The sequence below is a fragment of the Zingiber officinale genome, chromosome 6B (assembly GCF_018446385.1).
Source record: "Zingiber officinale cultivar Zhangliang chromosome 6B, Zo_v1.1, whole genome shotgun sequence".
Lineage (NCBI taxonomy): Eukaryota > Viridiplantae > Streptophyta > Magnoliopsida > Zingiberales > Zingiberaceae > Zingiber > Zingiber officinale.
The window spans coordinates 123,309,389-123,413,201 of record NC_055996.1 but is presented as its reverse complement, the minus strand read 5'-3'; the positions used below and the strand labels follow the sequence as shown (position 1 = coordinate 123,413,201).

Here is a 103,813-nt window from a genome sequence, read left to right as displayed (position 1 = left end):
GCAACATTTAATTAAAGCTTCCAAAAATGATATGAAATATATATAAAAAATTCATTGTCAAGATTATGCAGCCGACTCAAATGTCTCTCCAAGCATTAGATCTGGGATATCATCATTTTCTCCACCTTTAGATGCTGCAGCTTCAAGTGATCGTCTCTAGAATTGCTTTGCAAACTTCCTCAAGTTATCTAGATTATCAGGACCTGAGGGACAAAATGTTCACTCAAATTTTAATGAGAGCATTCATAAGCATAAATCAAGCTAACATAAGTGTAATAGCTAAAAAAAACACATGTTTTCAGTAATAAAATAATGCATTTATCCATTTGAAAAAAATATATACATTTCTAGTGGAACAATGCATTTACCATTTACAAAAAAAAAAATATGCATACAAAAATGCAGAAAACTACTGTTGTTTAAAGTTAATTGGAAGCCAATGTATATATATATAAATTTTGAATATTAGTATTTTAAAACTAATTTTGTTAAACGGTAGGAACCCTATGCTCTAATGAGAAGATAGCAAGCAAAGCATTGAAGAAGAATACCATCGTCAGTCTCATACTTGTTATTGAATCTACAAAAGTTTTATCCTAGTGCATATTGTTTGAACCTACAACAATAAAGACAATTATTACTTTCAATATCTCAATCAATCAACTACTATAATTTTATAAAAAAAAACTTTGATAGTACCCGCTATTGATGCCAATTCTTCTTCATATGTGTCGTCATCGCTGTTATGATGATTATCTATAGTTGATCTGACAATCAACACATCGTTATATTTACAAATTTAATAAAAATAATTGATTAGCAAATAAAATTACCATACAAATATAGAATTAATCTACACATACCCTTGCTGTAAACTTGGACAATTGCGTTTGTCATGTGACACACCTCGATGCCCACATCCACGACATAACCGGGACTTTGAAGTTGACTTCTCCTTTGATGATTTTAGTCTCTTCCCACATCCCTTTGTTCTTATTGAAGAAGGATCAATAATATTATGAGATCTATCCATGGATTTCCTCTTTTGACCCCCATTGTCGCATGTTTTACTAGTATTCATCTCTTGAATTTTGCTGTAGATATAATCAAATTGTTCATCCAAGAAGTTTGCCCCCTCATCAGTCAAAGATGCATCATCAATTAATACTGAAGCTTTAATAGATAACCTTGAGTGTCTTGACATCAAAACCCTTTGTGGATCATCAATGAAATTTTGCTTACCCAAAGCATGTATTGCTCCAACCTTTGCATCTCGTGTCCATCGTTTGAGTATATATTTATCTGGCAAATGAAACACTTGGTTGATACGAAAAAAGGCTAACATATGCCTGCATGGAATGCCATCGAACTCAAATTTCCTACAGCTACAGAATATGTTGTCCTTCTGTTTGTCATGCGTAAGCACCCTTGGTTTGGAGGAAGAATTACTTTGAAATTTTATCACATGATAAATCACTGAGTCAACTCCCGTAGATGCTTGTTGCACATAATAACCATGGATCTCACTTATTTCATTTTGAAACTCTACCCATTTCTTTTTTGTGTACAACTTAACCATTTGAGTTTCCATTGGCCAGTTTGTCTTAATCCTGGGAAGCTCATTCATATCAATATGGTCAGCAACTAACTCATTGTGTCTTTGGTGTCTCAGTGCCCTATTGAAACGGATTATAAAATCCATCAATGAATTCTTATTTGAAATATACCTCTTGAAAAATGCATGTGAGCCTTCAGATCTTTGACTACTTGACATTCCAGCACAAAATATATGACTAAAATATGCTGGCACCCACTTGTGTCGCAATTCATACATCGAAGACAACCAATCATTTTTCTCCAAGTTAGCACACTTGATAACTTCTTCCCATGAATTCTCAAATTCATCAGGTGTGGTAGAATTTCCAATGACATTCTTTATGCTTTGGTAGTATTCACGAAAAGTCAAAGGGTCTAATTTATCTGGAAATTTGTTCAGTATGTGCCACAAACAATATCGATGCACTGTCTGAGGGAAAACTTGGGCAATTGCTTTCGTTATAGCAGGATCCTGATCAGTGATGATCACATTTGGTACACCTTTAGGCATAGCTTCCATGAATTTGTTAAACAGCCAAACAAAAGACTCAGTTTTCTCATCACTTATAAAGCCACAACCAAAAATAATTGTCTGATGATGATGATTAACTCCTACAAATGGTGCAAAAATTAACCCATATTTGTTAGTGTTATATGTTGTATCAAATACAACTACATCACCAAATACATTGTATGCCGTCCTTGATACATGATCCGCCCAAAAACACCTACTAAATCTGTTATCTGAATCAGTCTCGTAATCAAAGAAAAAAGCTGAATTCTTCTCTTTCTCATATGCAAATAACTCGATTAGTGTTTCAGCATCGATACCCTTCTGTTCATCCCTTAACTGTTTCTCAAAGTTTCTAATATCTCTTTCTGTGCAACCTACCAGCTCAGGTCCTCCATACTCTATCTCTAATAATCGCATTTGTTGGCAAGTTGGCACATTGGCCTCTGAAAACTGTTGAGTCAATGCTTTCTTTGCTGTCGAAACATTACGATGTGAGCGTAGCAAATGCACCTTTGAAGGAGTCGAAAGTGGATGATTATGACCTTCCATAAAGTTAGTGACAACCCAATTAGGTCCAGTTTGTTTCTTGACAAGTGAAATCTTTGACTTACAACCAGTTCTAATTTCGCCACGTGCTCTTTCCCTCGTCCGTAGATCACCTTTTGTTTGTTTATTTCGTTGATCATTTGTATATCCTTCTTTAAAGCATACAAATGTTTTCCAGACAACTTCATTTGTCATCTTATTTTTCTTGCTATTATTTATCCTTGCACTAAATCCAGATTCTCGTGCATATTGATTATAGAACGAAAATGCCTCCTCTATTGATGAGAATTCCATCCCATATTTTGGCTTTCGATCATCTGCAACTTGGGGAATGTATAGCTGATTATGTTCTTCCATTGTTGAGGAATTTCAGATTTAGATGAAGTGAAGTTCTGCATATCACCATATAGTCACAAAAACATTCTAAATCAAATAGACATAAGAAGATAGATGTTGCTGGATTTTGAAGGTTTGATAAGTACCATATAACAAGTGTATTGTTTGGTAGAATAGTTAAAAATTAGTTAGTAATCTAACATCACAGTGTTCTCATGTGGTGGTCATCGGCAATGAAAAATATTTACATTCAGCATCAAAGAAACAAATAGAAGAGAGAAAAATTATAATTATGAAGATCTAGTGTCCAGCATAGAAACAAATCAAATAGGTTAACAATGGCAAAAGTTTTACAACTATAATGATAACCATGGACAATGGGAAGTAGAATGGATGCATTATATCTTTGCAAATAAGCAATAAATCAAGGATACTGTAATGAATACAATTCTTTGCTTTATATACTAGGGACACTAGTATTTATACTTGCTATATTAGAGAATGAATTCACTAAGATGAGAATTCCTTTGATCTAAATGTCATAGTAGCATAATGGTGTCCATAACGGTGAGTGATAAGAATACTGATTTGTATATTTAAAAAAATATCATAAGCCCCTTTATTTTCCACATGAAAGTAATTAGATTTAGTTGGCAGTATGTAAAAGCCACCCAAGAAGAAAACTCTGAAGCTAACCATTGGATTCTTTTTCAGAAGAAGCCAAACAGAAACAAAAATTAGACGGTAACCGGCAAAAACTAGATTGTACACTTCTATTTCCCAGACCAATAAATCCAGAGCATGTATTGTCAAAGGTAAACGGATGGAAATAGTAGTCATGAGTCCAATTAACAGCCAAATACAATTTAAGTACAAGAAAAGAGAAATAGAAAATAATTGGGTAGCAATATGTTCAAAATTGGACAAAAGGTAACCTATCAAAGTACCACAAGATGGAAAGAGTGACAATGAAATTGATAGTAGCTCAAAAAGCAACTAAATACAGAAAAAATGCATAATCATAGTTATCAATTATTGCTAGACCTATAATCGCATTGCTCAAGGCAGCAACAGAGAAGAGATTTAGAAACCTAATGCCGCAGGAGAATGATGGTTAACTGAGTACAAGCAACATCACAATGCAAAAGCCGATGCTAGCTGGTTGGATTGTTTCAACAGAGTGATTAGGGGATGATTCAGGAAGGAAATTTAAAATGCAAATAGCAAAAATAGGGAGGGTTCTCACAGAGAGGGACGGTGGTAGGGATGGCGTCGTGGCGACAGGTCGGCGTCGGCGGCTCTCGACAAACGACGACGGCGGCAACGATAGATGGCGGTAGGGACGGCGTTGCGAGCGAGGATCGTAGAGCACAGCCTCGCGGCAACGCGAAACGTAGAGCACGGCGTCGCGGCGAGAAACGCCGAGGAACACAGAGGCGAGGCGAGGCGAGCGAGGAGAGGAAAAGTTAGGTGCGTCGCGAGAGAGGATCGCAGAGCACGGCGTCGCGGGGAACACAGAGGCGAGGCGAGGAAACGACGTCGCGGGGAACACAGAGACGAGGGCGAGGAAAAGTTAGGTTTTAGAAAAGGAAAGGAAAAAATAAAATGACGTGGTTAAAAAAATATGAGAGGTGGAAAAAAAAATATATCCACCTGGCTTTGACGCGCACAGGAGCGCAAAAGAGGGCGCGTATAATATCAGTATTGTATATATACATATATATATATATATATATCTTAAAACTCTCATACTCATATATTTATATAAATTAGCAAGGCCGACCTTGACTTTTGGGGACCCTTGGCGAAAAGAGAAAAAAAACCCTATAATTTTTTTACTAACATACAATTTAAATAGAGTTTAATAATAAAAATTTAAAAATAATATATTTTATTTAAAATATGATGAACTCCATACAAAATATATTTCTCAAGATCTTAAAAAAATATTCATACAAAATATATTTTCCAAGCTTCTCCAAAAAGTACAGTCCCTACAAATACAAAAACAAAACAAGTATCAAATAATCATTGAAAAAATCTAGATCTTCTAGCATTTTGGGAAGTAAAATCATCAATAAGGTCATCTAAATCAAGTTTTTCTAACACCTCATTTTCAATGCATAAAATTGTTAAGTCATTTAATCTTTCTTGAGACATAGTTGAACGCAAGTGTGATTTTATCAATTTTAGTTTAGAAAAACTTCTTTCTACTGATGCTACAGTAATGGGTATAGTTAACAAAACTCTATAAGTAATGGAAATATTAGGAAAACAATATAAGACTTTTACAAACTCAAGAACTTCAAAAGTTGACTTTGTTTCTATTGGTAAACACATTTGTAGCACTTGCAATTCAGAAAATAAATCATCAGCATCAATATCAGACTTGTCATTATATTTTAGAGCAACTTGAAGATTATCACAACACTCATGCAATCTATTATCATTCATTGAAAGAAACTTCTTAGGATTGTATAGAAAACCAAAAATGTTTTCAAAGATTTCTAATTGTTCAAATCTACTTTTTAAAGAGGAAATAACAATATCAATGACAACAATAAAATAATTAATTCTAAAAGATTCCTCAGCAGATTGTGAAATCTCTTCATGATAATTTTCATCAAATTGTTTCTTTCTATGAGTTGTACATTTTTGAGGAAAAATAGGATCAATTTCCATTTTAGATGCAATCTCTTTCGCTAATGTCAAAGCAGATTGGAAACCTTCCTCCCTATATCTTTCAAAATAAGAAATCAATCCTCAAAATCTTTATTGCAATATCAATTTGCATATCTTTAGATTGTAACTTTTTACTAATCAATTCAACTTTTTTCAAAATGTTGTCATATAGTCATGCCCAACAAAAATTCAAAACTTTCAAGTTCATGTGTTACTAAAAATTCAACCTCACTCATAGTCTTAGCATCTTCACTAACTTTCGGTAATTCATATAAAGCTTCTCTTATCTCATTTGGTTGAGTTATTATGGATGTGATACTATTAACATGACTTTTCCATCTAGTTGTTGACAATGACTTTAGAGTTAATTGTGTTGGTGCAATATTTCCTAGGTCAAGGTTGACCTGGTTGACTAAGCTTGAGTTGGTTCAAGCTTAAGTCTTGTTGTTTGGGTTTCGATGTTTGACAATACATGATGATTGCAGGTGCAATTGTTTCATGTGGGGAGATTGTGAAGGAGAGTCAAGTAGGTCAAGGTTGATTAGATATTTAACTGGGAAATCCTAGTGAGTGAAGCTAGACAGAAAGGAAAGTTCTAGTGAGTGAAGCTAGGCAGAAAGGAAAGTCCTAGTGAGTGAAGCTAGGCAGAAAGGAAAGTCCCGATGAGTGAAGCCAGGCAGTTGGAAAATCCTAGTGAGTCATGCTAGGTGAAAGTCCTGGTGAGTGAAGCCAGGCAGTTGGGGAAGTCCTAGTGAGTGAAGCTAGGCAGAAGGAAATCCTGGTGAGTGAGGCCAGGTGAAAGACCTAGTGAGTGAAGCTAGGCAGAAGGAAATCCTGGTGAGTGAGGCCAGGTGAAAGACCTAGTGAGTGAAGCTAGGCAGAAGGAAATCCTGGTGAGTGAAGTCAGGTGAAAGACTTAGTGAGTGAAGCCAGACAGAAGGAAAATCCTGGTGAGTGAAGCCAGGTGAAAGACCTAGTGAGTGAAGCTAGGCAGTGTGGAAGTCCTGGTGAGTAAAGCCAAGCAGGGGAAGTCCCGGTGAGTGAAGCCGGTCAATAGAAAGACCTGGTGAGTGAAACCAGGCACGAGGAAATCCAGATAGATCAAGGTCGATCGGACATCTGGTGTTGGAAAGACCAAGTAGGTCAAAGGCATAGACCGGATACTTGGCACGAGGAAATCCAGATGGGCCAAGGTTGACCAGACATCTGGTGGAAGTCCAAGTGGGTTATGGAGGACCGGACACTTGGCATGAGGAGAAAAGTCCCAGGGGATCAAAGGGATTGACCAGACACTTGGTGAGAGAGTCCTAGCAAGTTAAGGGTGGTCGGATGCTAGGCATGGTGTACCAACAGGTCATGGTTGACCGGATGTTGGTTTAGGAGACTTTGGACTTGGTTTTGGGCAAAAATAAGGAGCTAGATCGATTGGCCCATGCCCAATCGATCGGATGATCGATTGGGTGAGTCCCCGCGACAAAGTCATCCCCAATCGATCCACTGATCGATTGGGGAGAATCCCCGATCGCACAGAAAGCCTCCCAATCGATGGACTGATCGATTGGGAGCCTCCAATCGATCGGCTGATCGATTTGGAGCTGCGATTTCGCGGAATAAGACCTGGATTGATCGGCCGATCGATCCAGGCAATTCCCAAGAGTACAGAGGCGCTCTGGATTGATCGATCGATCGATCCAAAGCCTCCCCAATCGATTGGGAGCAATCCAATCGATTGAAATTCGACCGTTGGTGTCGTATTTAGCTATTGGCGAGCGTTTCTCTCGACAAATCTCTCAGCCTTCTTCTCCAGCGACAACAACGATTCCACAGCTTCTCCACAGAGCTCTCACCGCCAGATTTTGAAGGTTCTTGGAGGCATTTCCAAGTCAAGAGGCGGATCTACAGAAAGAAGAAGAAGCTAGGGGTAGGGTTTTCATTGCATATCTTGTAAGATATTTCTTGTATTTGTCTTCCCTTGCTTTCTTCTTATATTGAGAGTGTTGTAAGGTTTCTCCGCCTTTGGTAGTTATCGTAAAGGAGTGATTTCATAGTGGAGAGTGAGTGAGTGTGTGGATCCTTGGACTAGTCACCTCTTCTTGAGGTGGATACCATGTAAATCCCTTGTGTTAGCATTGTAGTTGTTGTTTCTTGTATTTTCCGCTGCACATCATCGAAGAAACAAAGCAACGAAGAGCACAAGATCGCGCCGAGCTATTCACCCCCCCCCCCCTCTAGCTACATTTCGGTCCCATCAAGTGGTATCAGAGCAAGGTTTCTCTTCACCAGAATCATCGCCGGAAGGGGCAAAAAGCTAGAGGGTGAAGAAGTTGGAGCAAATTCTACAAGTTAAAGACTTCATCAAAAGGCTCAACTTCAACATGGAATTCCAAGACGGACTTGGATTCAATACAAGGGTGCCTCCACCATTCACAATGATAAGCTTCGATCTTTGGAGATCAAGAATCAAGAATTTCTTGATGTTGGAGATAGAGCAATGGTTTGCTCTCATGGAAGGTTTTGAGGCTCCAACAAATTCAAAGGGCAAAACTCTCAAGAGGAGCAAGTGGAGCCAAGAGCAAATTCAAAGGAGCGAGGCAAATGACAAAGTGACCAAGCTATTGGTCAATTTATTGCCAAGCAATATTTTGGCTCAAGTCGGAGAATTCAAAGATGCCAAGGAGCTTTGGAGCAAATTGGCAACGATTCATGAGATCCTCTCCACTGTACTAATTCAAGAAGAATCCAAAGAGGGCAACTCCATGGGCCAAGATCAAGAGGAAGAGGACTCCGAAGTTGAGAGATGCTCAACTTCTGAAGAAGAAGTCCAAGAAGCCTCATCTTCAAAGGAATGCAATGAAAAGAGCAAAGAGGGATCATACTCTTTGTTCTATGTACAAGATGAAGATGATGAAGCCTCCACCTCTAGGATTGAGGGGGAGCGATTTTCGTTGACACCGGATCAAGAAGAAAAAGAAGTCTCCACATCCGGGTCAAAAGAAGAAGAGGATGAAGAAGCTTCCACCTCCATAAGTCGAGTCAAATCTATTGGAGGAATATCACTGTCGGAGCAAAAGGAAGTTTATACCTCTGGATCCAAAGGAGAAGATGTCATCCCTACACATGAAGGTATAAATATTTCATTTAAAATTAAAAATCACATTATATATTTTGAGTGTAGGGAACATGGGCACTGTAAGAGCAAGTGCCCTAAATTGGCCAAGAAGAAGGGTCAAGTGGCACTTAAGGGCATGGAGAAGCCAAAAGAAACCGCTCCCGGAACAAAGAAGAGCAAAGAGCACATTGTGTGCTTCTCTTGCAATCAAAAGGGACACTATTGTAGTCAATGTCATAAGGGAAAGAAAGCGATTAAGCCTAAGGGAGGAAGCATGAGTCAAGGGGAGCCTCCAAGGGAAACCGAAAGGTATCATTTATTGAGTCTACCCCTTTAAATAATGGTAAAAAGCATGCTAATTCCAACTTTTATCATTTTAATGCTATTTACCATAAAAATAGGAAGTATGCTAGCATTAAAGAAAAATATTTGGCTCTCCATGATAAGACTATCACACCTAGGGTTAGGAAGATAGGTAAAAGTGTAGGCAATAACATTAAGGACCATAGTTATAAGCCTAGAAGTAAAAATGCTCAAGGTTTTAAGGAAAAATCAAAATCTAGGGATTTATGGGAAGGAAATCAAGTCTTGAGGTCACGGCTTGATAAAATGGAAAAGACCCTAAAAAGGATGGAAAGTATCCTAAAAGGACAAAATGAGCAAAACCTAGGTTTAGCACAACAAGGGTCATCCAAGGGCCATAGGGGTTTAGGATACAAACCTAAAACCAAAAGGGATGTGCCTTCTTACCATATGATTCCATATAATTATGGAACCAACCCTAGGTCAAATGGTCAAGTCAAAAATACTAGGGAGGTTATCCCTAAGAGTATTTTTACAACAAACGTGACTAAGACTTCTAAGAAGTCCAAGAAAGTCACAAGAAAGGTCACAAGGGAAGAAATTCCTAGAGTTGACCTAGAAAAGGTGACAAAGGTTTCTAAGAAGCCCACCAAGATCACTAAGAAGGCATCTAGGGAAGTTATCCCTAGTGAGTACCTAGAGCATCCAAAGAGCTCCAATAGATTTTGGATTCCTAGGAGCATTTTCTCTATCTCTTAGATGGGATAGAGAGTGTCAACTCTGATTAGAAGGGTAGTTAACCCAATTTTGATGAAGTTGACACTCGGGGAGTATTTTCAAGGTTATTATTAACTTTTAAAAATGAAAAGGATTATCATTTACTATTTGGAAGAGTAAAATGTGTCAAAAATTTGAGGAATTGGACATAATCTAAATTGACACATTTAGAAGAGTAAAAGAAATGCCAAGTTGGGTTTGGACATTTTCTTAAGAAGACATGGGCAAATCTAGGATTACTTTTAGGTTTAGCTAAGGATTTAAGGACACTTAGATAGACAATCTAGGTATATTTTAGTTATGATAATTGTCATGCCTTGTTTGCCTATCACATGCCATGACATCATATTTTTGTATTCATGTTTTATTATGAAAAATATAAAAATACAATGTCATGTCATACATACATCATGTAATTATAGGAAACTTTCTTTTGAAAATTAATTATCTTTGACGTATGCCATAACGCATCATGCATTATTTTAATTACTTGCAATTTAAGGACAAGTGGCATTCATAAATAAGTAACATTCTTGGTGGATGTTCATAACCTCAAAATGTCTAAATAGATATGCATGATCCCTAGATTAGGGCAAAATCAAAGTTTACATCTCACTAAAGAACTATCAGGTGACTTGTATGTGGTTTCGTACACATTAAATACAAGTGAGATGTTAGGATGATGAACGAAATTCGAGATGTTGATTTAGTGCATTCTTTTGAGTTTTAAGTTCATCAAAACACATAGTTATATGTTTTCTAATCATTGGGAAAGCTAATGTACAAGTCATGTGCATTGAGCCTAAAGAATATGGTTGGATATTGGTTTTGAAAATGATTTTAAATATATTTTGGAAAACCTTGATGAAGGTAATCTTTTGATAGTAATCATCATTGAAGGTTTAGGCACAAACTTGAAGAAAACACTAAAATTTTTACAAGTTTTTAAGTTTGTGTCAATCATTGAAAATAGGAAGTATTTTCTTAGAAAACTATTTTTCCATGATAATATATACCCTAAAGATTATCTACATGAGTTTTCATGATTTTTGAAATTTTGTAGAATTTTCTAGGAGTTTCTGAAATTGACTGAAATGAAATTTCAACAACTTCAGACCTTCAATCGATCACCCGATCAATTGAAGGGTCTTAATCGATCGGGCAATCGATTGAGAGTGAGCTTCTCGCGAACAAAAGCTCACTGGATCGATCCACCGATCGATCCACACTAGCAGAATCGATCAGTGGATCGATTCAAGTAGGTTCAATTGATTGAGACCCAACTCCAATCGATTGAGAATGTTATTTTTGGCTGGGAAAGCTTGATTTCAGTATTTTGAAGCACCTTTAGCCTAGGTAACCATTCCTAACCCCTCAAAACACATTTGTATATATTTAGGGGGGAGTTTTCATGATGAAAACAAAGATAGATTAGTCAAGGAAGACTAAGTAGAGGTTTAGGTTGAGGTTTGATTTCAATATTGAATTTTTGAACCTCAAAACTTCTAAATTTGGGTTTCCTAAAGGTTTAGGGATTCCAAGTCATTGTTGGTGCAATGACAGAAGTTACGTGCATGTCTTTAGGGGGAGTTACTCTTTAAGGACATGAAAATCTATTTTTCATACACCTTAGAAGATGGTTAACCTTCTTTAGGGAAAATGCTCAAGGTTGGACATTTGAAGGTAATGGAGAGTGGATATCTTCATTATTCAACTGGTGTATACTCACGGATGAGCATTTGATGACAATGAAGGGTATGAGACCTTCATTTGAATCGTGTGTGAATATAACAAGTGGTATATGCTCAAGGATGAGCGTTAAGAATAATAAAGAATATGGGACCTTCGTTATTGTGTTGTGAACAATGAGTGAAGTTGTAAACAACGTTGGGTAATTCTTCAGGGGGAGAGTTTTTGATGTGTGCCAATAGGGAGAGAATGTGTGGTTAAGTAAAACCTTCATTACCTGAAGAGGGAGTTTGCCCTCTGGGAAAGGGGAAGAATGAAGGAAACCATCATTCATATATTGGCATGAAGGGAGTTGAAACTATGAGATTAGCCTAACTTAAAAGTGGTATTATCAAATATCAAAAAGGGGGAGATTGTTGATGCAATATTTCCTAAGTCAAGGTTGACATGGTTGACTAAGCTTGAGTTGGTTCAAGCTTGAGTCTTGTTGTTTGGGTTTCGATGTTTGACAATACATGGAGACAATACATGATGATTGCAGGTGCAATTGTTTCATGTGGGGAGATTGTGAAGGAGAGTCAAGTAGGTCAAGGTTGACTGGATATTTAACTAGGAAATCCTAGTGAGTGAAGCTAGGCAGAAAGGAAAGTCCCAGTGAGTGAAGCTAGGCAGAAAGGAAAGTCCTGATGAGTGAAACCATGCAGTTGAAAAATCCTAGTGAGTGAAGCTAGGTGAAAGTCCTGGTGAGTGAAGCCAAGCAGTTGGGGAAGTCCTAGTGAGTGAAGCTAGGCAGAAGGAAATCCTGGTGAGTGAAGCCAGGTGAAAGACCTAGTGAGTGAAGCTAGGCAGTGTGGAAGTCCTGGTGAGTAAAGCCAGGCAGGGGAAGTCCCGGTGAGTGAAGCCGGGCAATGGAAAGACCTGGTGAGTGAAACCAGACCCAAGGAAATCCAGATAGATCAAGGTCTATCGGACATCTGGTGTTGAAAAGACCAAGTAGGTCAAAGGAATAGATCGGATACTTGGCACGAGGAAATCCAGATGGGTCAAGGTTGACCAGACATCTGGTGGAAGTCCAAGTGGGTCATGGAGGACCGGACACTTGGCACGAGGAGAAAAGTCCTAGTGGGTCAAAGGGATTGACCGGACACTTAGTGAGAGAGTCCTAGCAGGTCAAGGGTGGTCGGATGCTAGGCATGATGTACCAACAGGTCATGGTTGACCGGATGTTGGTTTAGGGGTCTTTGGACTTGGTTTTGGGCAAAAACAAGGAGCTAGATCGATCAGTCAATCGATTAGCTCATGCCCAATCGATCGGATGATCGATTGGGTAAGTCCCCACGATAAAGTCTTCCCCAATTGATCCACTGATCGATTGGGGAGAATCCCCGATCACACAGAAAGCCTCCCAATCGATCAGCCGATCGATTGAGAGCCTCCAATCGATCGATTGGGAGTTACGATTTCGCGGAATAAGATCTGGATCGATCGGCCGATCGATCCAGGCAATTCCCAAGAGCACAGAGGCGCTCTGGATCGATTGATCGATCGATCCAAAGCCTCCCCAATCGATTGGGAGCAATCCAATCGATTGGAATTCGACCGTTGGCGTAGTATTTAGCTGTTGGCGAGTGTTTCTCTCAACAGATCTCTCGGCCTTCTTCTCCAGCGACAACAACGATTCCACAGCTTCTCCACAGAGCTCTCACCGCCAGATCTTGAAGGTTCTTGGAGGCATTTCCAAATCAAGAGGCGGATCTACAGCAAGAAGAAAAAGCTAGGGTTAGGGTTTTCATTGCATATCTTGTAAGATATTTCTTGTGTTTGTCTTCCCTTGCTTTCTTCTTGTATTGAGAGTGTTGTAAGGCTTATCCGCCTTCGGTAGTTACCGTAAAGGAGTGATTTCATAGTGGAGGGTGTGTGAGTGTGTAGATCCTTGGATTAGTCACCCCTTCTTGAGGTGGATACCAAGTAAATCTCTTATGTTAGCATTGTAGTTGTTGTTTCTTGTATTTTACGCTGCACATCATCAAAGAAACAAAGCAACGAAGAGCACAAGATCGCGTTGAGCTATTCACCCCCTCCTCTAGCTATATTTCGGTCCCAACAAATTGATGAACATGATCTCGTAAAATCTTCCACCTTTTTGTAGAACTAGCAAATAAAGTATACATGTGCTGCACAACTCCAAAAAATGACACAGCCTTAACACAAGAATTTGTCATATTACAAATTGTTAAATTAAGAGAATGACAAGCACATGACATATAAAATGCTCTTGGATTTATTTCAAGAAATCTCTTTTGTACACCTTAATTTTTACCTTTCATATTAGAGCCATTATCATAACTTTGCCCCTTCACATTATCAATATCAAGTCCAAGGGTTTCTAAAACATATTGTAATTCATTAAAAAGTCCTAATCCTGATGTATCATTCACTTTTAAAAACTCTATAAAATACTCATTTACCTTTATAGGACAAGCTAAGACATCCACACATCGAATTATCAAAGTCATTTGCTCATTGTGACTTGCATCTGAAGTACAATCAAGTATCACTGAAAAATATTTTGCCTCTTTTATTTTTTTCAATTATAGTACTTCTGACTTTAGAACCTAATATAAAAATCAATTCATTTTGAATCTTATGACTAAAGTAATGATAATGAATCTCATTATTTTGAATGCGTCTAAAATACTCTTGCATTACCAAATCAAATTCTACAATTAATTCAAGTAGCCCCAAAAAGTTACCATTACTACTTTGGTAAATTTTTTCATTATCCCCACGAAAAATCAAATTACGTTTAGTAAGACATTTCACAACAAAAACAATCCTAGCTAAAACAAGTTTCCAATGTTCTTTCTCTTTCTTAATTTGCACTTGGATCTCTTTGTCAATTGTTTCATTCTTTTTCAATCTAATTTCCAAATCAATCCAATCTCTCATGTTAGTAATATGCTCAATATCATTCTCATGTTGTCTAAGTCTATCACTTAAACGTTTCCAATCATTCAAACCTTCATTTTCCAACAAACTTTTATTTTTCACTGATTTAAACAATTTGCAACAAAAACAATATACTTTGTTTGCATCTTTCGAGTATACAAGTCATTTTCTATCTTGATTCTCTCCATTTGGTAATTTTCTTGTGTAATAAGAATATGAAAATGTCTCGAAAGCTCATCTACAGTGAACTTAAAATTACTTTCTTTTATAGGACTTTTCTCTACCAAAAGATCTCTTGTTTTATTATCAATGTTATCCCAAGCTCTTGGATCATATATGTCTAAAACATGACCAATTTTCTCTAACTCATTTTCATTCTCAATTATATTACCAACTTCTACATTCAAATCATTATCATTATTTTCTCTCAATTTTTCTTGCTCATTCATTGCATGATTATTGTCATCATTTTCTATCAATTCTTTTTGCTCATTGATTGCATGATTATTAAGTTCTTCTTGATTACTCAATTGTTGCTCATTTGTTGTATAATCATCTAGTTCTTCTTGATTACTTAGTTGTTGCTCATCTGTTGCATTATCATTTAGTTCTTGATTTTCTTCTTGTAATTCATCAATTGAATCTTCAATTGAAAAGCTAGTTTTAAAAAAATTATGAAAAGCACCTTTCTGAGTTTTAATAATTTCTTCTACTCTTTTTCTTTTATTTCTTTTCTGACTCTCAAATAGATATTTCTTTGAAAACATGCTTGTAATACAAATTTCAAATGTAAAAATAAAACATACAAAACTAGCAATAAATCTAGCAAGTAGCAACGAAATAAAGGCAAATAGTGAAAATAATAGTAAAAGAGCAATAAAACCTGGTTTATGCTTGAAGCAATCGATAGAGTCACTTTTGCAATAATTTCCAGCTGAACCACAGATCTAAGGTAAGGATCACTGAGAGATGGAACTCGCAGCAATTTTACTCTTCGAGCACAAATCCAAACACTTCTTCCCTAGAGGAACTCAAACATGAGTCATTGACTCAACCATCCAGAAACCAAAGCTATGAAAGGGAGAATGAAAATCAATAAATCACCGCCACTATAGCTGAAAATTTCCAAAAATGATCTCTAAATCCTGTTGACACTTGATAGTGATCAGATTCAGAAGCTGAGATGAAATTGTGTTCGACAGCTCTCCTCCTTCAAAATCGATAGTTTTCTTAATCAACAAGATCTCCTACAGGTTACAAACTACAAAGTGCGGACCTGCAGTTGTGAGGATAGAACCACACGACCACGATCGATCGAGAAGACAGAAAAAAAAATCTTACAAAACAACAGTGCGAAAAAGGTAAAAGAAAAAAGGAAACGAGAGACAATACCAGACGAAGCTTCCTTCATTTTTTTTTTCACTGCACCTTATTGCTGCTTCAAAGGTTCAAACCAAGGATGAAAGGTTCTGCTTCAAAGGTTCAAAGCAAAGGACGATTCAATATCATTGTCCTGCCTTAAAAAGAAAATTTTGCCTTGAAAAGGAAACATGCTACACACTCTTTTTTTCTTTTCATTTTTTTGAAAATATTTTCTTAAATTTTAATAATATATATTCAACGTTTATTAAAAAAAATTTAACTATATATATATATATATATTAACCTTTATTAAAACAATCTAATAAAATATAATTTTTGAATTTTTATTAAACTAATTTAATTATATATATATATATTATATGTTTGCCGAATTTGGGGATCGAGGACCTTAGCCACCCCAATGACATACTTTAGAGTCGGCCTGTAAATTAGAAGGTTACAATAGATTAAGTATTATGAAGCAGTAACAAACTTTATAAAATATTGAGTTTCATGAACATTTACATATGTTATTTTATAACCATCTGCAATATCTTGCTGGCTAAATATAAAATTATAATCAATAAATGTTAGAAAATTATATCTTTCAATCTACTATATCTTTTCATAAATACGGCACCTAAAATTTAGTGGGCCAATATTGGAGTAATATATTTTAAGATAAATCTAATTTTTTATACTGGAAAATTGATAAAAAAAAAAAAAAAACTAGTATTATTATTTAACTTGGTGACATAGTATGTAAGATTTTATTCCTTCAAGCCTCGTCCCGATTCTTCCTTCTCTAAAGCAAGCAGTCAATCTTCGACGGCAATCGCCTGAAGAAGTTCAGCGGCGCCGACGGTAACTTCTGCCTAAACCTCGGGTGCCTCATGTAGTAGAACCCCCAGACGGCCGCCATAATCTGAAACGGGGTCACATACAGCACCGTGGCCGCACACAGGCAGTACACTAAGAACATGGCGGTGGCCCGCGGATCCCTCCACGTCAGTAGCAGTAGCAACCTCTCACCCTGCGTCGCTATGTCGCCGACCGCCGTCTGTATCCTCCCGGCCACGCTCCTCAGCCGGTCGTACCTCATCCTCACTATCTCCAGGCTCCGGCTCGTCGGGTACGTGTCGAACTCCTCGTCAAGCTCGTCGGGATGCACCGCCTCCACGTGTGAGATCTTCGTGTTCATGTGCGGCGGATAGCGCGGCCGGAACCGATAGTTCCATACTCCGATGAGGAACATGTAGAGGTAGGCCGTCGGAAGTATCAGCTCCGGGAAGCAAAGCAGCATTATGAACAAGATATGCGCCAAGATGGTGGTCGCCGGGTTCTTCCACGAGCACACATCGGAAAACCACTTCCATACGGCGAAGAGACCGGAGAAGACTGACATCAGCCGGAAGAAGTTGGCCTTGCTCCGGCGCATGCTCCACAGGTGGGAATGAGCGTCCGACAAATACTCCACCACCTCCTTCCGCAGCGGGGGCTCCATCCGACTCAGCCGCGCGGCCACGATTTGCACCGCTTGGTGCCGGAGCAGCTCCTGCTGGACTATCGGCAGCGGCCGCACGTAGTGCATCATCGGCAGCAACGGCTTCGAGTAGATGGACATTGCGTTCAACATCGACGTCACGGAGAAGCGGATCGCAAGGTGGATTTCTCCCATCTTCTTGACGCCGGAGTTGTGGAGAAGGAGCAGGGGATAGGAGTTGGTGTAAATGCGCCCTGTTTCGAGCGTGGACAGCCGGATTCTCACTTTCCCAATCTTCACGTCCTTGTTCCCTCCGCCGGAACCGAAGCCCTTCTCGACGAGTTGGCAGTTGTCGAAGACGCCGACGGTGAGCACGGTGGCGTGGTCGTACACGTCCCACGTGTACTGCTCGTGAAACCGCGGGTTCAACTCGTCGACGATGGTGCGGGTGCGCACCCACTTGTGGCCGTACTTGGCGACGCAGTAGGGGTCGCACGTGCCCCGCGTCTCCCGGCTCTTCATCGGGTGAAGCCCGGTGGCGTTGAGGATGCCGAGTTCGAGAAGGCCGACGGGGGGCTCCCACAGCTGCTTCGCCGTGGGGCGCAGGTCGCTGCAGTAGTGTGTCGACTCGTCGAGCACGTGGTAGCCGCCGTCGAGGCAGATGCGGGCGTGGATCTTGCTGGAGAACTTATCCTCCTTCAGTTGATCCAGGTCTACCGCCACGTGCTTCTTCAGGTTCCACCACCGAGATTTGATGATTCGGTCGTCCGTTCGCTTCTCGATGGTGGTCAGGGGAATGTGCACGCGGCTAATCTCCTCGTCCTTGTTGTGGGCGACGCGTTCCTCCACGGAGAGGACAAGTTCTTCCTCGAAGGGCTCGGCGGCGACGAACATGAACTCCTCGTTCCAGAAGAAGCCGGCGGTGCGGGACTGGATCGCTTTCGTCCGCAGCAGCTGGTTGCCGAGGCGGGCCTTGCAGAGCACGTCGGGGACTCTGCTTTTGTCCAACGCGAACACATCGTGGGCTTCGACGATGTGGACGCGGACGTACCAGAGGCGCGGCGCGTGGTACACCTTGGCGCGGATGTAGTTGCTGAATGTGTGTGGGTCGACGGCGGCGGCAATCGCGTCGCAGTGCGTGGCGTGGGCGAAGGACTCGTCGGCCTGCGTGCCGTGCCACACGGCTAGCATAAGCTCGCCCTTGCTCAGCTTCTCGCCCTTCTTGTCCTCGAGGCGGTACCACTGGGGTGCGAGCGGGCTGTCGGGCGGCACGCGCGTGGGGATCTCGTGGACGTCGATGCGCACGATGCTGACGAAGTCGTCCTTACCGAGGTTCTTGTCCTTGAGCACGACCTCGACGAAGGAGGCCTGCACGCGCTCCTTGGGGAAGGCGAACGCGTGGTTCCACTCCGGGCTCTGGTTCTTTACGAAGTGCTTGGTGGTGCCCTTGTAGTTGCCGACGCGCACCTCCACGTAGGGGTCGAGGCTGCCGGTGATGTCCTTCGCCGGCAGGTCACGGGCCTTCACCACTCTGATGTACAAGTACTCCATCTTCTCCACCAGGTCGTACGCGCCGGCCTTCTCGCTGAGGATCATCCGACCGCCAACGATACGGCCGCCGCCGAGATAAGGACTGGTTTCCTTCAGCTGGAAGTCCAACTGCTGCTGTGCCGACGAGTAGAACATCCTCACAGACCTGAATTTGAAACTTTTATACCTATCTCACAGACTCCTCGACTGCCGGAGCAGCGGTGAACTGTTGCTGTGGGTTCGGTGCGGGCGCGAATCGAAGAGTTGTCGGTGAGGAAAACCTTTAGGCCGAGCTCGCCTTGACGCTCGATAACATGCGGCGCTTCTCCAAGGGGTAGAAAAGCTCGATGGCGTCGTTACGCTGTAAGGGACGAAGGAGGTGGCGGCGATGCGAACCTTGCGGATGTAGGAGCTGGACTTTGAGGCGCGGTTGAGGGTTGGAGAGCGCGGAGGGGTCGGAGACGTTTAAGTAGAAGCGCTAGCTCGTTCCAGACGGTCCTTGTCTTTGATGGCGATTCGGAACTTTTGGTTGGCCGTCCCTGCCAAAGCTTCAGATCGCTGCTAAGCATCCTGCTGCTTCTCCGGTTGGTGGAAAGTGGATGAGAGATTGCGTCACAACAAATGATCGATAACCTAATTGTGAACTGTGCCTCAAGCAATTAACTGAAAAGAGGAAAACTAGTGATTGGCGAACTGTTCTCGGAAAGAATGAGAAAGTCCGACAGAAAGATCGGGAACGATGGGCGTGGTGGTTATTTGTTCAGTAGAGAAAAGGTTTATTAATAGACAGCTCTTTGAACTAGTTGAAACTAACATATGATAAAAATAAAAATAATACAAATGTATTATCATGGAGGGACTATACTTTCCTTTTAAAAGTAACCCCGCCTTAATATTAAGGTAAATAATCTCATAACTCTTTACTCTCCTTTTTCTCCATTCATTTTTTCCATCTTTCTTCATCTTTCTTGTTGAAGTGCATACTGCTTCACAAAGAGGCTTGGAATTGCAGTATATGTTGATTTGACTGTATATTCTATATGATCCAATCCAAGATAAAGGGTTGAGATAACTCAGTAAAGTAATCATGATCAAGTAATTTTGACTGGTTGGATACAAGTCATGCTGAAATTCAACTGACCAACTTTTTTCAAATCGGGTTTCAGTAAATTGACTTCTTTCAAGTTGACACTGAGTGCCACAGAGATCTAGAAAGACTCAAGGGAGAATTAGCAAGGAGCCAAGGTGAACCTTAGCAAGGTCCTTCTGATTCTCAAGTTGGACCTTGGAGAGAAGATGGAGAAAAAGAATGGAGAAAAGTAAGAAGAATAATTAAAGAGTTATGAGATTATTTACCTTAATATTGCGACCGGTTACCTTAAAAAGAAAGCAAAAGGGTGACTCTAATTCTCAAAGGGCTCACTTTTTTTTTTTTTAATTTACTCAGAGATGTCTTTTTTTGATGATCAGTGCTTTAATCATTGCATCCCTTGGTGATAGGAGTTTCAACAACCGTTGAATCAAATCTGAGTTCCAATTTAGGACTATCCATAATGGACTTGAGGTCTTTTATCGAGACTTATTTGGTAGGAGATCGATTTAACCTAATTGAGCTCAGTCTGACTTGATCCGAATTTGATTTAACTTGACCCAAGCTCAAGCTCGATTGGACTCCGCCCTAGCTCGATTTGACTTTATGTTCAAAAGTTGCACCTCTTCCTTTATTTAAAGGGAGACACCTCACTTGATCATCAGTGCTTTAACAGCTGCATCCTTTGGTGATCGACGTTTCAACAACTGTCGAATCGAATCTGAGTTCCAATTTGGAGTGATCCATACTTAGATGTGATTCAGATCGAATTAACTTGAGGTTTTTTATCGGGACTAATTTAGTTGGAGCTCGGTTTAATCTAACTGAGCTCGGTTTGACTTGACCCGAGTTCGATTTAATTTGATTCGTGCTCGATTTGACTTGCCCTAGCTTGATTTGACTTTAGACCATCTCCAATCAATACCCTTTTACATCATTTTAATATAAAAAAGACACCAAATCTTTTCCAATAAAGACCCTAAAATTTACATCAAAATTGTGCAAGTGAATAGTGCTCCACCATCTGCACTGTTCACTTGCACCAAAATAATGTAAGTGTGGCTTATATTTAATATAATATATTATAATATTAAATTTATATTTAAAATATTCTTAAATATTATAAATTAATATTATTTAATTTAATTTATTATGTAAATTTTATATTTTATAAATTTATATTAGTTATTAACTCAAATAAGTAATATTTAAAATATTTGTTATATTACTAAAAATATAATATCATATAAATTAGTTATTATGTACAATAAAATTTTTAATTTTAATAGTAATTATTATTGTAATAAAAATATTTAATAAATTAATATGTATGTTGAATAATAATTATAAGATGAAAAATTAAAATATTTTAAAGAATATTCATTTTAATGTAGGAAATGGTGTGTATTAATTGAAAGTAATATATACGAATTTAACAAAGTACAGAGTTCAACGATATTTCATTAGGAGCGAACAAAAGCTGCTTTCGAAGGCCCATTTTCCTCGTGAAAATTGGAGGCAAATTATCCAAATAGGGTTTGGAAATATGTAAATGTAATGTATTCCAAATGCCCAAATTAGACCCTGTTTTAGGTCAAATTGTTTTCTATTATTTGTATCAAATTGTTTGATAAAAAAATTTGAGAACCAAAAGAATAGATAGAAGGGGATGGAAATGAAGAACTTTGACTTTTTGATAAATTCAACCTCATCTAGACTTTGTTCTATAGAAGAAAATATGGTGGAAAAAAATGCAAAGCATAGGTGAATAAAATCTACAAAAAATAGTTTAAAATTTTCAATTTCTATTTTCATGATTGACCAACAAAAATCTAAAAAATAATAAATAAAGCATAGAATTTATAATATTTTTTATTTTCTTACAAAGTTTACAAGAGATAATTTGATATAAAAAATTTGCTCACAAACAAAAAAAACTTAAATCAATGTTATAAAAATTCAAGTGTGTACATTTAATGTAAAAAAAATTACCGTCAATTACTTATAGAAGAGAGAATATCTTACAATCGAAGATTAAATATTAGATAACTTGTAATGAATGAATAAATAAAAATAATGACAATAAAAAGGGAAGCTCGGTGCACGAAATTCTTGTCATGCGGAGTCCCGGGAAAGGACCCATTGTATACAGTCTTATCCTGTTTTTTACAAGAGGTTATTTCCAGGATTCAAACCCGTGATTTTTTGGTCATATGATAATAACTTTACCGTTGTGCCAAGACTCCCCTTCAAATAAAAATAATGATAATGCTAATACAAAATTTGATGTGTTTCGAAGGCCTCTCCTATTCCATAGCTTATGTCGAAAAGAGCTCTTTACAAGAAGAGCAAATCTAGATCTAATGGTACAAGAAATCTCATAATTAATTATCCTGAGAGGAAATCTCTTTAATAGTTCTCTAAATTACAACCTAGATATTCAATTCTCTTATATTTTATTTGTGTCCAAGATGACTTCGGGAAATAGACAGATTCACAAGCTGTAGGTGTAATTGAATTTTTACAAAATTATACAAGGAACTGAATTTTTTTTTCTTTCCATGTTTAGGTCATTCAGCAGTTTTGCACGCTGTATTTTTATGCATGCCTTTTAGTTGTATTTGAAAGAATCTACATACAAAATACAATTGTTCTTTGCGCATGAATTCGGTAAAGGTTCGGAATAATTCAAAACAAAAAGGACCGCCTATCATTGATGTATAACAATTAGAACCGAATAAAACGATAATGACCTATTACAAAGCAAATTTCCGAAGGTTCATCATAATGCACACATAAACCTTGTCAAATGTGTTGTCGATAAATCTGAAATAGCAAATCTTCCAATTCTTCTTCAGTAGCAATGCCCACCAAATTGCCCAAAATCCAGTAGGAAATCCAAGTGCAAAGCTCACGTAAAACCAGATCATTTCGTTTTCATTCTTGCCATTTATGCGACTTGGAGTTTGTGATGTCTCACTGCCCTTGCAACTTCGATTCAGAGGGAACCCACAAAGATCAAGATTTCCCATGTAGATTGATGGATCACTGAATGTTAGAAGCTGATCACCAAGTGGAATTTCCCCTGATAAGTTGTTATAGGACAAATTTAAAAACCCCAAAGATGACATATGGGCCATGCTAGAAGGAATTCCTCCAGATAAATTGTTTCTTGACAAATCCAGAGACTCCAATTGTTGTAATGCACTGATGTTTTCTGGAATTTCTCCTGTTAAATGATTTCCAGATAAATCCAAACCGAACAATCCTGATAGGTTCATTAGTTCAGTAGGGATTTTACCAATTAAGTTATTGTTTGAAAGATCCATTATATTCAAAAGCGAAAGCAGCTCATCATACTCCTGAGTATTTCCTTTCGTCGACACTGGCATGCTCTCCTTATAAGCACTTTCAAATGCATACGTGAGCGAACTAGGAATTTTTCTAATGACTTTCATGGCATCAAAGTTTCCAAAGCTTCTTGGAATGGTGCCTGAGAGCTCATTTCCTGCAAGGTCAAGGATTTGGACATTACTCAGTAATGAAAGATTGGGTGGAATATTTCCAACCAATTTATTGGATCGCAATCCGAGAACTCGGAGTGAGATAAGACTCCTTCCTAACCATGTTGGTATTTCACCTTTTAACTCATTATATCCCACATCTAGAATGACTAGTCGTCGACAATATTTTAAGGACAAAGGGAACTCTCCAGATAGATTGTTATTGCTCAGGTGCAATGAATTAAGTAATGAAAGTGAACATATTGATTTAGGAATCCCTCCAAATATACTGTTTCTTGATAAATCAAACACTGTAAGTCTCGAAGAGCGATTCCAACAATCAGGTAATTTTCCTGCCAAGAGATTGTTGGAAAGATCAAGGGCGACCAACTCTTGAAGGTGGCACAATGGCGAGGGAATAGTACCAGTAAAATTATTTCTGGAGAGCGATAAGTAATTGAGATTTGGCATACCCATGATGATTGCAGGAAGAATTGGCCCCGAGAATAAATTGTTGTGGACGTCTAGTACTTCCAAACCACGAGGGAAATATGGAAGAAGACCACTGAAGTTGTTGGAACTTATATCAAATTCCCTTAGCTTTTTTAAATGCATTAAATTATGTACTCTGCCACTGATTTGGTTGCTAGAAATATCCACATGCCATGCTCCAGAAATCAAGCTCCAAAACCAGTCTGGCATAGCATCGACAATACCAACATTTGACATATCAAGGAATACCATATTTTCTTGCTTCTGGAGCCATCCTGGGAAATCAGGACCCAAGATGCAAGAGCTCATCCAAATGGACCTAAGCTGAAAAGGGGGAAGCCAATTGGGTTCAAACTTTAGAGCCAAGGAGTTTGATGACAAGCTCAAATATTTCAACTTTGTCAACTTAGTAAAATGTGCTTCTGACATTTCACCCACAAAGAAATTTGAACCGAGGGCCAAATTAACTAGCTCTGATAAGCACCCTACACTTTCTGGTATAGTCCCATTAAGTTGATTGTCATCTAAATAAAGTTCTTCCAGTGAAACTAGTTGTCCAAGAGATGCAGGAATGGAGCCAGAAATTTGATTTTCAGACAAATCAAGTGATCTAAGCCTTTTGAGTTCCCCTAAACATTCAGGTAATTGGCCAATCAGGTTAGTCCTATACAGTTCAAGAATCTCTAAACTTGTTTTGATGCACCCTGAAAATAAAGCACCGAACTCCGACAAATCCATGCTGATATTGATGCCTGAGAGTTTTAAACTTTGCAGCTGGCATAGATTCCTCAATGAAGTAGGTATCCCTCCTTTTATCAAAGAGTTGTGAGCTAAATTTAGGTTGTTGAGAGAAGCCAAGTTTCCGAAGAGGGATGGAATATGACCATGAAGATTGTTCCAACTAAGGTCAAGATATTGAAGGCCACTTATATTGAATAACCAAGTGGGTATTGAAGAGCCAATAGAATTATAAGACAAATCAAGAAAAGCAACTGAGGTGAAGTTTACATGTGGGAGAGAGAGTGGGACGGGTTCAATATAACAGAAAGATAAATGGATCTCTTCAATGGAAGGAAGAGTATTGAGAGCTTGGAGCCAATTACTGACGTTCTGAAGATTAACATGGTCTATATTTAGAAGCCTCAAAGAAGAAAGCCCAGAAATCCAGAGTGCATCATCAATTCTAAATTCACGAACTTGAGCACCAAAATTGGAACCGAACTCATTGTACAAGTCAAGATATTGTAGATTGGAGAGGTTGCCAAGTTGTCGAGGGAGGAGTCCTCCCAACCCGGTACCGGAGAGGTTGAGATACTGAAGATGATAAAACGAACCCATAAAATTTGGAATATTAGCTCCTCCAAAATTGTTCCTGCTCAGGTCAAGGTGCTTAAGGTACTTCAAACTCAGTAACGAAGGATTCAACTCACCTCCTAAAATCCACTCGTTGTCAAAAGGGTGTGGATTGCGAAGGTCGAGCTCTATCACATGTCCGGTGCGACTGCTGCATGCCACACCTTCCCACGTGCAGCAGTATTCACCCGTCCAAGAAGACAACCGGTTAGTAGTATCTTTGAGGCCCTGTTTGAACTCCAACAGAGCACTTCTCTCAACAGGGTTGCAGCTTGAGTTTAGAGCTCCATTGCAGAGATAGGTTTCTTGGAGGTGAATGCCTAGTATAGACAACATCAGGAAGAGAAAATGGACGTTCCATCTAGCCATTGCTAGTAGATTACGGTTGCAAGTATATGGTAGGAGAGTGGTCTGTACCTTTGTTAATATACACTACGCAGAGATTGTATATTTCGTAAATGCGTGTCTTCCAACTAATTTGGACCAACACCCACAAGTCAAGCCGAGTGACCTGTAAGTTTATGGCCAGTGTGAGAAGATTAAGCGTCCATCTCCATTCTCCATCGCAGGTCGTTTTAGCTATTTAATAGTCACTAGTAGCGTGTTGAATTGTCAACAACTTGTAAAGGAAAAAAAAGCAAGGTTGGCTTTTGACTCTCCTAATTTAGTCAAGTCAACAATAGGATGTAAATGAATCAAGTAATTCATAAATTATTAAAAACTCGATTCCATAAAAATTTGTTTGAACTTGTTTAATGAGACTCGTTAAGATAAATAAATTAAATTCAAATTTCACAATATTCGACTCGTTAACTCGTAAACATGTTCGTTAAACTCATGAATTAACTTTTAAATAAAAAAATAATTTTAATATTAAATTTATAGATTTTACACTCTATTTATGAAACATATAGACAAATATATTAAATTTGTTTATTAGAATAAAATTATAAATTTTAATAAAAATATTATAATTTTTTTTAAATATATAATTTAATTTTTAATAAATATTTAAATTTATAATTTATATATATTAAGCACATTTAAGCTCGATAAAACTCATGAGTCATGAATATATTCGTTAAATAAAGCTCAAGCTCAGCTCGATTATAAACGAATCAAACTTAAACATTCAAAAATTTAGTTTGACTCAGCTTGGCTCAATTACACCTCTAGTCAACGGTATCTTGACTGACTTGTGGAAATTAGAATACACGACGTCTCTTTCCGATTGGGCCTTTCATATTCCAGTGGGCTGATAGTCCATAACTAAGGATAGAAAATTAAGGTTCTTTCGTCATTTATTTGCCACATTCTACAGTATTTATCATTCTCTTTATTTAGACCTTTCTAAGTGGTAGCCTAGTAACTAAACTTGGTTAAGTCTTTTATGTCAACATTTATCTTTTTCATCTAATGTTCTTATTTGACACTTGCTAAATGATTTTCTTTCCGTTTCTTCACCGACCTTTTAGTTTTTAATGTTTTATCATAAATTATGAAAGACTAGCAGATGCCCGAGATTAATAATTAGCTAGAGCAAAAAGAGAGAAAACATCATTTAACAATCAGAGAATGAAAAATATTAGATGGAAAAAGATGCTCACATGAAAGACTTGGCCAAGTTGAAAAAACATTTAAAAAAAAAAAATTTAAAAAAAAAAAAATTTTAAAAAAAAGATTTTAAAAAAAATCCAATGGCTCTACCATGCTACAACCTAAAAAGAGATTATTTTTGTAAATAGAAAAAATTAAACAAAGAAAAGAATTAGAATTTTTTTATTTTTTTATTATAGAAGCATGTCACTTCTTAGGTTTTTTTTAATTGATATTAGATATTAAATTTATTTCGATTAATTTTAAGATAATCGATTCACGTTCATAGAAATTTTTTAATGATCATCAAATAAATTGAGAAGTACTTACCACAAACAACCAATTAGTCCAGTATCCCTAACTCAGCCTCCCATTAAAAGAAATAAAAAGAAAGTCTTTTTATAATGAAATACGTACCTCCACCATGATTGCTTCACATTATTAGAATAGAGGAAATTAGAAAATTATAGATAATCCCTCCAAGGAAGGGTATGATCACACGATTTCAAAAGGATTCAACCTTTACATGATTCAATTCTTTTGTATTACCATCTCAACTATGCCCGGAAAATTAAAAATTTTATATTACCATCTGAACTATGCCCGGGAAATTAAAGAGGAAGTCTTTGAAATGTTACTGGTTGGCTGACTTCTGTGCATAACTAGCAATTGACTGGAATTACATCTAAGTTGACTATAATCACATTCAATTGACTATCCATCGGCAGTAACAATCGGGCAAAACAGGTTTGGTAGATGGGCACGTTAGAAAACAAGTGCATCCTATAATAAATTTTTCTAGGAGGATCGATTTGGTTCTATAAAATTTTTTTATCGATTATTAGGATAATTCAGGAAATATATACGACGATCAACTCAGAAATCTAACATCATTTGATTGTGCTATTTATTTAGAGAAAAATTTTCTATATATATATCATAGCTGGAGATTGAACCGTGAGTGTCTAGATGATAATCTGAATATCCAACTGTAACACCATAGCCCCGAAGATTATAGCGCACATTTTTAAGTATTCGATAAAGTTGCCCTTTCATAAAACCATCATATATTATGTTACTTTAGATGTTTTGCAACAATTATGCATAAGTTGTATCATATTAAAATTTTCACAAATTATCTATAACACAGATGCATAACAATTTTAGTCAAAATTGTTATATGAACATTTTGAAGTAGTTTAGTAGTGCAGAAAGCATTGGTGGACTCCAGTAACTGTCAGACTCATACTCAATTTCACCATTTAAGTAAAAACCCTTTACAATTTTAGTTAAAATTGCTACATAATCCTTTTAAAAGAATTTAATAGTACTAAAAGCATAGATGGACTTAGAGACTCTTTGAACACATCTAATTACTATTTGAGCAAGACACTGAATATAGCAATTCAATTCCACTAATTGATTTGTGGATTATGTTGTTTATGTAGATGTTGTTCAATGATTCTTCCATTCAACACATCATTAAGCTTTGTAATTATTTGAGGAATTTTTTATTATTTGGATAATTATAAAAAATGACATTGTTAATTTGGGTATCATGTTCCTTAATTGTCTTCTTAATGGTAGATTTGTATTGTTTTTGGTTAGTAATTAATATCTATCTTCTTTATTAAAGTCTTACCTCACCAAATCATAGATTGAGCTACAATCGATTGTGTATATCAGTTAAATAATTTTTTATAATGATATATAAAAAAAACATTTTGTTAAAAAAGTAATAGTTTTATCAAATTGGAGATTTAAGTGTACTTTTTTTTTAATTAAAAAAGACCAATTTTCTTATACTATTCAGAGGTGTCTCCATACTAAAACTCTTCATCTTTCTAGGAGAACAATAAGGCTAAACATCTTTAAACAATATTGTTTTGAAGATTTTAAACCTCGCCAGTAGAAAATCAATATTTATTATTATGAGCTTGTTAGGCAATCATGTAATTAATATACTATACTATAATATTTAAAGACAACTTTAATTTGGGACATCGGTGATTTGTAAGAGACGTTGATGATTTTCATCAATTCAAAATACGATGAATGTACTTGAAATACAATGAAATGAACGAATTGTAGTCTACTCATTCATATTTTGTATTTTTAACAAAAAGAAGTGAGCATATATTGATAAAATAATCTCATAACTCTTTACTCTCCTTTTTCTCCATTCATTTTTGCCATCTTTCTTCGTCTTTCTTGTTGAAGTGCATACTGCTTCGCAAAGAGGCTTGGAATTGCAGTATATGTTGATTTGACTGTATATTCTATATGATCCGATCCAAGATAAACGGTTGAGATAACTCAGTAAAGGAATCATGATCATGTAATTTTTTTGACTGATCATTGGATGCAAGTCAGGTCGAAATTCAACTGACCAACTTCTTTCGGATCGGGCTTCAATAAATTGACTTCTTTCAAGTTGACCTTCTGCACAGAGATCTAGAAAGATTCAAGGGAGAATTAGCAAGGAGCCAAGGTGAACCTTAATAAGGTCCTTCCAATTCTCAAGTTGGACCTCGGAGAAAAGACGGAGAAAATCAATGGAGAAAAATAAGAAGAATAATTAAAGAGTTATGAGATTATTTACTTTAATATTGTGACTTAAAAAAAAAAAGTAGTTCGGTGCATGAAGTTTTCGTCATGTTGAGTCTCGGGAAAAGATCCATTATATATAATTTTATCCTGTTTTTTATAAGAGGTTGTTTTTAAAATTCGAACCCGTGACCTTTTGATCATATAATAATAATTTTATCTTAATATTGCGACTAGTTACCTTTAAAAAAAAAGCAAAATGATGACTCTAATTCTCAAAGGGCTCCCTTTTTTTTTATTTACTCATAGACGTCTTTTTTGATGATCAATGCTTTAATCGTTGCATCCCTTGGTGATCGGAATTTCAACAACCACTGAATTGAATATAAGTTCCAATTGAGGGTGATTCATAATTGGATGTGATTCTGATAGAATTGACTTGAGGTCTTTTATCGGGACTAATTTGGTAGGAGATCAATTTAGCCTAATTGAGCTCGATCTGACTTGATCCGGATTTGATTTAACTTGACCCAAGTTCGAGCTCAATTGGACTCCTCCCTAGCTTGATTTGACTTTATATTCAAAGGGTACACCTTTTCCTTTATTTACTGAGAGACACCTCTTTTGATGATCGATACTTTAACTGTTGCATCCTTTGGTGATCAACGTTTTAACAACTACCAAATTGAATATGAGTTCCAATTTAAGGTGATCCATACTTGGATGTGATTCAGACAGAATTAACTTGAGTTTTTTTATCGGAACTGATTTGGTTGGAGCTCGGTTTAACCTAACCGAGTTCGGTTTGACTTGATCGGAGTTAGATTTAACTTGACTCGAGCTCGATTTGACTTGCCCTAGTTTGATTTGACTTTTATGTCCAACTCTACTTAATTTTTGACTCGACTGGGTCACGCGGTGACTATTATCTCTGTCACATCACTATACGAATCTAATACAGAAAGCAATGTATACGAATCTAACAAAGTACAGAGTTCAACAATATTTCATTAGGAGCGAACAGAAGCTACTTTCGAAGACCCATTTTCCACGTGAAAATCGGAAGCAAATTATCCAAATAGTGTTTGAAAATATCTAAATTTAGGATGCGTTTAATTAGAGTTATTCTTGATAATCTTGGTTATTCATCTAAAGTTATCAACGAAAATTTTATTTGACTTTGGTAATTGATGATTATCGAATAATGTTTCATGTTCGACACGTTAAAAAAAAGGATATATAATTCGAAATCGACAAATCTTGAAAACCTAAGGATTCTGTTGAAAGAGAGTTGTCTGTAACTTTGTTAATACACACTACACAGAGATTCTGTTCCAACCAAGTAGGATAAATATTTAGGACTCAAGTCTTTGTAACGGAGAAAAGCTCGTGGCCATTGTGCGAATACTTTCATTTAGCTATTTAATAGCATTGTTTATTTCGTCACTAGTCGCGTGTGAACTTGGCAACGACTGGTTTAAGTAAAAGCCCAGCAAGTTAGGCTTTTGACTCTGCTTATTATTAGCCAAGTCAGCAGTGTCTTGAGTCACTTGTGGAAACTAGAAAACACTACGTCTTTTTTTAAAAAAGGTTTTCACTGTTCAAACTTCATTACTGTGAAGGGAAATTCTTCTTTCCTTGGAAAGTTTTTATTGCAAAAACCATTGCCGTATTTTACTGATGATCCCAGAAATTTGATCACCACTAGAACTAGAATTAGAACTAGAACGGGAGTAATGTAAGATAAATGCATCTTTTAAGATAAATACTTCTTATAGATGGGCTACAAAGCAAGTGAAAGATAGCACTATCATACTAGTGTATGATGATGAGTTACTAAAGAGCAAATTTCTAAAGGTAGGTAGGTATCCATCAGCAAACATATTCATAAGTACAATAATATGTTTGACATTCTAGGTAGCTTCAGCATAATCCACACGTAAACTTTGTCATATGTGTTGTCGATAAATCTGAAATAGCAAATCTTCCAATTTTTCTTCAGTAGCAATGCCCCCCAAATTATCCAAAATCCTGTAAGAAATCCGAGAGCAAAACTTGTGTATAGCCATATCATTTCATTTTCATTCTTGTCATCTATGCGATTTGGAGTTTGTGTTGTCTCACTGTCCTTGCAACTTCGATTTACAGGGAACCCACATAGATAAAGATTTCCAATGTAGACTAATGGATCACTGAACGTTAGAAGTTGACCACCGATTGGAATTCTGCCTGATAAATTGTTATAGGACAAATTTAAAAACTCCAAGGATGACATATTGGCCATACTAGAAGGAATTCCTCCAGATAAATTATTTCTGGACAAGTCTAGAGACTCCAATTGTTGTAATGCACTAATGTTTTCAGGAATTTCTCCTGTTAAATGATTTCCAGATAAATCCAAACTGAACAATTTTGATAGGTTCATTAGTTCAGTAGGAATTCTACCAATCAGGTTATTATTTGAAAGATCAATTATATTCAGCGAAGATAGATCTTCGTACTCTCGAATATTCCCTTTAGTTGAAAATGGCATAATCTGCGTATAAGTACTTGCAAATAAATCCGTGGGCAATTCAGTTGTATTTCTAACGACTTTCATGCCATTGAAGTTTCCAAAGCTTCGCGGAATGGTGCCTGAGAACTCATTTTCTGCAAGGTCAAGGACTTGGAGATATCTTAGTAATGAAAGATTGGGAGGAATATTTCCAACCAATTTATTGGATCTCAATTTGAGAGTCATAAGGAAGGCAAGACTTCCTCCCATCCATCTTGGTATTTCACCTCTGAGCTCATTATATTCCACATCAAGAATGACTAGTTGTTGACAATATTTTAAAGACAGAGGTAACTCTCCAGATAGATTGTTATTGTTCAGATTCAATGAATAAAGTGATGGAGGTGAACATATTGATTTAGGAATTCCTCCCGAAATATTGTTTATTGAAAAATCTAACACATTAAGTTCTGAAGAGCTATTCCAACAATCAGGCAATTTTCCTGACAAGAGATTATCTGAAAGATCAAGGGTGGTCATCCCTTGAAGGTGGCACAAAGACGAGGGAATAGTACCAATTAAATTATTCTTGGAGAGCGATAAGAAGATGAGATTTGGCATACCCATGATGATTTCAGGGAGAATTGGCCCTGAGAATGAATTGTCGTGGACGTCTAGTACATACAAACCTTGAGGAAAATATGGAAGAAGGCCACTGAAGTTGTTAGAACTTATATCAAGTTTACTTACCTGGTTTAAATGCACTAAATTAGGTAGTCTGCCACTGATTTGGTTGCTAGAGATATCCACATAATGTGCTCCAGAAATCAAGCTCCAAAACCAGTCTGGCATATCATCGACGATACTAACATTTGCCATCATAAGGAATGTCATATTTTCCTGCTTCTGAAGCCATCCTGGAAAATCGGGACCCAAGATGCAAGAGCCCATAACAATGTACTCAAGATGAAAAGGAGGAAGCCAATTACGCTCAAACTTTAGAGCCAAGGAGTTTAATGCCAAGCTCAAATATTTCAACTTTGTCAAATTGGCAAAATGTGCTTCTGACATTTCACCGACTAAAAAATTGCTGGTCAAGCCCAAATGAACTAGCTCTGATAAGCACCCTACACTTTTTGGTATAGTCCCATTAAGTTGATTGTTATTTAAATAGAGTACTTCCAGTGAAACTAGTTGTCCGAGCCATGCAGGAATAGAGCCAGAAATTCTATTATGAGATAGTACGAGAACTCTAAGCCTTTTGAGTTCCCCTAGCCATTCAGGTAACTGACCAGTAAGTCCAGCGTCAGGCAGTTCAAGAATCTCTAAACTTATTTTGATGCAACCTGAAAATATAACATTGAGCTCTGACAAATCCATGCTGATATTGATGCCCCACAGTTTTAAACTTTGCAGCTTGCATAGATTCCTCAATGAAATAGGTATCCCCCCTTTTATATAATAGTTTTCAGCTAAATTTAGGTCGCTGAGAGAAACTAAGTTTCCAAAGAGGGATGGAATAGGACCAGTAAAGTTGTTATGACTAAGGTCAAGATATTGAAGGCCACTTATATTGAATAACCAAGTGGGTATTGAAGAGCCAATAGAATTATAAGACAAATCAAGCAAAGCAAGTGAGGTGAAGTTTACATGTGGGAGGGAGAGTTGGACGTGTTCAATACCACATGAAGATAAATGGATCTCTTCGATGGAAGGAAGAGTATTGAGAGCTCGGAGCCAATTACTAACATTCTGAAGATTAACATTCTCCATATTTAGTTGCCTCAGAGAAGAAAGCCCAGAAATCCAGATTGCATCATCAATTCTAAATTCACGAACTTGAGCTCCGAAATACGGTTCCAAGTCATTATACAAATCAAGATACTGCAGGTTGGAGAGATTACCAAATTGATGAGGGAGGAGTCCACCCAATCCAGCTCTGGAGAGGTTAAGATATCGAAGATGATAAAATGATCCCATAAATTTTGGAATATCAGCTCCTCCAAAATAGTTCATGCTCAGGTCAAGGTACTTAAGATACTTCAAACCCAGTAAAGAAGGATTCAACTCACCTCCTAAACTCCACTCGTTGTATGGAAGATAATCAACATCAGAAAAAGGGTGTGGATTGCGAAGGTCAAGCTTTATCACATGCCCGGTGCGATTGCTGCATGCCACACCTTCCCACCTGCAGCAGTCTTGACCCATCCAAGAAGACAACCTGTTAGTAGCATCTTCGAGGCCTTGTTTGAACTCCACCAGAGCACTTCTCTCAACAGGGTTGCAGCTTGAGTTTAGAGCTCCATTGCAGAGATTGATTTCTTGGAGGTGAATGCCTAGTAAAGACAACATCAGGAAGAGAAAATGGACGTTCCTTTTAGCCATGGTTACTAGATTATGGTTGCAAGTTTATGGCAGGAGAGTGGTCTGTACCTTTGTTAATATACACTACCCAGAGATTGTCTGTTTCAAGCATTTAGTATTTCTTCCAACCAAGTTGGACCAATCAATATTCATGACTCAAGTCTAATGGCATGATGTGGAGGAAAGCTTGTGGCCATTGTAGCCGTGTTTATTTCGTCACTAGTAGCGTGTGCAATGGGCAACGACTTGTGAAGTAAAAGCCAAGAAAGTTTGGATTTTGACTCTTTTTATTAGCCAATAAAGACAGCAGTGTTTTGATTGATTTGTGGAAACTAGAAAACACTACGTGAGTCTCTTTCCGATTAAGCTTTTCAGACTATTCCAGTGGACTAATAGTCTATAAGGACCCCTTCAAGAGAATATTTGAAGGGATATTTCTTCAAATATCCTCTCTCTTAAATATTTTTCATTGTGGAAATATTTAAGGGATGATTGAAAATCACCTTTGTGCATGATTCCTTCTTGTGGGACCTGCCAAAATGATAGGTTGTCATTATTTTTGATTTTTTTAATTTTATTTTAATTTAAATTAATCTTATGAGCCGACCAAAATGATGGGTTGTCATTGTTTTTAGTTTTTTAAATTTAATTAAATCAAAAAATTAAAAAACGAAAAACAAATATAACATTCAAAAAAATAAATGTTAAAAAGAAACGTTCATTTTTTCAAACGTGGGTAATGTTCAATTTCTTCCTATATATGCATCCTTTTTTTTTATCTATTTTCATCACTTCCATACTCATTGTCTACCAAAAATTTAGAGAGAAATGGATAAAAATTATGGTCATTATTTTAGGGATTTGTTCAACTCTTCAATTATTGACGAAAATTCTAGTGAAGAAAGTTCTTAAGTTCGTCATAATGTTCCCGAAGACACAACGAGCCCTACAATATCTGATCCCGATGAAGCGTTATTCATGATGGTAGTGCACAATTAATTTAGAGTGGTTGAATTCATGTAAGATTATCATGGGAGTACACAAAGAAGAAGAACAATTAACAGAGGTCGTGTAGTTGGATATACTCAACTTGTCAATGATTATTTTTGTGTTGAGCCAGTGTATACTGATGATATGTTCTGAAGACGATTCCGAATGAGAAAAGAGTTATTTTTGCGTATAGTCACTGATTTGGAAAATCATCCTAGTGGATTTTTTAAATGGAGGAAAGATGCATTAAGGAGAAAAGGTCTGTCACCACTTCAAAAATGCACAACGGCTATCCGTCAACTGGCTTATGGAGGTTCCGCCGACCAATTTGACGAGTACTTGCGAATGGGTGAAATAACTGCCCTCGAATACTTGTCCAACTTTTGCCAATGCGTGATACAAATATACGAAGGTGAGTACTTAAGAAAATCCAATGCAACTGATATCACTCGTTTGCTTGAAATGCATGAACAAAAACATGGTTTCCCTGGGATGTTAGAAAGTCTTGATTGCATATATTGAGCCTTAAAAAATTGTCCGGTTGCGTGGATATGGCATCCAACGCAACCGGACAACACACGAGGCAATCATGACTATCCAACAATTGTGCTTGAGGCAGTCGCATCTGTCGATTTGTGGATATGACATGCATTTTTTGGAGTTGTTGGTTCTCGTAATGACATCAATGTGCTTAATGAATTACCTAATTTTAATGACGTCTTGAAAGGAAATGCACTGGAAGTTAATTTTATTGTGAACGATACACAATATACAAAAGGGTACTACCTAACAAATGATATATATATATATATATATATCTAGAATGAGTCACTTTCATCAAGAGTTTTTCCTGCCCTCATGATCCGAAAAGAATGAAATTTAAGAAAAGACAAGAGGCTGAAAGAAAAGATGTCGAGCAAGCATTTGGGGTACTCCAAGCTCATTGGGCAATTATAAGAGGTATAAGGCGACATTAGTTTCTGGATAAATGCAAAGAAATCATGTATACATGTATTATTTTACACAACATGATTTTGGAGGATAAAGGTCATGCAATATCGATTTGGTATCGCGAAGAATAAGATACTATCACAACGAATCATAGCTCAACCAGTGAATTTGCTAAATACATTCGAAGAAATTCCAAGTTACGTGATATTCAGGTGCATCATCAATTTCGTCATGATTTGGTTGAATACATCTAAGAAACATGTCATCATGATGAGTAAATAACTAATTTATTATATATGAAATATTTAGTTATTCAATTTTGATTTTGTGAAATATTTGAACTCATATGTTGTAGTTTTTTTTAAAATGTGTACGCCCGATGTTATATTTTTTTATTTAAATAAAATATTAATATTAAAATAATTATATTGAATAATTGCCTAAAAAATATTTATGAATAAATGATAGACGAAATATATTAAAAATATATATTAATTTTATTTAAATATAAAATTTTATGTAAGTTAATAAAATGGTCATGAACCGATAAATATTTGATTAGTGAAATATTTGATTGTTAAATTGAGTATATTTGAGAAGTGAGATATTTGATGGGTGAGACCCATAAATATTTAGATGGTGAGATGTTTCATTGTGAGATTTAAAATATTTGAATAATAGAATATTTGAAAAGTAACGTAAAAGTGGAGACCATAAATATTTAGAAAAAAATACTCTCAATCATTATGGATGTTCTAACTAAGGATAGAAAATTAAGGTTCTTTCGTCTGCTTATTTGTCCCATTTTACAATATTTACAATTCTCTTTATTTATATCTTTCTAAGTTTTAGCCTAGTAACTAAACTTTGTTAAGTCTTTTATGCCAACATTTTTTTCATTTAATGTTCTTATTTTACACTTGCTAAATGATTTTCTTTCCGTTTCTTCACCGACCTTTTAGTTTTAATGTTTTATCATAAAATATGCAAGACTTGCTGATGCCCCAGATTAATAGTTAGCTAGAGAAATAGAGAGAAAATATCATTTAAGAATGAAAAATATTAGATGGAAAAAGATGCTCATGAAAGACTTGGCCAAGTTTAATAAAAAAAAAATCCGATGATTCTACCATGCTACAACCTAAAGATAATTTTTGTAAATGGAAAAATTTAAACAAAGAAAAGTATTAGAAATTTTTTATTCTTATGTATTATCTGATCCATAAAGGTTGGACCAATTCATATATATAGTCCAGTCTTTATATTGGTAGGAGGCGGGGCCATTATCTCCCACCAATCTCCTTATCCTGGTTCGGGAGCGGACCAGGACAAGGAGACCAGAGGATCTGGTCCCGTATTATAGAAGCATGTTACCCTTTTAATTTTTGTTAGTTGGCATTACATTGATATCAAATTTATGCCGATTAATTTTAGGACGATCAATTTAATCCTATGAAAAATTTTCACTGTTCATCAAAATAAATCGAGAATTATTTATAACGATCAAAGGTGAAATTTGTCATCCATCGGGCTCCCACCACGATTGCCTTAGACTATTGAAAGAGAAAAAAAATCAAGAAACTATAAATGATTCTCACGGGAGGGTATGATAACATGATTTTCTCGGAATTCAACTCTTACATGATTTAGTTATTCTATCTGCAGTGGCGGATCTAGGGGAGAGCGGGGTGTGCTTGAGCACCCCCTTGCTCCGAAAAAATTCTACCAGTATATTACAGTCTAAGGGACAACGAGAAAAAAAAACAAATTTCAATTTCCTTCTTTAAATACCCTCTTCTATTTTTTTTATCTGAATCCACCACTGTCTATCTGTGATTATCATCTCATCTGCCCGGGACAAATAAGAAGAAAGTCTTTAAAAATGATACTGGTTGGCTGAGTACTCTGGATAACTAGTTGACTCACATCCAATTGACTATCAATTGGTAGTAACAATCGAGCAAAACAGGTTTGGTAGATGGGTGCGTTAGAAAACGAATACGTCCTTTAATAAATTTTAAAATATAGCGCACCTTTTTGAGTGTTCAATAAATTATAGCACATCTTTCCATAAAATTATTATTTTATTAATATAAAAGTATCAGATAATTAAATTTATATTTTAATAATGATGAAAGTTTAAAGTTAAATTATTTTATTATCTAATAAATATGATTTAACTTACAAGAAAATTTTAAGTGTTCTTAGGTAAAAATCTTAATAGATTCTAGGCAGATAGAAAATTCTATGGGAGGTAACCCTAGGTCCTAGGAGTGGTAATCTAGATTATGGAAAGTCCTAGCTATGGTTAGGTAACGAAGTCTTGGTCCGAGAGACTGGGCGAAGTCTTGACGGGTCGAGGACTTTGGGTGAAATCCTAGAGTCGAGGACTCTAAGTGAAAATCCTGAGTCGCAGACTAGGTGGAAGTCTAGACAGATCATGGAGCGGATGTTTAGCATGAAGTCCTAAAATCTCGGGCGTTGAGCAAAAGTCTAGACGGTCTAGAGGACCAGTCTGGCAAAAGGTAATTTCTCCTAAGAGGAGTAGGTGAGGACGACGCGTTCCCCGAAGAGGGAACAGTAGGCATTAGTTCGACCTAGGGTTTTTGTGAAATCCGAAAGTCAGAACCGGACAGTCTGGAGATTATCAAAGTTATATTTTATATTATTTGTCTATTTCTCTAACTCTATTTTGCAAAAAACTAGATTTTGCAGATTGAAGTTTGCGGCCTTAATCGGTCGACCGAACCCTAGAGATCATATCAATTTGCGGCTAAGGTTCGACCAAGGGATCGGTCGACTGAACTAGGTCGACCGAACCTCGAGTTCAGTCGACCGAATGGTGGATAGGAGTTGACTCAATCGACCGGGTTGATCGTACCAGATAAGCCAGCGAGGAAAGCAGGATTAGTCGATCGAACGACGAGGTCGATCGACCGAACAAAGGCTCTATCCAAAAGGGCAAAATCTGGACGGGAAACTGGGCAGGTTCAGAAGGTTCTGTCGACCAAACCCTGAAGATCATATCAGCTTGCGGCTAAGGTTCAACCAAGGGATGGGTCGACCGAACCTCAGGTTCAATCGATCGAACGGTGGATAGACATTGACTCAATCGACCGAGTTGATCGGACCAGATAAGTCAGCGAGGAAAGTAGGATCGGTTGATCGAACAGCGGGATCGTCGACCAAACAAAGGCTCTATCCAAAAGGGCAAAATCTGGACGGGAAGTTGGGCAGGTTCAGAAGGTTCCGTCAACCAAACTCCTGGATCGGTCGACCAAATCCCGAAGATCATATCAGCTTGCGGCTAAGGTTCGACCAAGGGATCGGTCGACCGAACCTTGAGTTCAGTTGACCGAATGGTGGATAGGCGTTGACTCAATCGACCGGGTTGATCGGACCAGATAAGCCAGCGAAGAAAGCGGGATTGGTCGATCGAACGACGGGATCGGTCGACCGAACAAAGGCTCTATCCAAAAGGACAAAATCTGGACGGGAAGCTGGGTAGGTTCAGAAGGTTCCGTCGACCAAACTCCTGGATCGGTCGACCAAACCCCGAAGATCATATCAGCTTGCGGCTAAGGTTCGACCAAGGGATAGGTCAACCGAACCTCGGGTTCAATCGACCGAACGGTGGATAGACGTTGACTCAATCGACCGAGTTGATCAGACCAGATAAATCAGCGAGGAAAGCAGGATCGGTTGATCGAACAGCGGGATCGGTCGACCGAACAAAGGCTCTATCCAAAAGGGCAAAATTTAGACGGGAAGCTGGGCAGGTTCAGAAGGTTTCATCGACCAAACTCCTGGATCGGTCGACCAAACCCCGAATATCATATCAGCTTGCAGCTAAGGTTCGACCAAGGGATCGGTCGACTGTGGATAGGCGTTGACTCAATTGACTGGGTTGATCGAACTATATAAGCCAGCGAGGAAAGTAGGATTGGCCGATCGAACGACGGGATCGGTCGACCGAACAAAGGCTTTATCCAAAAGGGCAAAATCTGGACGGGAAGCTGGGCAGGTTCAGAAGGTTCCGTCGACCAAACTCCTGGATCAGTCGACCAAACCCCGAAGATCATATCAGCTTGCGGCTAAGGTTCGACCAAGGGATCGGTCGACCGAACCTCGGGTTCAGTCGACCGAATGTTGGATAGGCGTTGACTCAATCGACTGAGTTGATCGGACCAGATAAGTCAGTGAGGAAAGCAGGATCGGTTTATCGAACAGCGGGATCGATCAACCGAACGAAAGCTCTATCTAAAGCGGCAGAATCTGGACGGGAAGCTGGGCATGTTCAGAAGGTTCCGTCGACCGAACTCCTGGATCGATCGATCGATCAACGTTAAGTCAAAGACTGATCCCGATATCAGTAGATCTAGATCAAGTCTAGCTCCGCTATAAAATGGGGTTCGACCGGCAGCTTCGAGACATTCATTCCGAACGACTTTCGCTCTTGCGCACTGCTAAGAAAAGCCCTCGGCGACACTGTAATGCCGCTCCAACAAGCTAGCACAAGAATCTTCAAATCTGTAGTTGTTGATATACTTTATCTTACAGTCATTTTAATATTATAATTTCACACTTATACTTATTCAGAACTGATAGCAAATTGGCCAACGAAAACGATCAACTATCGCGAGCCTTGGAGTAGGAGTCGTCACAGGCTCCGAACCAAATATAATCAACAATGTTAATTATTTTTGTTTATTTCTTTATTTTCACTGTATTATTCTATGTTTTTCAGAAATAATAAAAAAATCACACGTACTATTCACCTCCTCTAATACACCGATTCTCCCCATATGTTATATTACTTTAGATGTTATGCAGCAATTATGCATAAGTTACATCATATTATCTGCAGCATAGATGCACAACAATTTTAGTCAAATTGTTATATGAATTGTAAGAAAGCTTCGGTGGGGGAAAAAAAAAGGCTTTGACGGTGAGAAAGGGAAAAACAAGCTTTGCCGGGAGGGGAAAAATGGTGAGAAAGGAAAAAAAAAAATAAAACAAAACTTCGGCAATAGGGGAGAGAAATAAAAAAAAAAAATGGTTTTGTTGGGGGTTTAATTGGATTTTTCTGAAAAAGTCTAGAAAATTTTAGTTAATTTATAACTAAGTTGATGATATACACAAGTAGAGCTACAAAAACCAGAGTTGAAGAATAGTAGAACTTAATAATTTTCTTATATTTGCATGAAAAGAAAATTCAGTATGAAGAAACATACTTGTAGAAGTAGAGTTCAATTATTATTATTATTATTTTTTGTTAGAAAGCAAGAAGTGCACGATGATGACCTATTACAGAGCAAATTTTCGAAAGTTCATCATAATGTACACATAAACCTTGTCAAATGTGTTGTCGAAAAATCTGAAATAGCAAATCTTCCAATTCTTCTTCAGTAGCAGTGTCCCGCAAATTGTCCAAAATCCAGTAAGAAAACCGAGAGCAAAACTTATGTATAGCCATATCATTTCATTTTCATTCTTGTCATCTATGTTATTTGAAGTTTGTGTTGTCTCACTTCCCTTGCAACTCCGATCAAGAGGGAACCCACAAAGATCAAAATTTCCCATGTAGACTAATGGATCACTGAATAAAGTTAGGAGCTGATTACCGAGTGGAATTTGGCCTGATAAGTTGTTATAGGACAAATTTAAAAACCCCAAAGATGACATATTGGCCATGCTATGAGGAATTCCTCCGGATAAATTGTTTCTAGACAAATCAAGAGACTCCAATTGTTGCAATGCACTGATCTTTTCTGGGATTTCTCCTGTTAAATGATTTCCAGATAAATCCAAACCGAACAATCCTGATAGGTTCATTAGTTCAGTAGGGATTTTACCAATCAAGTTATTATTTGAAAGATCCATTATATTCAAAAGCGTAAGCAGCTTATTATACTCTTGAGAACCACCTTTAGTTGACACTAGCATGCTCTCCATATAATAAACTTCAAGTACATGCATGAGCAAACTAGGAATTTTTCTAATGACTGTCATGGCAATAAAGTTTCCAAAGCTTTGTGGAATGGTGCCTGAGAGCTTATTTCCTGCAAGGTCAAGGATTTGTATGTTACCTAGTAATGAAAGATTGGGTGGAATATTTCCACACAATTTATTGGATCTCAATCTGAGAAATTGGAGTGAGATGAGCCTTCTTCCTACCCATGTTGGTATTTCACCACTGAACTCATTATATCCCAGATCAAGAATGAGTAGTTTTTGACAGTACTTTAAGGACAAAGGTAACTGTCCAGATAGATTGTTATTGCTCAGATGCAATGAATTAAGTGACGAAAGTGAGCACATTGATTTTGGAATCCCTCCAAATATATTGTTTCTTGAAAAATCAAACACTCTAAGTGCTGAAGAGCTATTCCAACAATTAGGCAATTTTCCTGATAAGAGATTGTCTGAAAGATCAAGGACACCCAACTGTGGAAGGTGGCACAAAGGTAAGGGAATAGTGTCAATAAAATTATTTTTGGAAAGTGATAAGTAAATGAGTTTTGGCATACCCATGATGATTCTAGGGAGAATTGGCCCTGAGAATGAATTGTTGTAGATGATTAATACTTCTAAACTAAGAGGGAAATATGGAAGAGGGCCACCGAAGTTGTTAGAACTTATATAAAACTCGATTAGCTTGCTTAAATGCATTAAATTAGGTACTCTGCCACTAATTTGGTTGTCAGATATATCCACATAGTAGGCTCCAGAAATCAAGCTCCAAAACCATTCTGGCATAGCATCAACAATACCAACATTCGTCATATGAAGGATTAATATATTTTCTTGCTTCTGAAGCCATTCTGGGAAATCAGGACCCAAGATGCAAGAACTCATCCAAATGGATTCAAGCTGAAAAGGAGGAAGCCAATTGTGCTCAAACTTTAAAGCCAAGGAGTTTGATGACAAACTCAAATATTTTAACTTTGTCAAACTGGCAAAATGTGCTTCTGACATTTCACCCACAAAGAAATTGGAGTTGAGGTCCAAATAAACTAGCTCTGATAACCTCCCTACACTTTCTGATATAGTCCCATTAATTTGATTGTCATTAAAATAAACTTCTTCCAATGAAACTAGTTGTCCAAGCGATGCAGGAATAGAGCCAAAAATTTGATTATTAGACAAATCAAGAGATCTAAGCCTTTTGAGCTCCCATAGCCATTCAGGTAACTGGCCAGTAAGTCCAGTGTAAGACAGTTCAAGAATCTCTAAACTTGTTTTGATACAACCTGAAAATATAACATCGAAGTCTGACAAATCCATGCTGAGATTGATGCCCGACAGTTTTAAACTTTGCAGCTTGCATAGATTCCTCAATGAAATAGGTATCTCCCCTTGTATAAAAGAGTTTGCAGCTAAATTTAGGTTGTTGAGAGAAACCAAATTTTCAAAGAGGGATGGAATATGACCATGAAGATTGTTATGACTAAGGTCAAGATATTGAAGGCCACTTATATTGAATAACCAAGTGGGTATTGAAGGGGAAATGCGATTACCAGACAAATCAAGCAAAGCAAGTGAGGTGAAGTTTACATGTTGGAGAGAGAGTGGGATGTGTTCAATATCACATGAAGATAAATGGATCTCTTCAACGGAAGGAAGAACATTGAGAGCTTGGAGCCAATTACTAACGTTTTGAAGATTAACGTTCTTCATTTTTAAATGCCTCAGAGAAGAAAGCCCAGAAATCCATAATGCATCATCAATTCTAAATTCGTCCAATCCGAAATCATTGTTCAAGTCAAGATATTGTAGATTGGAGAGATTACCAAGTTGATGAGGGAGGACTCCACCCAATCCAGCTCCGGAGAGGTTAAGATATTGAAGATGGTGAAATGATCCCATGAATTTTGGAACATTAACCCCTCCAAAATTGTTCATGCTCAGGTCAAGGTACTTGAGGTACTTCAAACCCAGTAAGGAAGGCTTCAACTCACCTCCTAAACTCTCGTTAGAAAAAGGGTGTGAATTGCGAAGGTCAAGCATGATCACATGCCTGGTACGGTTGCTACATGCCACACCTTCCCACTTGCAGCAGTCTTCACCCATCCAAGAAGACAACCTGTTGGTAGTATCTTTGAGGCCTTGTTTGAATTCCAACAGAGCGCTTCTCTCAACAGGGTTGCAGCTTGAGTTTAGAACTCCATCGCATAGATTGGTTTCTTGGAGATGAATGCCTAGTAAAGACAGAATCAGGATAAGAAAATGGGCGTTCCCTCTAGCCATGGCTTGTAGATTATGGTTCAGTTTATCATAGGAGAGTGGTCTCTAATTTTGTTAATATACACTACCCCGGGGATTGTCTGTTTCAAGCATTTAGGGGGCGTTTGGTTTAGGGGAATAAGAGTGGGGAATAGGAATGGGAATCGTTGATTCCCATTGTTAATGTTTGGATTATAGGAATAAGAATACAAATAAGGGAATGAATCCTTGAAATTGGGTAATAACTCATTCCCATGTACCTCCCCTTCAATGAGCCATTACCCTATTTTCATCAATCAAAATATTCTCTTATTCCAAAAATACCCTCGAGCTAAAACTAAAATTTTCTTCCTTAATATCAAATATCAAAATATATTTATTTATTTTTTCTTTCATATCACTTCTCTCTCCTTGTTCTCTCTCATCATTTTATCACATACTTTCTCTCTCTTATCACACTCTCTTTCCTTTTTTTCTCATTACCTTTCTCTCTCATCATACTTTCTCTCTCCTCAATCTCTTCCATCGTACTCTTTTCCTTCTTTTTTTCTCATCATACTTTCTCTCTCATCACACTTTCTCTCTCCTCAATCTCTCTCATCACACTCCCTTTTCTCTTTTTTTTTTCTCATTTACACTTTCGCTCTCATCACACTTTCTCTCTCCTCAATCTCTCTTGTCACACTCCCTCTTTTTTTTCCTCAACACACTTTCTCTCTCATCAAACTTTCTCCCTCATCATACTTTCTCTCTCCTCAATCTCTCCCATAACACTTAATGTTCTCTTTTTTTCATCACACTTTCTCTCTCATCATACTTTATTTCTCACCATACTTTCTCTCTCCTCAATCTCTCTCATCACACTCTCTCTCCTCATTTTTTTTCTCATTACATTTTCTCTCTCTTCATCCTCTCCCATCGTACTTTCTCTCACATCATATTTTCTCTCTCATCTTCTCTCATCATGCTCTCTCCTATCACACTCTCTTTTCTCATTTTCTCTCATCACACTTTCTCTCTCTTCATTCTTTCACATCACACTTTCTCTCTCTTCATTCTTTCTCATCACACTTTCTCTCTCATCATTCTCTTTCATTATATTTTTCTCTCACATTTATCTTTCTCTCACATCTAATTTTTTCTCTTATTTTTCTTTAAGGGTAAAAAAGTAAATTTTGATTTATTCCGATAGAAAATATGCAACTAACCAAACATTGCTTTTAAGAGTGATATCCATGCTCATACACATTCCCATTCCACAATACAATGATTCCCATTTCGATTCCTATTCCTAACAAAGAACCAAACACCCCCTTAATGTTTCTTCCAAAGACCAACATCCAAAAGTCAAAGTCAACTAACATGTGGTGGAGCAAAGTTCACGGAAGACTTTCAGTCTCTGAGATTAAATGTCCATCTTTATCATCTTTATCATTTTTTATCACCAAATAAAAAATGTAAATAAAAGATGCTTGATTTCTAGATGTCTATTATAAATAATTTATTTTAATGATGGATAGAAAAATTTTATTTAGATCGTTCTTCCGGATTAGTTAGATTTATTTTTTTTTTTTATTTTTTAGCTATTTAATCGACTTTCTTTTTAGCCAAGTCAAATAACATGGGAGTGGAGAAACGTTTATGGCCGTGATGAGACTTATTCTTGGGCAAAAGTGAAAGGACGTCCATCATCCTCTTTTATTTATTATAAAAAAAAGCATCACATCCCATATTTTATTTTCTAAAATTATCCTTATTTTAGTGTTATTGTAACGTTCATGATTGCCCATGTTTAAAATTTTGACCCATGTCTAGATTTCGATCTTAAATCAGAATGATACGATTTCGATATCATATATATCGTGTCGTGCCGATACGTATTTTTTATTTATATATAATAATGATTAGATAAATATATTTATTATGTATAATTTAAAAATAAATTATATATTAATTTTATATAAGTTCTCCATTATTAAACAACTTAATATTATTATAAAAATAATTAAATATCATTTTAAAAAAATAATTGATGTATAAATAACTCTAATTAAAATTGATATATCATAATATAATATGTTAAATGGAAGCAATGATTCTTGTAATATTTTACTTAGAATTGGTACTATTATAGTTCTCGAATATCTAGATTAAATACTCATAATTATATAAGTTAATACAAAATACTATTTTATATATAATAATCATATAAATTAACTATTTGTTTATTTAATTAATTAATAGTTTAAATAATATATATTTAAAATAGTAAAAAAAATTAGAATATCAATTAAATATTAAAATAGTAAAAAAATATAAAATAATTAAAATATATATATATAAGAATAAAAATTTAATTTATTAGAATTTTTATAAAATTTTTTAGAATTTTTTAAATAGTAAAAATAATTTCAAAATATTATTTAATAAAATTTCTTATTTTTTAAAAAATTTTAAATATATTTTTTATATTTTATTAGGATAATTTAATTAGGGTTTATAAAAGACTCTTTAAAATATCACAATTAAGTGGAAATGAGAATTGTTTGATTTATTTAATTTATAAAATTAATTTTGCACAGTAACCCATGCTGAAGCCGTGACATCGCGACCCATCTGACGCCCCGCGGACGCCTCCGACAGCGCCGGAGGTGTCCGATGACACCTCCGGCGGCACCAGAGGTGTCCGGCGATGCTTCCAGCAATGCCAGAAGCGCCTCGTGTCGCTTTCGGCACCACTAGAAACGTCACGTTGCGACGCCTCCGTCGCCTCCGACGCTTTTGTCGCCCTGCGACACTTCTGGCGGCACGGGAAGATTCTGACGATGCTATCCATGCTACCGCGTGATGACAAGTGACGCACGACGCAACGAAATCTTCCCTAGTTCGGTGCCGATTTCAGTGCATAGGCGGAATGATAAATTTCGCCTATTCCGCCCGACACGGAATGAAATTTTGAACTATAATGGCTACTATTCGATCAATTAAAATAATTATGATCCCGTAAATATTATAAAATAATTATAACTGTTATAATTCAATAGATACTACACGTATACAATTATAACAGACTACTCTAATACAATATGATTAGAAATAAACTATCTATATTATATTAAATGGTACTCCAAACTATCATATTATACTATTTTAACATTCTTTTAGTGCTAGTCTTTTGAATATGAATAGTGATAAATACACATCTTTTAGTGCTAGTCTTATAAATATGAATAGAGATAAATACAAATACATAGACATTAGGTGCATGATGAAATAAATTTTAGATAGTCAACTTTTGAGAATCGACCCCTGATTATTACGTTAGAAATACCATATATCCACCACTATGTTATGCCCTAGGGGCCCAAACTATTATATTATAGCAACTACGATCCATAGCTGTTAAAATATGATGTTGACCAATATTGACTAGTGTTGACAAGAGATGAAGTGTCCATAGCATTAAGAGTTATGGATTGTAATACGATAAAACTAGGATATATATATATTCACTGTTATGCACTAGCCAACATGAATATTTAATCTATCTTTATCCTTCTAACTTATGAATCCTTCGCTAATAAAAATCTTTCCTCCTACTTTTTTTCCCTTAATGTCTTGAAGATATATCAATACAAATAATACGTGATTGAAAAAAAATGATGGATTCTTAGAAAAAAATCTTTTTTTTCTTTTAGGTGTGTTTCCTAATTTACTTCGATTTTTTTTTCATAGGTCAAAAATATGTTCATATTGTAAGACTGTTTAATATATATAAAAAAACACTTGGACTTTTGCTTGAGGGAATAATGATAGTGGTGTCAACATCTGGTGTCCTCCCAAAGAGGAATCACATTACTCATAAGCACGATTTCTTGAAATTAATAGATGAAGAAAAAAACATAGAATAGAAAATAATTTTTTAATATGTATTTATTAAAATCAATAAATTTATTTATATAAAATTATTTTTTATTATTATCATTAACACTCACAGTAAATAAGGAGTCGCATTACTCGGAGATGCATGCACCGAATCATATTACTCAGATATGCATGCACAGCTCACAGTAAAATAAGGAATCATGTTACAAGATAGCTATGATTTAGAGTTGTTAGAACATAATTTACTTGTGTTGATCAAAATTATGTTACAATATCTTTATTTTTTAAATATCTATGTTACAATATCTTTAAAAATAAAGATAGTTTTGAAAATAAAGATATATTAACGCAGAATGAGATGTTTTTTATAATAAATAAAAAATGCCCCTGATTTTAATAAAAACAGAGCGACCTTTTTTTTTTACCCAACTTTCTTTGAGATTAAATGGCATCTCCATCACATTTTTTTAGTTATTTAATTGGCTTTTATTAGCCAAGTCAATAACATGTGGTGGAGAAAAGTTTATGGCCATTATGAGGGAGCACATCCTCTGGACCACTTTTTTATGGTCCAGGGAATGTGTCATTCGTATTTGTGGTCAGATCGTGATGGTGATCTGATCATAAATGATTACGATCCCTTCCTGGTTCACCGTCCATATTTTAGAGAACCATACATAGGTGATTAATGATTTGTATATTGCATATGTGATTTGCATGTGCAGTGAAAAAAACAAAACCTTATGCAGTTCATTTGAACCAATTTAGAGTAAACCAATTTTGTTTGAAGTCCTAAGCTACTCTAGGGGTGCAAATGAACAGAATATGGTATAAAATTATTAATATTTAAATTTAAGTTCAAAAAATATATAATATTTAAATTCAATTCAAAGTTTAAAAATATAAATAATTTTAACTAGAACTTAATTCAAAATAAAATTTGAACTCCATTTCAATTAGAATTGTTTGAAGAACTCTACTTCCAGTTAGATTTGAGTTATTAGATAATATAATAAATAATAATAATTAAATAAAAACTTCTGAGGAACCGGATATAATATTATAGGTTAAAATTTGACTTAAAAAATTATCGAATTCACTTAAATTTGATAATTTTAAATATAAATTAATATTTTTTAAATCGAGCTCAAATCGTACAGAACGTCCTACAGGCTCGCCAAAGGCCACACTACAGTACTGACTATGCCACTTGGTAGATTTGTTTTCACAGCCCAAGAGAGAGAGAGAGAGCGAGGGGTGAGATGGCTAGCAGATATCTCATTCACCATGGCAGTTCATCCATGTCTGACGGCGAAGACCTTGTCACACACAGCCACTACTACTACTGTGCTAGGTGGAGAATTAGTTACTGGTGGAAGCTTCAAGCTGTGGGTTTCAGAGACAACAAGGTGGAAGACATAGTGGCATGGAAATTGGAAAGGATGAAAGAAGATGGATAAGAATTTAATTAGATGAAGATTCCATGTAGGATGCCTAATATACATTTTGAAGACATGGTGACAAAAAATGATTTGCTCATCCCCAATTCCTCCATCAGTAGAAATCAACACGCAAAAAGTAAATCACATATGACTAAGTCTTAGTCGAATAGTGCATGGAGGATACATTTTGTAGACATGGTAATATACTGCATGGATCACATCATTTTTTTAACAGCAACTTAATCATCAATTGATGAATATTAAATTTCAACATAAAATCTAAACATTATGTTAAGCAGGTTTTAACTATCGACACTAGCAAGCAAGGTAAGCAGAAACAAACATGCACATGATTTGGTGTTTTCCAACTAACCAAACCTGAAATCGCGAATTATTAGAGGGATAAAATTTGTTATTCCATTGTCCATAGGGAGTAATGAACATAAGCACCAGTAAAACTGTTCTATTTGGAAACACTTTTCCATATAACTAACTAAATTCCTCTGGAAGTTTACCCACAGGACACCCAGGGAAAAAATGAGTAAAATGGTAAACACCAGATGGTATCGAGTTCATCAGTTGATAGCATCGACTTTTTTTCTTATAACATCGCTTTATTAATCATGAACGAGAGGGCTGTAAATAGGGTACCACATATTGCGAGCAACATACTCCGCTGTTTCCTCCTGAAATAATGCATGTAAAGGCACTTCCATAACTTCTAGATAACAAGGTAAACAATCAAATTAAGGATAAAAGACGACGTAAATTTTTTGCAGTACCTTTGACATGTGAGAAAGTTCTTTGATACTCACGTCACCATGCCCTTCGGCGAGACCTTCAGCGACAGCAGCGTGTACTACGGCTGCCCCAACTTGTGTTGTAATATGCCTTATACTGGATAAAGATGGTTAAGTTAGGAAGACAGATTATAAGGTACCAATATTTTACAGCCATATTTCATTCTTATAGGATGCTAAATTTACCTTGAAATAGAAGGGAAGATGATTCCTTTTTGAATATCTTCATCTGTTATGTATGATGCCAGACTGTTTTAAGAACCATTAAGTCAAGATTCCAGTCAGTAACCGAGATGAACCAAATCCATTTTGCATGGTAAATGGCAAATAGAGTAATAGAGGTTGCAGCTTTTGAATGGTCATTTCTAAATAAATAGATAATACAGATCTTTGTGCACTTAATTCAAATTAAGCCCGCCTAATAATCTCATTCCCTTATCACAACCAAAGTGGTAAGGTTTCTTTTTTAAGAAAATGTAAGTTTTTTATTTTAAAAAAATAAGTAATGACTTGCCATTCAGCTGCAGCTTGAAGCATCCCATCTGAAATATGTTTAGCGCCAGAAAGAAGTGCTCCTAATCCAATCCTGAAATTTTAATACCTTCAGTAGCATTAGTCGCAAAAAATGTAGAACAAGGCTCAATTTAAAATATGCCAACTTTAATAACAATAGCAATCTGAGGTAAAAATCAGACCAGACAATGCAGTTCGACTAGAAGAAAAAAAAAAAAACTGATTTTGGATACAACACGGTTGTCCAATTAGACCAGATCTGAATTAGAACTGATTAATAAAGGGTAGAGCTGACCAATTCTATAAAAACTAGCTGTCATTCTCCCATGAATTCCTAAAATATTCATTTATCTACTCTAATATTAGATGGACAAAGGTGTATTTTTTTACAATTTTAATAAACCAGTAGCATAAAAATCTAAGAAACCTTAATTGGATAATTTGAGACCATTAATTTGAGACCCACCACACTTGAACCTTGGTTAATGTATAAATGCATCAAAAAAATACTTATTTTTTAGATTCTGATAAATTAGATAGATCTATAATGGTTAATATAAGTACAAATTGTATAACTAAAATTCAAAAATGTTATATTGGTTCTTGGTTTGATATGCATTGCAATCTGACAAAGTGATCCATTGGTTCAACTAGTGACCAATGACCCAAAGCTTTTCTAGCTATTTTCGAACTGATTCAACCAACTATGCTGTTAACATGGCAGCATAGTGGCCCCAGGACATAGCCGAGTTGGTCACCACATGGTAGATTTGCAAAAATAGGCAAGGGTTGATTCCCGACGAAGCCAGTGGAAATATCTTCCCATCTGGTGGCCTACTCGGTTTCCGGATTTACCTTTCTACATATGACTGTCATGTGCTGAGATCAGCGCATGACCTTTTGCAAAAACATGGCAGCATAGTGATGAGCTCCTCCATATAACTTTTGTAGCATAATGTCCTCTTCATGAGCTTCCCCTTGTTCACCAATTGGTCCGACGCCTGACTTGCCCAGCTCCAGCCGATGTCTAACACAGTGATCTCTTCCCCACCCTGGAGCTCAACAGCTGATCAATTCCACAGGCAGCCAAGGGAGTGAGATAGTTTACTCCCACTTACAATCTTCTTTCAATTGCCTCATTGCCTGCGATCAATCTGAAGCTTCTTTTACTTTGAGTAGGCCTTGTTACTTCTTCCACATCATCTTCTCTGTTCAGGGATTCAATTTCTATTCATTTTCAGATATCTAATCTTTTCAGCATGATGCACTCCATGCAAATTTCTCACGTTGGCCTTCTTAATAGTAAGCCTTCTAGTGCTAGACAAACTGTTGATATATCAAGGAATATCTACGCTTACTCCAGTGGAAGACTACTCAATATCAGTCCTTGTCATCCCTGATTCATTAAGATGCTTCTATTATATTTTAACAAATGTTCATTGGTCAAAAATAAGAATTATAGATTTTGGAACTCAGAATATGTCTGATAATATTACTCTTTTGAGGTAACTGTTACTCTTTTCTCTAATCTTAAAGCTACATCTCATCCTAGGAGTGCTAATTTAGCGGATGAATCACTCGTATTTGTGCTGGGTTGTTCAGGTCAAGTCTTACACCATCCTTAACACTTTCGTCTGTCCTCTTTTGTACCCAAATTTCTTTGAATTTATTTATGTTAATAAACTAAGTTGTAAGATTGTTAAGTAAAACTGCATTTATTTGCTCTTGTAATTGACCCTCTCCACGTACACAGTTATCAAGAACATTTTGGAAACCTACACAATATAGTCCTAATTTGTCCGATCTTCAGAAATTTGAATGCCCTTTCAATTAAGAAAACATGCACAATAATCATTGCCTCTTAGTATCTATAAATGTGCTGTGCACCTTTATCTTTAGTAGATTTAATATTTGGGAGTCAAGTCAATGTTTCATCAAAATTTGGTTTAACTTCCTCATTACTTAGACAACCACTCGAGAATAACAGACTTTTCTTATTAAAAGTCTATTCCAAGTTTTCTTCCATTTTCTCTTTTTTCTGCACTGAGATAATAATTCAATTAGAGTCTATTAGCTTGCAACAACTACAAGAAGTATTTTTCTCATAAACTTTCCATTCTCTATCACAAGGGTGTACTTAATCAATCTCCGTGTTCACATACAACTTAACTAGGAGTTGCTGAGAGAAAAAGATGGCCTTCTAGCATCTAATCCTTAGTGTGTTACGTTCTAAATTTTTAGGTCCAAGTCGTGTTTCCTCAAAATTCGATTTTGAATCCTTTGTTTATTTTCATAGATGGCTATTCTAGAATGGCATAGCTTTTCTTTAAAAAAAAAACTTTTTGAATGTTTTTTTTTCATTTTCTCTTCCTCTGAGATAAGAGCTCAATTTGGAGTATCCATTAAAGCCTCAAAAATAATCAAGCTAATGCGTATTCTTCTCACACATTTGACCTTTCCCTCTTTCATAATATTCTTCACTTATCTTATGTCCTTATAAATCTTAATAAAGCAGTGTTACTGAGAAAAAATGATCAAGTTGAGATAACACATACAATATAACTAGTATAGGAGTTCCTCTTAAATTTAGGACAATACCATTTTCATAGTATGTTATGTTAAAAATCAAAGTCGCCTACTATTCTTCTTGGTTAACCCTTTCACAAATCATTTCCTTCGTGATTCTCTAACCAGTTATTCGGTTGTAATGTTTTTTCATTTCATGTCTCCGGATAGAAACATTGTCTTTTAGATCTATCAAATGCATCTTTCTTGGTTACCCTCGTATGTGGAAGGGTATCAATGTTACTCTCTTGAGTTGCAACATACGTTTAATATTGCAGATTACATTCTTTAAGTCTACTCCATTCTTTTCCCACCTCACCTACTTTTGATTTGTCATAGGGCTAGAGGCTCTCCCTGCTCTCTGCTCCTACTGTATTTTCTTCTTCTAAAGCAATGTACTAGTATTGACATTGCTGATGATTTATAGTAAAAAACCTATCGTTTACCCAATTAGTGTTACTCCTTGAAAACCCACTCTTGTTCCAAAATTGTCTTCAGCCCCAAATTCAGCCACTGATTTGGACTTTCCATTACCTTTTGGAGAGGTACGTATAAGCAAGGACTCAAATTTGGCTCTATGCCAGTCAGCACATGAGAATTTTTTAATTCCGCCCACCAACTGTCATGCAAGAACACACAATACACCCCAACAACACCTGCATCTCCACAAGAAGCACTCTCCTGAAGCTACTAGGATTTTGGTATGCCTCTTCCACTGCAAGTGACACCTCAACATCACTGTGTCATTACCTCCTTCACGAGTGACAAGATTCTGAAGACGCTGTGAGAAGCACTCCGTCAAAGGAAACTAGGGTTCTAACTTCTAACCTTCTAGTACACCTCTTCCTTTTCATGACACCGTGACAACATCAGCGTTCTTCCTCTGCAAGCAACAAGGCACTACGAGGACTTTGCCAAAGCAAACAAGGGTTCTAGTATGCCTCTTCCTCTACCTCTCCACATCCTCCTTTACCATATACTCTTTCTCCACCTCCTTGGAGCAATCAACACCCAACTAAAAACGAATGATATTGTTCCGAAACATAGTCGCTCTTTGGCCAAAACTCTGAATTGAGTGGAAACTTTAACCCTTGTCTGTAGGTGCACTATTTTGCATTCTTTTTTTCGATGTATCTCCTATTCTTCTTTATACTTACCAATTCTACTTTATTTCTTCTTTGACCTCATGTATATTTCTAAGATTATTTCCGATGTTCTATCTGATTCAGATGCTAATACATTATAGTTGATAAGGTGACAACCTTCCATTCTAATGGCATTTGACAAGCTTCCCTATGTAGATGTCCTTTGAAGGCATTGTCTATCAGTTAAAGCCCAAACAAGTGGTTAAAGGATACATTAAATTTTTAGAGTTGATACCTTGATATTCGATTCACCTTTTTCTTAGCAACCATCTTAGTGGTTAATATATCAACTAGACATAAATAATGTATTTCACAATAAGGAGGTATACATGGAGCACCTCCAACGTTTATTTCTCAAGAGGAGATTGATCCAGTGTTAAGTTAAATCAGCTTGTATGGGTTAAAGTTATTTTGCCAAGGCATGGTTTTGTAATTAACCTTAGCCGACCTTATCTAGTGGGATAAAGCTAGGTTGTTATTGTATGATTTTATAATTAACCTATTGTTCTTCAGTTTGGAATGACTCGTCACCCAATATTTTCCCTTAACTCACTTTAGAAAGCATATGCTATTGTTTATGTAAATTGTGTCATCATTATTAGTGATTATTGTATAAATCATGACTAAAAGCATAATTTTCTTAGCACTTTCAAACCAAGATCTTCGCACCTTGAAGTGTTTTCTTAGCATAAAAATTGCTAGGTTAGGGAGAGAGATCTATATCTCTCAATGGAAATCTGTGTTTGACATGATCAAAGAGGCTAGTATCTTGGGAGATATTATTTGATCTATGGAAGTATAGGAGACTAATCAAAAAGTTGTATTACCTTCCCGTCAACAAGTCATATCTCATTTTTAGTTTGTGTATAGTCAATTTCTTGAGGCTCCATGCCATGACCATTAGGAAGTAGCCTTAAGAATTCTATTATACCTAAGGTAGGCTCTCTCATAGATTATTATAAGGACATCATGTTCTTCTTTAAGGCAATCTGATATTTTATAAGAGAATAAAGAAAATAGTTGTAACTAGGTGAAGTATATAGGTGAAATACATAATTCTGGTTCTTATAACATTTAGGCTTATCTAGTTCAAATAGCTAATGAATGAGCTAGGTAATGTTGCTAGCGAGCCAATGCAATTATATTGTAATAATCAAATTGCTAGGCATATTGCCCTCAGTGGTGGTGTCGCTCACTCCAAGGAGATTCTCATCACTTTTATTAGTTTGAATGATCACTTAATTAATATGTTCACAAACTATAGGAATTACTAGAACTGTGTAGATTCGTAATAAGCTAATTTTTATAATATTTTTGAACCAACATAAAAGGGAGTGTTGAGGAAAAAATAGTAAACAGAGAACAAGACACAATTATAAGTATACCAACTTCAGCGATGTAAATGAATAAGAACAATAATGGAAATCTCTTTCAAAGAAGAGGTCTACCTAAGCGAAAAAACATAAACTCTAGTGAAACATGAGCTATGTGAAAGAAACTCATACCCAGGAAACAGATACATGTTGTTTGCTTGATTGACATAACCTACTTTCCCATTTCCTGAAACAGGAGAGGAAAAGTTTAGGAACCAAAACTTCACAAAGTACAAATGTATAATTTCCATGAAAAGAGAGTTCTTACCTAAATCTACATTTTCAAAAGGGCTTCCGCTAGCAAAAATTATGTTTTCACCAGCATACTTGAATGCATCCTTAGGAGTGCACTCAGCTACAAAATAAAAGGCATGCTTTTAAACATATACAAACAACTACTAGCCAAAAGTAAAGCTAAATGTTGTGTGAAGCTTAATAAAAAATACCATTCTTTGTGGGATTTGACATAGCAAATATTGCAGGGCGACAGGAATCAGAGTGTTGCATGGCCCTAAGGACCTATAGACAGGTATAGATCAGTTGGATGTCACTAAAGGCAATTTTTTGGGATCATATGGTGTAGATGAACCTATGGATATGAACATTTAATTCATTCCATGACAAAGAAGTCCATACTTGATGACGATCATCACCATGCAACTATAGAATTATATTGTCTAAAACCATTGAATGCATTTGCAGGAAAGCTCAGCATACCTCTTCATTGAAGATACCACCAACTCCTGACAATCCTAAAAGAACGTGGGGTTTCACTTTTTTGACCTAAAATAGATTAGGGCCTTTCATAAGTATGGAAATAATTGATACCAAGCAGCTATTGTATGTAAATAAAAGGAAGGGTTAATTACCGAAAAAAATATATATACTTTCCAGCTTTTAGAAATTCAGTCTAACCTTTCATTTTCAAGAAAAAAAATCAAAATTATATTTTTTGAACTTTTCTATCACCAAACGATTTGGATTTGCTTTATATTATTTGGGATGTCATGCTACCCATATATTTGTTATAAAATTGAATACGATAGGACAATTTGGTTAAAATTGGAAGGCAAGCATATTGTTGTTAGCACCTAAAGGTACTGGATATTTTCATTAGTTAATCACCAGAAAAATCAATAAGTTGCATATTGATAACAAAAACCTAAGAGAATAAACTTACCTCTCAAAAAAATTACAAAGCATCATGTATCTAATCTAATCCAGTCTAGAAGATGAGTTATATTGAATACTTACTACTTCTTGTAGGCTAGCACCTTCTCTAAGTCCTTCGACTTCCTCTGGACCATAGCCACGAGCAAATGGAGCAGCTGCAGGATCAATTCCTTTCCTATCCTTTGTAATAAGACCCTGCATATAATAATTTAAGTAGACCTGTTAGATTTACAAGTAGCCATATAAAAGTGCCAAATTTTGGTGAATAAATTTTTAATGTGTAAAGAATATTTCAATTCATACAATATGAAGACTGAACAACTACAGCTAAACTAATTTGTGGCTTCCTTGCATCACATTTATGGAGTAGAACGAAATAATCTCGGAGTGAGAAAGAGCCATACAAATAAGCAAGGAAAGACTTACCCAATGAAAAATATCATAAAAAACTTGGGCAAAAATAATTAAAACATGTACAGATATTTAAGATAATATAGTTCAGATCTATGATAAAAGTTTATGCAGGACAGCTGATGTGCATGTAGAGGCAGCTAAGCGTTAGTGAATTTTTAGCAATAATAGTGATCTTGTTGACAAGATAAAAAAAATGAAGTAGATGAGAAGGCAAAACCATCCTGAACAAATGATTGAAAAAAGTAAGGAATGAAAGTCAATTCAACCCAGTGAATTCTTTGGACTTGTTTGTATCAAGTTGTATCGCCTGATACAGAACCCTATTTTGCTTCATGCAATGACTAATTTAACTGCAAGGAACGAGTTCATTTGACCACTTTAATCTCATCTTGACCTCTTTTGCATCTGCTCATAATTGACATCTGATGGCAAGAATTTAACTTCTTGATGGTCACGTAAACACACTGCTAGACAAAGTAGTTTGCATGCCATGACTAAGATTTCACATGCTAGATGTGAACGCCCATGAATAGATGGAAAATTTTCTTAACACGCTGACAAAAAAAAAAGTGTAACCTATGTTATTAATAGAGACGGTATATTAAATGTGCATCAAACCATACTAGTGTAAATTGTACAAGTACATCATGATTCCCTGAAGCACAAACATATGTGACATGGCCTTCCAGTAGTCCAGTACTGGATATCATGAATGTATTTAAGTTTCGATTCTAAAGATGCAGAATAGTTTAAGACAATCTCAACACAAAGTTCATTCTCATACTACACGAAATTCATTTTATTAGTAGTAAGAGCTGCTCCTACTAACAAAAAGGGCACCCGTGCATGATGCGGGGTCCCGTGGAACGGTCAGACCATATTAGGTATATTGTATACAGCCTTTCCTACTTTGTAAGAGGTTGTTTCTGCGACTAGAACAGTGACCTCCAAGTCACACGGCAGTAACTTTAACGTTGCGCTAAGGCTCCTCGTCCTACTCCTACTAGCAGAATGTTAATTAACTTAGTATAGAGGTTCCTACTAACAAAATATGTTACATTCTCTCCTTTTTATACAAATTTGAGGGAAATAGACTAAAGAGACAAATAGACTAAACTAATAAATTTTAGTTAATGAAGATGAATCAAATATTGTGGAATTGGCATTAGAGGACTAAGCTGGTTCAAATTGGTGGAAGAAACTAGAGAAAGTTCTCGACAAGCTTTGAAACCAATTTCCAAAAGATACAAGTTCTAAAAGAGACAAATTTTAAGTAATTTAAACTGCATCTCATGTTTGGGAACCCAGAATGATATTAATTTCTCAGTCTGTTTCTGCTGAACTCTCATTGAACTATTATGTTGGATATGTTGTTTAACTAATTCACTATCTGTATGATAGTAATCTTGCATCAAAAAAGGGTGTGAAATTTCTTATGTCCAATTTTTTGGTGATATTTGTTGAATCCTTGACCTTTTGGAACCTGGAATTCCAATTGCCACACTTCTATTCCACCAAATGAAGGAACACAAAACTAACTGAATTGAATATATTTCAAATTTCAAGCAAGTTGGATGTTCTGAGGCATATAGAAGAGAACCAGACATCTTTGTCAATCAGCCAGAATTGATTTCCGTCAAAAGGTTCATTGTTTCCCCACATTCTAGAAATAGCCTTTTTAGCCATGTTGAGGACACCTATTCCTGCACTGAATATCATAAAAAATATTCAGTCACAAAACAAATAAACAAATGCTTCAGAAACATAATTGGAGGATTTCCCTAATAGGGACTTCAATGTTCAAAAATGTACCAACAAGATTTCCATGTTTGAAAATGACCTAGAAGAGCCCCTAGGTGATATTTCCCTAATACCACTTAAATGTTTTGACCCCCCAAAAAAAAGTCTGGATGGCATAAGCACCTCTATGAAAACATTTTTTAGAAAGAAAATTGACATGTTAAATATTTGTTAACTTTCTTAGAAGCTTTTTCGGATCCAGCTAAATGATGATCATGTGAGGGCCCAGCTAGGTCATTTACAAAACTGGACACTTGCTTGAGAATTCTTCAGATTTTTTCCCTTTTAGGTAACTTTTTCCTAAACTAATTATAACATAATCCCACTAACAATAGCTAGATGCATTCTGTGTAACTCATTAAGTTGCAGACTGGACAAGTTGCAGGTTGAATCAGAACCATGTTTTGCCAAATTCATACTAAAAATTTGACATACGGATGCTTACAATAAAACAATATGGACATGGATCTATCTACCCGCACACCCAGATGCATCTACTATGGAATGCAAGGAAATCTACTATAGAATGCATAATCTACTCACAAAGTTTTATTAGCTGAGGCATTTTATATATACAATTAATACTGATGGAACAGGATATTCACAAAAAAAAAAAAATCGAGCACATAATGTGTGCATCTCAACATGCTTATTATGTTAATTGAAATGATTAGGAATTGTATTCATGAATTTTGGTGGATTTTAGTTGTAACAACAAAGTCAGCAACCATAGATTTAGTATACCTTCCAGCTCCTACCACAACAATTTTCTGCTTCATGAAATCATTTAGAGATTTTCCTTGTGCTCTCACAGCTCCAAGCAATCCAGCTAGTGCAACACCAGCAGTTCCCTGATGAAGAAGAGCATTTGACACAAAAAAAAAAAAGAAGAAAAAGAAGAAGAAAGCCTTCTAGAATACATTTTTTAGGGTCTGTTTATTTGGATGGAAAGTCAAGAGGGAGAGAGAAAGATCACAAATTACATATGGAACTCTGCATCTTTTGTTTCATTTCCCCTCCTCCCCCTCATATTTTTTATTCAAGTAAATGAAACTTTATTGTGATGAACAAAACCAACATTTCATATGACACGAGAGATGTCCTCGGGGAAGCAAAATACATGGTGGAGCTAGAGAAATAAACCTGGATATCATCATTGAACATACAAAATTTTTCACGATATCGTTGAAGAGTTTCAAAAGCCCACTTCATTTGGAAATCTTCAAACTGAAACAATAGAAACTCATCATGCAACAAAACAACAATATTACCATGCATTAGTTATAAATATCATCTGACCATTTAAACCTGAATGACTGCCTTCGGCCATCGTGCAAATGCTGCTTCCATAAATTCATCGACAATAGACAAATATTCATCTCCTTCTAGTCTTGGTTGTCGTAATCCTAAATCTTAAAAGAGATTACATATGTCAAATAGGTTATACGTACATACATCAATGTATGTGCTTTTTGAGATACATAAATGGATAGAACAATTTATAAGAGCAACACAGGAGAATCCACACATTGTAACTACCATGCGGCTATGGACAAGCACAGATATTAATAGACATCTAATTTCTCATTCTATTTACAACTTTGGACCAACAAAATGTGAGACTAAACTATTGACTCTAGCATTATATTTATAATTGTTTGCTAATGTAGGGATAGGCAGTATACAATATCTAATTCTTGATAAAGGAAATTAGTAGAGATATGTAGAAGCTAATGCAAGTTCTATGCTTTTACTAAGTGAAGTGATCCCCTTCCATTCCCACCTTGGCAGTCACCTAGACATTATAGTTTTAATTGTTTTCTAAAGTAGGTATGGACAGTATAAACTATCCAGTTCTTGATAAAGGATATTAATAGAAAAAGTGATCCCCTTCCATTCCCACCTTGGCAGTCACCTAGACTGCTTTTTAGTGTCCCCATGTTCTTTTTTCCTTCCCTCCCCACTTGTACTAAAATCTTGTTACCAACCATATTACTGTGCTCTGCAGCACAAAATGATGTGAGCAAGGTCCAACACTAAGTCTCCATACCGGCGAAAAAGGCTAGCAAGAAAAAAATTGGAGGTCTTGGCAGTTTTCCAAGGCCTCTAAAGTGTACAACATGTGGTCTTACCTCTCCTCTTACTCTTTCTTCATTCCTTTTTGTTCATCACCTGATGGGTGAAACACTATGTGCTCACATACCATATGTCATCTGACACTAGAACCATGTCCTTTGAGCAACCACTAAAACCTTGACACTTGGGGAAATTTTAAACCTTGCTTCCCATCACATTTTAACCATCCTCACAAGACATTCTTAATCTCTCGTTGTCAATATGCACCACCCTCATCCACACAGGTAGTTTTAAAGGTGATTGCATTTCTCTCACCACTTGTTGCTGCTACCATCCTATGCAAGTCTTGTTCATATTTGATTTAATGCTTGATTACCTGATTTAGTGTTTACAGTATTTACAGGTTGAAAAAATTATAAATTTCTAATATTTTCTCCTCTTAAAGTACAATACTATGACTTTCTCCTATCTTAAATCTTAAATTAAATATCTTTTATCAGCTAAACCAGTTGGTGGTTAATTTTTCTCTATGTTGATTGCAAGTTTATAGAATGCATTAGTTCTCCTGCCAATGTTTTCTATCTTATTCTAGATGTGAGAACTCAAGTATAATTTGACATTTTTTCATTTCATGAGTAATTATGAGACTTTCATTGATTCATTTTACTCTTATTTACCTTAAAAGAGAAAACACCAGTATCCTAATTTCTTTCTTTAAAAATCAACTAAATTGCTTTCCTCCATCTTTGCAAACTCCATGTTCTTGCATATAATCAGCTTGAGAAGAAAAGATATTATCTTCAGCGAACAAATCAATGTCTTCTATCTAGAGCATTGTGTCATCAAAGACGATCAAATGAGCACAAGTGTTGCATCATAGTTGACATCTACATCAAATCATGGTTTAATGTGTTATTCTGTGACTGTCGGCATGGGCAAAATATGTTATTTTGAATACTAATTGGCACGTGGAACATCCCAGCACAACTAAATTCCTTGTTCAAGTCGTCTGTGAGCACTATAATTGCACAAGGTCACAAGATCATGGGAAGAGGAGAAGAGACCTAAATCTAAGTGAACCTGAAGTCTAACGGGTGAAGGGGGCAACTAGTTGCAGTAGTCCACATTGGCAAAGGAGACAGTGGCCGAAGGTGGTTGAAGGGGGATTTCACGAGCTCTCTGAGGCTGATTCAACGAAGGTGAGACGACAAAGGTCTGATAGAGTTCAGCAGCCGCAATTTCTTCTTTTCATGATTAATTGAAGAATGGACGAAATAATTAATCGCCAATGTAACATATATTTATATACAAGTTTGGTTGTGTGTGTATCAATAAGTATATATGGTACAATTTTTCAAGTCAACTTGGCAATGGATGAGTTTCTTTCGGCCTCATAAAAGTATGCATAGGTTAGGTTCATAAATTATTATATCCTTTATAAAGATTAATTAAGATTATGTTAATTAATTTGTTATAAATTATATAACTTAATTAATTTTCGTCAGTAATACAAGTCAACTATCAATAAATAATCAATTATAATTATCACTAAATTATAATTAAATAAGTATATTATAAATAAATTATAATTAATAAGTAAATAATTAATTGCAATAAAACAGTTAACTCAGATTGTGATAAAAACAAAAATCATGGATTCCCAGTGTGTAGGATTAAGCTTTAAGCTTGGATTGGTTGGGACTCAAGTTGGACTAGAAAAGGGGTGAACATGTGCTTCTTCACATAACAAAACCTAAATCAGCATTTTCTGTAGTAAACCGGCAGGTTCAATGGAAATAAAAGATGGTTCATTGATAAAGTAGGGTTTTTTTATAGGTTCAGAAGGATCGCACCTTTTCTTCTCTTCTTTTATCCAGATCACAAGCCCAGCCCTTCATCACATGATGTCTCCTCCTCTTCCCGTCCATGAGCCTACCACCTCAACATTTTCCCATAGTTTAATCTCCCATCCATAGTGAGAATCTCTGAGTTTGAGCAGCTTTCCATGGAAAGCTTCCTCCATCTCTTATTATTCCTCTTTCTCCTTTTTTTCTTCCTCATGCACCTCACCATGGAAAGCCTCCTCCATCTCTTATTATTCCTCTTTCTCCTTCCTTTTATCTTCCTCATGCACCTCACCATGGAAAGATTCCTCCATATCTTATTATTCCTTTTTTTCTTCCTCGTGCACCTCTACTCTTCCCCACTCAGCATTTGGGTAAACAAATGGGTCTACCTCAAGCACATTTTTTATACACATACTCGCTCTATGTCGTGTCAAATGGCAACATAGGTACCGAAGCGCAAATTCCACATAGCCCTCTCCATAGGGGTGGTTCGGTATGGTTTACCGAATCCTAAACCGTATATCATATATCGTACAAAAAAGTTCGGTATAAAAAAAAATCATACTACCGAAATTCTGATATACTGAATTTTCGGCATGGTATAAATTTCATACCGTTTATATTAAAATTTCGATATCAATACGGTATATGTGGTATACCGATACTAAATCCATACCGATATCGAAAAATTCAGTATGGTATAATACCGTATCGAAATTTTTGATAATATCGTATATTTCGGTACGATATGTGCGGTATACTGAATTTTCGGTATTTTTCTCCATCCCTACCCATAGGTGATCTTATAGAGGGAATTTCATCATACTAACACTAATACCAAAGTTCCACTAGCACAAATCCCAAGGTTTCTCTCATGCTGTATTTGAAAACCTCAATGTATGAATGTACTGAACAACAATATATGGTACACTCTGATTTTATGTAATCATATATTACAGTTATATCATAGTACCACAGTTTTGAATTTTACAATATATTGTGGTTCTATACACAGCTTTAGAACTTAAAATTTCAATACTATGAATAAACAAAATTGACACTGTAATATATGACTAAAAACTATACCGTGTATTACAGTTTACTACATTTGTATACTGTGATTTTTCACATGCAGTAGAATAAAAACTTTTGGATTTGTACTAGTGGAGGTTTAGGATATAGTGTTTACATGAGGCAACCCCCTCCATAAGATCGCCTATGGAGGAGGCTCCATAGAATTTGTGTCCTAGCTACAACAGGGAGTTTCATTGAGTCCAAGAGGGAGTCCAAGTATCATAAATAATTAGTAAGATAGATGAGGAGTTTGAGTCAGACAGAAAAAAAAAAAAATTGAGGGAAGACAGTTTACATCTTTCAAAACTTCAGAAGATACTAGGGAAAAGATGAAATATATTCACAAATATACGCACAAAGCTTATCTTCAAGAAGTTTCTGATTATTGGTCCCAACATCCAGCATAACAGGTAGAATCTGCCATGTTGATAAAGAATGATATGTCATTCATTTGACTATGGAATTAAAAAGAAAGCATATTAGGCACCCATTACCGGAATAGATAAAAGACAAACTGTCATTTTCATAACTAGAAAAGATAACATAATCAATGCAAGGAATAGATAAACTGTCATTGTCATAGCTAGAAAAGAAATAGAAATTAACCATCTCTCTCATACATAAGAAAGCACCAACCCTGAAAGACACCATTAACTCAATGCTAAATGTTTATGAGCTGAAAAAAGACTAACCCTCTGTGGATTGATTCCAGCAGCTGCAACATAAATGTCAAGTTTTCCTATAGGAATTCCAATACCCTGAACTCCAAGATCACCAAGACCAAGAATCCGACTTCCATCAGTCACTACAATCATGTCTACCTAAAATAAATAAGATAATCACATTGTAAGCCACAATGAAAGTTTTTTTTTTCCTAAATTTGCCTAAAATTTACCAAAAGTTAAAGATCTATAAGAAAAAAAGGAAGAATATAGACATATTTTATAAAGCAAATGAAGAAAGGGATATTAATGCATGTATATGGGTAAAAGTGGTGCATAGTCTATAACTTTGATATTCAAACTTCGGCTCCCAATTTATACCGAACTGCAATATGAACTTCTTTTCCTTTCAATCAAAATGTCTTGTATTCATTATAAAGGTGTGAGCTAAGTAATTAAAATATAAAATATGTGTACCATTCCCAGAGATTCTATAGCTATTACAAACATTACATTCTACACCACATTTCATTAAACTATTCATTTCATCGAAGAACTGGCCCATCTACACAAGTTGCCTTTAGGGCAAGTTCTGCTGTGGATGCACAAGAAGTCATAAACATAGTGACTTAGCAGGAGACATTTTTTATCAACTTGGTTGAGCCCCACTGGTCATGGCATCATGCAGAATCATCTTATCATTTAGAGCATTTATCATCTTCCTTTGTTTCTTAAGAATATGACTACTTGGTGATGCAAATTTGGAAAAAAAAATTTAGTTTAATTAGCTGTTTAATTTGGTTATTTGGTAAACTCTCCAATTGAGGGGATATTGGTATTAAGGGTATTTGGTAGTATTTTTGTCCAAATGGTACACAATTTGTTTCATAAGTTGTTGAATATATTAGGTAAATGGGTATTTCTTACCCATTAGTTTTATTTTATTTTAAAAGTTTAGTTGCATTGAAGCCTTTAAAAGGGACCCCAACTCCCCTTTGAATTGGTAATATCTTCTTCTCGTGAAGTTTATTGACAGCATGGTATTCATAAATTAGTTTCAAGGTCAAAGACAGGTTGTTCAGTTTTATACTCCTCGCCCTCTTTCCTCTCTGTTCATGTTCCAATACCCCAGGGATATGTTGTCCATCTTTGACGCAAACCAAATATATGCCCTACTTTCCAACTTCCTCATCTCACTTGAACTACGTGATATTCGTTAGTCTCTGGTGCAAATTTCTTCCCATAGTTTTCAGTTGCCTCTTGCATGCCCTATTTTCTCCAATGGTGCAAATTAAATAATAAAGTGTCTCTATGTTCCAATATTTAGACTGATCATTGGCAAACTCATTTGTATAAGAGAGTGACTTGCTATTAGATTGACAACTCTTAGTCAACCCAAAAATGTTTACTAGCATATCGAGTGTTTCATGAAGCACACACTGATCACAACATATCTCAATTGACGTACTTAATTTTAGAAAAATATGGGTTAACTTCTAAAACATTTTCAATATCATTTGATAATGCTAATTCTAATACTGCAAGTACTGAAGAAGTTAAAATTGTATTTCATCCTATTATTTGTAGTTTATATTTTCATATTCGATGTGTTTATCATATTTTAAATTAATGCATCCAACATGGATTAAAAACTATAGAAAATCAAATTAGACCAATTAAAATTGTTATTTCATATTTGTGGTCATATTGTAGTATAATGAAACAATGGGGTGTTGTAAAATTAATAGAATGTGACCTGAAAATTTTCCACGTGATGTACCAACACGTTGGAATTCAACGTATAAATTACGACGAGATTCATTTCATTATAGAGAATTATTGTATTCATTTTTTACACAAAATGCTAATAAGACCAATGTACTTCTCATTTAGTTATAATGAATTTTTATAACATAGCTTTGATTTTAAATGAATATATCATAAATGAATTTTTATCTCCCTGCATTTAGCAATGAAAGCAAAATGAGAGAAATATTTTTATTATATTCATGATATTGATTTAGTTGTATTTGTTTTAGATTATAGACTTAAAATTAGATGTTTTGTATGAAATGTTAGTTATGTATTATAATGTTTTAATACCATTTAAAGATTCTTCTCTTGATCCTACTTTTATTGTGGCAAATATTAGAAAAAATTTATATGATATTTACAAAGACTATAGTTTAAAATACGGATTATAAGTTAATGTGGCTGAAACACAAAGTACTAATAGTGGTAATAGTAGTTCGAAACTCACGAAAGTACAACTTTTATTATGAGAACAGGTGAAATGTCCATAGGGATCTCCAAGTTCCAAATAGAAAGAATTATTTTATGACTTCTTTAGATTTTAGTGAAATATATAACGAGCTGGATTTCAATATTTTATGATGATGGTCGCAGAAAACCCAAAGATATCTCATCCTCTCTATCATATCAAAGAAGATTCTAGCTTGTCGAATGTCAACCGTTCTCGCAAAACAAATATTTAGTTTCGAAGGTAATATTTTAGATAAAAGACGATATATTTGTCTCTCAACTCTTTGGAAGCCCAAACATTACTTGACAAATAGACAAGAGCTAAAAAAGAATACAAGTAATGCAACTTTTGGAGGACGAGTTACACGATTTTGATACTAAAAGAACTACTACTATGGGAATGGAAAATAAAAGTGAGTAAACAATGTCACTTTCTAAGGTAATAAGGGTAAAAAGGTAAATGACCTACGTGCGTTTAGATTCTCCTACATCTAAGGGGATAAGTAGGCAACTTAAATAAGTTCAAACCGTTTTTTTTATTTTTCCAAATTTATAAATATTTTTTTAAAATTAAAATATAAATAATATTCTTGAACCATCCATGAACCTTGAAGCGACTTCAAATGTAATCGGCAGCACCAAATCATGAATCGTAATCACCTTTAAATGTTAAGGTTAATGATTGAGATTTTTCAAATCGTCAAATCAGCGGTTTCGAACTGTCGAACCATTGACTCAGGACGATGGTTGGGTCTAGCATTGACACCTCATTAACCATAGAAGCTAAGGGCAAGCTCACATCTAGATCTATTTTTCTAGCATACCACATGCATAGCAGAGGAATATTATTACAATTCATATGCATCCAATGTACCATTCGACGTTCCTAGATCATGCAAGGCGTAACACTTTAAAGATAACTAATAATTTTAATCTTTAATTGAAATCTAGTTCGACTTATATAGACTAAATTATGAATTAAGAATGTTATCCAAGACTAATATAATTAATAAGAGATTAATATTAATTATACTCTAAAAAACTTAATGATTAACTAGGGTTTAGTCTTAACCATATCGTGAACACTTGATTTAGTCATTATCAAGGTTTGAAATCTCGTTTGAGCATAGGTTTGGATCCACAAACGGAATGAGAATGTGTTGGTTGTGCTCATGTTAGTGCTAAGAAAGAACCTACGTTGAGGAGGAGAACTAGGTAGAGAGAAAACAAGGTGAAGGAAGAGAAGGAGATAGAGAACAACGTGTGCCTAACGTGTAAAAGAGAAAAAGATAATCTATTTCATATATAATAATCTACTTACATGTAGGTATTTATATATATAAGGAGGGAAAGAGAATCCTATAATTATAGCATGTCTATAAATCATTAATTACAATCAATCTTAATCCCTATAATCAATTTAATATAAATCAATCACGATCCCTACAATTAGGGGAATCTTTGGAAGTATTCCACACTCTCCTTCAAGCTGGAGCATATGTTAATCATATTCAGCTTGTCACAAAGTTCTGAGAATCGTTTTCCTCGTAATGCTTTAGTGAAGACATCGGCAACTTGGTTGGATGATGATGTGAATGGAGAGGCAATTTTCTAACTCATTACACACTCGCGAATAAAGTGACAGACAACCTCAATATGCTCAGTCCTATGATAAAAAACTAAGTTACTTGCAATGTGAATAACTGCTTGGTTATGACATTGACAGTGATTCATTGTAGGTGAATCCTAATTCTTCAAGCAAATTCTTCAATCATAACATCTTGATTACAATGTGATCCATGACTCTGTACTTGGCTTCGGCAGTCGACCTAGCAACAACAGTTTGTTTCTTACTTCGTCATGTTACTAGATTTCCACTATATAAGTGCAATACCCAGAAGTGGACCATATGTTGGTCTTAGATCCATCATAGTCGGCATCAAAATAAGTTTCAATATGTAGGTGCACATTTCTCTTAAATGACACTCCTTTTCCAGAAGATTTCTTAATGTACTTAAGAATTCTGATAGCGACATCCTAGTAAACTTGCTTCGGTTTATCCATAAAACGACTAACTCTTCCAACTGCAAAGGAGATGTCAGGTCTCGTTACTGTTTAGTAGATGAGTTTCCCAACAAGCCGCCTATATTTTACTTTATCCTAAAAAACTCTCTAGTATCATTCCAAACACTTGAATTGATATCCATAGGCATATCAATAGACTTTGTTCCAAGCAAACCAATTTCTTTGAGTAAATCTGTAGCATACTTCCGTTGGCATAATGAAACTCCAGATTTGTTGTGAGCAATTTTAATTCTCAAGAAATACTTAGGACATCTCATATCCCTCGTCACAAGATATTGTTGCAAATACTTCTTAGTTTCGTCTATCCCACCTATATCACTGTCGGATATTAAGATGTCATTAACATAAACAATAAACACGGTAATCTCATTCGTACTATGCCGTACAAACATAGAATGATCCGATTTGCACTGTTTGAAGCCAACAACACTAATTATATTACTAAATTTATCAAACCAACCTCTCGAACTTTGTTTAAGACCATAAATAACCTTTTTAAGTCTGCAAATTATAGTAACATTCTCCCTCTAAGCAACATACCGTAGAAGTTGCTCCATAAACACGGTCTCGTGCAAATTTAAACATAGTCTTGTGCAAATCGCCATAAAGAAAAGCATTCTTCACATCTAGTTGATATATTGGCCAAGATTGATTGACAGCCAAGGAGAATATAACTCTAATAAAATCCAGGCGAGCAATACGAGAGAATGTCTCGAAGTAATCAACACTGTGTAAATTCTTTGGCCACTAGACGAGTTTTGTATCAATCAATAATACCGTCAGCTTTAAATTTCAGAGTAAATACCCAATGACAGGCAACAATATCAATAAAAGGTGGTGCAACCACTAGCTCCCAAGCACCACGAGAGATAAGGGCAGACATTTCCCATCCATTGTTGTTTGCCAAGCCGAGTGTTGATAAGCCTCAAAGTAAATAGTTGGAACTTCTGTAGATGGAGAAATAGCAAAAGCATGAAACGCATAACCAAGGTAATCAAATGAGATATGATTAGACAAAGGATGAGTAGTGCAAGACTGAATACCTTTACGAAGAGCAATAGACAGATCAATATTGGAGGGGCGAGGAACATAAGGAGCTATAGGAAGAGGATGTGAGGGACATGAATCTGATTCTGGCCGAGCACGCATCGTGTACACCTACAATGGTTTAGGAGACGGAGCATCTATAGTGGGAGACACAGATGGTGGGATAGGTAATGGAAGAGAAATACTAATGTATCATGTGACTGAGCTACACGGGGGAAAGTATGGTTGGGACTCAAAAAATATAACTTCATCACAGGTGTAACTACGTTTTGTGAATGTGTCAAAACAACGATATCCTTTTTGTGTGCGAGAATATCCAAGCAGGATGCATTTAATAGAGTGAGGAGACAATTTATCCAAGTAGGCGTAAAATTATAAATAAAACAAACACAACCAAATATACGAGGAGGCAAAGAGAAAAGAGATTTGTCAAGATGAAGATAAAAGAAGGGGATATCATCCTATTTATGAGAAAACAAGTTGTGAGAATAACATCACCCCCCAAAAACTTAGGAACATGCATGTGACAAAGAAGAGTATGACCTACATCCAAAATATGACGGTGTATGCGTTCAACAACTCCATTTTATTGGGAAGTGTATGAACAAGAGGTTTGATGAATTATGCCATGAGAATCACATAATGTAGGCATTGTAGTGAACTCAAGTGCATTATCGGTACAAAGAATGCGCAAGGCAACGTAATATTGAGTTTTTATTTCATTATAAAATGATGTCAACACCTTAGGAACCTCACTCCTACTTTTGAGTAAATATAATCAAGTCATGCGAGAATAATCATCAACAAAAATTATAAAATACTGAAAACCTCCTCTCGACTCAATTATACTAGGTCCCCAAACATCCGAATAAACAAGTTCAAATGCAAAAGAACTACGTTTATCAACTCTAGAAGGAAAAGAAGTACAATGGTGTTTGCCGAACTCATAGGATTCGTATTGGAAATCAGTAGAAGGAACGGGAACTAAACTTTTGAGAGCGAAAAAAGATGGGTGACCTAGATGACAATGTCGCTAATAAGGAGACACAGTTCCTGAGAGTGTCTGGGAACTTGCAGGTGTAACCGAATCCAGATAGTATACGTCAACATTCTCATGTCCTCCACCAATCATCCTCTTCGTGTGTAAGTCTTGAAAAATACAATAGGATGGATAAAAAGATACGGTGAGATTTTGTTACCTAGCTTATGGACAGTAAACTAATAGAAAATTTAGGTGCAAAGAGAACATTATACAACAACAACAACCAAGCATTTTCCCACTAGGTGGGGTCGGTTGTATGAATCCTTTTACGCCATTGAGCTCTATCTCCTATTATATCATCATCTATATTTAAATAAATTTTATCTTGTTTTATTATTGCTAACCAAGTCTTTTTTGGTCTTCCTCTTCCTCGTTTGATATGCATGTTTATCATAGTTTCACATCGCCTAACTGGAGCATTTATTGGTCGTCTAATACATGTTCGTACCATCTTAAATGTGTCTTTCGGAGTTTTTCCTCAATAGATGCAACTCCGACTTTCTCTCTAATGCTCTCATTTCTTATTTTGTCCATCTTCGTATGTCCACACATCCACCTTAACATCCTCATCTCTGCAACTCTCATCTTCTGCTCATGTGCTCGAGTCATAGCCCAACATTCAGCTTCATATAACATAGCAAGTCTAACTGCGGTTTTATAGAACTTACCTTTAAGTTTAAGAGGTACTTTACGGTCACATAAAACACTCGGCGCTCCCCTCCATTTCACCCATCCTGCTTGTATTCTATGTAAGACATCTCTCTCGATCTCTCCATCATTTTGTAAAAATGATCCTAAATACTTAAATCTCAACGACTCGTCCTCTCCTATCTTAACAATTGTTTCATTACTTCTAATATCACTTAAATTTCATATATTCTGTCTTTAATCTACTAAGCTTAAAACCTTTCCTTCTAGTATTTCCCTCAAAGATTCTAGTTTAGCATTTACTCCTTCACGTGTCTCATCTACCAAAATAATATCATTTGTAAACAACATGCATTGTACTATGTCCATGATTAGTGCAAAAAGATAGATACTTAGAAATGATCCTTAATGTAACCTTATCTTTATTGAAAATGTTTCAGTTACTCCGCCTATTCACTTGTTACATCCTCATATATATCCTTAATTAGTTCAATATATGTTACGCTAACACCTCTCTTTTCTAAAATTCTCCATATAATTTCTCTTGGAACTCTATCGTAAGCTTTTTCTAAGTCAATGAATACCATGTGTAGATCTTGTTTTTGCTCTCGATATTTTTCAATTAATTGTCTAAGAAGATGTATAACTTCTATTGTCAACCTTCCAGGCATGCACCCAAATTGATTTTCTGTCACTGTGGTCTCCTTCCTTAATCTTTTTCCTATTACTTTTTCCCAAAGTTTCATAGTATGACTCATTAGTTTAATACCCCTATAGTTTGCACAATTTTATATATCTCCCTTGTTCTTATATAAGGGAACTAGAGTACTTATCCTCCATTGATCAGGCATTTTTTTCGTTTTTAATATCATGTTAAATAATTTTGTAAGTCATTTAATACCTTGTTTCCCTAAGCACTTCCATACCTCTATCAGAACATCATTTGGTCTAACGATTTTTCCATTGTACATCTCATTTAAAGTTTGTTTTACTTCAGAAGTTTGAATTCTACGATAAAAATTAAAATTTCTATGCTCATTTGACCTAATTAAATTACCTAAATTAAGTTGATCACCTAAACCTTCATTAAAAAGTTGATGAAAATACCTCTTTCATCGCTCTTTTATTTCTCCATCGTTTACTAATACCCTATTACATTCATCTTTAATACATTTTATTTTGCTAAGATCTCTTGTTTTCCTTTCTCTCACTTTAGCTATTCTATAAATGTCTCTTTCCCCTTCTTTTGTATCCAAATTTTGATTTAACCGTTCAAAAGTTTCTTTTTTTACTTCACTCACTACTTTCTTAGCTTCTTTCTTGGCTATTGTATATTTTTTTTAAGTTTTCCTCGTTCTTACAAATATATAATTCCTTATAAGCTATTCGTTTTTCCTTCACGTTCTCTTGTACTTTCTTATTCCACCACCAAGATTCTTTACTTAGTGGTGCATGTCTCTTTGACTCACCGAGTACACTTTTAGCTACTATTTTTAACTTTGATACCATCTTATCCCATATTGTATTAGAGTCATCATATATTTCACCTAATGTTTGTACTTCTACCTTCTCCTTAAATATATTTTGCTTCTCATCCTTTAACTTCCACCACTTAATTATAGGAATTGTATATATTTTCTTTCTATTAATACTATGTTTGAGGCGTATATCCAACACTACTACCCTATGTTGGGTAGTTAAGCTTTGATGACTTTACAATCTTTACAAATCTTTCTATCCTTCTTCCTAACCATAAGAAAGTCAATTTGTGATTTATTATTCCCACTTTTGAATGTGACTAAGTGTTCTTCTCGTTTCTTAAAAAACGTATTAGCTAATATAAGGTCATATACTATCGCAAAATCTAATATAGTTTTCCCTTTCTCATTCCTCATTCCAAACTCATAACTCACATGTACTCTCTCATATTCCTCATTTTTCACTCCGATATGCCCATTTAGATCACCTTCTATTAAAATCATTTCATTTGGTGGAATATTTTGTAATATTTCATCTAAGTCCTCCCAAAACCTTGATTTGGTAGTTTCATCTAATCATACTTGTGGTGCATATACGCTAATTATGTTCATAGTTTCTTTCACCACTATTATCTTAAGGGTTATAATTCTATCCCCTTTTCTAACTACTCCTACAACTTCATCCTTTAACAAACTATCTACAATAATACCCACTACATTTCTTGCTTTACTCTTTCCCGTGTACCATAACTTAAAACCCGAGTTCTCTATCATCTTTGCCTTCTCGCCTGTCAATTTTGTCCCTTGTACACACAAAATACTAATTTTTCTCCTAATCATCATATCTACTACCTCCATTGATTTACCAGTGAGAGTTCCTATGTTCCATGTTCCAAATCTTAGATTATTAATTTTCCTATTATATTTGTTCTTATCCAACCTATGGTGTGAGAACTCTTGCTTATTTAACACTATACCCAAGTTCTCATGGAGATGTAGCGGTCCTTGCTGAGACGTTACAGTCAGACCCTGTAACGCGAACTCTTACATATTTATCACTACACCCGAGTTCTGGAGATGTAGCGGTCCTTGCTGAGACATTAAAGTCGGACCCTGCAACGCGTTCCTTCCGGGGAATAACCTAGCATTAACACAATAGTTTAATGGATTCATTCATTAAATATTTACCATAGCTTAACGCTGGCTGGCAACCTAACGCAACCCTCCTCCTTTATCCGGGCTTGGAACATTATCAAGAGTGATATTTGCAGTGGACTTGACAGCATCGCTTCCCATAATCAAAGAATAGGTGTCATTGGCTAGACGGACAGGTGATAAAGATGAGAAAACAAAAGAAGAAGAGAAAATAGACTTGTAACCAATAATATGAGCAGACTCACCGGAATCCAACATCCAAGACTTATCACAAGACACAGCAAACATACCTGGAGAAGATGAGGCAGTAGTGGTAGAGGGAATGCTAGCAGAAGAGCGAAGCAATATTTCATAATCAGTACGAGAAACAGAGACCACATCATCATGATCGTCAGTGTCCAGTGAAGGAGTTGATAGTTCGGTAGATACATTATTAGCCCAATCAAGTTTACCAAATTTCGCCCAACACTTCTCGGAGGCATGATTGGAACGACCACATTGAACACACGAACTGCTACTCCTGGTGGTATTAGTTCCACGACCGTGACTACTACTACGACCCCGAAAGAACCCCTGACCGTAAGCCACCATAGTCGAAGTGTCAAAAAATGAGGAAAAACTAATGTGAGGACGGATCGTGGTCACACAAAGAACCCGAGACAGAGCATTCGATAACGTAGGAATGTTATCACATACCAACAGATTATCCCGAACCAGTCATAAGTGGAATCCAAACCGGATAGAAGTGGATAGGAACTTCATAGCCAAGAATTCCTCCCACTGATTCTTTTGTGTCTAAGCGTCACAAGAGAGAGGATGGTATAACAGAATTTCATCAGCAACCCCCTTAAGAGTAGCAAAATAATTACTAATAGATCGGCCATCCTGGCAAAGAGAGAAGAGTTTTTTATATAATTTGAAAACACAAAAACGTTCATGTCATCCGAATATATGCCATGTAAGCCATCCCACATCTCCTTGGCAGTTTCCACGGACATAACATTAGTGCTCACGGACTCCTCCATGCTGTTGAGAAGCCAAGTCATAACAGAACAGTCTGAATATTTTGGATCTTTAGGGTAAGGAGGGTCGGACATAATATGTTCCTTCTTCTTGTAAGACCCCGGAATAATTCAAACAAACGTGACCACAAGAGATAGTTGGTCTCATTCAATTTAATAGTGCTAGCCAAATTGGGTTTAGAATCTGAAGACCTCATCGTAGGAGGAAATCAAAGGCAGAACCTGAGTAGTAGCAAATTAGGGCAACGCTGGTTGCAGTATGAGGCGGCAGCAATAGGGTTTAGGGCAATAGCAACAGGAGGAGTAACAAGAGGCGGCAGCGCTGGCTGATCCAGGCAGTAGGCAACGATAGTAGAAGGCGGTGGCAACAACATGAAGCAACAACACTAGACGACAGTAGCAACAGGCGGCGGTAGTAGCAGAAGGCGCAACAATAGTAGTAGCGGCAGGAAAAACAAAACTAGGTCAGAAGGAGAACCTGCTCTTATACCATGTAAAAGAGAAAAAGATAATCTATTTCATATACAATAATCTGCTTACGTGTAGGTATTTATATACAAAAGGAGGAAAAAAAGATCCTATAATTATGGTATGTCTATCAATCATTAGTTACAATCAATCTGAAGCTCTATAATCAAGCTAATCTAAATCAATCATGATCCCTATAATTAAGGGAATCGTTGGCAGTATTCAACATGGAGCATTAGCATCATTGGAAACACTTGCAAGATTGTCTTGTTAAGGCTTCGAAGCCTCATCATCAGTAGCAAGATAGAGAATGAGTCAAAAGAGGATGTCTCCTACCTCACTATGCATCAGGGAGTCTTGCAAAGCCTTCCATTGGGAGGCCTCACCTACCTCATCGTGCGTTAGGAAATTTTACAAAGCCTCACAAACACCTCTTCTAATATTTGGAATATCAATCCACTATTATGAGATTGAACAAAGATTATTGAATTTCTCTATTTCTTGAGGAGGCTAGATTCATGGCACAATATATTCCCGGCTGGCATTAACTAAGAGTGTCGTCTCGAGATTATTAATCATCCATGCATGGTTAACTCCCACTGTCCCACATGAGTATGCACTCAGCTAAGCAAGCTAAGGAAAGGATTCTTTTGGCATCATAGCTCTAGCACTCAATCTTTGGTACACTATCTTGTAGTTGGAATCTTATTTGCAAGCCTACCACTCTTGGAAGTCTGGACATCTTGAACAACCAAGATTATAACTTAACTTTATTGTGCAAAGGACGGTGGGAATTTGGCAACTCTAATAATTTTTGGCTATTTATTGTTAGTTGATCATATTTTTCCATGAGCTCTTGGGAAACAAAAACACTGGATCAGAATTGGTCCCAAATATGGAGACATCTTTGGCTGGTTAGAAATTTTTGTGCAGCTAACATTAGTGTTGAGGTGTCCAGATTTTCAAACTCTATCCTTTTCACCTGAAATATGACTATCACTTGATATCTGCATGCCAAAAAGCCTATTTCAATTTTTGCCACACTTACAATCACACCTGGATGCACTTTATTTAGGTGCAAAGGTGTAGTCATCTTCAGCTCAGACCATTTTTGCTTAAAGAAGCTTCTTCACCATTGGAGGGAAACGCTATGACTCTCGAAATGTAGAATTTCTATGGTGATTCTCAATATCTACATGATATGTTTCTTCAAGTTGAGGATGCAAAAGTCTCTTCGATTGTGATCCAATCAATTCTTTAATTGTGATCAAGTTGAGGTTCAAATTCGGTCTTTGATTGGAATGATACTATCTCGGCATCATGTCACCGACATTTTGATGTATGGTACTCGTGAAAAATTGGAGGAGAAAGAAGATGAAAAAGAAAAAGAATAAAATAAGACAACTATATAATTAAGTTCGAACTTGAATTTTGTGTTGCATTTAGAATGGTACAATTTTGACCATGGTTTAAAATCTCAACCCATGTCGAGATTTCGGTCCTACGAACAATACAGTTTCGGTACCATATCGTGCTATGCCAACATAGTTTCGGTATTTTTAAACATACAATATATTAAGTAAAAAAATATTTAAAAAAAGGATAATTTTATTAGTCCTTGATTAAGTCTATTTAAATTATCTCAATCATAACTAGGAGTTAATTAAAATTATTAACCTAGAGTTTTTAATTAAACCTAGGTTCTGCCCCCGTTCCCCTATTCCACACTACGCATCATTGGCGGCCTCCCTCTGGGCCAACGTGACACCTTCAAAGGCGTCGCAAGGGCCGCGCAACGCCTCTGAACACGTCGCCAAGCTAGTGTGAGGCCTCCGGACGTGTCGTCAAGCTAGCGCGAGGCCTCCGGACGTGTCACCAAGCCAACGCAATGCTTCCAAACACGTCATCAAACCCACGCAACACCTCCGGGCCCGGCTACGCATCCACGGGGCCTCGAGGTGTGCTGACACTTGTGCCGATGTCGATCGGTGAGTGAAACGAAATGTTTCGCTTGTATCAGGCAAAACAAAACGAGATTTGAAACCATGGTTTTGACATTGTCTTAATGAACATAAGCTAAGAAAAATAAGATTGTCTCAATTTATCTTGACCTGGGTTAAACATCACAAAGGGTGCAAATATCAAGACGATTGATACGTCAAGAGGCATTGTTTGTGTTGAACAAAAATGTAAGAAACTCACTCCGAAACATGAACAAAATAGATTCGGAAGAAAAGTGGAATAAACATTTAAGAATAAATTTATTACACTTTAAAACTAATCTGCCCCTTAACACTTAATGACCATTGACTTGATAGTCTCCTAGTTAGAGATGTTCTTTCAAACTTCTATTATTTGACTAATATGCTATTTGGCAAATCATCATAAATTCTTTAGTAATTTCAATATCAGTCAAAAATTAATAAACAAAAGTAAGCCTTTATTAAGAAATTTTATGATGACAACTGTCACTTCATATCTCACATCATAAGTAATACTAGCATATCAACTTTCTTTTACAACACTCTTCTAATAAACTCTTATCACTTGGAATTGATGAGCTAGTTTTTGTTTCATCTCATAAGGATCCATAATTATTTTAAAATTCTCCAATTAAACTCTAAACCAGCAATTCCAGCTCTCCAATTCTAAATTATCTATATGATAAAACCTACCTCGAAAAGCATTCTTGTCCACATCCTATAACTATTTATTGGTGATTTATATACATATACCTGCTTAGAAGGCCAATTATGAATCATGGACATCATCTCTCCTTTGTCCTTTGCACTGAAATACATGCCACGTGGCCGTCTATACAAACCTCCATAGTTTTCACACACCAAACCCACAGTTGGAGTGTAAACAATTGGAGCAAAGTCCTTTATGTTGTCAATGAGAGCCTGAAGAGAGAAGAATATCAATAGTTTCACAGAATTCTCTATAAACATCATTAAAACATCTAAGAGGTATTGTAACTCAACAAGCCCACCCTGTAGTATAGTGTCTCATTTCTATCATGCAGTCTATTCAGTATCCGCCACTTTGCTAGAGATACAGTAGTTTCTTTTTCACCTCTGGTATTATGCTCCAGCGAATGATATGCGTCCACTGAGAAAGAGAAGGTAAGAACCCAGAAGAAATATTAAAGCGAAAGAATATATAGAAGAAAATCAGAAACAAGTCACAGACAACACATACATAAAATGGGTGAGTGAAATTTGCACATGATAGATGTGAAATAAAGCATTCAGATGCATGAAGATAACCATGATGGTTAGCAATTTGGGATAAATAATATGTGTAGGTTTCTCAATTTAGTTAAGCTTGATATATGTGGTATTATTCTATAAAAGAAAATAAGAAATGTTATTCTTCTCAATTTAAAATAGTGAGAAATTAAGGATTTCAGTCTCAAGGATAAACTTACTCTAGTCCATTGGTTCACAATGAGAAAAGTAAAGTACTTTATTACAAGTGCAATAAAGGCTGCATTGGAGTTCAATCCATTTGCCATTATAGTTTCAATAATTAAGAAAATGAATTTATAGTATTTAAAAAAAAAAAAAGACAAACGTCAATTGTAATGTGGTTCTTATCCATACTGGAGAAAACTTCTCTTACTAACTAATAGCCAAAAAGACTAAGGTCATGTTTGGTTGGATAAACATTTCCACTATCCATTTTGGAAAAATAGAAACCAAAGAATCTAAAACTTATTTGTATTGCTAATTAATATTGAAATTAGTGTTCTTTTCTTTTCAATTTCACTAGAAATTTAAAAACACAATGGCAACCCATCTTCCATTAATCAACCTGGAAAGCTTTGGCTTTTGGTTTCCAGTTTAACTGGTCGAACATGCCAATCTAGTCCAGTTTTTCATAACACTGCTATATGATAGCTTCATCTGGTATCTAAACTACAATATATCTGAAATTTCATATTGCATGTACACAAATAAGGCTTAGTATTGACAAAATATACAATAGATTATTTATACTAGAAGCATGTCCCAGTTCTAGATAAATTTATTGATAAAACAGTCATCTAAAAGTAAAAAAGAAAGACCAAATGAAGAGAGTCCAGATTAGTAAAAGTTTCCAGTCAAAGCAATAGAAAACATCAGTTTAATACGGATATCTTTCAATAGTTTAGAAATATTATCGTACTAGCCCTAATTATGTTGCATTGCAACAAGTTGTTCAGGAAGGTAGAATAAGTTAATCAGTTTTTCATAAATGTTGAACTTAGAAAACTTGCTGCATTATGCAGAAAAGACACTTATTGAATTGCATTTTACAGCAATTATCTTAAAGATTTTCAAAGAACAAAATATTATATAAAAGAAATGTTGCATAATATATATCATAAGTAACTCATGCATACATAAACATTCTAAGTACATAATAAAAGGTGTTAGGCTTCAATTAGTTCAACAGAATTAGCTTTATTAGCCTCAAGAAGTTTACGTAAACACATACATGATTAGGTAGACAAACAAATGAGCAATAGTTTTAAATCAGGAAATCTCTGATGCAGAAGGTATGCACAGACCTGACAAAGTATGTTTACACAATTTAGGCAACCAAAATAAGCTATATGAAATGTAAAGCAAAAACTGTTATGTGCAGAAATACATGTATAATGAACAGCAAAATCTCCAAATAATTGAACATGCCCAGGCTACAAAAGATTCCTTTGACTCACTAAAACGTTGATGTTGTTGCTCAAATGATATAACTCGAGGAGGAAGAAGACCACGAAGCCCAAGACGATCTCTTTCAGTCAAAGGAAAAGCAGTATCCTGAACCAAAATAAGTTTCAAATAAGATGAGGGCAATGTGTTGCGTAAAGATCATTTCAATTCCATTGTCAAAATGCATGGAACTTTAGCAAAGAGACACTGTAAAAGGAAAAAATATCATTTTTCCAATTTTTTTAGTGCATAAAGACATTGAACTGCTTAGAAGTACCAAAGAAAAATAAAAGTTTGTAGTACATCATGGTAAAAACAACAAAAATTAACACCCAAATCAATGGTATCTTATGATATTTCGAAAAGGTATCTAAGTCAATAAACTAGGAATGAAATATATATTGAGAAAAAACAGCACTTGAGTAAAGAGACATTGTAAAAGGAAATTCCATACTTCACATTTCTCAATGCATCAACATTGAACTGCTTTGAAGGATGATAGAAAAAGTTAATTGTGAATATATCATCGTGGAAATGACAAAGTTAGCACTGAGATCGACAGTCTGTTAAAGATATTGCACAAAAGAATGTCAATGAACCAGGAATGAGATATAAATAAAAAATATACATCCTTGAGAGAAAATTCAATTGTGTGCCACTGAGGCTCAACTGGATTTCTTTGTGATTTAACTAGTTCGTTGCAAATGATAGATAAATCAGCATTTATAATCTCTTCAAATACTATAATCCCCACAAAAACCGCAGGCCCCAATTCAACAGTCTCATTAATCCTTAACCTGCTAACGTAAAGCTGTTTCATGATCTCTGACAAACAAAATGTCCCACAAACCAGGAAGGGAGAACAAAAAAAATAGATGGTTTTCCTGAGAAAAGGAGGAGTTTCATAAGCCTAACGATCCATCCCATCCAAAAGAGATCTCCAAGAAATCAGAAACAGGGTCTCATAGGAGGAGCCGGAGGCCGACCGTACCTTATTGAACCATGGATCATGGAGTATGTCGGTGCCCCGCTTGCTGACGATGCAGGGACCGGGGATCGACATCCGCCGGGCCTGGCGTAGGCTCCAGGCCACTCGCGCGAGCTTCCACATTCCGATCCTTCAACGACGGATCTCCGCGGCCTCCTCCCTCCCCCTTTCCTTCTTTGACCTCTCCGATGAGTGACGAGCGCCGTTTTGCGGTATTTATTTGCATAAAAAAATAGCATTTTTCCATGTGCAAGTAGCGGATCAGGTTTAGCTAGAGACTTCCTGGTAGATTAACGCTATTCGCCAATAATAGAAGTTGTTTACAACGGTCCGCGAGGCATCATACGCAGGGAATAGAATTGATTCGGAGAATTGAACGAGGACATAAACGTGGGCGTTCCTAATTGGTGGGATCAGCAAGGATGCTTTAGAAAATAACGGTGCCCAGACGGGGCGCATCGTATCACGGCCATTGGTCAACTTTAAGCGTACGACTCGTCGTCCATCGTCGATTTGGACGGTGGATATCGACGGCAGGAGACGAGATGGTCTGCTGCATCGCGGACATAGCGAAAGAGCAAATACAGCGACGAATTCGGCCCCGATTCTCTGCATTCTATGATTCTTTTGGTAGTTTTTTGAAGAAAAATTTGACTTTTTTTTGTGGAAAAGGAAAAGAAAAAGGGAGAAAAAAATCGTTGTTGATTTTGTGGATGGGTTGTTTAATAATTAATGCGATTGGATTGATAAAGTAGACGTACAACTACTACAATAGTGTCCATTTTGCTAATTCGTTTTCCTTTTTCTTTTGTTTTTTTATTATTTGATGGTTGAATTGTGGTTTCATGAAAATTTGGTAGGTCTGTTCTGTCTTTAGGATGCACTGACCATGACAATTTTTTCCATATTTAATTTTTGCCCAAAGATTCGTTGTTGCATTATTATCATATTATGCAACTTGTTAATGAAAATTCCCCTATTATTATGATGCTGATACCCAACTTTGTATATCGTGCGGCAGTAAAGGGGAAGCGGATCTTCTGGACCAGGAATTCCTGGTCCACCCCTGGACCACAAAGTAAGTATAAAACTCTCTCTCACGTGCTTTGCACGTGCACGCGCAACACCAAAAAAAACTCTACCTCTTCCAACTCCAACTCCAGCGTCGCCTACCTCCCTCCAGCGCCGCTTCCCTCCCGTGCCTCCCTCGTCGCCTGCGGACTCCCTCCAGCGCCCTAGCCTCTCGAACTCTCCTCGCTCCAGCGTCGCCTCCCTCCAGCTACCTCCACCGTCGCTTGTGAAGATCTATGAGACTCGACCTATCAAGAACAACATGTACGACATGGGCTTTGACCACTGCTTTGGGTTGTGGTTCATGGCACGGTGGCTTAAGCCAGATCTGATGATAGAAAGTGGTGCTTTCAAGGGCCACTCTACTTGGGTTCTGCGGCAGGCAATGCCAGAGACGTGGATAATATCACTATCGCCTCGCCACCCAGAGAAGTATCTGAAGAAGGGACCAGCATATGTTGATAAGAATTGCACTTACTTTGCCGGAAAGGAGTTTGTGGACTTTAGCAGTGTTACTGGGGGAGCGTTTTGATGAAGCGTGGGATTTTTGACCTGAATCTGGTTCTTGTGTTCTTTGATGATCACCAGAATGAATTGAAAAGGTATAGAAATTTCTCTCTGATTCTCAAACTTAAAAAAGTATGATACAGTCTTTGATATTCAATAACACAATTTATTTTAGGCTATACAGTTTTATATTATGGGATATTTGTTCTTTTTGTTTTCTGGTGCTTCAAAGGATTCTTGTGTGCCATTAATTTAGTTAGCCAAGCACTGATAAATAGCTACTGATGTTTCTGATTGGAATTTGATGAAATTTTCTGACAATCTCCGTGTATTTCTTTGACTAGTTTGTTAGCATCTAGTTGTTCATTTTCATAGTTGATCAGTGGTAAAAGTCGGAACCGTGTTGTCTTTTGCTGTACTATACTAATATCAATCAGAAGGATCAAATGTTTGAGTGGTCAATGCTCCTCTTTTGCAGACTGAGATGAAAAAGATGAAAATGGAATTCTAAGACTGGGTTTGTTAATCCATGTTTTTTTGCTTATGCTCAATTGCTAAATCACAAATCTGCATCCTAAAACTTGAATTGTTGTCAATTGCAATTATTTTCTTTTGTGAAATTTTGATGCCGTCCAATAACTCATTATGTCATCTGTGATGGTGTATCAATTGGCTGCAAAAGTCGTGACTATTGTGTTGCAGTTTGTTCTTTTTTTGCATCAAAGTTTAAATAACCTTATATCTTTTCTTCATCGATTATCTCCACGTAGGAAGGTATAAGCATTGAAGATAATCCACTTTGTTTAATTTAGGAGGTGGACATAGCTGCTTCATCGAGAGTGATGAAGCAAGGATCAGGATGAAAAGGAAAAGGTTCTGGGAGCAAGCTGTGGACAGAGATGAACTTTGTGGAAATGGTGAAGAATGGTGGGGTGTGCGGGGCTATATGCGAGACAATTTCAACCATAGCAACAAGGCAATCTCCTATGAAGAACATTTTCAAAACAGCAGGTTTGTGGAGTCGGTATTGGATGTTTACTGAGAACTCCCTCCTTTTGCTGGTCCTTCACTTACTCACCAACACAAGGTGCGACCCTGCCCGTGCCTCTGATCAAATTATCGAAGATGGAAGATTTGGCTTGTTCCAAAGGCTTGGCCTAGCAAAACTTGAAACGTCAGTTTTTAATGGATATACACAAATGGTGTATGTTCAAGTGTCTGCCTCAGCCTCTTAAATCACATGCAGAGCTTTTAGAATCAGAATCGCTTTCCATTTGTGTTCTGCACAAGGAGATTGAACTAGTTTGTTCTGTTGTTTTTCATATTTCCTTCACGTTTCTTGACTGTTCTTTGTACATAGCTTTTTTTTCAGCTTATTTCAAGTTGACCTATGCAAGCTTGGCTCACCATTAGTAAATCAAAATTGATCCTCACGACTGGATTTGAAGCTATAAACGTTATCAGAACTTTAGTGAACTTGCATTGATGATTTTATCTAGAAGTTGTTCGCAGGGGCAATTCGATAATCTTGTTCCAATCAAATTGAATCAACCATGCAAGAGAAACCATTCAACTTAATGAAAGCACACTTCTAATACCAATGCATACGAGATGACAAGATAATACCTACTACAGCAACTACCAACACTGTCCACGAACTAGCAAGTAAACTAGAGGTTTCACTCCACTCTGGTAAATCACAAAATAAAGACAAGACTAAACAGATATCTTTCAGTTTCTGTGAGCCAGTTGCAACTAGTTTGGTCTGCATGTTTTGTTAGTTTCTGCTCTTGGATTTCTCCATGGCCCTCGGAGCTGCACCAAAATTTACTCAGTTAGGAAACAGGATACGAACTGTTGCGAATTCTATCAGGTACAAGATCTGGTCAACCACAGGCTAACAGTAGGGCTTATCAGCTTAGATTAATTATTGACAATTACGCATACTTCAGAGATATTGTAGGGGTAAAAAAACTAAGCTTGTATGTTATCAACCAATCCGAATTTGTTTGATAATTAATGATTGCTGATTAAGAAACAGAGGACGAAATGGAAACATATACCAATACCAATTGCATCTGAACCTTTCATGATCCTCAACGTTCTGCATGAATCAGTAAACATGCCGCAACACCAACTACAAAGAATTAGTACTAGTTGAAGTAGAGAATAGTTCCAATCCTGAATCCAATTGGAATATAAGATTGTCAAAATAAATCGCAAAAAAAAGAATGCGATAAATCAATTTGATGCAGTTTCGGCACAAAGGCCAGAAATGCATGGAATCTAAAACCATAGGAGACTCTTCTCTTCTATTCCCATTTGACATTGAAATCAAATGACCGATAGTTTTTTCCACCTAACTGACTAGTGAAGATTCGCATAGAATAGATTTAGCAGATCAATTCATGGCACTTAACAGATCCTGCTAATATATTGTTGTTACAGATTAACTGCACAAAACACTAATAAATAGAGAAATGAAAAGAACATTATCACATTTGTGTTTAATTTTCATTCTCAGTGCATCTTCGACAACATTAATGTTAATGAGCAGTGTTAATACCAATTACCAAGATATAGCATGTATACTCACCATAGATCAAGATAGCTTACCAATAGTAAAGCAAGTAAACATCTTCTCAAGAGTCAGTGAGAGTTCCTTATAGTTGGAATACATTTTGAGGTCAACTTTTCTGAGATATGGAGCTCCATCCATGCTGACCTTGACATAGAGGCATTCCGTCCCTTGTTTCACTTCATCATCCTCCTTCTTCTTGGTCGGGTTTGTGACCATTGTGTTCTTTCTATAACTTCGGATCGGTGGCCATCCAACCACTTGTGCCCTGCCACATATAACTAGTTATCCCTGATGTAGTAGCTTCTTGTTCATAACCATTTAGAGATGCGCCATCATGAATGATCTCATAGTTCACAAGACAAATGATAAACCAAAAATACAAAGTATTCAACATCTAGCAAAAGAAACGGGAGGTTGCCGGAGGCCGCTGGAGGTGGAGGACGGGAGGTTGCTGGAGGTCCCCGAGGTCGGCGATGCTGGCTGGAGGCGGCGCTGGAGGTCGGCGATGCTGGATGGAGGCAGCGTAGAGGAAGGCGGCACTAGATGTCGAGACGCTAGGGCTTTTGTGCGGAGGCGGCGCTGGAGGTCGACGCTGGAGATGGCGCTATACTTGCTGGAGGTCGGCGCTGTAGACGCCGCTAGAGGGAGTTCGCAGGCGACGATGGAGGCACGGGAAGGAAGCGGCGCTGGAGGGAGGTAGGCGACGCTGGAGTTGGAGTTGGAAGAGATAGGGTTTTTTTTGGGTGTTGCGCGTGCACGTGCAAAGCACGTGAGAGAAAGTTTTATACTTACTTTGTGGTCCAGGGGTGGACCAGGAATTCCTGGTCCAGGAGATCCGCCCCCCAGTAAAGGATTGTTTTAGTTTCGTATTCGTGCGTGCTACTAAAATGGAAACGTGCCAGAAAAACATATCAACTTCACCGAAACGACTAAGGACTTAACTTAATCAAACTGTACAGAATATGTGCCTGTTCCCGTATTATATTGTGCCCATCAAGGGATTATCTATTGGATTTAAATAATAATAATAATAACCAAATATGTGAGAATTTAAAAGTAATAATAATAAATATAAAATGTTGAAATAAGGACTTATTAAATGTATCTGAAATATTTTAGCATTAAAGACTAGGATTTAAAGTTTTAAAATGTTATTTTAAGGGTAGAGTAAGCATGAACATGAAAATTCTATAGGACCATAGATTAGCTAGACTTGTGAACGTCATGCTATGTTAGGCTGCGGGTATATATATATATATATACCCGTAGCCTAATATATTTTAATCGACACCAATATCCAAACTAGAGTGTTCTTGGCTTAGCATAAGGTTGACTTGTGTAAATTTATGATGCAAATTTAACTTCAAATACATTAAGTAGAAAGGGAAATCAATGAAGTACTCGTATAAAAAATAAATAAATAAATAAATAATGAGATAATCATATAAATTGGAAGTTCCACTTTATCCTTACCGCAATATCAAGTGAAATATTGAAATTTTTTTTTTTTGGTCTACAATACCTTTGGAGCCTTACTTCAATGTATATAATGAAAATGTACATTGTCTTTAAGAATTTATTCGGTGCAATAATTAGCCTATCCAAACATAAGAGGATACTTTACATCAAACTTTGAAAAGAGTAGTTATACTGGTAGGATGTCAGTTGGTTAAAAGTTAATAGACTTATTACAATGAATAAAGGATCAATTCTCGACGGACACATTCTAAAAACAAAAAATCCTCTCATCTCATAACCGACTTGATAGTCGAGGGCAGAGCAAAACGACGAGATAGGATTTAATCTTTACCTAAAACAAGGTATATATGCTGACGTATAATTGCATGAGTTTTAGTCTTTCGTAGAAGGCACATGACAACCTAATCTAGCCAAAAGGTTGGATGCAAAACCAAGCGCACACATCCTCCAAAAAAGAAGTCAACTCGACATACAATAGTGAGCATGTGCTTGACCTAAGGTAGTGTGCCAATTATGACCAGCCCAGACCAAGTCATGGGGAGAATGACCCATCATCTAATTTCAGACCTAGTTGTGCCCAAGTTATGCCCAATAGGTCGGCCTGCCTAGCCGAGTACAACAAAAGACTTATATCAGCACTTTATACAATAGATTACTATCATATATGAAAAATAAATTAGGATCTTTTCAGAATCAAATTTTTATCTTAGAATCCAAGTGCGAAACAGAAATTTGGCAAGTTGACACTGCGTGTAAATTTAATGTTCATGTCAAAAGATGTTTCAAAAAATACAATTAATATGGATCTGAGACATCTACAATGTAGGCATTGAAAGACAACTTCTCATGTAGGTACTAGAAGATAAATTCTCAGCTACCTTAAGCATTGGATTGCACAAGCATAGATCCCAGTTTCTGCAGAAGAAAAGGTACGGTAAGTAGTGGATGATTAATTAAGATAAAAGTTGAGATGACATTTAAATCATTTACTTGCACAGATTCCTTGACTTCTTCAATTTTATGCAGCAACAGATCACCGGACACAACACCCCTAGCCTCAGAAAATGCATGTCTTGGTGAAGCCTTGACCTGCAATATTTTTCAGTTGATTTCCAGAGTCTGAATTTATTAAAATGCAAATTTATTATAAGTATTTGCTTATGACAACAAAAATGAACGCCGGAGTTGTATAATATTAATGTTTCATTAATGCAATTTTTCTAACTCCGACAAAAAATATTAGGGCATACCATAAATTTTGGATTTAACACTAATCCTTCTAAAGCATTTCCCTTCTCTTTTTCAGAAACAAAACTGTTATAGAGCCCCTACCTAGAATTAAATGAAAATGGGTAATAAAGATCTGCTCCATAACTTCAGACCTGATGTAAACTAAATCGCATTAACACAACTAAAGTCAGGTCTGAAGTTAAGGCGGTTTTCAGACCTGATGAAGTCAGGCATTAAGCAAAAATGTTATCATACATGGAAAAAGCACATTGAAGAAAAGTCACAATATTTTAGATTAGCAAATGTGTCAACTAGATATTATAGAAAACAAACCTTCATGCTTGGAGATTTCCATCTGTTTGAATTTGAAACATCAGTCGATCTCATAGTCGGTGTTGACAGTACATCCCCAGAAAATGATGTAAGCTTCCAATTACCAACTTCCTGAATCCTCTTTGTTGCTTCTAGAATAATAACCTAGGGCATACAGAAGACGATACCCATAACAGAGATTACAAATTACAATATTACCAGAGTATCAGGATATTGCAAAAAGACAAAAGGAAAGGTGGACGGGTAAGCTAATTGTTGTTCTACAAAACTTGATTGAAACATGACTGAGCAATTATCCATTTCACACACCAAAAAAAAAATATATGCATCAAATCAAAAGTATAATATACCGGAACAGAATTGACTAGCTAAGAATATGAGATGAAACAACCATAATTGCAGGGTTTCTGCTTAGTAAGAGAAGTTACATAAGAAATTAATCCTTCTTGCTCAGACCCATAGAGGATAATACTATAATATGGCACTTCAAGAAGCCAACCAAATCTGCAAGTTGGGATTCGATTTTCAACATCATATATGACAGCTATGCAACTACAACAGCCTTCAGAAAGAGATTATAACAACCGGAGTGTCATCAAATCTCACATGATAAAGTTCTCCAGGACTAAATAAAAACAGTATTGTTATAACTGAAAAGGATAAGTTCTCTTTTTATCTCTGTGTGAGGTTCTTTTTTTTCTGTGTGAGATAGTTATCTTAGTGCTTCATCAAATTCATTTTAGTTTTTTTATGTGATTTTAGGGTTCAATTTTAGTGTTGCATCACCTGATTATTGAATCCACCATAAGCTAGAAATATGCTGCTCAAAAAGAAAAAAAAATCAGGTTATGGACAAATAAAAAATATAATTCCGAATGGCCATTTGTGTTTGAACATTTTCTACAAGCTTTCGTGCAATCGCCATGTCACATGACTATCAACCATACAAATTTTCAAGAGCAATGTGACAGACAAAATTATCAATATTTGACTATGTCCATGAACATTTATGCCATCACTTACTGCAGCAAGACTTCAACTCATCCAATTCTGTCTCAGAAGTAGGACATGTAGTGCAATGTAACTATGTAAGATAATATTAGCATGGAAATATCTTGTTTTTATAAGATCTTATTCTAATGCAAATGCACAGTAGTAAGGGGCATTTGCAGTGAAGAATTCACACCACCTATAATTCATTGAATTCCCTTATCCATGCAGTAAATGCAAACCTATGATCATTTGGACAGCATATTTCTCTAACCCGAAAATCAAGCATTCGCTGCAACACTGATTTTCCAATTATTCATAACCTCAAACCAAGAAAACATGTTACCAAAATTAGATCATCCTCACCAACACATTAAATTTGTAAAACAATTGAATTTGAAGAAAAGAAACAATTCTGCTTCAGCACTAGCAACAAGAGAGCCTATCTTATTCAATATCCTCACTATAAATCGTGGTCATGCATCTCTCAAAGAAATCTAAAAGACATACATTTTCCTCTTTTTTTCTCAAAGGGAATATATCCTTTATTTTGCGACAACAGAACTAGAAATCTTTATACATGCATATAAAAAAAGTGCTCCAAAGGTACTATTAGAAGCTTTTAGGCATAGGACTATGCTGGAACAATTGCTAATTTAAACTGAATTAAATAGAGAAAAAAAATAAATGATGTGTATCTTCATCCAATTTGCAAGAAAATAAATGATGTTTAGTTTCACACATCATCAATTTTCACTTCTATATAATCCTGTAGAGTCAGGCAAAATACCTTTCTTAGTAGTCTTGGGTTGGAAACACCTTGAAACTGCAGTTCACCCACAGGTGCAGCTTTTCCATGAGTTATACATTCAATCCTAAAAGTATGTACTCCATAAATAGATTGCAAGCAACCTGGAAGCATTAAGAAACTTTTGTCAACTGATAATCTTCGGCACTTTCTTTCCCTTTTGAAAGCAACTTTGGAACTTGCCCATATAGTTTTACATGCATACACAGCATAAAAGTTTATAAAGAATGACAAGTTACTTAGAGACTGTGAAGAAGTGCAGAGGAGAAAAGATTCATTGTATTTGCCTTTACTTGCTAATTCATTACGTTAGCAATCTCAACAATTCCATAAATCATTAGCTAGTGAAATACCATTTAACACCCAATTTGTGGAATATAAAACACCATCTAACACCCAATTTCATACAAGCAAAGCTAGACATGCAATTGATATCTTCATGCAGAACCTATAATGTCAAAGATCAATGGAACAAAAAATTTAATATTGGGGATATCTCTCACAAAATAACTTCCCTATTTCCCACAAGCAAGCAACAGCTAGGAAAAGAAAGAGGGTAAGGAAAAAATGACTATAAGGAAAAGAATCGTGAATTATTTATCATAAGTGATGCATATATCAATAAGACTCAGACATAGTATCCAAACTAAACCCGTAACACATATAACTATTGAGTCCTATAATTCTTAACACTCGCCTTCAAGAGGGAGCATACATGTATATATACAATAAATTGTTTATATTATTATTAGTACTACTACTACTACTGGATATGTCTCGCTTGTTACACAAAATGAAAAAAAACTTACAGAAGAAAAAAAAAAGTTGACAAATGCATTGACAAGGATAAAGATGATTCAATGGTTCAGTAGCAATTGAGGGACAGTATAATACTCACAGTTAAAGTGAGTAAAAATATTCAAAAAAGTATCTTCAAAGGACAAAGTTGATGATGATCTTCAAACATTTGATCTACTCTTCTTCCTTAATTCTCCCTCAAATTGAAGATACTACTGAATTATGATGTTTGCACGGATAAAATGACAAGTTAAATATTGCAGAGTGAAGAGTTTTAAAATGTATCAGTAAGACAAGGAATTGCAGCACTAGAAACAAAGTAAAATACAATATTACTATGAGGGATGTGGATGTTAGAAAGAAAACCAATTAAAGTTCCAACACATACTTGAAAGAGAGGATATTGGAAGAAGACAAAGACTAGTCACTAGTGTATCTTTTCAAAGTTATCAACAAAGATGAACTTTTGCACATAAAACTAAGGTTATAACTCATACTGTGTCAGGCAGCACAATCAAAATGCATCATTCCAATAAATTAATGTAGCTCGATACTACTTGGTACAGCTAATCTCTTATATGTTCTTGTGTCAATCATGTCATGCCAACACTCAACACATCCTTTGGATTATTACAACATATGTCAAGACTCAAGATGAATAAAATAATATTTGTTATTCTTGGACCTTGTGTTCATACAATATAATGTCAAAACTGTATCATTGGCCATTGGGGAGGGAACATAAAGTCCAAACTTAGGTATAGGTGCCTTCTCTTATTTTTCTTCTTCATCTCTTTCCTCCTTTCATCTATAATCTAACACCAACACGATCCGTCAAAATATTGGCACAGTATAAAAAAAGTAACATTCCAGTCAAAGACTAAATCTTTGGCACAACTTTAAATTTTGAACTTGGGTTAGGATTCCATTATATTTCTTGAGAAGGGAGAAATGTCAAGAGGAGACTGAGTTTTTTGGTGATTTTAATTTGAGAGAGAAGTCATCAAAAGAGATACCAACATTTAGAGAAGAGAGATGTTAAAAGACACACACAAGAACTAGTGTCTCTTAAATCATGCACTCAACAAAAATGGAGAATGTGAGATAAATCTAGCGACTTGAGACAATGAGGAGAAACAGAAGGAAGATACTGGGCACTTCAAAAAACTTTCTTTAAGATCTTTCATCATTCGATCAAATCTCCCTTTCTTCCAATTAATATCAATTTTTATTGTTAAGCAAATATTGTTTTTTAGAAAACAAAATGATTGTTGCTTCAACAATATCTTTTGTTATTATTATTATTTTTAGAAAATTAGATCTAAGCTAGGCCACTTGGTTAGGACCTAGATTTTCTGTGTGGAGATCTAGAGTGCAACTTGATAGATTAATAGACCGCTGGTTGTTTGTCATAGTGATAGATGCAAAGCAAAGGATGATAGGCAACAATCTTGTTTGAGGCAATGAGGATGCGAAGGAGCTTAGGAATATGGTGATGGATTGGATGAAGGTAAAATCGCCCTAGATAAAAGAGTTATAATGATCAATCATGTGGACATTAATGTGGAGACTCATTGACAATGTTAATCCCATGGAATTTTGATTTTGATAATAATGATCAAGCATTGAAAACCTAATTAGGTTAAACTAGTGGTTGAAAGAGTACACAATTTCTTTTAGATCCAACATAATAAGGAAGATCATATCAAAAGAAGAGGAAAAAGGGCTTATCATCATTGCTTCCAATTTCCATCTTATGCTTCATTCAAGTTCTGAGAAAGACCTCTCCACCCAGGTATGAGGAAAAAGGGCTTTCATTGTTCAAGCAAGTTCTAAGTTTCTTTGTTGACGAATTTCCACTAGAGAACTCATCACCGGAACCTAGTTGTGAATACTAGAGATCTAATTGCAAATGACATTTTATATAAGGTGTGAAGTATACATTTACATTGATAAATAATAACCACAAATAAACAAAACTACATGAATATCAAAGACTAACAATTTTCCTTATTACTCAACATGCTATCACAATGGCAATACCTATCACCAATTCCTCCTTTGGGCTAAGTGAGTGTTGACATGTTTGTGTGAATACAAAAACAACAAACTCTTTCCCTTTGCAAGCACCTCCTCTATGCGAAGCCATCTTGGCACCCTCATCCATATGAGACATCGACAAAACACTACATGCTGGCAATGATTCTTTCACAATTGTATTTCTTCACATAGTTTGTCCCTAATCGAACCTATAAAGATGATCTTAAAGGCACTTCTATTCCACAACCCTGTCATATGATCATTTAACCTCTTAGCAAACAAAGTTTCTTTTGAGTTTTGCCACTGAATTAACTTCTGAAGAGGCTCGTTGCAATGAAAGAGGTCACTAGTGGAATTGCAAAGGTTGTATCAATTGACAAAGCAAGCACAAATGTACCATTGTAAACATTTTAGGTACGTTAGTACATCTACCATTTTCTTCATGGCTACCATTAGAAAAGTTGACAACTTGGCAATTGCCAGTCGACTAGATATGATTCCGATCAATTAGTTGTCATCAAGCTACTTTGGATAAAAATGTCTGATGGTTCTATAGGCCTCAAATTTGAGCCGAATAAGCATCATTTTACTCCTAGGATTCTCCTAAGTCTGTTCACAAACTACTAGTTTTGGGTGTTGCAATTGTGTAGAATAAGTTTAGGCTGCTCGATTTCTTTTTTATCGCAAAAGATAAGCAAGTTCTTGATAGAAAGATCGACACATAAAGTATAAAACAAGGACCTAATATGCAGAATAAAACACTGAAAGCACAAATAACACAAAATGCTAGGTTCATTCATAATGAGATAATCAATTTAATAAATTTCCTCCAAAATCATTGATAAAATGAGATAAGTGATCAGCACCTCTACATGCTCACGATTCCTTTCTAAAGAATTGCATATTTAATCATATTATGATTCTTCTAAAGAGCTAGAGAGATTGTCGTGATAGTTGATATAAGACAATTAGAAGGGGAGCATTGGCACAATAGTAAAGTTGTTGCAGTGTGACCTAGAGGTTACAGGTTTGAGTCTCAGAAATAGTCTCTTTATAAGGAAAGACGGTGTATAATAGACCCTTCACAGGACCTCACAAGATCTATATTGGCGGGAGCTTTGTGCATCGGGCTGCCCTTTGTTGTATAAGAAAAAGATCCTTATTACTTATAGTTGTGCAATCCAAAATTGGTCAGACCTATAAAAAAGAATTGTATGCAAGAACAATCATAAACTCAACTAGCAAATCTAACTATGGCCCACCAAGGTCTAGGTAACTATAGATCAGGTAGCACCATCTCAATGGATTTTCAAGAGGAAGAAGATGAATTAAACATGGAAGATAATGAGGTGAAATTGAATGTGGTAAGGCAAGTGACATTCTACTAAAACTAGAGCCATAGTGAGCAAAGTTATAGATAAAAAAATTGATAATCTTTATTGAAGAGTGAGGCATATTTATATATAAATTAGGAATCTATCTTAAGAAACTTATATTAACTAATATATATAGATAAAACTCCCCTTAAGTTGGAGCATAGATATTAATCATACCCAACTTGTTACAAAGATGATCAACCCAAACCTCATTTAAATCTTTTGTGAAGATGCCCACTAGTTGTTCTCCAATCTTCACATATCCTGTAGAAATCAAGATTTGTTGAATTTTTTCACAATCAAAATGACAATCAATTTCAATGTGCTTAGTTCGCTCATGAAACACAGAATTTGATGCAATATGAAGAGCAGTTTGGTTATCACACCACAGTTTTGCTGGTACAAAAATTTTATGTCCTACTTCAATCAAGAGTTGATATATCCACATTATCTCACACAGATTGTGTCATAGCCCTATATTCTGACTCGCACTGGATCGTCACACTACGTTTTGCTTTTTATTCTAATCCAAATAGTTCAAACCATTTAGCTTATAATCCGTGATTTTACATCCGTCACAATAAAAGGCTTATTTTCATCCATAACATTTTATCCCAAAGGAAGTCAAATAAGAAAAGAATCCAAAGGAAGATCCAAACCAACAAGTAATGACAAACCCACGTGCGCTTAGGTGTTGCTCACGTTGAGGAAGCAAGGCGACAGGTTTAGGTTCAGGGCAAGGATCGCTAGTGGCCGAGATTGGGTGACGTCGGCGATGATTTTGATGACGCATATCGAGAGAGTGGCAGCGGCGGTTGTCGGGGATAGGGCTAACACGGTGGCTGCTCGACGGTCGGAATCTGAGACAACGACGTCGTGGGAGGAGATCCGACACCCAATGTCGCGGTGGGTCATCACACGAGCGGCCCCGTGCGTGTGAACCGGGGAAGGGGAGGCGCAATAGCGATCAGTCCGGCAACGAGCAACAACTAACTTTGTCCGCATATAGTGGAGGGAAGGAAAGAGTGCTGGCGAGGAGGTCGTGGACGACCGGTGGAGGTGTGTCTGCATGGGCGACAATGAGGCAGTGACGCACCACAGAGATGAAAGTACGTGAAAGGTAGAAGAGCCGGAGATGGAACCCTAATTTCAAAGTGGATCTGATACCATGTTATTTGAGCTAAAAAGAATTGATAATCTTTATTGACGAGTGAGCATATTTTTATACAAACTAGTGTTAGGATCGATGATCGCGGCTAGAGAGGGGGGGTGTGAATAGTCGACCCCAAATCGTTTCGTTTCTTTCTACAAACTAGGGTTAGCGCAGCGGAAATAAAAACAAGAAACGAAGACAAGAAATCAAACCTCAATACGCGTCGATGTAACGAGGTTCAGAGATGAAACTCCTACTCCTCGGCGTGTCCGTAAGGTGGACGAAGCCTATCAATCCGTCGGTGGATGAGTCCCCGGAGAACCGGCTAATATATACTCCTTGTGGGTGGAGAAACCTCGCCATAATAACTCTTGCAATAGCAAGATAGAAGTACACAAAATACAAAGAAGCACAAGACAATATGAATGTAAAACAAACACGCTTGCCTTCTCGTCGACTGGTTGAAGCAGCAACTTCACGAGACGCCTACAACAGCAGGAACCCAGTCGAAGAAGCTCACACGAAGCTTCGGAACTCAACAAAGCTCAAGAGCACAGCAGCAGCTCAGTAGGAAGAAGAGCAAGAAGAAAAATGAGAGAAGTAGAGGCTCGATCTCCTTTTATAACCTGCAGAAGACAGCGAAGAAGACTAGCCGTTGTGTCGCAACGGCTAGGACCTGGACCGATCAGGCTCCACCCTAATCGGTCCAGAGCCTCTCTGATCGGTCATGGGGACCGATCAGGCCCTATGCTGATAGGTCCCCAGACCGATCATCACACTTAGCAGAGAGTTGCCCAACTCTCTGATCGTCTCCTGATCGGTCTGTGGACCGATCAGGGTGCATGTGGATCGGTCTGTGGACCGATCAGGGTGCATGTGGATCGGTCCACAGACCGATCCCCTCCTTTTCTCTTTGCCTTCTGTTCGCTTTCTGATCGGTCTGCAGACCGATGCATACTGTTTGGTTACCGATCGGTCACCGATCAGATACCCAGCGTATCGCTGGATCGATCCACTGATCGATCCAGAGCTTGGTTTTTGCCCAAACCAAGTTCCAAGTCTTCCAAACCAATATCCGGTCAACCTTGACCTATTGGTATCTCATGCTTAGCATCTGGTCACTCCCTTGACCTGCTAAGACTCCCCACCAAGTGTCCGGTCAATCCCTTTGACCCACTTGGACTTTTCTCTTCGTGTCAAGTATCCAGTCACTCCCTTGACCTACTTGACATTCTCAACACCAGATGTCCGATCACCCTTGATCCATCTGGATTTTCCCTTGCCCGGCTTCACTCACCAGGACTTTCACCTAGCTTCACTCACTAGGGTTTTCACCTGGCTTCACTCACCAGGATTTCCAATCTGCCCGGCTTCACTCACCAGGACTTTCCAACTGCCTGGCTTCACTCACCAGGACTTTCCAACTGCCTGGCTTCACTCACCAGGACTTTCCCATTGCCTGGCTTCACTCACCAGGACTTCCACTTTCACCTAGCTTCACTCACTAGGATTTTCACCTGGCTTCACTCACCATGATTTCCCGACTGCCTGGCTTCACTCACCAGGACTTTCCGAACTGCCTGGTTTCACTTACCAGGACTTTCCGAACTGGCTGGTTTCACTTACCAGGACTTTCCGAACTACCTGATTTCACTTAACAGGACTTTCCGAACTGCCTAACATCCCAGTTAGGACTTCCCAGTCAAGTATCTGGTCAACCTTGACCTACTTGACTCTTCTTCATTCAACCTGATCAGACCCTGATCAGTATCTCTCCGCATGGACAACTGCACCTGCATTGTCCATATCTACATGTCTTTCTGTATTGTCAAAAATCGAAACCATGACCAAGGTTTACGCTTGGTCAAGGTCAACCTTGACCTACTGGAAATTGCACCAACAACTAGGAATCTATCTTAAGAAACTAAAATTAGGCTAATTGTCAATTAGCCTAATTGACAGATATATTAACTAATATATACAAATACTATGGTAACTAATATATTATCCATAAAAAAAAACATAAGTGGGAATCTTGGAAAGGGACCTAGCCCCAATCCACATAGAGTGATCTTAAGTGAACCTACATTTCAAGGAAATCACATACACTTGGAGTAAATTGAACTATGGACTAAATCACCATGATGAAGGATGGACTAGGTTCCTTAAATGCAATCTTAAATAATAACATGTGAACATCAGATTACAGTAAGAAATCTAACAGTAAAATAACTTTTATAGTCAGTAATGCACCTTGCTCAATAACAATGCCAATAACTACATGAAGAGGAATGCGTTGCTCAACCTTGATCAACCCTAATAAGGGCAAAATAGATGGTCTGGTGACCTACAATTTTGAAGCAAATGTAATAAACGAAAAATAGAAACAAGTTTAGAATATTATTATGAACAAGATGGCTGACATGGGAAATTAGGCAATTGCAAAATTAGAGGATAGAAATAATTTTATACCTAAGAATTCAAATGGACATGGAATAAATCCTCTATTCTCTAATAGGATAATTAACAAATCAAAGAACTACCTTAAATAATTTACTCTCTTCAACAAAAAGATCTGCCAAAATGAACTTTTACAAATTCTAAAACTTAAAAAATTAAATTCCAAATTCACATCATTTTCCACTACCAAGGAAAATTCACCTCCAGGTGGGTTGTCAGCATCTCCTATTTAGGTGTTCTATCTAGTAAGAAAGAAGTTGTAGCTACACCAGTTGCATTTTATGTTTTCTATTTTGTTCCTCCCAATGAATAAAGACTAATTGCACCTTAAGTTTCTTTTTAATCCTTAAGGAATGAATCTTTGACTTTTCCCCCTTTTGGTCACCCCTTCCTGATTAAGGAACATTGCAACTCATCACAAGGCAAAAATGCTCTCTATAGCTCTACCATCATAGCATATGAAAATGATAGTGCCAAGAAAGATAAGAGTGTAATCACCAAAACTAAAGGAATCTAAACCATGACAAAGTTAGCACATAGGGATGGAGGCTATAATGTTTGTTCGTGAGACGGCAAAACCTCTAATTTGAAAATTAGAGGGGGCAGGGTACAGATAATATTGATGGCGATGAAGATATTAAACGTAGTTATTATTATTATTAATCTGAAATCATGTTAGTAGATTAATCAGTTAAGTACAATATGTATCATATTGGATAATCTAGCATCATATTATAAGATTAGCATGCGATATAATTAAGGGGAATTATTGTTCATCTCACTAGGTAACTCCCTTCAACGTAAATATGAATTATTGATCAATAAAAAGACATTAGTAATACACTTTCCAGTTTTATCACTTTACAATTGTCCATAACATCATGACACTTAACACTTCTTCTCAAGTTGGTTTGAATATATTATAGAAATAACAGCTTGTTACTACTGTTCATTCCAACTTGATCCATTTGTATTAGAATCAGCTGCGTTTGTTAAATAACTAAGAGAGTTGATTGTGATAAGTATTGGACCAAATCCCAATCAAACTCTAAACTAAATCCAAGAAGGCATCATAGTTTATTATTTGCTAAGATAATTGGACCAAATCTAGGTAATCCTTGTATCAGATGCAATAATGATATCATCATTCAATAATTTCCTCTTTCTAAATCAGATGAGGCCGACCTGAATAATTAGAGAGTGGGATACCTAAGGAAAGCCTATTTTGCAAGTAGATCTGCAAGGAGGACAACTTAGATTTGCAGGGAAGCAGAATTGCAGGGAGCAGATTTCTTGCTAACATTGTCACCTATGACCATTAATAGGGGATCGAGTTGAAAGAACGTACCTCCTTGAAGTCCCACATGTTGCTGAAAGGCACGACGTTTACTAGGGCAACAAGGGATTTGGATTGTTGCATGATCAATGGAGGAGATGAGGAGTGAGAGGGGCTTCAATCTGTCAAGACAGAGTGGGCTCTTAGGCTATCCGTTGTTGTTACTTTGGCATCTGTAGACCTGGTGCAAGGTGAGGAGAGCTCCTGATGGATATTTAGTTGATTCAATCCTTTGTAGTCATCCATGTGAAGTGGTTGAAAATAAAAGGCACAGAGAAAGGTACTTCGAGGAAAAAAATCTTTCTATTGGAAGCTACAAGATGCAGATTTGGTGTAGGCGAAGAGGAGCTGATGTGGAAAATTCTGGAGAAGTGTGGAGCGCCAAGTTGCAAAAGAGACCACATTAGGATCAATTGTGAGTTCATTTCAGACCTACAGAGAATAAGTTTCTAACACTCAGTCATGGTGGAGGCAGCAACTCTAGGGAAAGATGAAGGAGAGATTGTTTCAGTGCTGCCCTGGAAGAGGAAGGGTTGGAGAGAGATGGTGAGTTTGGAGGCAGCCGAGGTAGTGATGGCAAGGAGAGGGCGGGAGAACCTCCTTGGTTCATTGTTTTAATACTAAGAACAGGTGTAGGCATTGTGCCAAGGTTGTGAACTTAAAGGGGCAACCAACAATGTCTGATCTGACTATGAGGATTCTAATGCTCATTGAAGACAAGTATTGTCATTTATGGAGGAGTGTGTTCCTTAACAAAGACCACAACAGTAAGTCAGAGAGATGAGGACTCCAAGGATATAAGGGAAGTTGAAGAGATGCATGAAGTTTATAAGTTTTGTATGAATGGGGAAGAGGTACACATGAGAAGTACCTTGTGTATTGGTTGCAAGAAAGAGGGATGAAATAATAAACTGAATCAAGAATGTGACTCTGAGATGCAACATAAAAAAACTCAATGCATCAGAACAAAATATTGTTACGATTCTTACGAAGATGGTTAATATGGAGGAATTAAGATATCTTTTGAAGGACTGACCAATAAAAAATTGAAAATTTATTCAAGCAGACAAATAATCCTGTACTTAAAGGACTCGATTGAACTTGAATAAATCTCCCATTCTACAATTTGACAATTACCAAATCAAACCACTATCACAAAAAACTTACTCTCTTAAACAAAAGGATTTACCAAAATAAATTTCTTCAAAATCTAAAAATTAAAAAAATAGTTTGCAGCAAGTACCTTGTAGACTATTTCATCCGATGTGATATAAAGTCTACGTGAAGCAATATCCTTCTGGAGCACATATCTTCTGACAGGAAGGTACAAGAGCATAACAATACCAACTCCACAGGCCAAAACAAGCAACAGCGATATTAGGACCCATACAACTGTATCATACTGCACGTGGTTTCTAGAAAGCTCCTCAAAGGAGGCTGCATATATCACCTTTCCAGATGTTTCTTCTTCATCACCGACCTCGGATACAGGATCTTCCAATAAAAGTTCATCAGATTCACTTCTTCCATGAAAACCAATAGCATGGCCAGACAACATCCCTATGATTTCTTAGAAGTAAGTCACCAAGCACATGTTCATGTCCTAGAAGATAAAATGAAATTTTATAGTTTGACTTTACTCTTTTGATAGTTAACAACAAAGAGATACAGTGTTCCTACTTGATAAAGGTATACCTAACAATCATGTCAGTAGTCAAGACAATGCTTATTTCAAAATCTGGATGCAAAAAAAGATAGTAACACGTTACGAAGGTCATAAAAGGAGAACGATAAAAAAAACACAAGAAAGATATCTGAACTGAAGGTAGTACTTTCTAGTTATAAAGCCTCTCTTGTCATCAACAAATAGAGTACAAAAGTGGAATAAGGTAGCAAAAATCGAACCACCACATTGTAGATTCATTAAACAAACTGCATAAAGTGGGAAAAAAAATCCAAAATAGATTCTCATTGAAGGAAACAACTATTCGACATTTTAATTTTACTGTAAGCATTAGCTAGAATATACAATAATGTCAAAACTTCACAACTTCCTTATAATTAAGAATGCTCTGGGTAGTGAGATAGTGAGATGGTCAAGTGTCCATCTAGACTTGGACATAATATTTTTATTTTATTTTATTTTTAATTGCTAATGCATACCTAACTACAATCATATTCCTCACTTACGGACATTGAAATATCAAACACCATAATATAGTAATTACAGGCTAACTCAGGAACTTTCTAAATATATTAAGAAAATTTGAAGTGCTGTACGCATTTCCATGAAGTAGTAACTACAGGTGCAATATCTTCTTAGTTAGCTTTCTTCGTACAGAAGCATCCACTAAGCTAAATAATTTGATATATTAAAACGCAAATTATCAGTCCAATCAACGCAATCATAAAAATGCGCCTAACGAAATTCATATGAGTCTCCAGACTCCATGCAGTAAAAAATAAAAAAGTGATCACAAACCGACTTCTTGAGCTTTCAGCGATAAACGTGATCTTGAGAAAAGAAAACTCCAGATACTGAATAAGAAGAGAAATTTGAATGAAGAAACTCTCGGAGCCAAACGTACGAATCCATGCTAATCAATCACGCTAATAATCAGATACGGGAAAAAGCAAGAAATATTTACCCTCTCGAATTGAAGAACGAGGAAGACGAGAAGAGATTTGGATGGAGGAGGATTCGTCGGACACTCGGACCCCGAACTTTCCCTCTCGCGATCTCTGCAGGTCCAGGCGGAACGGTAGGTTGGTAACAGGCCGGTAGCAACCCACCAACGTCGGCTTAGCCGTCGGCTTCGGACTAATTGGGCTGAGATGTATTTGAATTTACAGCCCATTTCTCTAGAAACTGTCTCGTTAATTTTTTTCTTTAAAAAAAAAGTAATTTGTTAATGAAAGTGGTCAAATTCCAATATCGGATTTATATATTATTGATTTTATATTTGTTTGATTTTTCTGGCTTTTTTTTAATTGGCACGGGATATTCAATTTTTGTCAGCTAATTATGTAAGTAACTGATCCGATTTCATTAAAAAAAAAATGTATGACAATCAGTAGGACTGTAAATGAACTCAGCGTTCGTGAATAAGTTTGGTATTCGGCTTGGTAAGAACTTGTTTATGTTCGTTCAATATACATAAGATTAATTAAACAAACAAGCTTGAACAGCTCGTTAAGCTAAACAAACAAGCTTGAACACTTATGTGTTCAGCTTGTTAATGTTTGTGAACAATGTTCGTGAATAATGTTCGTGAACAACGTTGATGAACAATGTTGACGAACTATATTCATTAATAAAACTCTTTTCAATATGCTAAATAAATAATAAAATAAAATAAAATAAAATAAATTTAAATTATCAAGCTCAATAACCAATCAAACAACTAAAAGTTTCAAACAATCAAATAAGCTTGAATTGAGAGTTTGATAACATCTAAATGAACCAAGCTCAAACCAAGCTTAAGTCAAGCTTGAACCAAGCTTGAAT

General features: G+C 36.4%; 7 protein-coding genes and 1 pseudogene across 7 annotated transcripts; 1 reads left to right on the top strand and 7 right to left on the bottom strand.

Annotated features, from left to right (window-relative positions):
• Positions 1-16,456: 16,456 nt before the first annotated feature.
• LOC121989329 (FT-interacting protein 3-like) lies at positions 16,457-19,576 on the bottom strand. Its single transcript, XM_042543309.1, has one exon. The coding sequence runs from the start codon at positions 19,030-19,032 to the stop codon at positions 16,669-16,671; it is 2,364 nt and encodes a 787-aa protein (XP_042399243.1). The 5' UTR covers positions 19,033-19,576; the 3' UTR covers positions 16,457-16,668.
• A 3,146-nt stretch (positions 19,577-22,722) lies between these two features.
• LOC121991487 (receptor-like protein EIX1) lies at positions 22,723-25,683 on the bottom strand. Its single transcript, XM_042545482.1, has one exon. It carries the CDS (start codon positions 25,681-25,683, stop codon positions 22,723-22,725), a length of 2,961 nt encoding a protein of 986 aa, XP_042401416.1.
• A 5,456-nt stretch (positions 25,684-31,139) lies between these two features.
• Positions 31,140-34,346, bottom strand: LOC121989328 (receptor-like protein EIX1). Its single transcript, XM_042543308.1, has one exon. The coding sequence runs from the start codon at positions 34,334-34,336 to the stop codon at positions 31,343-31,345; it is 2,994 nt and encodes a 997-aa protein (XP_042399242.1). The 5' UTR covers positions 34,337-34,346; the 3' UTR covers positions 31,140-31,342.
• A 7,217-nt stretch (positions 34,347-41,563) lies between these two features.
• Positions 41,564-44,512, bottom strand: LOC121990620 (receptor-like protein EIX1). Its single transcript, XM_042544723.1, has one exon. The coding sequence runs from the start codon at positions 44,504-44,506 to the stop codon at positions 41,564-41,566; it is 2,943 nt and encodes a 980-aa protein (XP_042400657.1). The 5' UTR covers positions 44,507-44,512.
• Positions 44,513-50,178: 5,666 nt separating this feature from the next.
• On the bottom strand, positions 50,179-82,364 carry LOC121989327 (NAD-dependent malic enzyme 59 kDa isoform, mitochondrial-like). Its single transcript, XM_042543307.1, has 19 exons — positions 82,147-82,364; positions 81,167-81,263; positions 79,451-79,569; positions 79,194-79,361; positions 65,282-65,410; positions 64,946-65,006; positions 60,901-61,004; positions 60,736-60,819; positions 60,337-60,443; positions 59,398-59,500; positions 57,460-57,573; positions 56,923-56,988; positions 56,652-56,724; positions 56,474-56,560; positions 56,338-56,392; positions 51,124-51,195; positions 50,796-50,858; positions 50,592-50,706; positions 50,179-50,495 (listed from the first exon to the last, which is right to left on the bottom strand). The coding sequence occupies exons 1-19, from the start codon at positions 82,264-82,266 to the stop codon at positions 50,427-50,429; spliced, it is 1,806 nt and encodes a 601-aa protein (XP_042399241.1). The 5' UTR covers positions 82,267-82,364; the 3' UTR covers positions 50,179-50,426.
• An 899-nt stretch (positions 82,365-83,263) lies between these two features.
• Positions 83,264-85,622, top strand: LOC121991485 (annotated as a pseudogene).
• Positions 85,296-87,296, bottom strand: LOC121991484 (auxin-responsive protein IAA19-like). Its single transcript, XM_042545481.1, has 4 exons — positions 87,293-87,296; positions 86,721-87,123; positions 86,338-86,567; positions 85,296-85,902 (listed from the first exon to the last, which is right to left on the bottom strand). The coding sequence occupies exons 1-4, from the start codon at positions 87,294-87,296 to the stop codon at positions 85,859-85,861; spliced, it is 681 nt and encodes a 226-aa protein (XP_042401415.1). The 3' UTR covers positions 85,296-85,858.
• A 1,169-nt stretch (positions 87,297-88,465) lies between these two features.
• Positions 88,466-103,102, bottom strand: LOC121989326. Its single transcript, XM_042543306.1, has 9 exons — positions 102,954-103,102; positions 102,788-102,843; positions 101,549-101,865; positions 98,763-98,856; positions 95,534-95,620; positions 91,125-91,246; positions 89,345-89,488; positions 88,772-88,870; positions 88,466-88,696 (listed from the first exon to the last, which is right to left on the bottom strand). Exons 3-9 carry the CDS (start codon positions 101,861-101,863, stop codon positions 88,661-88,663), a joined length of 897 nt encoding a protein of 298 aa, XP_042399240.1. The 5' UTR covers positions 101,864-101,865; positions 102,788-102,843; positions 102,954-103,102; the 3' UTR covers positions 88,466-88,660.
• Positions 103,103-103,813: the final 711 nt, after the last annotated feature.

Bases quoted from the DNA above. Each gene is read 5' to 3' on its own strand.
- LOC121989329 (XM_042543309.1), bottom strand. From the start codon at position 19,032: ATGTTCTACTCGTCGGCACAGCAGCAGTTGGACTTCCAGCTGAAGGAA.
- LOC121991487 (XM_042545482.1), bottom strand. From the start codon at position 25,683: ATGGCTAGATGGAACGTCCATTTTCTCTTCCTGATGTTGTCTATACTA.
- LOC121989328 (XM_042543308.1), bottom strand. From the start codon at position 34,336: ATGGCTAAAAGGAACGTCCATTTTCTCTTCCTGATGTTGTCTTTACTA.
- LOC121990620 (XM_042544723.1), bottom strand. From the start codon at position 44,506: ATGGCTAGAGGGAACGCCCATTTTCTTATCCTGATTCTGTCTTTACTA.
- LOC121989327 (XM_042543307.1), bottom strand. From the start codon at position 82,266: ATGTGGAAGCTCGCGCGAGTGGCCTGGAGCCTACGCCAGGCCCGGCGG. The intron at 79,362-79,450 runs GTGGGCTTGTTG...TTCTCTCTTCAG, and splicing joins ATGAGACACTATACTACAGG to GCTCTCATTGACAACATAAA. The intron at 65,007-65,281 runs GTTAGTCTTTTT...TCAACATGGCAG, and splicing joins CTGGAATCAATCCACAGAGG to ATTCTACCTGTTATGCTGGA.
- LOC121991484 (XM_042545481.1), bottom strand. The intron at 86,568-86,720 runs GCAACCTCCCGT...TATATGTGGCAG, and splicing joins TCCACCTCCAGCGGCCTCCG to GGCACAAGTGGTTGGATGGC. The intron at 85,903-86,337 runs GTAAGCTATCTT...AATTGGATTCAG, and splicing joins GTTTACTTGCTTTACTATTG to GATTGGAACTATTCTCTACT.
- LOC121989326 (XM_042543306.1), bottom strand. From the start codon at position 101,863: ATGTTGTCTGGCCATGCTATTGGTTTTCATGGAAGAAGTGAATCTGAT. The intron at 98,857-101,548 runs GTACTTGCTGCA...TCAAAATTGTAG, and splicing joins CGGATGAAATAGTCTACAAG to GTCACCAGACCATCTATTTT. The intron at 95,621-98,762 runs GTGCATTACTGA...TGATTTCTACAG, and splicing joins TGGCATTGTTATTGAGCAAG to GATATGTGAAGATTGGAGAA.